This window comes from Nelumbo lutea, chromosome 3 (genome assembly GCF_056320005.1).
Source record: "Nelumbo lutea isolate HS-2025 chromosome 3, American lotus-T2T, whole genome shotgun sequence".
Classification (NCBI taxonomy): Eukaryota; Viridiplantae; Streptophyta; class Magnoliopsida; order Proteales; family Nelumbonaceae; genus Nelumbo; species Nelumbo lutea.
The window spans coordinates 54,870,198-54,994,120 of NC_142686.1; the positions used below are offsets into that span (position 1 = coordinate 54,870,198).

Here is a 123,923-nt window from a genome sequence, read left to right on the forward strand (position 1 = left end):
ATTGTCACGTAAAACATTTAGGTGAATAAGGTAATAACCATTTTGGGGAAACAATTATCAAGGTAAGTGTATTTACTCGTGTTCTTTTATTTCCTAGATTAATAAGGTAATGACCATTTTAACCATAAAAATCGATTATTAAAAGGGACATTTTTGTGTCATTCAAGTGTTAGCAATTTTCCCCCTAGGTGGGAAAGTTATTTACCCACCTACGAGATGGGTATTATTTACCCACCTGGGGAAATGATACCCAAGAAAATAAACTTTCCCTAGTCCTCACATAAATTTGAAAAATGAACATAGGATTCTTGGTCAGTAGTAACCAAAACCCCATTGACCAATTTTCCCCCTCTCAAAATCCAAAATAAGAACACCCCCTTAAGGAAATGTTTATATTCAATGTGCCACCACATGAAATTTAAAAGTAATATTTTTCATGCATTGGCTTATTATTACACATTGCTTAACATCAAGATGCAAATCTAATGGTTCTAGAAGCATAGAACTAAAAAAAAAAACAACTTTGTTTTGGAGGTATGATTTATTGATATTCGATGGTGTAAATCCTTCTTTATTAGTATGTGATGCACCAGAACATATCTCTACATCTCCACATAGGATGCAACTAAGAACCAAGTCATTGGGCTATTTCTTCAAATGGGCAGCCAATGTCCCCTACACCCCTTAATTTACGTTTCTAGAAACACTTTATGGCTGTTTTAGGCTGCATTTGGTATTCCCACTTCTCTTTTTTGCTGTTAAAATGCCCCTATGAAATATGAGCTTTTTACTAAAATGCAGAAATTAAAAACAATCTCAACCAAACAAAAAAATTGACATTTATACTGAAAATGCCTAAGCAGCACTGATGTGGCAGTGTTTCAAATAGAAAAATGGTAGAATGACGGTTCAACCCAAGGTCAGAATGTCTAGGCCCAAAGTACGATTGGGGTAGGTGCCAACTCGGAATTGAGGCCAATAGTGTATAGAGTGGGGGTTTTTAATATTTTGAATGTTTATAAATCTGCAGTGGAATTCAGAAATCTGGATTGGGCCTGCTTGTCTGTACTTTTCCATAGAAAATTTTCCAATTAATAATCATCCATGTGAGTTCACTTTTACTAATGACAATATCGTGCAGGTCTAAAGCACAAAATCAAGGTTCATTTAAGTTGTGGCCCCACCAAGATGTCGGTTCATTTAAGTTGAGGCGGGGCACATTAATAAATGAAAGGCTTTGATTTTATTGTTTCAACGCAAAGCTACAATAGTGTTGTAGAAAATGTTAGCTACAAGATGGGATTTCGAAGGCACAACATAAATAAGCATGTTAAATAAACACTTAATAAATATTTTAAAAACCATCAAAAGTGAGTTTAAAAGACAGGTATCAAAAAAATTTTCAAGTACTCATTGAATGTGCTTAGATCGTTGTGCTTTTCTAATCCGAACTGATGAATTGCATCCATGTTTTGTAATTTTTCACTGCATCTAAAAGGTGTCCTCATGCACAGTGGTGGGTGGTATTTAAGTTAACAATACAGCAAACATCCACATGTGCTTTGATGAACATATACACAACAATAACTGTTGTGATAATTTTTTCCCCTAATCAGTTTATGCAACTCTTGGATTTCTTTTCCCCAAGGATAAGGGTGAGACTAATGAGAGATTCAACTTTGTCTTGTTTATTTTTCATGAATCCCACCATGTTCCTACTTGCATAAATTCGTTGCTTACTAGCATTCCCTTTTACCACACATGCTAAATGAGCTGATGGGACCATGGATATGTCTTATCACATTATATGACTTTACATATTGACTCGACGGGATATACTACACGTTCACAAGGTTGTAGATACGTATCCGATCATGAATGAACACATTAATATTCTACACACATGGGACCATGTAGAACCAGAGTCCTTATCGAACAGCTAATGAAATTCTTATCACATGATATAACTTTACATATTGATTCGACGGGGTCTACCGCGCATTCACAAGATTGTAGATATATATCCAATCATGAATGAATACACCAATGTTCCGCACACATGGGACCATGTGGAACCAGAGTCCTTATCGAACAGCTAATGAAATTCTTATCACATGATATAACTTTACATATTGATTCGACGGGGTCTACGTGCGTTCACAAGATTGTAGATATATGTCCAATCATGAATGAATACACCAATGTTCCGCACACATGGGACCATGTAGAACCAGAGTCCTTATCGAACAGCTAATGAAATTCTTATCACATGATATAACTTTACATATTGACTCGACGGGATCTATCGCACGTTCACAAGGTTGTAGGTACGTATCCAATCATGAATGAACACACCGATATTCTGCACACATGGGACCATGTAGATCCAGAGTCCTTATCGAACAGCTAATGAAATGGGGAAGACAAAACAGAGTGCAGGGTTGAGGTGAGAGGAAAGGAATTGCCCATGTGAAGCCATGGTGGTGAGGGTTCCCCATCAGATGAATGATCTAATCATGCATGTTTGTTGAAGAAGATTTTGGTTGGATGCAATTAGGGGTGTCAATTGGACTGGATTGGTCCAATCCGGCCCAGTCCAATGTGAGTTCATTACAAATGGACCTGGTCCAATCCAGTCCAATGAATATTTTGGACTGGTCAATCTGTTCACATTCCTGCTAATTTAGCTTGGTTTTAACTCAAACCTGGTCCATTTTTACACCTATGTTCTTATCTTCTATCAATGGACCAGATATTGGCTCAATCCGTATAAATTCATTATGGACGGACCAGGTCCAATTCAATGTCATATTGATCCGTCCAATACGTCCAAATTCAATGTCTTATTGGTCCATCCAATCTGTCCAAATGGATTTTGATGATTTGAATGGAGTACAATCCAAAACCGATCCATTGACACTCCTAGATGCAATTGAAAAAAAATCTGGGGCTCTAAGGCTCTGCTTGCGCCTGTCAAAATTCTTACTACCCTTAAATAGATAGATCCCAGAGTATTTATATAGATTTATGGCATGAGTGACATATCTTGGAGTAAACTTTATTGCATCCCATTTGGAGCCAGAGAATGCACATGTATCCTTGTACTGAGAATAAAATCAATGTTTCAGACTTGAGCTAGTGAGATGGTTGAACTGTGAATCAATAACAAGTCATTTTGGAAACAGCTTCTCTGTGTATATATATCTATAAGGGTAAGGTTGTATGCACCTGTCATTTTCCATACTCTCTCTGCATTGGTGGGAGCCTCGACCGTTAAACTGGTAAATTCGTGACCCCGCTAAGCTTTTCAGATTTTTATCCGTCTCAATTTAACAATGTTGGTAAAAAAAAAATTCAAACAGATGGAGAAATTGGGTTTTTAGGTATACTGGGAACAGCAGCGGTGATGCTTGCACACACAACCATGGAAATGGTTATATAGGGCTATCAATGCCCCAAAGACCAAGATGCCCAATCAAAATCAAAGTCTAGATCTGTTGCTAGTTTTGATAGAGAACCGATTAAGAAAAGAAGATTTAGCAAACACCAAGCCTCAAAAGAAAGAGAGATTCACCTTTTCTAATGATCTATGTTTTCTTTTTGTTCCCGAAATCTCAAGCATAATATCTTACCTACTACTTCTACCATTTATTGTTTTACTTTTTTGAATTCAATTTTGGTCCCATTTGGTTTGCGGGAATAGGTGTTTAGAATCAGAATTGGAATGCGCTATTCTGGTTCGAACTGCTTGATTGGACGGAGTCAGAATCTCATTCCCATTTCTACTAGAATGGTATTCCCCCATTTGAGGGAATGATTATTTCCTATCTCTTTATTGGGAATGAAATCCCATTCTTACTGATTCCACTTCCCATTCTCATTCTTTATTAAACCAAACAGATTATGGGAATAGATCATTCTGAATCCGATTCTGATTCCGATTCTGATTCTAACTGTGAACCAAATGGACCCTTAGTTCCTTCTATGAATGAGGGAAGCAAACGTCCCCCTGGATTTTAATTGAGTACCCAATTGGCAAATTTGCACCCATTTGTGTTAATTTGGGTGGAACCCCCATTTATCAGTCGAGGTGGGTCTTTTGTATGGCTTTTAATTTCACCAAAAATTCAAAAGAAAAAAAAATCTGAAGTTGCAATTTAAATCTATTTAGTTTAAAGAAAACAAAAATCCAAATCACCAATTCCATGTATTTGAACTAACAATTTGGGGTAAAACATAATTATATATTTTAAACATATTTTGAAGGAATTTCAAAGCTATGATACAATAAAAATGGAAATTTAAGTAATAACAGTGAGAACATAGAATAAATAATAATGAAACTGTTATATATTCTTATTCTTCAGTCATGTAGATATATGTATCTCCTAAAACGATTAATGTAATTAGAGTTTTGACTTAATTTATAAAGATGCAACTTAGGTGGACCTGGGTTGAGAATATTTAAAATTTGAAAGGCCCAGACTAAGGCCCAAGCCCAATTGAGTGGATATTCTCATTTGCACCCCTATTTGAAAGGGTACAACAAAGAAGGGGCAAATGCATGTTTACCATTTTGCAAAGAGTAACATAACATCCTGCTAATAAGGATGGCAGAAACGGCCTGGCCCGCTCAGTCTGGGCTCAACTGGGCAAGCTTTTCCTTGCACTAGTCTGGCCTGGTCAAATAAATACACTGCGTGGTGGGTCCAACTGGTCCAGTGAAGCATATGACTATTTTTTAGCAATAAAGGAGGGAAAGTACACCCAGGGGTGCAACTTGGGTGGCTTTGGTCGGCTAGTAGGTCAACCCAGGCCCAACTCGCAGCCCAAAACTTTAGGCTTAGACTGTGCATAAGCATGGGTTGGATTGGAGTTGGATCCACCCAAGTTGCACCCCTAAGTAGATCAAATATGACCAGATGCCGATGGGTTGAGTCTGGTTTGGAACCACTCCCGAACCTTTTATTAATGGGTTCCACATGGAGTATAATCATGATATGATATTTTAAAACCTTACTTTTGATAATAAAACCATAACAAAAATGATTATGTTGATAAAACAAGTGCTTTTTAGCCAAAATTATCTTATATATAATTTATAAAATTTTATCTTTTTGAACACAAAATATAACAAAAAATATCAAAAAAAAAAAAAACAGGAGGCATTTATATATTATTAAGTACTAGTGTAAGGGCACATGGATGTGCAGGAGGTTGTTTAGGCTTTTCTGTCAAAATTTGAACGGGCCCGGCCCAAAGGCCCAACTCCGAAGCAGCGTAAAATACTAATTCAAGCAACCCGAGTTACTCCCTACCTGTCACCCGACACCCAACAGCAGGCTTGTAGGAGTGAATTGGACGGGTCGGGCCTGATCCAGCCTAATGCCACCTCTTGTACAATGGGCCCAGTTTAATGAAGTGCCCTTGTCCTTGGGATAAGATAAGTGTCGATTTGAGTCCCTTCTACAGTGGGCCCAGTTTAATGAAGGGTCCTGGTCCTGTAGATAAAGGACAAGTGGTAATCTGAATCCTCAACCCGTTTTAAAGATCTTATGGTCCCTTAGTTAACCCATGCTTTTGTATATCTGGAGACTAGTGGCAATTGGACTGATTAGTGGACCCCAACCATCAGCACATGAAGCATTTACCAAGATCTACTGAAGTGGGACCATTCTATGACTTACTAGGTTCAATATTAAATTTAGCCATCCATCACTATTGATATGAATTAAAAATCTTTTATGAAAATGATATATATGAGAATGTGAAACCTTTTTCTTTACTAATTTTTTTTTTTTTTTTATTTTGGTCTTTGTAGGACATAAAATATAATTTAAATTATTACTTATTACTTCCTTCAATTTCTTCTCACTTCTCATTTAGGGTTGTTATTTTGTTAATGGACTTAAAAGTCTGGCACCTCATTCGACTTTGAAGGCAAATACATATACGCAGTAAGATGGGTGTGGATGAAATCTGAATATGACATCATTATAGCCATACTTTTATAAGTCTTGTATCTAAGTTATTAATTTATATTTTCTATTATTAAATCTTATATTTAAGATTTTTTTCATTAATAAATTCTACCAATTAGATTTATATCTAATACTTTTAACAATATAAAATCTATATTTTTTTAAAACTGGCCCAGAAATGAAGTTTTCTTCCATCTAGGTAGTGGGTAAGCAATTCAATCATTTTGATCAAATGAATTAACCTATGATATCATATGTAGTTAAATAATAATTTTTTAAAATAGAAACAAACGCAAAAAATATAGAAAATTTTTTACACATCTCTAACGTTTTATATTAATCATATTAAAGAAAAATAAGTGTGATAAACAATAATTCTTTTCATCGATGAGAGAAATAAAATATTAAATTTAGAACCAACCCAAAAATAAAATTATTTTCTTGTTTGGTAGCAGGTCATAGTTCAACCCTTGATGTCATAATTAAAACATACAAATTATAAAAAATAATAGAAATTTTATAAAAAATATTTGGACACATTTTTAATATTATATATTTATCATATTAAACAAAAATTAATGTGACAGATAAAAATAATTTCTATACAAACTGAAATTATAAAATTGTAGAAAAAATTTGACACATACACATTATTACACCGTAACATAAAATTGCCACATATAAAGCATGTTAATATGTGCTAGTTCGGGGTGCTCAGGCCTCCAGACGGGGGAGTGGATTAATTGGAGACAAAAACATGCATGCCCACAACTAGGTCCTAGATGGATCCACATGGGCACTGACGTGTTCAATCGTGATAGATAATTCAGCCGGCTGTGTATGATTTTGTCTCTAGCTCATCCGGACTGTTCAGACGAATATCATGATAAATATATGAATGTCTGAAATTTGAATTGGACTTGGATGAGCATTTGCTAAAATTTGAATTGGAGGCCCAGGTCGAAAGCCCCCCGAACAGGTCTGAAACCAATGCAGTATAATTTTTCTTTTTCTTTTTGAGTTTTCGATTTGCACCCTAAGTCAGCTTTTGTGGGTGTTTGGGAATCATTTATTTCTCAAAGGAAACGTATTTGGTGATTTATACACAAACAAACAGTTGTCACAACATTATTAGATTTGAAAATCAGTTATACCAAATATTTTTTTCCATGTGATTTCGGTAATTAGTTGGTGTGGAACTTTAAAAAGCTGGAGTCGGTAAATTAACTTTTCCAAACAAACATGCCCCTTTAACTTTTTAAACTGTCCACCCCCCCAAAAAAAACTTTAAAACCAAGTATCTTTTGACAATTATCTAGGCTGTGTTTGGTTGAAGTGCAATTTTATTTGCACTAGTACAAATGCATGGGAGTGCACATGAAAAAAAAATGCAAATTCTATTTTAACTTTGTTTTGGGTTTTATCTTATTCTGATTCATGTATTTGTTTATTTCATTTGTACTGCAATCAAACAAAATAAGCTAAAATTTGAAACAAAAATAGGTCAGAATTTACACTCAAATCATTTGCACTGTCATAGTTTTGCATTAGTACAAATTTGTTTGCATTGCAACCAAACACAGCCTTAGAGGTATTTCTGGGTTTTTTATGATGGGATAAGTCTAAGGCAGAGTTTGGGAGTGTTTATATGAAAAATAAGTGCTTATTCTTATAAGTGCTCATGAGTGTTAGGTGAAAAAAAAAACACTTATTTCAAACAGAAGTGTAGTATAGGTATTTTTAAAAGGTACATTGCTAAAATCTCCCCTAAAGTTTCTGATCGTTGCTGAAATCTCCCCTGAACTTTTCGACACAATTGCAAGTATACCCCCTTTGCTAGAATCCCCTAACAAGAAGCATGAAAATGACCAAAATACCCATGCAATAACTATTGAAGCTGGCTTCTATAGAAGAAACAATACACTTTATAAACAACAAAAAAATAGAGAATTTAAAGTTGCAACTTTACCTTTGAGCGATTGATATGAAGGGAAATTTTGAAAAATAAATCAATTTCAAAAAATAAGCACTTATTGAATAAATAAGCATTTAAAAATAAACCTAAATTTTGGGCTTATTTCTAAAATGCAAATAAGCACTTATTGATGTGGTCCCCATAACCACTTATTTTTAATCACTTCCAAAGTTAACCTAAATCACCACCTAAAGGACATTCTCCCCACTTTTTTATTAGCAAAAGTTATAGAATTTAATTCGTTTAAGGACAAAATCAATGTTGGCTATGGAACTTAAAATTTTAAAAAGCTGTTCAAGTGCAACTTAGGCTCTATTTGGGAAGAGTGCTAATACAAATATCCATGGTTTACACACATAGGTTTCCTTTGTATTTGCATTGAAGGTATTTGTATTTGCACTCTTCCCAAATAGAGCCTAAATAAAACTTAGGGTAAATTATATATAGGTACTTTTACTTTGGAGGTAGTGGCACTTAAGGGCTTGAGCTTTCAAGTGTGAAATTTTAGTACCCTAAACTTTTAACAATAAACACTTTAGTCCAACTCTGTTAAAACTAATGTTATAGTGAGGATAAAATTACAAAAATGCCCTTATTCAGATTTTATTTTTTTATTATTCTTCATTGTCCCATTCAAATGCTTTTGTTCTTTGTTGAAAAGAAGTATATAAATAGTTTCATATGAAAATAGAGTAAAATAAAAGTGTACATACATAGGTCTCCTTTGTATTTGCATTGAAGGTATTTGTATTTGCACTCTTCCCAAATAGGCCCTGATGTTGTTCGATTCGAGGTAGTGCAGGAACCGAGGTTGGAGTCAGATAATCCTTGCCAACTGGGGGGAGCTGAGGTGGAAGGACGAAGCCACACTCCAAGATCTAAAACCAAGAAAAAGTCAGAGGTCCAATGAGTGATCCCTGGTAGATATTCCAATGCTCAAGTCAGTAGAAAACAGTGGGGTGGTCGGGCCGAGCAGTTAGAGAACAATGCTGGTCCGAGCAAAGTAACAGTATGGGAGTCAAAAGTAGGCTCCTTTACTTTGAGCGGGAGATACCTTCTTATAACCAAAGGTCTGTGTCCTGATCGGATGAGGCTTTTGGGGTTATCGACATGAGGTTAACTGCCGAGGTCTTCGGGATAAGACCTAATCCCCAACGGAGTTGTCTCCATCCATATGATGATCTCCTATCTTAGTCGCACTTATCCACATGACGCGGAGCTGACATGGTTGAGGAGGTAGGGCCGCTGAGGTGATGTGGTGTTGATGTGGCCGAGGAGATAGGATGGCCGTGTAGGTGACATGTGGCATCTGGGGCCAACTCAATCATAACCCGAACACCACTCCCCTAGTTCCGAAGTCGAGGAGTGAAGCGCTCGGCCATAGTGTCACGTGGAAGAGTTCTTTGGTCCTTGGCTAAGGAACTTGAAGTTGAAGTCTAATTGAGTGTGCAGGCTGGACCAAGTGGCTTGAAGTTGGGCCGGTCTCTCTAGGCGAACCGAGCGGTTCAACATTGGTCTCGTCCTCGAAATGGGTTGTCAGAGCTGTTGTTTCTCTTCCTGAGACTTTACGAGTGTAGAGAGCGATTGCGTCGATTGGCCCTCCCGAGTTGTCAGAGAAACATCTGATCCATGCCGTTGATCCTATTTTGATATGGAGTGTTGGGGACCTATAAATAGTAGGGAAGAGCATTTCCCCTAAACAAGCCAGCAACACTCTTGGGTCGTGAGCCACTTAGTTAATGGGCCTACCCCATGATTAATATGATTAATCAAGATGTCATATGACTGTTTAAGCTATCATGTGACATGGGCGAATATGAGTTTGGATATGGGTATGGAACACCCATTCTCTTAAGAGGATAAAACCTATCTTATGATAGAGTCCAGATCCAAATAAAGATTTGGATCAAACCTCCTAATTTGATTAGGAGTGGTGTTGCTTAAAGGTTAAAAGAAGGAGAGATTGAACTGTTCCAAATAACTTTTCTTTTAGCTTTCTCTTCTCTTCTTGCCACCCAAGAAACCCGAGTTCGATCTCAGTTTTTGGGACTGATCTTGATCAGTTCTCTCTCTGATTTTTGCAAGAAAAATACAGAGAAAATTTGTGTTCACCTCCCCAGTTCAATCCAAGGCATTAGATTGCAGTTTTGCTGAAAACTGCGTTGTTGAACCAGCTTCACTTCAAGTTGCACCATTTTTCAGTGGAAGCTGGTTTTGGGATTTGATTTGGGTGTGAACTACCACTTTGGAAGCTACATTTGTGGAACTTGTATCAGGTATACATCTCCCTCTTGTTTGGTTTCAAATCTGATCGAATTTTAGTACAAAATCGATCCTAGAAAAATGTAGTTTTTCTAAAACTGAGAATACGATTCCCAAAAGGTTGAAAGAATTTTTTTTTTTAATTTTGTCCAACCATCCAACAAGATTCGGCCATCCATATAATGGATTCTCACCTTCCTTCAATGGGGCCCTGCGATTTCAATTGCTGGCAGTGTGGTTGCACTGTCTTTGGCGATGGACACTTCGTCATGGGTAGACCTGTTCATGGGCTGGGCCAGGTCGGGCTCAGGCTGAGCTTTTACTCTTCATTAATGGAAATATGTTAGGCCCGAGCCCGAGCCCGGCCCGACTAATGGGCCTAAAACTTGGGCCCGAGCCCGGCCCTAATAAAAATCCTGAAGCCCGAGCCTGAGCCCGAAGCCCGACCTAATAAAAAATTAGAATTTTTCCCTATTCAATAATCAATATAAATTAGAATTTATTTATATTAAAAAAGAATATAAATTCAAAACTTATTTACATTAAAAAAAGAATATAAAGAAGGAAAAAAGGATGTGGAGAAGAAGGGTTCGACTCTAAAAATAAGGGAAAGAGGTGAAAAAAAGAGGGGTATCCGACTAGGGTTTTTAGGTTTAATTATAGATAAGGCCGGGTTGGGCTATTTTGCAAAATTCCGAGCCCGGCTCGAATTTATTGCAGGCCGGGCTTTTTGGCCTAATGTTAAGCCCACGGGCCCATATACCTGTTCAAGCCCATTCGGGGGCCGGGCCGGCCCATTGGGCCACCCGGCCCATGAACAAGTCTAGCCATGGGTACTATAGTGGTTGCCTTTGTGTCGCTATTATCCTTATGGCAAATTCTGTAATAGTGATCTACATATACTTACAGATGGACCAGGTCCAACCTAATCCAATGAATACTTAATTTGGACCATTTTAGAATGGTCCAGTTCAATATGTGGACCATGTGGACCATCCTATTTGTTCAAATTGGCCAGACTTAGTCCATTGAAACTTGCATGTAGTTCTCATGGGCTAAAATTGTTTAATTAAGGTTTTAGGTATGTGAGGTTGATAGGAAAGGCTCCATTGCATTAGCCTATGACCTCGGTTAAGATATTCCAATCCAATAATTCTAGCCATGGCCATTCGATAATGACTGAAGACTTAAATGATTTATTTTTTAGTGGATAAAACAATGTCATATAATAAAATATTAAGTCATGGTGGCAATAGAGAGTTAGAGACTATCCTCAGACCAAAACAGTCTGATTGATAGAATTCGTCCTAGAGATATGATAATAATGTTTCATGTAAAAGGCCATTGCCCTTGGTTCCAGTTATCTGAGGTCTTGGGAAGGGTACATTATTTGTCAATTTTTTTAACAGAGTGGTCGTCTTCATACAAAAATCCGTTTTCTCATATTTGCCAGCCCGGCCAACAGATTTTACCATTAATTACAACAAGTAATATGGCTCCTATTGATACAATGTTTTGCATCTTGATCAATTGATCATAAATTTGTGAAAAAAAATAACAATCCACCCGTTTTAACCTTAGAAAAACAAACACAGTTTTTCAATACAAGGGCACCATGAAATTAATATTTAGATTAGATGTATGGTACTCAACCCAAAATGTCATTCAACCATAAAAAAGCTCTCAACCTATATATTTAACGACTTTCTCACCAAGCAGGCAAACACAATAGTAAATAATTCATCATGGTTTTTGAATCGTCGTTTACCTGGACAGTTAGACCGTTCGGCCTGGGAATCGTTCAAGCAATCGATTTCGTTTTATTCCAAACCCGGTCCTTGTTTAAAAACTGTTGAATCTGTCAATGATTCATTAATCTAAGCAGTTGAACCATCGACCTATCGATTCGTTCAATGATTTTTGACCATTTTTTTATTTTTAATTTTTTTAATTTTTATTATCAAAACAAGTCATCCATTCAAATCGAACGGTCGAACCATCAACCCAAAAACCAGTGGCCAAAATGGTTTCATTTCCAAATCATTTTTTAAAACACTGCAATTCAGTTCAATGTGAAACAGGAAACTCCAGCTGTCCCCTTAAGGAACAACTAGCTAATACTAGGGTATTATTAATTGTTACTACCATAGATCCTGTAAAACGCATCAGTTGGATCTGCTTCTGTGCTGCAATCAAAAAAAGTGAAAACTGCAGTTAAATTAGGTTGTTTCCATGGGACACTGGGACCTCATACTCAAATGATGTTGGTGTAGGTCATTAATTGTTGTTTGATTGATTTAAAGCATTTAAAATAATAGCAGACTTTGCTTCAGAAAGGAATACTTTCTGCCAACTAATTTCCACTTCTACCTAACTGCTAAATGCAGAGATGCTACGTGGAAGTCCTTATAAGGACATTTCGTCTCATGGGACATCCCCTTTTTAATTGAAAATTCATTTCTTATGTTCCCTGCTCACCCATTCAGAAGTCTAGCCTCTGCCCAGATATTTATAATACTTGGTTGCACTATTGCATGCTAATTATTGTTAAGCAGACTTAGGGGTGTCAATTGGACTGGATTTGGTCCAATCCGATCCAGTCCAATGTGACTCCATTATAAATGGATCAGGTCCAATTCAATCTAATAAATTTTTTGGATCAATGTAGATTGGTCTAATTCAATATTTAGACCATTTAATCTGTTTAAATTCATTTTGATTTAAATTGGTTTTAATTCAAACGTAGTCTATTGATACATATATTCTTATCTTATATCAATGGATTAGATATTGGCTTAATCCAATCTAATAAATATTTTGGACTGAATTGGTCCAATCTAATGTCTTGTTGGTCCGTTCAATCCATCCAAATTGATTTTGGACTGAACGAAATCTGATGTAACTGTTTTCGGCCACGTACCAATGTTTTGTGATGTAAAATTTTTTGGCAAAGTACCTCGTTATTCGACCCGGTGGCGGCGTACCTTAGTGACGAGCTACTTGGTGGCGAACTGCCTGGTGGCGAACTTCCTGGTGGCGAACTACCTGGGGGCGAACTGCCTTGGTGGCGAACTGCTTGGGGGCGAACTACCCGGTGGCGAACTCTCTGGTGGCGAACTGCCTGGGGGCGAACTGCCTTGGAGGCTAACTCCCTGGTGGCGAACTGCCTGGGGGCGAACTGCCTTGGGGCGAACTCCCTGGTGGCGAACTGCCTGGGGGCGAACTGCCTGGGGGCGAACTCCCTGGTGGCGAACTGCCTGGGGGCGAACTTCCTGGTGGCGAACTCCCTGGTGGCGAACTGCCTTGGTGGCGAACTTCCTTGGTGGCGAACTGCCTGGGGGCGAACTCCCTGGTGGCGAACTGCCTTGGAGGCTAACTCCCTGGTGGCGAACTGCTTGGGGGCGAACTCCCTGGTGGCGAACTCCCTGGGGGAGAACTGCCTGGGGGTGAACTCCCTGGTGGCGAACTGCCTGGGGGCGAACTGCCTGGTGGCGAACTGCCTGGTGGCGAACTCCCTGGTGGCGAACTGCCTGGGGGTGAACTGCCTTGGTGGCGAACTGCCTAGGGGCGAACTCCCTGGTGGCGAACTGCTTGGGGGCGAACTGCCTGGGGGCGAACTACCTGGAGGCGAACTCCCTGGTGGCGAACTGCCTGGGGGCGAAGCCTTGGTGGCGAACTGCCTGGGGGCGAACTGCCTTGTGGCGAACTCCCTGGTGGCGAACTGCTTTGGTGGCGAACTGCCTGGTGGCGAACTCCCTGGTGGCGAACTCCCTGGTGGCGAACTCCCGGGGGCGAACTCCCTACTAGGCGGTCGATGCCTTAGAGAATGTTGGAGCTCCCTGGTGCGGCGCAATCCGACTGCCCTCAGCATGAGGCGGTCTTCTTTCCTTTGTAGGTGGCGAGAGATGAGGGACCTGTGAGAAATTCATCTTTTCCTCCTCTTTGTAGGTGGCGGGAGCTGAGAGACCTGCAAGAACTCCATCTCTTCTTCCTCCTTGTAGGTGGCGGGAGTTGAGGGACCTCCGAGAACTCCATCTCTTCCTCCTTGTAGGTGGGGGAAGCTGAGGGACTTCTGAGAACTGCATCTTTTCCTCCTCTTTGTAGGCGGCGGGAGCTGAAGGACCTGCGAGAACTGAATCAGAGGTCCCGGGGGTACTTTCCCAATGGGGGCTCTCCGATGCTTAAGTTAGCACTCTTATTGTAGAGAGCTTTGAAGATAATATGAGAGAGCTAGAGAGCAGGGTTACTTCCCTTTCCCTTTCCCCCCTTCCCCTTTGGGGGGTGAAGTCTTTATATACCGGAGTCTTCACGGGTTAGGTGGGTGAAAAGCCTCCACACGGTAAGACTCGTCGCATCCGGTCAGAACTGGGGTACGGTGGTGAACTCCTCGAGGTTGTCAGGCTGGCGCTTGTGTCAGGCAGCCAGGTCGGCGCCTGGGCCGGGTTGTTAGAGGGGTGCCTGCGTCAGACGGCGGGTCAGTGTTTAGGCCAGGTCGTCAGGTCGGCGCCTGTGTCAGTCGGTGGGACAGTGCCTAGATCAGGTCGTCAAGCTGGCGCCTGTGTCAGTCGGCGGGTCAGTGTCTAGATCAGGTCGTCAAGCTGGCGCCTTGGCCGGATCATGCGCTAGGCTGGTCCAGGTCGGCCAGGTCGCGCAGGCCGTGCACAGTTCGCGCAGGCCGCGCGCGCGCCGTTCAGTTCGTGTGCGCCGCGCAGGCGCGCGTCAGGCCGCGCATAGGTCACGCCAGGCCGGCTAGACAGGTGCCCAGGTGGGTCACCAACTTCGTAAGTTTGTTGGCTGGATGTTTTCCTAGTTGTCACGAGGTGCCACGTGTCATAATTTTACTAGAGGGCCAAATCTGCCCTCATCAGAATCCAATCCAAAACCAGTCCATTGACACCCTTAAGCATACTGATGCATGTTCTGTTCATATTCATTGTTGATCGATGGAGGGTGACTCCTCACCCAGTTCTCATACACCATCAGTCATGAAAAACATAATTCCTTTTAGAGAAGTAAAATTGCGTATGCATAATAAGGCAATGATTCATAGGGGTGTTTACGGTCCGATTTGGAGAAGATTTCAAACGGAACCAGTAAATTACGGTTTGAAAAATTCTTATACCAAACTAAATCATTTTAATATAGAAATTATATCAAATCAAACTGTTTTATTATAGTGTGGTCTGGTTTCTTATACGGTTCGGGCTATTTTATTGGGTTTAACCCAATTAGAGAGCCTTAGTAAATAACAAATTGAAATCTTTACAAGTGTCACTTACTATTATACAAATTGCATTCACACTTTCTCAAACATAAACAAATCTTTTGGCATCAAATTACAAGTCAAAAATTAAAACAAAAACTATGAAATGTTAAATTATTGTATACATCAATATTAAATAAATTATTAATAATTTGATTTAATACAATTTATAGCTTAATCTGGTTTCTAAAATTTAGAAAATCAAACCAAACTAAAAAATTATGATTTGAGGAATTTTCAGAACAAAGCAAGCCATTTTAAGGCTAAACCAGACCAAACTGCCATTTATGATTTGGTTCGGTGTGGTTTGGCGGTTTACACCACATAATGAACACCCTAGTGACCCATCCTATATTGAGAATCCCTATTCATCAAGGACTCCAAATTTGATTAGAACACAAACTCCCATACAAAATTACCACAAATATATAGGATGGTCTCCCAGACAAATCCATCTGATCCGATGAAAAATCAAGATTTTGAATAGAAAACAAATAAATGCAACTTGACTAACTTTAACAACTTGCCCACAACATTATTTTATGTAGGATTGTAAATTCACATCTACTATGACCATTATTGCACAAAATTCTTGTAACCACCCAACATTGAAATACATAGTATGTTAGAGATCCAACCGAAAAAACAGATGACTTGATATTTTGAATTTAAAGCAAATGGGATGTGAGATGTGAGCTCATGGTTGATAGGGCTAGAATAGGAGAAAGGCTTCCTAGTCGGATAAAGATAAGAGATACCCTATTTGTGTGTCTGGATTAGCTGCACTTGATAGCTGTGTTAGGGGTTGTTTAACCAATAATAATGCTTCACATGGGCCATCAAATGCATGGCTGACATGGAACGTTATTATTGGTTAAACAGCCCTTAACACAGTTATCAAGTTCAGCTAATTAGAATTCTCTGTTTGTGCTTGTGCTATTGGAATAATGATATATAGTGTTTTTGAATCATTATTGACCCGGATGGTCAGACCATTCAGCTTAAAAACTATAGACAATCGGTTCTATTTTATCCTTAACCTATTCCTGGGCCAGAAATCGTTGATTTGATTAGAGAACCGCTGACTCAGGCTGTCAAACCATCTTGTTTGACCCACGCAGCAGTTTACGTTTTTATAGGATGAAAGGAGATCCATAGATGGGGAGAAACAGAGAGTCACATCTGAGATTAGACCCCCAGAGACAGAGAGAGAAGAAATAATGCAAATCTGAGATCTTAGAGAGATCCAAAGTTGCCGCTGCAATTTATGTTGTCATATCGCCATCATCGTCGCTGTCACCATCACCGGTGAACATTGGATGCTCCTCCTCCTCTTCCTCTTCTTCTCTTATTCTTTCTTTTTTCCCTATCTCTCCTCTCTTTCCTTCCTTCTTTCTTAGCCAAAAATCACGTCTCTTTTTGAGTTGTTTCTTATAAAAGAAGGATAATAAAACCCTAATTTTCCAATTTAATCAGACTGCTTTAACGGCTGACCCAGAAACCGATAGCCAAAGTGATTCCATTTTTAGGTCGGATTTTAAAACCTTGATGATATAGCCAGGCGCCTTAGTAAATTAGTATGTTACATTTTGGGTCTAGTCCCCATAATTTTGCACAACTACGAATGTTTATGTTCTAGAGCAATTCCTACATACAGAACATGCTTTGCTGTATTGGCATTGCAACTTGCACCTCTCACTTTAAATGTTGCACTTTTAGCTTTCTAATATTGCACCCCCATTCACCTCTCACTTTTAGCTTTCTAAACGCAGCCTTATCTCTGCATATACACAGTAAAAGCTCTTCCCAAGAAACCTGGTCACCCAAGTCAGAATGAAGCAACCACACAAACTGTAATGATCTAAATTTGCACCTTGTATGCACTATACAGTGGCCCCAAGGTACAACGTTATAAAGCTGTCAATGCAACATTTATTAACCGAAGGTACAACCGGCGGTACAAATACCAACGGATAGCTCAGCTGGTCAAATTGATGTCATCATATATCTGTTCATTGTATTGACTACTGGAGAGTATTAGAAGGCGAACCATTTAATGGAGTTGTTGGCCATGTACCAAATTAGTGTTACAAATCTTTTTATTAAATAGGAAAATCGTTTATAGACCTTCTGGATGTTGCAATTAGAATGAATTATATTCCTGATTTGACAAGGTAATAAACAATTTAAAAATAATAATTAGATTATGGGTTAAGTCTTAATTAAAAGGCTAGGCATGAAAGAGACCGGATCTGCTCCTCACACCTGGCGCCTCACACACACATCCTATCATACATCGGGAATATCTCCCGTACTTATTTATTATTATTCATGGGAGATGTTCCCAATGCACGGTGGATGTGCATGTGAGGTGCCCATTTGTGAGGAGCAGATCCCATCATGGCATGAAAGAACTGATCGACCAAGGTTTAAATTATGAATTAACATCAGTGCGCCCTACAACACATTCCAACTCCCGATGATAAGTATGGGAGATGTTTCCAATGCACACTGATGTGATCTTTTAAATTTGCATTGTACATACGATAAGTATTGTATGATATTTATGGGTTTTTGAGCCCATTGAACATGCTACATTCTAGGGGTGAGGACATCCAACTGCTTTTAAAGGTTAATACCCTTTCTAGAGATGTCTTGGTTCAATTCTTGAAACTAAAATTTTTTTAATCTAAGAGCATTTTTGTGTATAGTGTGTATGGATACTTTGAACCTTGTAGGATGCAGCTTGGGCTGAATTAGTCTAAACCTAAACCCAAAAAAGTTGGGTTTGCTTGGTTTGAAGGTCACCAGGTCAGGTTTAGAATTAGGGTTGAAAAATATGAATCTGACTACCTTTTGACTGGGTTAGGATTTGAGGCCTTGGAGAATCCAACCCAACTCAAATCTGCCATATTTTTGCACATTTACCTATATAAGTATCATATAAATTATAAATATGTATGATATGTGGGTATGTACATCTAATATAAATTGCAGCCATACATTAATCTTTTGAGTTTAAAAGCAAAAATCTTTTGGCATAAGTATATTATTCCTTAATAAAGTAAAGTATGGCATTCTTAATGCACCATGACTTTGTCTCCATATATATCTATACTATCTATAAAAGAGTGAATTCCTCTTTTTTCTGGATTTTTCATTTGGCATTTTTTACACCTCTTGTCTAAGTACACAACAAGCATAAAGAGAGCATATATGTCCTTTATTCTCACTTTCAAAACTGCCCACTCATAACTGTTCAAAAACTATCCACTCATAACTGTTCAGAAACTACCCACTTATAATTTATAACCATTTAGAAACTGCCCATGAATTATAAATAGTTGTCTTAGAGATACTGCTACGTGCAGTTTTTCCCATTTCCCCAATCCCTACAGGGACAGGATGATTTTCCCCCTCCTAGGATGGGGATAGGGAAATTTTCATCCTCATTGTTGGGGACAGAGATTCCCATGTATGTATGTATATATGCATTTGGCCTTTTGAAAAATGGGTTTAAGGCCTTTGAGGCCCAAAACTGAATATTTGTGTTTCTTTATCATGAATTAGTTAATGAATTTGTGATAATATATTAAAAATTATAGTTGAATATAACTGAATATATTTGGATTACCTTGATAGAATTGTAAATTGTAACTATTTTATTTTCTTTTTGGAATGAAACAAAATTAAAAAATAAAATGAATTTAACATTATAAGAAAAGGCAAGGCATGCAGGGAGTGGGGTTGGGGATGGGAAATCCCTGTCCCCATCGTAACCATTCTTAATATAGACCGATTGAGCCATGATAAACCTACAATTTTCTGAGTATGGTATGTTCATTAATTAATGTTTTATTTAGAATAAAAACCAAGTGGGAACGCAGGAAAAAGAGTCATGACCCAGGACCAACTGGCAAGGGACTATCATATACCCCACCATATATGGGCATAAATCCCTCAACCCCCCCCCCTCCCCCCACCTCCGGCCAGCTCCGGTCAGCATTGCACAACAACAAGGGCTGAGGGGATGCTGGCCTCAAACCAATGAAGTCGGTGAAGCTGTTACATCTCCGACTTTATACCTAATGAAGTTGAGGAAGCTGTCACATTGTCCCTAGTCACTAAAGATGAAGACGACTGGATAGTCTGTATATACTGTCTGGAGATTGATGAGCTTAATGAGAGGCTGATGATGGACCACAGTCGAGTACAGAAATGTCATTATATTAGAGCATATTTAGTCAACTGTTCATACTCCTTTTTTTATTCTGTTCTTCTTTAGGCCATCTTTATAATCTGTAGTTTACCAAAAGATCCATTTACTGTATCAAACTATCAATGGGCTAGAAATAGTTCGAATATTGCCATGAACTTTAATTTCAGTAAGCCCTTTCTTAGTTGACAGGAGAGTATTTACTACTGTGGGTTGACAAGAATCTCTTCAACTTAGTGACTCTAAAGGTAGAACACTAGATCTCAACTTCAGTATTAATATGCAAAGTTGTTCATATATATAGTTCACTAGATGCTCTTAGCGCCGGAAAAGAGAAGGAAGATAACAGTAAAGGAAAATCCTGTAAAAACAATCCTTTTTTGATTGATATATATCAAGATAAAAACTTCGTAATAACTGCAGATCAATCTCAGAAATGGGACAAGACAAGGACCCTTCATATATTTCGTTGCAATATCATGAACTGTGCATCCTCTCAGACAAATAAATTCTCTTTACCATCAACACTATATATGAGGGTGATATATGGGGGATGTGGCTAAAACGAGGGAAAAATTCAAAACCCATTAAATTCTTCATCTACCAGACACATGGAAAAGTGGGAAAAGACCCTACATTTTTTCCATATTTTCACATGAAACCCTAATCTTTCTCTCATCCAGTTGTCCAATGTCCCATGTGTTCCCCCGCAGTTGTATTATACCTTGATTTAGATGGGACAGAAAGTACCCCATAGTAGTATAGATGATTTCTTCTTATTTACAGTAGTTTGAGTGGGGTCATGGTAGTTCATGAATGATTGATCTACACATATGTGCAGGCTCATGTTGTTGGTGTCCAGCTAAAGATCTAGATCTCTTACAAACCTATAATGGTTGCTTTATGGACCTCTTTTTCTTCACCTACCACTGTAGCATTTCAATTGGCAAGGGTCATTCATAGATACTATTTACAAGCAGAAATGTCAAGAATCCAATCCTTCACTACTGTTGTAGATTAATCTAAATTGGGTTTACAACTACATTGCCATATAAGTAGTGTAAGGCCAAGTACAGAACATCTACTAGGGCTGCCCATGGTTCGGGCCATGGACCTGTTCCGGACCCAGTACTCTTGACTCTATAGGGCAAATCCAGAAGACCAGAACCAACTCCATTATTGATCATCAGGTTTCTCTCTGGCTTGACCCAATAAGCCCTGATTATACTTGATAAGTCCATAGCCTGGCATTTTGATTTATACTTGACAAATGCCATTAGAAAGCCTGATTACTTAGGAGGGGCGGACTGAAAGGCAGGGACCCAATCATTCGCGTCGGGTCTTAATTGGGTTGGAAGTTGGAACTGGTAAAGACCAGAACTCAAAATGCAGACCCAAAACCGACCCTACAAATATTCAGAAATCCAGATAAATGTAGAGACAAACACTGATGTCTGTATATCAAACAATTGGGATTATATATGTACTTGTCTACTTGCTTTAGACCCTCGACCGTACTGTTATGGTGGAGATTGTTTGGGTCTACATTGATCAGACAATGTAGTCAGTGGTACCTTAGCTTAGAGGTTCTAGGAGCCATGGAAACGTCAAATTTAATTACAGTTAACATTCAGTTATATTGCCTAGTGCACAGACACGGATATATGAAAGCCTACAGTATGTAGGAGCTGAAGATCAAAAGAGAAACTCAACCAAAGATCCAAAGGAAGTGGCCATGTGAGATTTTGAAGCTTCTGAACTGGCCACAGTTTACTGTAAACAAGAAAAAAAGAAGACATGGAGCATTTGGAAGTCAGAATGTCAGATAGCCAACTGCACCACGCGCTGTGATAAATGTGGGCATTTATGTGCGGCGAAGTGTTGCTGTTAGGCGTTGGAACCATTTAATGCAGTTACTACCCACAATCGATCTCTATATAAACAGTCTCCGTATTCAAATTCTATACCAACGAGTTATCACAAAAAGGTCTCGAATATGACTCGTGGGTTTCGTAGGATAGCTCTACTCTCACTGTTGTGTTTTAACGTGTTTGTAGTGAGTGTTCTTGCTAAAGATGTTTCCACTGTGAAAAATGATGATGAGAAGTTCCTTCATGGCGGCAAGGGAGCTGGATTCGGTGGTGGGTTTGGTGCTGGTGGCGGAGCAGGGGGTGGATTTGGTGGAGGTGGTGGTTTTGGGGGTGGAGCCGGTGGTGGCTTTGGTAAGGGTGGTGGAATAGGTGGCGGCTTCGGTAAGGGTGGGGGTGCTGGTGGTGGCTTTGGAGGTGGAGCAGGTGGTGGAGCTGGTGGTGGCTTTGGAGGTGGAGCAGGTGGTGGAGCTGGTGGCGGCTTTGGCAAGGGTGGTGGAGTTGGTGGCGGCTTCGGTAAGGGTGGGGGTGCTGGTGGTGGCTTTGGAGGTGGAGCTGGTGGTGGCTTCGGTAAGGGTGGCGGTGCTGGTGGTGGCTTGGGTAAGGGTGGCGGTGCTGGTGGTGGAGCTGGTGGCGGCTTTGGCAAGGGCGGTGGAGTTGGTGGTGGCTTCGGTAAGGGTGGTGGTGCTGGTGGTGGCTTTGGAGGTGGAGCAGGTGGTGGAGCTGGTGGCGGCTTTGGAAAGGGTGGTGGTGCTGGTGGTGGCTTTGGAAAGGGAGGTGGAGTCGGTGGTGGCTTTGGAAAGGGAGGTGGAGTCGGTGGTGGTGTAGGTGGTGGTGCTGGTGGTGGCTTTGGAAAGGGTGGCGGTGCAGGTGGTGGCTTTGGAAAGGGTGGCGGTGCCGGTGGTGGCTTTGGAAAGGGTGGTGGAATTGGTGGCGGCTTTGGTAAAGGTGGTGGTGCTGGCGGTGGGTTTGGTAAGGGTGGAGGAGTTGGCGGTGGAATTGGAGGTGGTGCGGGTGGTGGTTTTGGAAAAGGAGGCGGTGTAGGTGGTGGCTTCGGCAAAGGTGGTGGCTTTGGTGGTGGGATAGGAGGAGGTTCTGGAGGTGGAATTGGTGGAGGATTTGGCAAAGGTGGTGGCTTTGGTGGTGGTGTAGGAGGAGGATCAGGAGGTGGAATTGGTGGGGGGTTTGGCAAAGGGGGTGGCTTTGGTGGTGGAGTAGGAGGAGGATCTGGAGGTGGAATTGGTGGAGGTTTTGGAGGTGGCGGAGGTTTCGGTGGTGGGGGAGGAATTGGAGGACATCCATGATTAGTTCTCTTCCGGTCTTATATTGCATGCCAAGTGTAGCAACGTCTCTATGTTATAGCATTGCAACCTTACGTGTATTACCTGATTTCTGACGTTATTTATGTAATTCTCTATCTACCATAATTATTGCTTTTCTTAACTATCTTTCTCACTCCCTCTCATTTCACTTTTGGCTATGATCAAAATATGCAAATAATGTGTGCTTAGATAATAAGATATTGTTAATTGTTAATATTCTCCCTCTTAACCAATAAAAATATTGTTCTCTTTCATCTTACACATATACTTTACTTTAATCTAGACTAGATTATAAAGGGGAGATTATTTAGGGCCCGTTTGTCGTGTTTTTCTGTGTAGTCTTTCAATTGTTTACAAGTCGGGAAATTTGATTTTTGGTCTATTTTTATTTGACTTGTGGAAGATCTAGTCACCAAAAGACGGAGTGTCAAAAAGATGTGAGAAGTTCATTTTGGGTTGATTTCGAGAAACTTCATATAAAGCTTTTCGCATTTTTCGCATTTTATTCTCACATGGAAAGACGTGCATGTGCCTTGCTTCGGGTTGCTCATATTTTCATGCAAAAGCTCAATTTGTCTTTTACATGTCAGAGCTACCAGAAGATCTTCCAAAAAAGATACGCCAAACGGGCTCTTATTCTTCACCTTTCAAAAACACTCATCTTAATTAAGGCATTAAAATTATGATTATGCCTTCATTATGAATGTACAATGACAATATTAGGAGAGGTTTAAATTCAACCCAAAACTTGATTTTTGTTTTCTCACTTAATAAATTAAACAATGAGAGCCACTCAAATATAGTGAATAATCTTTTTGGGTAATTTGAGCTCTGTTAAGTGCATCTTTTCGCTTGGGCTGACAGCTTTTTAGAAGCTTGGCAGCCCGCGTTTTGGTCTTTTCTTGTTTAGTTGGGAAAGATCTAGCCGTCGAAAGCTATAGCCTTGAAAAAACCCAAGAAGCCAATTTCAGGTTATTTTTGGAAAGTTCTAAATAGAGCTTTTTGCCTTTTTTTTTTCAATTCGTCTTTGTACGGAAATATGCACGAATAGACACACTTTAACCAAACGATTTTTAAGCTGCTAAGATCTTGATGCAAAAACTCACGTCGTCTTTTCAAGGTCATAGCTTCCAGAAGATCTTTCAAAATAGAGTTACCAAATGGCCCCTAATCATGATGTGATCCAAATAAAGTCTTTTATATGCAAAAAAATTGGGTTTTGAAAACCTTTAAAGCATTATTCAACATTTCCATCAAGAAAATTAATGAGAGGGTGTGTTTGTGTCTTTATCTGAAAATGAAAGGAGATTTTTATGAAGATAAAAAATGCAGGGGAAGTTTAAGTACTTGTTAGAAAACCCAAGAAAAATTTAAGTGATATCCTCTAATCATGAAACTTTTGTTTTTGTTTTGAAGAGAGGTGTGATTGTTTCATCAAACATCCAAACACATCTCTTAGTTAAAAAAAATCCTTAAATTCTTAGAGATCAATTTATCTTTGAACAAATTAAACACTAAATCAACAATAAATTATTTGTACTGCAATCTTTTAATCATTTTGCCTTTGTTGCTGCCAAATATGAGGCCAAGGGAAAAAAGGAGATTCCACTGGTATTCGAGGCTGACTGGTTTGATGTGTAAACAAGAGAAGAGCACACGTCAAAGGCCCTGGGTGTTATCCTAGGGGTGGAGACCCCGACGGTCAAATTAGTTGAGTGCTTAAGAGGGGTTGGACCAAGCAAGAGACAAGGGCTCATAGCTTAATCCTTAATAGCCAAGAATGATTCTCTTGGGATTCTCAATATGCTTACTTTGAGATGAATATCCCCTTTTATAGCTAACCTTGCCTTAGGAGTGGTTGGAAGCAGTTGGTGATATGCGGCCCAGATTTGATCTGGTCGATGCCACATGGCACGATCCGATGCCTGCCAAGTATCCCTACATCACTTGCCCCCACTCTTGAGGCCATAGTGGTCGAGGTCGGATGGCGTATCGTGCGGAGACCTCGGCTTCGGCTGAATAGAGTACCATGGAGTTGCCTGGATCGACCTCGGCTACAAAGGGCTCTCCTTGGCGACTGTGTGGGGATTGCTTCTCTATCCGTTCCCCATCTTAGTGGAGGATCGTTATGGGCTCAGAACACGTGACTGTGGCCGGAACAGGTGTGGGACATCCGCATTCATCAGTCATGCCTCGTACAGGTGTTTACGTCATCCGATGTAGGTCCATACTTTGGACGGGCATCGGTGCTAAATGGTCGAGGCTGTGCCCGAAACGGTGTGGAGGGGTGTCCGATTTGGGTTGTTCTTGACCCGGAGCTAACAGGAGAACCGACTCATTCCTTCGACATCGTTTCATCTTCCCTAGGTCAGGCTATCAGATCAATTAGTCTGCGACCATTTGATCAAAGAGATCTAAGTCGTACGCTTTCCTTTAAATAGGGACGCTGGTTGAGTGAATCTTCACATTTGCTCGAACCTTGAGTCTTTACCTGTGATCACAGAGACCTTGGCTACCAACAACAAATTCCCTAAGCCTTCTTTCCTCGAACAAACACTAGGTAAAGAACTCCCATCTTCTATATGTCAACCTTAGACTCTAGACCTGAGTGTTATGCCCTTCCCAACTGGTGTGACCCTAGCAGCACTTCTTCCACCTCGGATAGTAGTGGGAGTGACAGTAGTGACTCTGAGAGCTCCCCTTGGGCATCTAGCATCTAGGTACTAAGGGAGAGGACCACCCCATGGCGAGCCGAGCACGACCAACGGGGCATGGACTCTCCCGATGAAAGTATTTTTTCCACGAGGCCGAGGACCAATGTCACCGGGAATGCCTCTGAGCTTCTTGAAGTGGTGGAGCCAGAGGAGGCTAAAGAACGTACTCCCGAGGAGTGGGTTGAGGTTGAACGTCGAGGCATGACATTGGTGCATCACCCCTGCTCCGACTTTGATAGTGAGCTCAGCAAAGAGCAAGTGAGGGATCTGTCTGATATGTATAAGCTCCCATGGGGTTATAAGTTTAGTCCCCTACATAGGTGACAGGCCATGTTAGCTCGCTAAGGGGGAGGTGTGTGTGCACGAGCACTACCTCCACTTCATCCTTCATTTTCCCTTGCCTCCTCTCATCCTAGAAATCCTTAACTACTACAACATTTCCCTTAGCCAACTTGCTTCGAACGCCATTAGGACCATAGTGGTCGTGTTGGTGATGGCTCGCCTGCAAGATGTGTCTGTGACCCTAAAAGTCTTTTGAGGTCTATTCACATTAAGGAAGCATCCTGACAGGGAAGGTTTGTGGTACTTCCAAGGACAACGGGGTAGGGCAGTGGACAACCCGTCGTCCATCCACACCTGGAAGAAGAAGTTTTTCTTCATTAGTTGTCCACAAGGATGGTCCTTCCAATCTGACTAAGGAATGCCAGACTTGTTGGCCAAGAGGATCAAGTCGTACAACAGTGAGGAGGAGTCGACTGTGATGAATCAAATTCGGCTAACTGGGATGATTCATGTCAGACCCTTAGTGATGGAGGAGGCCTTGGTGTTAGTTGGCTTTAGTTCTACCCCCCTTGGTATGGGCACTCCTGTTGTCATCTAGTTGTGTCGCTTATTTAATGTTCATTGCCTTTCTTCTAACGTTGGTCATCTTCCTTGGTTGTAGAGATGGACGACAACTTGAAGGAGAGACTTCTGCAGGCAGCGAAGGCAAAGTGCAAGAAGGGCCCAACCAAGGGGCCTTCACGTAGGTTGAGCAAGAGGGAACCACCTAGGCCAAAGGGGAATGTCGAGGCCGAGAAGAGGAAGGAGGCCACTCCCAAGTAGTTAGCCGATGCCCCTTAAGACCCAAGGGTGAAGAAATTTGCGATGACGGACTGCAAGGCTGAGTGCATCATAAGAGGATCTCGACAGTCAGAGCCTCACTCCTTGGACCCATGGGATGACCTGCTGCTAGTGGCACGTTAGGTGTTTCGCCCAAACTAGAAGGTCGAGGGGTGACTCACTGATCAACGCAGGCACCGGCCACAACCTTCACTCGCTTTGTGATATTGCCTTGTTACTTAGAGGATGTTTATCGTGGGCATTTTTTTTTTGAAAAGCAGTGCCATGTCAGAGCCTTGTCAAAGATTCCAATTTTTAACGCCTACCATACTGTTTAGTTCAAGCAATTTTTGAAAAAAATGGTGAAATTGTTTTTGCCTTGTAAAACAGTGTCCTCCCGTTGCATGATTTGACGTTTCATGCATCAGCAAGCTGTTGCCCCTAAACGCCATATGGGGTGGTGCTTACATGGCATCCTAGCTGTCTGCTGAGTTTTCCGGTGCTTCTCGGCCCACCGGAATGTCAACCCCAATGGTAAGTAGGGTTTACTGCACATATTTCTTCTCTATCACTGAAGTTTTTCCCCTCTCACCGCTCAACCGCTGTAGTCATCATTAAGGGAGGTTATTGCCAGAGGAGGTATTGTGCTATTCTTTTTTAGTTTTTAGGATTTCTACAAAATTTTTCATGGAGAAACCTCTCTAATACCATCATTTTTGCATTTTTTTTGTTTCCAAGAGGAATTTACAGAGCATCATCATCATCTGCTCGGTGATGAATGAGGTCTTCTCTTCGCCGTCGGGGTGCATCTTGATCTAGTCATACCCAGAGAAAGCATCCATGAAACTTAACAACTCATACCTTATGGTGGCAATAATGAGGTGATCAATCCTCGACTAAGAAAAGTTGTCTTTGGGGTAGGCCTTGTTGAGATCTGTGAAGTTAATGCGTATGCGTCATTTCCCATTAGCTCTTTTAACCATGACCATGTTAAACAACCATTTAGGGTAGTGTACCTCTTGGATGAAGCCGACGTCAAGTAGTTTATCCACCTTCTCTCCAATAGTTTTCCAATGCTCTAATGCAAAGTTCCTCTATTTTTGCCAAACTAGCCTACAGCTTCCGTCCACGCTTAGCCTGTGAGTAATGATCGGGGAGTTAATTCCTAACATATCAGTGGTAGACCAAGCAAAAACATCAGCATTAGTTTTGAGGAAGTTTGCCAGTTCGAAAAGTGTGTCCTGAGGGAGGTGTGACCCGACTAATACCATCTTCTCGGGCTCTACCTCGTCTAGGGGAATTGAGATGAGATCCTCGGTCGGTTGGCCTCGGTTCACTGGTTCATCCCTGAGGTTGAGACCTTCCAACAATAAAGCTTCCTTATTCTTGTCTTTTAGTGCTGCAACATAGCACTATCTAGCAACTTGTCGGTTTCCCCTTACTACTCTCAAGCCATGCTCAGTGGGGAACTCCATGGCGAAGTGATAGGATAAGATGGCCACGTTGAGTGCATGAAGGGTCAGTCTCCTTGTGATGGCATTGTACGGGGAGCCTATCTTCACGACCAAGAACTTGGTCATCTAGGTGACTTACTGAGGCTCGGCCCCTACTATGACTAGTAGGGTAATCTTCCCTTCGAGCTTGACGACTGTTTCGGATAACCCGACTAGTGGCATATCCACAAGTTGTAACCAATCTTGCGTCAGATGCATCTTCTCAAATGTGTTGCAAAACAAGATGCCAGCCAAGGAGCTATTGTCTACAAGGATTCTCTTTACCATGTAGTTGGCGATAGTCATAGACACCACATCGTCATGGGGCAATGAGACCCCTTGTAGGTTGTCGTTAGAGAAGGAGATGGTTTCTTCTGGCCTCAGCCTTTTAGGCATCGGGCTTTGGATGTTGTACTGCTTGGTGTGGCTACCTGACCCAGAGGGGGGGGGACGGATTTGTGGAATATGGAATTTGGAGTCACCACCTAAACTTTTGGGAAATGGGAATCTAGGAAAACCTGAAAATTTCAAGAAAAACCAGAGATTTTTCAAGAAAAACATTTTTTGTTTTCTTGGAGACTCATTGCCCAATGGGGATGAGATTCTTAGGGTCTAGGGACCACTATACGGTGTGAGAAGGTGTTAAGCACCCTACACTCGCCTGGTTAAACCGGCCTCTACTTCACCAATGTTCCAAGGAAATTTAACAATTTTGGGCATAGATTAAGCATATCAATTTATCAAGGAGAAGAACACAAAGTTGCAATTCTAACTATTCAAACAAAATCAAATGATAAGAAAAAAACAAAGACAAAATGATTCAATGACCAACTATGCTAGCAACTAAGATATGTTATGGTAGAAAAAAGTGAGTTTACTAGGTGAATTCACTATTTTAACTCCCAAATGCAAGATGTCAAGAAATGACCTATCATTGTGAGGATTAAATCTGAAGATGAATGCGTGAATTGCTGAAAGGTAGTTAGAATAGGCAAAAATTGAAAAATTGAATAAAAATTGACAAATGCAAAAATCATGAAATTTGATTGTAAATCAATGCTCATATATGCATAGACAATGAAAAACACCCTAACTATCCAAACAATGAGATTCATGGGCTAACCAAAGTCCAAAGCAAAGGGAACTTTATGAAGGCAAGCATATTTCATTTATCAAAATGGTGATATGAGAAAGTAAATAAAGTAGAAATGGATTGGGGAGGGGCCTAGTATGCTAATGTGGTAAATGATGCTAATTTAAAAATAAAAAGCCTTCTATTGAAATGAACAAGCAAAGCATACCTGATGTCTTATTTAAATGAGTTATTTTTCCTACCTTGAATAGAACTTGAAATGATGACCAATCCATGAGACTTAAAAAATAAAAGGAAAAAAAATTGGTTCAATGAGACTAAATCAAAAAATAGCTAAACAAATGAACGGTGGGCTTGATCAATTTTTAAATTCAAAGCTTCCATGTGTCCCACTTAAAATCTTAACAACAAGATTGAAATTTAATGCAGAATTCCTGCCATGGATGATACCTAGCCTAGACTCTAGACAAATGGAAATATTTATTTTTTTATGGAAAGCATTCATTGTCAATCTCAAAATTTTTTCTAGCAAAAGGGATGAAATGAGCAATGTGCCGACTGCTAAGTTAAAAGATGTTAATTATACAACACTTTATCTATCGAATGCATGCTAATGGGCTAATTCTACTAAACTATTCAAAAGAAATCGGAAAATAAGAAAAGAGATAAAACTTGAATAAGAAGATAAAAAACTATCGTACGTCATAAACGATTTCAGCAACATTTAAATTTTGAATCAACAACTTTAACCATGGTTGCTTCCTCGGATATGTACCGTTGAATATCCTATGCATCGAGGATAAATTTACTTGTCAAGCTCCTCTTGGGATGCTTTGTTCTCTTTGAGTGATCCCCAAGCTTTAGAATGAACTTTGATTCATTTTGGTGGACCAAGGACATTGGTTATATAGCCCAAATGGCGTGGAAGAACTGTTGAATGCTTGTAAATTTCTGCTACACTGATATTGCTTCAAAAAGGCTTCATACTTCTTCTTTTGATTTGAGGCATGACCCAAGGGTGTTTTTGGCTTCAAACCGATATGGAGGGACTATAAGGATGCTAGAGAGTGAGTGGGGAGGCTTTGGGGCGTGGGTAATGGCTGTGGCAGTTGAGCTTTCTCCCTAAGCTCGCTTGTTTCTAGGTTAGATTGTGTGTCTAGGATGTGAGTAAGAGGTGGTATTTATAGATTTTTTGGGAATATTCTAGAAGGGAATGGAGGGCTGAGATAGGAGATAAGGGAGGTCAATGGCTGAGGTTTAAAGGGTTTTTGGAGAGAGATTGATTGGGAGAATGGGTTGTCAAGACAGCTTTGAGAGAGATCATCTCAATCAATCAAGACAAAGAGTGGAAGGTTTCACCAATTTACCTAAATTGGGCATTTTAAGTTTAGGTGATTGGCTTGATTGATTGGAGGCTCTAGCTATTTAAATCTAAGATTTTTAAGATGTTTCTAGAGGCTGAGAGGGAGTTTTGGTCGTGGAATGCCCTAATTTCGAAGTTATTATGAAAATGATTCCAAAAGGAGGGCCCAAAAGTCTTGCTTTGGGTCTCAAGATGGAGGGGTTAACAGTGTCGAAATTGGATCATCTTGGTGTTGTTGGATTTGGATTTTTGAGATCTACGTACCTATGGTCTTGGATTTTGGATTTGATGTGAAATGAGGATTAGGATTAAAATGACTTTGATCGGACGATCGGAATCGGTTTTGGCTTCGGGTCTCAAGATGAAGGAGTAAACGGTGTTAGACTTGGGCGATCTTGGTGTCTCAGATTTTGGATTTGATGTGAAATGAGGATTATGATTAAAATGAATCCAATAGAACGATCGAAATCGATTTCGGCTTCGGGTCTTAGGATGATGGGGTAAACGGTGTCAGACTCGGATGATCTTAGTGTCATTGGATTTGGACTTTTGGGCTCTATGTACCTATGGTCTCGGATTTTGGATTTGATGTGAAATGAGGATTATTGTTAAAATAACTCCGATTGGACGAAGGGGTAAACGGTGTTGTATTTGGGTGATCTTGGTGTCATTGGGTTTAGGTTTCTAGTCTCTACGTATCTATGGTCTTGGATCCTCAAGGACCCAACTTATGTAAAAGTCCAAAAATACCCCTAGTCGGCTGAGAAGTTAGCTGAAGCATGCTTGAAGCTCAAAGTGCTGGAGGACGATAATCTGAACAACAAAGCTTAAGGAGACAACCCATTTTTGCACAGAAATGCGATGGAATGACTGTCCTGTTCAAAAGAATAATAATGCTTGAAAAACCTTTTAATGACAAAAGAGTTGATGATTGAAAGATGATTGTTTTTTATTGAAAATGATGCCCCTGGAATCTCCTCCTAAGGTATGCTCCCATAGCTATCTAGCACTTGTTCAGCTATTGACAGAAGGATTGTCGTACGTAGGCCAATCCCCGAATCTTCCCGAAGGGGTTTCTGAAATGGAATCTCTCACCCACAATGTTTGTGTGGCTGTCTAGGACTACGGTCACCCTTGTAATAAAGGAATTGTGGATTCTCTTGCTAGCCAATTCCCTAAGATTTTTTGGGATACATGATTTTAGAAATAGATGACGAAAAAGGAAAGATGACCTTTGTCAATGAGAATCTTTTTTGCAAAAAACTGTTGAATGTGGGAAAGTCATTCCAATGTATTTTCTTATTAAGCATAAATGAAAGACATCCAACAGGTTGTCCCACCTAAGCCATGCATGTTTGACATGGGCAAGTCAATATACATGGCTCTTTGGGCATTTGACTTTGAAATCCAAAATGTGATTTAATGTTGGGAGATGGGTCAACCACCTAATATGAAGATTAGGGGCGTATGGGACTTATGGCTCCCATAATGGATGCAAAGAAATGATTGTGGTGTTGTTGATGCTGATATGAAGACGAGATAATGCAAGTGAGAAGATGCTTGAGTTGATGATTACATACCCGGTGCTTACCTATGTTGATGCTCAATGGTTGGTGTTGTTGATTATAACTGATACCTTAGAGATGTATGATGGAGTAAATGGTGGTGATGGACTACATGATATGTTGAAAACACTTTTTTTTTTCTAGAGAAATGTGAACGCATGACTTGTTAAAAACATTTTTTCTTTTTTGTTTTCTGGAGAACATTTTTTTTTTGTTGGGACTTTCTTGCCTCAAAAGCACCGTTAGAGTTATTGAACTATTATCAGCATGTTGCACACAAAGAATTGATCCAAAACTATTGACTTAGAAGCTTAGCCATTTCCTCAAGATACATATGTCACTCATATCTGCCTAGGTTTAGGCCTTGTCATCAGACTAATCATTCGCGATCTGCTCGATTTTGGATCGTGTAGCAAATCTCAACATAATTCATGTCCTTGGCTTCAATTTCCTTCATCTTCAGCTATGTGTAGCTTGTGTCATTTATTCTTTGTAAGCTCATCTTGGAGGGATATGGACCTCAGTGCTCATGCCATTTATTATTTTGTGCCTAATCTTCTACCTTGATGCCCTTTCAAGTTTTCATCTAGCAGGCTTATTTCTCATTTTTTTGCTTCTTTTTTTTGTGCCTTGTCTTTTTCTTGAGTTGCCCTTCTGGGTTTTCAGCTCAGTGGGCTAGGGAGATGTCCTTACTTTGCAATGGCTGCATCTAGAACAAGGGCCTAGACTGCCTACATACCCGATGTGGGATCAAGCCAGCGTAGTTCCAAGAGTTGATTCTGATAATAGGTGCTTAGCAATTTCTTAAGATTCAGAGAGGACTTTGTTTGGGACAAAGCGTGGTTTAGCAATTAGTTTAGAAAAAGGAGGGATAAAAAGGCTCAATAAATAAGGTTGCTTTGATGGTTTGTAGGCTGGTGAAAAAGACAACGAGGTGTAAGTGTTCAAGGGTCACCTTCTTGGTGAGACTTATAGGGCATTTTTTTTCAACAAGGGAGTGTCTCAAAGTTGTACCACCTATCTCCTTTGACTTGAGGCTTTCATTGCCTAGGGGACCGAGGAGGCCTTTTCCTTAGGACAAAGTGTGTCTTAGGGCTTGGGTGAAGAAAAGAAAGGATAGAAGGCTCAAACTAAAAGTGGCACCTAGGGGCCTATTTAGGGGTTATGAGTGCACTGTATCACCTCACTTGAGTAACTAGATAGTTGGGGACATGATAAATTGCATCTTTGACTTAACTTGTGATGGGACTTCACTTCTCTTTCTTTAAAATTTTGCTTTTTTTTTCCTCTTTTTTGTGCTTTTGTATAAAACATTTGTCGAGACTTTGAATTTTTCTTCTTTACCATGTATCCCCAAGTTTGGATGGAAGTGGGTGAATATTTTTCAAAATGACCCTAGAGAAGGTGAAAGGGTACAAAAATGAGAATATTTTTGGACTTTTCCTTTTTTTTTTTTTGATAAAAAAAATTGAGGTTTTAGAAAGGAAAGTGTTAGGCCGAAGATGACCTCCCCTTTAATGGATCCCTTAGGGATTTCTTTCCCCTTGCCTAAGATATAGGAGGTTAACTCAAAGATCCTTGCCTCATTGAATTTTTTTTTCCTTTTTTTTTCATGCTGCTTAAAGAAATTGAGAAGGTGATTTATCCACTTTAGGAAAGGGTTTAGGGGTCAAATTTCATGGTTCAAGAAGGAAAGGCTTAGGTCCGTTCATAGGTTGCAAGTGGTGAATGTTTGAACATATGTGGCTTAGTGAGGTGACAATTGGACAAAGGTGGCCTCTCTTTTGGTGAACCTTAATCAGTTACTTTGCCCCTAGTCTCAGAAGAGTTAGGAAGGGATGGAAAGGACATCTTCCTTTTTTTGTATTTTTTTCTTTTTCTTTTTCTTCCTTTTCATTTTTCTAGGCACTTTGAGCTTTGGAAATCCATTCATACCTGAATTGATGACACACCTAGCACTTGTTGGATATGACTATCTTGATATGTCATGCTAAGGAGTTGCATTGAGAGTTGATAGGTTGACTTGTCATGTTGAGGATCTCACGATGTTGATCTATCATTTTGATCAAATGTCTTGACCTGATGTGGATCATGGTGCCTTGTCATGCTAGTGAATTGCCATGTTGTGGACTAGGACTTATGATTGATGATATGCCAAGTGTTGATGAGTGTATTGACGATGATCGATAATGTTGCGCTTTTGTTCTTGCTATGATTCCAACACTTTGCCAACTTTCCATGGTAAAGAATCATAGACTTCAACATTTCTCGGATCCGTTTGATCTTGAGTATGCAATATAACTTTTCATGTCAATAGGTCAAATCCTTCTCAATGTGCTTCAATGCCAATGAATTCATTTTTTGAAACCTTGCTTTTAGAGACAATGAAATTGCAACTTCTTTTTTGAAAATAGATGAAGGAAAACTCTTTTGGATTTTTGAAGTTTTTGATTTTTTTTGGTTTTTAAGAAAATGTTTGATTTATTTTTGTTTTCTTTTTGAAAAATGATGCTAAAAAAAGCTATCCCCTTCTAAAAGATGGTAATCACCTAGATTAATGATTAAGACAAAGAACCCCAAAGAGGGATGCTTGAGAATCCTTTGGTACTTCAGATCAAGAAATGAGTCTCCAACATTGAGGATGAATGTACTTGGAAGAATAGTTAACCCATTATATCTAATGGGGGATACGAATTGATTTAAGTGCATAAGGGATGGGGGAAAGCAGTGAAGAAATGTAAAAAAAAATTGAATATTAAAGTTGTTGACTAGGCCACATAAAGGGATGAAAGTAAAGATGAGAAACAACCACTAGAAAAAGGGGATCATGCATGACTTTGTATTTTGTTTGATTGAGAGTGTTGATGTATTAGGTGATGCTGATTTAGTTGGATCATGAAGTTTTCTTAGACTAGTAGTGTTTTCATCGTGCAAAATGTGTGAAGTCTCCAGACATGGGTCGAAGCCAGTAACGGGTTCTTGGTCAGACTGCTTCATGCTTGAACAATGGGAGTTTTGCTTAAAGTTCCGATGTAGTTGGAAGCTGTGTGGCCCTAGATTTGGGCCTATGCCTGAGATGGGCTAAGGATTAGCCCATTGTGGACTGGGTGAATCGAGTAATTATGAAAAATTATGGGAACCTTGGCTCAGGCCAAAGTCAATTGTGGGCTTAAGGCTAGCCCATGGTGCATCAATGTTCAGATTACCCAGAGTTGGGTTAGGAAGCAGGCAACTTTGCTCAGGTAGTTGTGAGGAGTCTTGAGGCCTCATACTTGGGTTTGATGAAATATGGACTTGGGTGTCAACCATGGTGGGTCAGGAGGTTTAAGAGGTATACCTTGTTGGTGATCCAAGAGTTCTACCTTGACGTATGGGTTAATGACAAGATCAGAATTAGTCCAGCCTAGGAGAAGCTTGATTTGCTTAATTTCTTGTAGGAGATCGAGAGTCATTTCTTCTACACTTGAGTCATAAATGGGCTCAAGATCAGACTGATCTAGGCCATGGCTAGCCAATACTGCATGATGGGTCCCATGTTGCATCTCTGGACTCAAGTTGCCAATTAACCCTAAGTGAGGTCGAACAAGGCCATGGTTAACCTATTCTTGGTGTTGCCTTCCTTCTAATTCTGTGCCAATGGTGGTGCAATGGTCAACCCAATTTTGGCTTCTCTTGCCCTGTCTTTTGCCCAGTCAATCTTTTATTTCTATGACGAGGCTAAGTTCTAGATTGTTCTGTTGAGGCTCTTGATTTACTTGCCCTGTGTCATGCCAGTCTTTTGTGTCTGTGCTTGAGATGGGCTCTAGATCGACTTGCTTTGGCTCTAGCTTTTTCTGCCTTGCACTATGCCAATCTTCTAATAAAATGATGGGGTCCTGATCGACCCGATTTGAGTCTTGCTCCAATTTCCACGTACCATGCCATATGTCTATGTCTTGCTTCATACCATGTTGATCTCCTATACCAAATTCAGAGGTGGCTTGCTGAAATTCTAGGGCAAAACTATACCCCTAGTCTAGACCTGTACTAAGATTTTCTTGCCTTCGATTTCTGGGAATCACTTGAATTGAGGCAATAGAACCTTGTTTTAAGTCTAGCTGGTCATATTTCACATTATGTTCTTCTTTTTGAACCAGTTCATTGATGTCTATCTGCTTTATGGGCTTGATGAATTGAGTTGGATCGAACGACTGATCTTCTTTAGCTTTTTGCTGCATCATAGTGATAATGTGTGTTACCGTTTTGGGGGGTTTTCTCCTGACCTCTGAATTGGCTTGATAGGTTGGGTTCGGTCAAAAGCCTTGTCTTCTTTAACCTTGGATACAACTTCCACTGATTGGATGGGCTTGATGTACTTGGTGGGATCAAATTGTTGCCTCTTTTGTAGCATGGTGCTGACCTGATGACTTGGTAGGGCTCGTTGCTCATTTGCTGGGCCTTGAGGATTGATTTGATGCTTGTCTTCTAGGGCTTGGGTCGACTTATCGTCATAGATTGTTTGTTGAGGTTTACTGTTTAGAGGGGTAAACTATACATCGCTGCTTGAGTTCGAAGCTCACTCCCTAGTTGGTCCACCTCGATTTCTAACAACTCGACGTCTGTGATTTGAATCAACTTGATGAGTTGCATTGGGTTGAAAGCTTGTCTTCTTTAGCCTTTGATACAACTTCCATTGATTGGATGGGCTTGATGTACTTCGTGGGATCAAATTGTTGGCTCTTTTGTTGCATGGTGCCGACCTGATGACTTGGTAGGGATTATTGCAGCTTTATTAGGCCTTGTGGATCAATTTGATGTTGATATTCTAGAGCTTGGATCAGTTTATTCTCATAGATTGCTTGTTGATGTTGATTGTTAAGAGGTGATGCATTATAGATTGCTACTTGAGTTCGAAGCTCACTCCCTACTTGGTCCACCTCAATTTCTAATGACTCGACATTTGTGATATATTCATTATCAGATGAGATGCCAATTGTTGGTGATACCTCGATGGTGGATGCATTATCGGCTATCAAAGAGTCTTCCATTTGGAAACCTACACTAAGGCCTGAAAAGTAGGATGATGAGTCAGAGTCAACCTGTTGGCATATTCTTTATTCAACCTCTTTAAGACCATTGAAATTTGGTCCTCCTCACTAGGCCTCTTAGGGACTTGGGCTGCTTGGGCCCTCCACCTAGCTATGAAGTCTATGAATGATTCTTCTAGTCCTTGCTTGACCAATTCTAGTTTATGCCTTAACAATAGGATGTCTATGTTATACAAGTAGTGATTCACAAATGTGTCAACTAAACTTGGCCAAGTCTTTACTAGGCTAGGGTCGGTGTTCATTAACCAAGTTGCAGCATGTCTAGTTAGGCTCCTTAAAAATGATTGGGCTAGAATCTCACCCGTTAAGCCCATGGGCCTTAGTATTTGTTGATACATTCTGATGTGGGCCCTTGGGCATCTTGTCCTATCATATTTATCCATGTCAGGCCACTTAAATCCCAGAGGTGGCCTATATCCAATAGTTAAGTCAAGGTCTGCTAAGCCCAGGTTGTTGCCTTGCAACTTGCTTATCCTTTGCTCTATGTGATTTAACCGTTGGTCCAACCCTAGGTTAATTGGGGTCACGGGCAAGAATGTTGCCCCTTGCATGGAATTTTGGGTTGGTGAATGTGTTGGAGCAAAGGACCAAAGTGTTTGGGTCTAGATTGGTTGGGATATTATTGCCCCTTGTATTAGGACTTGGGCTTGGCTTGACTAGACTGGGATTGGTGAGGGATGGGTTGGACAAGAATACCCTTGGATATGTTGCATTGGAATTGTGGCTCATGATGGTTGGGCTTGCCTTGGATGGCCTTGAATGGTATGAATTGGCGTAGATGGGGCTTGTGAAAGTTGAGATTGACTGTATTGCCCCTAATTGGGCTGAGCTGGGGTCCACGATGGTTGAGCATGTGTATTTTGCCCCTAGTTGGGCTGAACTGACATAGATGTGGCCCATAATGGTTGGGTATGATTGTATTGCCCTTGGTTAAATTGGATTGGCATAGATGTGGCCCATGATGGTTGGGCTGAATTGTAAAGCATGGGAACCATCAAGCTTGGGCTTGGTTGCATAGCCATTGGTTGGGTTGAACTGGCATAGATGTGGGCATGATGGTTGGGCTGAATGCTTTGCACTTGGTTGGGCTGGGCTTGATCATTAGGTCAGAGCTGTTTGACTTCACTCCTAAATAGATCTGAGTTTGGAATTTATCCATGTGGTTCTTGCACATTTGTTCAATAACCCTTAGGTATTATGAGAAGTCCATACTTGGATTAAGTTGACCTTGTGTTGTAACCATGGTTTTGGGTTGTGCAGGCTTTTATTTGAAAGAAAATGAAGAATTGTACCTGAGTGGGCCTGCAACTGCTTCTACCTGCTTGCTTAAGCAATGACAAAACAAGAATACAAATGCAACAAAAAGAAAGATTCCAAACAAGAACTAAGTGCAAGTAAAAGGCAAATGCAAATACATACCAATGCGCTAAAATGCCTAGTTGAGACTCCTAAGCGTAGTTGCTAGGGCTCTACATGCAAGGATTTGGATTTGTTTCTATAGACTCCCAAGGGGTGTAGGAGAACCTCAGTTGGGGTTGAGCTACCCATATACCTCAAGACAAGTCTTGGGTATACGTTGTTGAGGCCTCACCTCGTTTATCAAGAGCCAGTAACCTTATTCAAGTGGTGGTTGGATATGTTGGAGGTAAGAGAGAAGGGTCCTCCTCTTTCTAAGACAGTTGTCCCTAAGCAGTCATACCAAGGGCCGCCTATAGTCGACTCAGAAGGACAAGATGCAATGCAATATGTGTGAAGTGTGTGCAGGCCCAAAACTAATCAAATATCCTTGGAAGTTGTTTTTTTTTTAGTTTGGTCCTCTTAGAAAGTCCTCATTGGAGTTTCCATCTGTGGCTACCTGACCCGGAGGGGGGGACGGATTTGTGGAATATGGAGTTTGGAGTTGCCACCTAAATTTTTGGGAAATGGGAATGTAGGAAAACCTAAGATTTTTCAAGAAAAACATTTATGTTTTCTTGGTGACTCATTGCCCAATGGGGACGAGATTCTTAGTGTCCGAGGACCACAGTACGATGTGAGAAGGTGTTAGGTACCCCATACTAGTCTGATTAAACCGACCTCTACTTCACCAATGTTCCAAGGAAATTTAACAATTTTGGGCATAGATTAAGCATATCAATTTATCAAGGAGAAGAACACAAAGTTGCAATTCTAACTATTCAAACAAAATCAAATGCTAAGAAAAAAAAAAGACAAAATGATTCAATGACCAATGCTAGCAACTAAGATATGTTATGGTAGAAAAAAGTGAGTTTACTAGGTGAATGCACTATTTTAACTCCCAAATGCAAGATGCCAAGAAATGATTATCATTATGAGGATTAAATCTGAAGATGAATGCGTGAATTGCTGAAGGGTAGTTAGAATAGGTGAAAATTGAACAAAAATTGACAAATGCAAAAATCTCGAAGTTTTATCGTAAATCAATGCTCATATATGCATGAACAATGAAAAACGTCCTAACTATCCAGACAATGAAATCCATGGGCTGACCAAAGTCCAAAGCAAAGGGAATTTTATAAAGGCAAGTATATTTTGTTTATCAAAATGGTGATATGAAAAAGTAAATAAAGTAGAAATGGATTCATAACTAAACAATAGCTTGGGGAGGGGGCCTAGTATGCTAATGTGGTACATGTCTAAATGGTGCTAACTTAAAAATAGAAAGCCTTCTATTGAAATGAAGAAGCAAAGCATACCTAGTGTCATATTTAAAGGAGCCATGTTTCCTTCCTTGAAAGGAACTTAAAAAGATGACCAATCCATGAGACTTACAAAATTAAAGGAAAGAAAAAGTTGGTTCAATGAGACTAGATCACAAAGGAACGGTGAGCTTGATCAATTTTTAAATTCAAAGCTTCCATGTGTCCCACTTAAAATCTTAACAACAAGATTGAAATTTAATGCAGAATTCCTATTTTGCCATGGATGATACATAGCCTAGACTCTAAAAAAGTGGCAATATTACCTTTTTTTTATGGAAAGATTCATTGTCACTCTCAAAATTTGTGTAGCATCAAAAGGGATGAAATGAGCAATGTGTCGATTGCTAAGTAAAAAGATGTTAATTATACCTATAAGTAAGACAACACTTTATCCATCGGATGCATGCTAATGGGCTAATTCTACTAAACTATTAAAAAAATTAGAAAATAAGGAAAGAGATAAAACTTGAATAAGAAGATAAAAAAGAAAAAAAAATATCGTAACTTATAAACGATTTCAGCCACATTCAAAATTTGAATCAACAACTTTAACCATGGTTGCTTCCCCGGATATGTACTATTGAATACCCTATGCATCGAGGATAAAGCTACTTGTCAAGCTCCTCTTGATATGCTTTGTTCTCCTTGAGTGATCCCCAAGCTTTAGAATTAACTTTGATTCATTTTGGTGGATCAAGGACATTGGTTATGTAGCCTAAATATGGTGTGGAACGACTGCTGAATGCTTGTAAATTTCTATTACACTGATATTGTTTCAAGAAGGCATCATATTTCTTCTCTTGAATTGAGAAATGACCCAAGAGTGTTTTTGGCTTCAAACTGATATGGAGGGACTATAGGGATGCTGGAGAGTGAGTGGGGAGGCTTTGGGACATGGTTAAGGCTGTGGGAGTTGAACTCTCTCCCTAAGCTAGCTTGTTTTAAGGTTAGACTTTGTGTCTAGGATGTGAGAAAGGGGTGGTATTTATAAATTTTTGGGGAAGATTCTAGAAGGGAATGGAGGGCTGAGATGGTAGACAAAGGAGATCAATGGCTAAGGTTTAAAGGGTTTTTGTAGGGAGATTAATTGGGAGAATGGGCTGTCAAGACAGCTTTGAGAGAGATCATCTCAATCAATCAAGACAAAGAGTGGAAGGTTTCACCAATTTACCTAAATTGGACATTCCAAGTTTAGGTGATTGGCTTGATTGATTGAAGGCTCTAGCTGGTCAAATCTTAGATTTTTAAGATGTTTCTAGAGGCTTGAGAGAGAGTTTTGGTCGTGGAATGCCCTAGGTTCGAAGTTATTATGAAGAGGATTCCAAACAGAGGGCTCATATCAAGTTTCGCATTGGGTGTCAAGATGGAGGCATTAGCGGTGTCGGAATTGGACAATCTTGGTGTCGTTGGATTTGGATTTTTGAGGTCTACATACCTATGGTCTCGGATTTTGGAGTTGATGTGAAATGAGGATTAGGACTAAAATGACTTCGATCGAACGATCAGAATTAGTTTGACTTCGGGTCTCAAGATGAAGGGGTGAACAGTGTCGGACGTGGGCGATCTTGGCATTGTTGGATTTGGATTTTTGGGATCTACGTACCTATGGTCTTGGATTTTTGATTTGATGTGAAATGAAGATTAGGATTAAAACGACTATGATCGGACGATCGAAATCAATTTCGTCTTTGGGTCTTAGGATGATGGGGTAAACGGTATCGAACTTGGGTGATCTTGGTGTCGTTGGATTTGGACTTTTGGGCTCTATATACCTATGGTATTGGATTTTGGATTTGATTTGAAATGAGGATTAGGATCAAAATGACTCCGATCAGATGATCGAAATCGGTTATGGCTTCGGGTCTTAGGATGATGGGGTAAACGGTGTCGGACTTGGGCGATCTTGGTGCCATTGGGTTTGGGTTTCTAGTCTATACATAGCTATGGTCTTGGATCTTCGAGGCCCCAACTTTTGTAAAATTCCAAAAATACCCCTAGTTGGTTGAGAGGTTAGCTGAAGCATGCTTGAAGCTCAAAGTGTTATAGAATGACTGAAGTGCGTAAAAATGGGGTGTCTAGACCTGGCATATGCTTTTTAGGCTGAGGTAGATGCTCCACCCGAGGCCAATCCCCCAGCGGTTAAGTCATCGACTCCGGGATGATGGGCATGGGGTCCGACTTATTGTTTTTCTTGTGAGGACAAGGCACCAATGTCGCCCCCAACATACTCCTTTGTATGCCCACAACAAATAAGGGACTCGATCTCATTCTTGATTTCGTAGCAGTCCTCGGTGTTGTGGTCGGTGTCGTTGATGTACTTGCAATATTTCTTGTGGTTACCTCTTTCGGGGTTCCTCTTCAACTTGGTCAGCCACTTCATGTATTTCTCCTTCCCTACTTGCATGAGTATATGTGTTTAGGTGGAGTTCAGTGACATATATTTGTTGAAGGAAGGGGTCAGTGGCCTTTTCTCACTGTCATTGTTGGTGTGGCCATGGTTGCGACCATCCTTTTCCTTCCTCTTCTTGTCCATGGCCCCTCAACTGGGCTCGACCTCTGGTTCCTAGAGGCGTTTGTTAGGTTCGGCCTCCTCAGCGGCGATGTATTTCTAGACCTTTTTTAAGAACTTGGCCTTATTCCTGGATGGAGTCTTGGAGATGGACAAGCTAAGGGGTCTAGGCCAAAGGCTGTTGATGGCCATGTGCATGGAGACCGAGGGGTCAAGATCCCTTACTTCAAGCTCTTCTCGGTTTAATCTGTCCATGTATGCCCAAAGGCTTTCCCCGTGCTTCTACTTGATGGACATTAAGGAAATGACGATCTTCTGGCACCATCAGCTATTGACAAAGTGAAAGAGGAAGAGGCTTGCAAATTGGTCCCAAGAGTTGACGGACCAAGGGGGGCATGGAGAACCATCCGCATGTTTCTCCCTTGAAGGTGGCTTGGAAGGCTTGACACATCAGGGCATTGGAGTACCCATAAATGAGCATGAGTGCTCTGAAGCTTTCCAAGTGGTTGTCTGAATCTATGTTCCCATCATAAGTCTCTAGGGTGGGAGTGGCTTTAAGGTGATGGAGTCGATGAAGGCCTCCATCCGAGTGGATGAGAGGTTCTAACTAGTGGAGGCATCACCTCGGCCCTCCTTCACTTGTCGGATCTGATCTTGGATGGTTCCTATCTGTGCTTGAAGGTCACTGAGACGCCGATCAATAGGGGCCTAAACCTCGTCTAGGTTCTTTTTAATGTGGGATGGATTGGCCTTGTTCCCAGAGTGCTCGGATGTTGGTACATCCTGAGCCTTGCAAGCTCGGCAATTGTTGAGGAGATTGCGAAGGTCAAACATTAGTGAGGAGAGGTGTAGCGTTGGCCTTCAGCCCTTGGAAGGGAATTGTAGTGGCTGGAGTGTCCGTTGTCATCCCAGTTGCTCTCCGTGTGGTGATGACGGTGGTCGTGGTCCTTGTGGTTGTCATGGGACCCCACGGGTTTGCCTCTCTTGTTGGGAAACCAAGAGGTCTTCGACGGGGGCTTGCTAGCCCGTCAGTTGTTGTTGTTGGATGTTGAGGGGTCGGATTGCCCCTAGCCGATCGGGCACAGGCCTGGTAGTGCTTGGGTGGGTTGTGCATTGTATTGCTCCTAGCTTCTAACAGAGTGGCCACCTTATGGGCGGCCTCTTGTTGGACACTCTACCTTATCCAACCTCTGGGCTAGGTTTTCTAGCCTGTCTAGGACCAGCTTGAATTGGTCCATCATGACTAGGTTCTAGGCGCTATGAATGTTGTCTTGTTTATCAACCATGTCAAAAACTTGATTGGTTAAGTTAAGTTGTTTTTAAAGGGAAGTCATGAAAACGTTCCCACAAAAGATGCCAATTGTTGCTACCAAATATGAGGCCGAGGGCAACAAGGAGATTTCACTGGTGTTCGAGGCCGATAGGTTTGATCTATAAACAAGAGAAGAGCACACGTCAGAGGCTCTGGGTATTATCTCAGGGACGGAGACTCCGAAGGTCAAGTTAACCGAGTGCTTAAGAGGGGTCGGACCAGACAAGAGACGAGGGCTCAGAGCTTAATCCTTAATAGCCAAGAATAATTCTGTTGGGATTTTGAATATGCTTACCTTGAAATGAATATCCCCTTTTATAGCTAATTTACCTTAGGAGTGGTTGGAAGCAGTTGATGATCTACAGTTAAAATTTGATCTGACCGATGCCACGCAGCACTATCCGAGGCCCACCAAGTATCCCTACATCAACCTTTGCACCATTGAAGTCTCATACATATGCTCCACATACTGTAGTTATTATTGATGAGACCTAAAAGTAGTAAAGCACGGCTCAAATCAAGTAGTTATTTTGGGAAACTCGCCAGTAATAAAAGATCTAGAGGAGTAGGCTTGGGCTTCATATATATTGTGAGTGGCTACATTGGTAGAGAATCCAATAGATATAAGTTGGGCATTAAGTTTGAGTTTCATAGGAGAGAAGCATGCCATGAAACAAGAAAATGAGATTCTATTAGTCCAAGTTGTAACTATTATGACCCAAGCATCATATTCACTACCAAATCTATGAAGAGCATTGTGGATTTAAAAGTGGTTCTCCAATGGTGGCTAGTTTATCACTTAGAACCTTCAACATTTGAAGATATGTCATCATACTTTAGTTTTGCACAGAAATCCTATCTCATTGCGAAGATTGATAACATTGGTTCTGCACTTGGAAGAGTATAGGTCTTCCAATGCAGCTCGGATCTCCTACCCACACCTACACACAAGATATTACAACTGTACATTAGGAACATCTTCCGTGTTTACATGTTATGATTCATGGGAAGATGTTCCCAATATACAGCTGTAGTGTCCCATAGATAGGTGTGGGTAGGATTCTTGTGGACAGAAGATCTGGATTCCTTCCAATGTATCTCAAGCTCTTTTCAGATTTCAAATCCAATCACTTGTGCAAGAGCTGATTTAGGTAATGTAGCAAGCAACCAATACTGATTTTGTACTAATTAATACATGCCTGTTACTGTTACAACTTATATACAGTAGTTTGGTAATGAGTTCCTTACAATTTATTCCCCATGTGTGACTGGATGTCCGTGCTTTTAGAGTATTATCAAAGTTTTTTCTTTCAGGAGATCTTGTTGCTCACCAGATGGAGGGGATGATGATGATAATGGCAACTATAACTATTAAAGGGAAAGATAATATGATAGATTTTTTATATTTAAAAACAATTTAGAAAACAAAAAGAAGGAAAAAGGAATGAAAACTCAAACCAAACACAACTTTAGGGTATTTTATTAAAATCTGACTAGACCAGTTGGTTCAACCTTTGGACTAATGGCCTAATGAGCTTTTCATGTCCTAAGTTATTTGATGGTTTCGCATGGACTGAATGGGTAAAATGATAATCCAATGATTTTTGTTGTTTGTATTTTATAAAATTGAGTTCAACTATAATGTATTCACTAATATTTATTGCACATTAAATCAAGATTTTGATTGATATCGCTTTAAAAATATTACATGATCTACTTATTTTTTATTATTTCACATTTTACAAGGTATAGCTACGATCAAAACTTTAACAATGTTAAATCTAAATTAGGATTTATATTGGAAGTGTGACAAGATTTTGGGGTTCAGCTACTGCTTTTCCCATGAATATAAATATATAGGTGGAACAAGTTTTAGTTAGCCTAGCAACCCTGACATGACACTGGTAATTTAATTCCTTGGGCCATTCAGGCTTTCTTGAATGACTTCACCACTTGTTCCAATTGAATGACACAAAATACAACCTGGGTCCTTATTGCTTAACTTTATTGATGCATTGAATGAATTTATTTATATATAGTATTGATAAAATGAACAGTGACTGATATTAATTATATTTTATGAACAAAATTAATTGAAATTACTTACATGAAATTTGGACCTATGAAAAGTTAATAACAACACAGCATCCAAATCAACTTTACTAATAGGCGTCAATAAGAGTGGCAATTTTTCAGCCAATCCGCCCATTTATTTGGCGGATTGGAAATGGGTTGATCACCCATTGGGTCAACTTAAATGGGTTGGGTTGGGTTGTGGATAACCATTGGGTTAACTACTAAAGATACAAATATTAATTCCTTAGAAATTTTTTTATTTTCTTCATTTGAATTAAATAATTTATAATTAATGTATTAAATTTTTGTAATTATTAACTAAAATTAGTTTTGTCTCGAATCGACACACTTTTCTAGATCGAAATAAATCCAAATCAACTTGACCCAAGTCCGAACCAGCTCAACTTGGTCTAAATATGAACAAGCTTGATCACCTCGGTTTAGTTCGTTTGGTCAGTAATCCCCGCCTGGACCCAACCCGACCCAGGATAGGTCAATCTGGCTCAACCCGAATCCGAAACGGGTCTAGGCATGATGGTTCAACCTAACCCAAAATCCGTCCCACTTGCTTTGCTTGGTTTGGATTGTCCAGGTTGTATCCTCACAACCCGACTAGAATTCGGATTGGTCCAATTTACTTCTCTTGACCCACTTCGGGGCAAACGGTTTGGTCCCAAACCCATCCACAAAACTGATATGGGCTGGTCCAGATCAATTCGCCATTGACTGAACCAGTCTGACTAGTCCGATCGGACTGATCCAGATCTAAACAGTTCAACCACCTTTGATGTGATTAGCTCGAAGATAATCCAATTAGATAGTTCAAGTTAGTCTGACTAGTTTGAACCTAAGTGGTTCAGTCAAACCCGAACATAGTCAAATGGCTTTGCCGCTTGTGTAAAAATAGCATGTATGTAATGTGATTTGAACCTTCACCACATGTATAAATAGCAACCTTCACCATTTTAAGTGCATAAATATAAGATTGATGAGTTTGGGTGGGTTGGATTCGTTTAAAACGGGTTTGGGTTGAACCCAACCCATTTAATTTTATATAATTGAGTCATCAATGGGTTGGCGGGTTAGATGGGTTGGGTTGAAGTTCAACTCAAACCAAACCCAACCCAACCCGCCCAATTTTCACCGTAGGCGTAAACATAAAGTTTAAGTATATATAACATATATGTTCAAATTGAATCAAATCGGATAGGGGTGGATCCATATTTAATCCAATTATAAGTGCATCAAATTTAGATTACCCTTAAACGGGATCCAAATTTGAATTCTAACAATCCCATGCAGCTTGCAGCAATATTGGAAGTGAGATGATATGGTCCCCACTTCATAAGAGAGAGAAGGAAAGTGGTGTACATGTTGCATTAGTTCTTAAGATGCAAAATTTGGATTGTCAACAAGTGCAAGTGAGACATAAAATATGTAGTTCAGATTGCAAATCATGGTTACAAATAAATGAAGGCAAAACTGAATTGGGGTACATTTGGGAAAATGGCTGAAAATGGCTGAATATGCACATTTGATTTTTTTTTCTTTCTTTTCTTTTTATAGAAAATAAAGAATGATATGCGATCTTGAAATGTCTAACATCACTTTGGTTCTCCTACTCACAAACTCTTCCCACATTCCTACCCACAAGAAATTTCTACTGTGTACCGGAAATATCTCCTCATGAATGAAAGGGAGATATTCCCAATGTACGCTTGTAAGGTCTAATAGTGGAGATACGGGAAAAGTTTGTGGGTAAAAATCCTAGCTTGATTAACATAGGCAGCAATTATGATCTAAATAACTTTTTTTTTCTCAATCAGGATTTTCTTCAAAAGAAATTACGAACACCCTATGCTGAGACAATAGAAGGCACTGCTGGTTCTTAAGCCAATAATCCAATGTTTTTTTTTTTTCCTTTTTTTTTTTACAATGAACCAAAGAGCAACTTCATCATCAAATGATATGGGCGATGACTTAGCAATGAGAAATCAAAAAGATTTAGCTTCCTATGAAAATTAAAATGCCAACCAAAAGTTAAACTCCATGTGCTTTCTACTAAAACACACGTTGACAACTTGAATCATCATAAGGATTAGCTGAATTTGATAGCTGTTTTGCTGGCTGTGTGGGACCAAATCATTTTACTCGAATCAGCCATACACCCATAATCACTCAATCTGTTATTTACATTTATTGCTGGTGTGGAGCACAATGAATGGTCCCACACAACCAGTAAAACAACTCTCAAATGTGTGTCCAAACAAAAAGACACCAAATAGTTGTTTATTGACTGCCCCATGAGCAACCAAATCTAGTCATACTTAGAACATACCAATATGGGGTCCAATCCAAAAGATATTTAAACGTAGATAGGTGGATCAATAACAAATTTGGAACATTTTGCATATCTTATGGAACGTAACATACGTGGAAACAAACAAATAAAACTAAGGTTTTAAAAATCGATACGGAAACAGAAATTTTCTAGCTATAGTTTTTGGGTCAATGGTTCGATTGTCTGGGTCAAATGGTTCAGATGGTTTGCATTAGGGAAAATATTTCTTATATAAAAGTTTTATATGAGAAAGGAGAAGAGGCTGTATTGTTGGCTGAGAAAGAAAAAAAGAAGGAAAGAAAGGAAGGAGAAAGGGAAAAAGAGAGAGAAAGAGAGAGAGAGAGAGAGAGAGAGAGAGAGAGAAAGAGAAAGGAAGGAGGGAAGAAGAAGGAAGAGGATTCAATGCTCACTGATGACAATAATGGTGACAACAATAGTGAGGCGGCAACAACAGACGCAGATATGAGATTGATTTCTCTACAATCTTCTTCTTCTTTTTCTTGTTCTTGTTCTTATTCTTATTCTTTTTATTCTTATTCTTCTTCTTCTTCTTCTTCTCTGTGTGTGTGTGTGTGTGTCTTGGATCTCATATCTGAGCTTGTGTCTCAGATTCTTAGTTTCTTCCCTCTTTGTGCAATTTTCTTAAACTGCAAATCAGTGTCCGGGTTGAATGAATCAGTGGTTCAACTGTTCGAGTTAATGATTTTCTGATCAAGTCAATGTTTTTTATCAACTTTCGGTGGTTAAGAAGTTCTTACTATTTTATTGATATAGAAATGTATTTATGAAATACAAATGACAGTCTAACTACTTGCCGAGCAAGTGGCAAGAAACAAGATCAAGAATCATATGCCAACTAGAGACAACTGCCTATCAAGTTAGTTAGCATGTGGCCTTAATGGCTTAATACTCCCCCTCAAGTTGGAGAAGGACGTTGAATGTCCAACTTGAATAAGAGAAAAACTAATCGATCACTCCCCAAGGCTTTGGTGAACAAATTAGTTGGTTGCAACTTGGAGGCAATGTGATTCGTTGCAATGGTGTGGGCTTGAAGATGAGAGCAGACAAAGTGACAATCAATCTCTATGTGCTTTGTTCGTTCATGAAAAACTGGATTGGCGACAATATGTAATGCAGCCCGGTTGTCACAGAAGAGCTGCACAGGTTGTGGGTGTTGTAGTCCAAGATTAGCAAACAAACATTTAAACCAAAGTAACTCACTTGGTGTTGCCGTCATTGATCTGTATTCGGCTTCAAAAGAAGAGCGAGAGGCAGTTGGTTGTTTCTTGGATTTCCATGACAGAGGGGAGGATCCCAAAGTAGTAAAGTAACCAATTGTTGATTGTCTTGTGGCTCGTATGAGAATATTAGATTTAAAAGAGAAAAACACCCCATGATCAGGTGATGACTTGAGATACCATAGAACAGGCATAGCATCATCCAAGTGTCATTGTCGTGGATCGCTCATGAATTGGCTAAGAATATGCACTGCATAGGTGATTTCTTTTCTGGTGATGGTTAGATATATTAGGTGCCCAATTAGGTGTCTATATTGATCTGGGTGTGGTATGGATGGGCCAGAATATGGTCCAAGATGGTGTTGTTGCTCCATAGGAAAAGAACTTGGATGACACCCGAGCATTCCCATCTCTTTGAGAATTTTGAGTGTGTACTTATGTTGGTTTAGGAAGATGCCAGAAGGAGACCGAGAAATCTCAATGCTCAAAATATATCGGAGTGGGCCCAAGTCTTTGATGGGAAAGCAATGACTAAGGTATTTTTTAAGTGAGTCAGTGTTGACTGAATCATTCCCAGCTATGATTAAATCATCCATATAAGCTAACACAATCAAAGTGCCTCTAGTTTTGTGAAGTGTGAAGAGAGTATGATCTGCAGAAGATTGAGAAAACCCTCTTTGCTTAAGTGCATGAGTTAGAGTTTCAAACCAATTTCAATATGCTTACTTCAGTCTGTAGATTAACTTGTTTAGTTTACAAACACGGTTGTCACCTAGAGGAAGGAAAGCATTGTTTACATCCATTTTATGCAAATGCCAATCCCGTGCAACTGCTAAAGCCAATAAACAACAAACATTGATGAATTTAGCAACATGTGCATAAGTGTAGTCCAGGCCCTCAGTTTGAGTGTAGCACTTGGCTACAAGGCGCACTTTATAGCTCTCTATACCACCATCGGGATTGGTCTTAATTTTGTAGACCCATTTACAACCAATAGGCTTTTTGCTAGGAGGAAGATTTGTTAGAGACCAAGTTTTAGTGGCTTCAAGAGCGGAAAGTTTAGCTGCCATGGCATTATGCCAACATGCATGTTAGTGGCTTGTTGATAGGTGGTGGGTTCAAGAGGTAGGATAGGTGAAGTAGAGATCAAATCCAAACAGGTGAAATAGTTACAAATTGGATGACTTGTACTACAAGCGGAGTTGGTACCTTGTGTCCATGTTTAATGATGGGACAGATAGAGTCATTCAATTTGGTGGGTGCACGATGTATTCTAGTGGGCCTAGAATTGGATTGGACATTCTCAGTGGTGTGAATGGGCCCAACAAGTTCATCATTTGGTTGTGATTGTAATGGTTTTGCATTCTCATTTTGATTTGTGGAGTCAATATACAAATCTTATTAAGCCATTAAGGCTACATGCTTACTAACTTGATAGGCAGTTGTCTCCAACTAGCATCTGATTCTTGATCTTGATCTTGTTTATTGCCACTTGCTTGGCAAGCAGTTAGAATGTCATTTGTAATTATAAATACATTTCTATATCAATAAAATAGTAGGAACTTCTTAACCACTGAAAGTTGATATGGTATCAGAGGGCTCAATCCGATCCACTACTGCATCTTGGTCTCCCCTGTAACACCGATGACTCTTTTCTTCTTCAGATCACAAGAAGATGGCTATTAGAAGTAATGTGGGTAGAAGCACAGACGTTGGAGATGCAAACTACTCTGATCCTACATCTCCATACTGTCTTGGCACTTCAAAGAATCTTGGCATCATGCTAATCACCACTCTACTGAACGGTGACAATTATCCGACTTGGAAAAAAGCAATTACGAATGCTCTTTGGGCAAAAAAATAAGATTGATTTTGTTTATGACACAATTTTGTGTTAGACAGTTTTTGTATGCCCTTAGCTTCAATCTGAATGATGTACATTATGAGTTTATTGTAAATGAATAAAGTACATATTTGATTCATGTTTCTGTGGTGTGTTTCTATGTAATACCCTTAAACTTGACACTTAATAAGACTCGTGTTAGTTTAGAATGTTCACAGCCAGTGGGTCGGTTTGGGGAGACCTATCCTGATAAGGCTGACACTGATGTGACACCAAGTCGGTTGGGGTGGCCTATCTCAGCCGCCAGGGTGAGACCCAAGGCACATGCAGTGTAGGATTAATTGAATCTTTGAACTAGACCAGATTTCCAGTATTGCCCTGGACCTTGGAGATTAATGGGCAAAACTAGAAAGTTACACCCGACCCCTAAACTTGATTATGATACTACACTATGTATCGGATTGGGATATCTTTGATGTACCAATCAGTGAGATCCTTAGCGGGGGTCAAAACCTGGGTATGTTGGGACAGACTAAGAATTCATCTGAGTGGGTGATCATAGTGACAGGATCAGTCCCTTTGTCGGACAAAGGTAATGATCGGGGATGCACTCTCACTAATGGAAACCAAGTTTGCCGGCAGTCGATTTCAATCGTTGAGATTTGTTTTGCAAAATATATTTTATATAAGATATAAAAGTATATATATTACGGTTTCCAAAATGTTTGCAAGAAGGTTTTAATTCCCGGGATCCATATAAGTAGAGAGTGCAACACTGTTCCTTGCAGCCGAGGAAGAGGTCATTTCTTGTCGGGCAGTGTTTGGTCATTATGGGCTGAGAGGTTAAGTGTAAGACCATTGAGGATAATACCTGATGGGATAATCTTGCATCTGCCCACAGTCCCTATGTGTTACAAGGTGGCTTGGCCTAGGGACCATTTATGGTAAATGTTAGGCCCATAGAGCCCATATGATGGGTTTCAGGGGTGCACTGTCCATAATAGTGTATTCGGCCAGGCCTTGTAACAAAGGCTGGGCTGAACCCATGTGGCTGATGTGTAGATCAATGCTTGGGTCCCACACCATACAAGGAAGCCCAACTGAGCAGCAGTTAGGAAGGCTAAGTGAGCACATGACTTAATGGGCCTAAAGCCCATTTCGAACTGGGTTGTTTTAATTAATTAAATATGGGGCGAATTCTGGGATGGATTAGCAGATAGGATAGGGTCTTAACCCTATCCATTCAAAGAGTCCAGATCTAAATGTGATTTAGATCTAGATCCTCCTAATTAGATTAGGAGAAGGCCGATCTAATCTATAGATAAGATAAAGGATTATCATTATCACCTAAAGGGATGTTTGATCCAAATATGATTTGAATCAGCAACTCCTAATGGGATTAGGAGTTGATCCCTTTAAGGTTACAAAAGAAGGAGGGGGTGACAGCCTTTAGAAGACACATATTCACATCCTCTTCAAAGTTGAAATCACAGAAGGAAGAATTAAGCAACCCTACAAAATTCTTTTTTGTCACCTCCTTGTTGCCGCCTCACCTGCCAGTTCGATCTCCAATTCAGTAGAAGAAATCAAGATTCAATCTTGACATCAGTTCCTTGTGAAGGGATTGATAGGAAGCTGTGCTCACGTGCCATCCTGCTAATTCTTGCGAAGGATTAGGTTTTTGGAGAGAACACTGCTGATTCTGCTCCATCCTACACTGTGCCATCTTCAGTGGGAGCAGTCTTGGGATCCTTTCTTTGGCATGAACACCTTTGTTGGGAGATATTATTTCTCTGTATCAGGTATAATCCTCTCCTACTACTTTTAAGATCCGGTCCAGTTTATGGTTCAAGATTGATCATTGAAAATATGATTTTCTAAAATAGGAAATGTGATTCTTAGTTGAAGGGAGAGAATTTTTTTGAAATTCGCCCACCTTATTCTGCAAGATTTGGGCATCCATACAATGGATCTCTCATCCCTTCATCTTGAAGCTAGATCAAGCAAAACCAACAAATCTTTTTGCCTGGAAGAAATGTAATTCAATGGTCATATCTTGGATTTACAATGCCTTGATTAGAGAATTACATGAAAACATTGCATACATGGATGATGCTCATGCAATTTGGTTAGATCTCGAAGAGAGATTCTCGTAGGGAAATGCTCCTCGTGTCTTTCATTTGAAACAGGAATTGGCATTGCTCAAACAAGACAACCTTTCTGTTTCAATGTATTACATGAAGCTTAAGGCAATTTGGGATGAACTCTCAACTTATATTCTAGTGCCAGTCTGTACTTGTTGCGCATGTGGTGTAATGAAAGATCTAGTAGCAAAACACAAGAAGGACTGTGCTTACCAATTTCTCATGGGTCTTGGTGATTGATTCAATATTGTTTACTCCAACATTCTTGGAATGGAGCTTCTTCCATCGGTAAGCAAGGCATATGCCTTAATTACACAAGAGGAAAAACATTCGTTGGTTGCTGGCCAAAGGACTCCAACAATTGAAGCAACAACCTTTTACATTGCTGATCAGGCCAAAAGTGGTTCCAAGAACAACAAAGATTAACCAAAGCTCCATTGTGATCACTGCAAAAAGACAAGACACAACAAGGATCACTACTACGAACTCGTTGATTATCCTCTGGGCTGGGATGCGAAGGAAAGATCTAGTGTAAAGAAAAACAATTATTAAGAAAAGAATAACGCCAACACTCCAAAGTCAAGCTCACAAGCTTCAATTGCCTATAACTCTTATCCGATAGCAAGCCTCATAATGGATCAGTACCAACAACATTTGAATTTCTCAGGTCTGATAATCCATTGATTTCTTCAAATTTTGCCAGTAAGGCCTCTAGCTTGCATTGGCTATTAGAGTCAGGATCTTAGTTACTGGACAGTGGTGTATCAGACCACATGGCACCCTCTATCATGAGTCCAAACACTCATATATTTCTTCCACCCAATAAGCCAATTCACTCGCCAAATGGATCTATAATGCTAGTACAGTCGCAAGTTGATTTGGCACTATCCCTGGATTTATTCCTACAAGATGTTCTATTTGTGCCAGAATTCAAATGCAAACTATTATCTTTCAGGAAATTAACTTCATAGTTCAATTGTGTTGTCTTCTCTTTTCTGAGTTTCTATGTGATATAGGACCTGAGCTCCAAGAAGGTGATTGGGCTCGATCTGATGCATGATGGTCTGTATCATCTTATGCCTGGTTCACCATCTGTGGATCTTCACGTTGTACATGATGCTTATTCCAGATTGTGGCATTCGAGACTTGGGCATGCTTTTTATCATAATCTTGCATTGATTCCTGATTTACATATCTATGTACCTGATAATTCTTGCTATGACATTTTCATGAAAGAAAAACAAGCTCGACATTGTTTTCCCATTAGTAAGACACATGCTGCTAAATGCTTTGACTCAATACATGTAGATATTTGGGGTGGAGACCGTACTCCTTCACTTACAGGGGCTTAATACTTCCTTACTATTGTGGATGATAACTTATATGAACTACATGAATTTTTTTTTATGCAATGCAAATCTGATGCTTATGTTTTTTTGCTATGGTTCAAACTCAATTTAGCACACGAGTTAAGTGCGTCCGATCCAAAAATGGGTTGGAATTTCTGTGTTGGCCTATGTAGAGATGCATTGTTGAGAATGGTATAATCCATCAATGTTCGTTTGTTGAAACTCCACAACAAAATGGAGTGGTGGAACGAAAGCACCATCATATTCTTGAGGTGGCCAGAGCCCTAAGATTCCAGGCAGGTTTGTCAGTTCAATTTTGGGGGGAATGTGTTCTTACAACAACATATCTAATTAACTATTTACTCACTCCTAACCTTTTTGGTAAAACCCCGCAGGAGATGTTGTTTCAAATATTACCTTCCTATGATCATCTTTGCACATTTGGCTGTCTTTGTTACGCCACAACACAAAAATGTGGTAGGGACACATTTGGCTGTCTTTGTTACACCACAATACAAAAATGTGGTAGGGACACATTTGGCTGTCCTTGTTACGCCACAATACAAAAATGTGGTAGGGATAAATTCAATCTATGTTCACAGCAATGCATATTCATCGGATACCCTTATGGCCAGAACGGTTGTTGTGTTTTCAATCTTGACACAAAGCAAATTAGTCTCTCAGGATGTGGTATTTTGTGAAGATCAATTTCTACTCAAGATTACTGGTCACTCCCTTAATGTTGATGCTTCCTCTACAGTGGTGGTCCCTCTTCCAATCATAGGTGATGCTATCTCTCCATTGGAAACAACCAACAGCAGTGACCCTTATGCAACAATTGATGATTCCAATATGGATTTGTCTCAAGGCCAAACACTTCATCAAAATGATGATACAATCTTGATCTCATCAAAATGATTCCAATTGGAGCAAACCATATTGAATCAATCACTAAGAACCATGAGAAATTGGTAGATGTGATCCTTCTCGTGTTTTGCTACCAGATCTTTAATTACACCATAGGTGTAGAAAAGTACAGACTGGCACTGGAATATAAGTTGAGAGTTCATCCCAAATTGCCTTCAGCTTCATGTAATACATTGAAATAGAAATGTTGTCTTGTCTAAGCAATGCCAATTCCTGTTTCAAATGAAAGGCGTGATGAGCATTTCCCTGAGAGAATCTTTTTCGAGATCTAACCAAATTGCATGAGCATCATCCATGTATGCAATGTTGTCATGTAATTCTATGGTCAAGGCTTTGTAAATCCATGATATGACCATTGAATTACATTTCTTCCAAGCAGAAAACTATATTGGTTTTGCTTGATCTAGCTCCAAGATTGTGCCATCAACAAAACCGATCTTGTTTTTTTTCCTAAAGAGCATTCGCTAATTTTCTTTTCCAAGTCAGATATTTGTCACCGTTCAGTAGAGTGGTGACTAGCACGATGCCAGGATTGTCTGAGGTGCCAAGACAGTATGGAGACATAGGATTAGATTAGTCTGCATCTCCAACATCTGCATTTCTACCCGCATTACTTCTAATAGCCATCTTCTTGTGATCCGAAGAAGAACAGAGTCACCGATGTTACAGAGGAGGCCAAGATGCAATAGTGGATCAGATAGAGTGCTCTAATACCATATCAACTTTTGGTAGTTAAGAAGTTCTTACTGTTTTATTGATATAAAAATGTATTTATAAATACAAATGATAGTTTAACTACTTGCCGAGCAAGTGGCAAGAAACAAGATCAAGATCAAGAATCAGATGCCAACTAGAGACAGCTGCCTATCAAGTTAGCTAGCATGTGGCCTTAAGGGGTTAATAGTTTTTGACCCAAGAATAGGTTAAGGGTAAAACAGAACCGATTGCTTGAACAATTTCCAGGCCAAACGGTCTAACCGTCTAAATCATCGAAGCTTCAAAAACATTGAATAAAACTATCTTAAAAAACACCCTTCCCTTTCTCTACTCTACACCGTTGAAAATGGGATTGCCATCAGGGGTGATGGAATGTGATAAAAATGAGATTAAAAATTCATAATCAAATGGTAAAATTAGTCCACCACAGACCATTGCAAGCATCAATGACCATGTCCATCAGTTATGGAGGCACAGGATCGATCAAATCCGCGTAACTGCAGGTTTTCCATGGAAAGGTCAGTTGACCTCACGTACACCCTGTTCTGTCTCCACCCCTTAATTTCCCTCTAATATCCATAACAGAAGGTTCCACCATATGTATAGAATATCCGAAACAAAGTGGCACACTTACTTGCAAAAGTTGGCCATAATATATGATACTATGATTATGAGCTTGATAGGATTCTTATGAAAGATTTTTGGGGATAAACTATGTCATAATTAAATAGTGTGAATCCTTTTAATACCCAAAAAATGAATTAAAATTACAGGTGAGCAATGTTCAGTTAAAGCTAAAAACCGAACTGAAAATTTCATGTTTGGTTTTTTGGTTTGATTATTTTGATTTTATAAAATTTCCGATTCGGTTTCAGTTTTTAGGTTTGGAAATTCAGTTTATATATATTATTAAAATATATATAATGATAAAATTCGATTTTAACCAAAATAACTACAAATAAATAGAAAATTTCGATTTTGGTTATTACGGTTTTGATTCGACTTTAGATTTAAAACTTTGGTTTATTATCGACTGTTACTCACCCCTAATTGAAACATTTTTATTAGACAGGTTTTCCCAACATTTCCTTTCTTTCCCTACCTTTTCTTTAAAACAAAACATATGATTGGTAAAATTGACTTGATAATTTTGTATTAAGTCATTTTATTCAAGAAACCCTTGACATGCACAAGCCCACTCATACCTTGTGCTGAAAATTAATTAGTTACAATGGGGCAAAATGGATCAAACATTAGACACTTGGTCAAATAGGCTTTGTTACCATGTTAAGTGTAGTCACTCAATAGGTTTTTATTCTCTATCAAATTTCTAGTTCATTTTATTAAATATATAATATTTTAATCATTTTAGCATAATTTATTACTAATATACAACATATCCAAATTTAATTCTAGTCCAATCTGAATCCAAAGGATAACATGCAAAGATTATAGTGTCACTAGATTGTAAGGCTTTGAAACAATAAATGTCCATGACACTAGATTGCAGTGTTTTCAAACCGTCATTGACCCAGATTGTTAGACTGTTTGACTCAGAAACTATTCAGGCAACTGGTTCTATTTCACCCTTAACCTATTCTTTGACTAAAACCATAGACTTGATCAACAACCCATAGACCTAGGCAGCTGAATTATTGACTTGTTCGATGCGAACAATGGTTTTGACTGTTTTTTATTTTTGTTTTTAAATTGGATTTTAGGCAGTCTGTTCAAACTAGGCGCTCTAACCACTAACCCGAAAACCAGTGCCCAAAGTGATTCCAGTTATGAATTGGTTTTTAAAACATTGGTGATTTGATGAACCCTACAAACCAGGACTCTAATTAATAGACGAATAGTGCTTGCACTATTCCAATTAATTAAGAAATAATTTTTTTTTTCTGTGGTTCCTTTTGAAAGGAAACTCCCAACTAAGCATAAGCTTTGGGATCATGGTTTGAAGGTGGACCCAAATAACATGGTCGTGTTGAAATCATGAAGATGAAAATCACAATTCTTTGAGGTGCCCATATGCCAAAAAAGAGAAAAAGTGTGGTGCACATGTGGACACTCCAGTTTTGGACCTAGAAATGATTGAAATATTGGTCTGATGAGGTCAAAGTCAAACAATCTATGGAGAAAATTGCCTACTTTCTTTTAATAATGCTTATATTTTCTTTGGCTTTACATTCAGACAAACATGTGAAATATTTTTAGTGTTCTCTCTCTCCCCATATATTTTCAATAATGTTGAGCTATCCCGCAACAAGTGCTCAGAAATGCAGTTGCTCATCTTTACTTTACAGTGACAATACTTGCTTTGGCTTGATGTTCCACACCACCATGCCGATATGTAATCCACACTTTCCCCTTTCTTTCCTCCTTTTGACCAAAAAAAGGTCTTACATATTAATTTATACAGAAAATCTATGATACCCTAAAGACATGGTACCAAAAGAGTTTTGACCAATCAAAGTATACCGTGAATTTTAATGAATACCCCCAATTGGTCATCCTTTTTTTTTTTTTTTACTGGTTGATTGGCTGTATGTTTTTCCGGCATCATGTCTTTCTAGTGTTATTATCGTCAAACCCTAATATCACGAGCAGGGGGGGCTTTGCTTCGCAAGGGCATACCTGAAACCATAAAGATTTGCTCTGTAGAGAGTGAAATACAATTTGACCCCACTTTAGTTTTGTAAAATACAAAAAATAAACAAGTTAATTATTTTTCAACTATTATATATAATAAATTAATGTAAATATAGCATACTAAAATTTATTATAAATGTACACATGTATATAGTATAATATATAAGATTTTTTTTTATAATTTTATTTATTTATAATACATAGATAATATAAAAAATATAATATTTATACTTTTAAATTGAACCGTTCTAGCCATCAGTTTTTGGGCCGATGGTTTGACTGTTTGGTTTGAATGGATGGTCCATTCTAACAATAAAAATTAAAAAAAAACTAAAAACGGTAAAAAATTATTGAACGGATTGATGGTTCAATCGCCTAAATCAATAGGTCATTGACCGATTCAATGGATTTTAGCCAAAAATCGGATTTGAGGTAAAACAAAATCGATTGCTTGAATGGTTCTTAAACCAAACGGTCCGACCATCCAGGCCGGTTTGAAAACCATGTTTTACATCACTTGGGAATCCATTCGAATAAGAAATAAGAATGAGAATGGTCTATTCCGCTGCCTTTTTGTTAGATTGCAATGGAATTCGAGAGAGGAAGGGAATGGCCATTCTCAATACCATTCTACCAGGAATGGAAATCAGATCGGATCTACTCTTCCCGTCGCTGAAAAACCCCCTGTTCCTTTTGAACCAAACTGATCCTAAATCTAATCGCTTCCCGCTTTTTAACGAAATTTTTTTTTGAATGTCCCTCTTTTTAACAATAGATCAAAGATCAAATCCACTGGTCATATATCATATCCCACAATAAGAGTTTTTTTTTTTTTTCTTCAAGTCAAACCTCTATTTATGTTTTTTAATAAATGCTCATCTTCCATGGTTGTACTGTGACAGAAGCAGAACTGGAGCCTTGATGGACGTTGCAATAATGGGCCTGCAAAGCTTGACCTTTTACATGTCATGTGACAACTATTAACTCATTTGGCCCATCACCCCATACCCGCTGGGTTGAATACCTCATTATGGATCCAGTTGGTTGGGCTGATCAACATTCAAAACCAATCCACCACTGGGCTGCTCACAACGTTTCTACCTGAACCAACCAGACCAGTATTCTCCACGGTCTGGCTTCCTTTATCGTTTACTGAAACTACTAACCGGGTGACCTTTCGATGGGTTAGGTCCGATTTGAGACAGGAAGAATCAGTACCAAACCATTCCCGGCCAGCCGGCCAGGCCCAAGTCCTATCCAAATGCATCAAATTTCAGTTCAGATCGGGCTAGGTTGGACAGCTTAGGCTTGGTTTTGGATTAGAACTGGACTTAAGCTTTAAGTCCAATTCTTAGGGTTGGGCCTGGGTTGAGCTTAAACCCGGCCCATCCTATCCCACTTGCACCCCTAATCACAACTGCCACAATTGGTTCGACCGATCCGGTTCTATCAGGTAAACCCGATCCATTGACAGCTCTACCTTCCATTAACCCGACCATCACAATCGTCCTGAAGACCTCTGATTGGAAAAAGGACAGCCATTTTCGGGTACAAATGCATTTCACTAACAAGCTCCGGACTCAACAAAAAGTACACTTTTCTGCAACAACCGTCTCAAGCACAGCAATTATTGTTTGTCAACATTGCCACGTGGCAACTTGCCAGCCATAGCCGCGTAGTAAATTTCAAACAGGGCCCACCATATTTTTCTGGTCCCACTGGTTTTCAACTTTGTTTCAGCCAAAATCTCTCGCCTCTTTCACACCGCTGAATGAAAATTCTGAGCATCACTCCTTAATAACTTACACAGGCCTTAACAGTTGAACTGTAAAAGGAGAAAGAAACGCTATAGACACAAAAGAGAAAGAGGTCTTGGAGCTTTGGATTCCTAGTTAATAAATCAAGGAAATCAAAAGAGGCATTTCTTTTGCAGGAATTGGAGGAGAGATGGGTGGTGGTGGTGTTGATGTTGGGTGGGCTCGGTGTCTGCTTTTCTGGAGCAAAAGGTAAGTCCTCTGAGAGTAATTTGATCCCTTTTGGTTGCTCTAAAAAGATCATATAATGCGTATGTTTTTTTTTTTTTTTCCTTGAATTTAGGTTTCAAAATCATTTTAATGAAGCTGCTTTAAAGGAAATTGTTACTTGGGAATGTTGAGTTTGTCTGGGTTTGGAGGAAATTTAGTGGGCTTCTAGGTTTCTCTGTATATAATGTTTCATTATCTGAAGGCTTTAGTGTGTTTCTCTGGTTATTATGAGTATGGCCTACAAGGATTTGAAGGATTGAATTTCGATATCTTTTGTAGCTTTCTTAACTGACACTGTAGAAATGTTGGTCGGTTTCTTTCTTTTCCGCTTTCGAAGGTAGTTTGCAGTTGCAGTCCTCAATTCTGGAGTTTAGGGTTTTGTGTTTGAGCTTTGATATGAAAGAAAATAAAAAAATGGAGTTATGGGTTTTATTTCTTAGTGGCTGCATTTGGGAACCTGCTCTTTGCAGTTTTCTTTCCTTCTTTCTTTAATTACACTTATGGTTTAATTTGAATTCAAACTGATTTGGTGACCAAAGCTAGTTTTTCTTCATGTTGGATAGAAACATACTTGAATTTTTTCCTTTCTTTTTTTTCGAAGAATTCACTGGTTGGGGATGTTAGATTTTGTCAATCCTAGTACCAACCAATGTGCTTAGACTGTTGATACAGAACTCTAATATTTTTCTTTTGTGTGTGATGGTGTTGCAAAGACCTTTATGTGTAGTGGAACAGTATGAGAGCAAAGAAATGGATGAAACGGCTAAGAATTTGTGCTGAACTGAGGTTGGGGAAGATAATGAAGTGCCTTTGTTCCGGAGAGCAGTTAAGGGCAGATGAAATGGTTCCTTCTTCCGAGTCCCTGGCAACAAGGGACTATTCAGCAAGTGGGTATTCTTCTAAAGCAGGTGAAAGTGAGCAGAAGCCAGATACTGGAAACATTGAAGAAGCTGAATCATCTCTCCGTGAAAGTGGTTGCCTGAATTATGAGGTTGGTTTCTCTAACTCTCTGGCTTCGAGGCTCTGCTACTGTGCTACACTTTTTGGCTTTGGTCTCTTGTACATGGATGCTTGCCTTTCGTAATGATTTGTAACCAAATGGATGAATCTCTGATATTTGAGAATTGCATGGGAGCATAGTTGCCTGTTAACCAACAAGGTATGCAGTAAGGTTCAGCTTGGAGTACTTCTGCAAGAAAGTTTTCTTCTCATAAAGGTGATGCCATGGATTTATGATGAATATCTGTGCCTGCTTATATCATTGACAACAGATTCCCTTGGCCACAGCATCATGCCAAACGGGATCTTTTTTTAAGCAATGAGGATTTGTATCATGTGAAACTTTAGATGACATTTCTTTCTTCAAATGGGACGTTGTGGATTATTTTTCTTTCCATGATTCATTTAACCAGTTAAATTATTAATTGACTAACCTTATATCTTGGCTGAATTCACTTTTTCTAATAATTCATTCACATAGATGGTTTCTTATACTGGCCTCTTTCCTTCACTGATGCACTATTATTACAGAAACAAAATTCACAGTGGGCATGAATTTGTTAATGAGGTTGTTAGGTCTTTAACTCTTCAGCGTAAATTTTTATTAGAAAAGAGAATATACAAGAAAGAAGAAATTTAAGACTACTCTGTGATACAAAAACTGAAAGTTTCTCTCGGTCAGAAGGAGACTATTCAAAACCCAAAAATCTAGGCATTACTGTCTAAAAAGTCTAAGCTTGATGCCTTCTCCTAGCCAACTCTGCAACATCATTTCCAATAGATGATTCTATAGATATTGATAGGTTAATTATTTTTAAAAGAAAGGCTATCCCACAGGAACTTTGATCCCTTTCTTTGTTGTCAATATGATGGAAATACGCCAGTTGTCAAAGTTTTATGTTTCTTTTATTGTTATTATGTGTTATGGGAAATTTTCTTCATCATTCAATCAATAAGTGGTGTGCTCAAAGCTTTATGGTTGTAAACTTCAGAGACCTTTACAATATTGTAGGAAGCAAGAGCATTGCTAGGAAGGCTCGAGTATCAAAGAGGAAATGTCCAAGCTGCACTTCATGTATTTGAAGGAATAGACATTGCTGCTGTGACACAAAGGATAAAATTCTCCATTGCTCAAAGAAAAGAGCGCCGAAGGCGTCATTCCCAAAGTGATGTTTCTCCACCCATGTCCATGCATGCTGTCAGTTTGCTATTTGAAGCAATTTTTCTGAAAGCAAAATCATTGCAGGACCTTGGAAGGTTTCAAGGTAGTCTTTGTTATAAAATCATAACCTGCTTTATGTATTCTGATCCATTTTTGGGTTTATTTGCCTTCTATGTTCTCTTTTCCATTTTCAATATATTGTTATGTTTTCCAGTTATGATTTCCTTGGCCTGCATAAAGAAGTTTTTTTTTTTTTCTTTTTTCTAATTTCTTTCCATTTGAGAAAGGATCTTATTCTAGTCTGTTTTGCTTTTTAAAGTTAAACAATTTTATACACTGACTTCCATGTTTACCTTGAGTTTTGCATATGTAAGAATCCATATTTTTCAAACCAGCTCACCAATAAGTTTTCATGAAGTAATTTTCATTGTAATCCTGAGGTTTGGTCATTGAACTGGTAACACTTGTAGGTATTGGTTTTTCAGCCAACCCAGAAATTTTGTATCTATGGATTATGGACATCAGTTTAAAGGAAAATATTAGAATCATAACTTCTACAGTTCTACCAACTGTTAGATCTTTCAAAGAAGAAAGCTTCCAAGTTATGATACCTACTTTCTCAACTAGCATTGCATGGCCAATCTTTTTCCAATTTTTCTTTTCTTTTTTTTTTCTTTTGCAGAAGCTGCTCAATCATGCAAAATTATTCTGGACACTGTTGAATCTGCATTACCCGAAGGCTTTCCTGAAAACATGGGTACTGATTGTAAATTGCAAGAGACTCTAAACAGGGCTGTTGAGCTACTTCCAGAATTATGGAAACTTGCTGGCTTTCCTCATGAAGCTATTTTGTCATATAGGCGTGCCCTCCTTCATCATTGGAGCCTTGATGCAGAGACCACTGCAAAGATACAGAAAGACTTTGCCATTTTTCTTCTCTATGGTGGTTATGATGCAAGCTCCCCAGATCTTCGTTCCCAAATGGAAGGTTCCTTTGTACCAAGGAACAATATAGAAGAGGCCATTCTTTTGTTATTCATCCTGTTAAGAAAATTTGCTCTTAAAAGGATTGATTGGGATCCATCAATTATGGACCACCTATCATTTGCTCTCTCTGTGTCAGGAGAACTAAGAGCCTTGGCCAATCAGATTGAGGAATTGCTTCCTGGGAGTATGGATAGGAAAGAAAGATATTACACCCTAGCTCTGTCTTACCATGCTGAAGGTGAAAATGTGGTTGCTCTGAATCTACTGAGGAAACTGTTGACTAGCAGAGAGAATCCAAATTCCATGGCAGCATTATTACTAGCTTCAAAGATTTGCGTGGAAAACCTTAACCTGCCCCAGGAAGGAGAAGCTTTTGCTTGTAGAGCAATTGCTCCCCTGCAGGGGGAATGCAATCAGATGGGAAGTGTCACCAATTACTTACTAGGTGTCTCACTATCAGCTCAGGCCAGATCATCTGGATCTGATTATGATAGGAGCATAAGACAGGCCAAGGCACTTGAAGCCCTAGAAACTGCTGAGAAAGAAATGAGAGAAAGAGAACCTAGAGTTATATTCTATCTGAGCTTAGAAAATGCTGAGCAGAGAAAGTTAGATGTTGCACTTAATTATGCAAAGCAGTTGCTGAAATTGGAAGCTGGATCTAATGTTAAAGGGTGGATCCTGTTGGCTCGCATATTATCTGCTCAAAAACGGTTTGGGGATGCTGAGACTATCATCAATGCTGCTCTTGATCAGACTGGGAGGTGGGATCAGGGAGAGTTGTTACGGACAAAGGCTAAACTTCAGATTGCACAGGGCCAGTTAAAGAATGCTGTTGAGACCTATACCCATCTTCTGGCTGTTCTTCAAGTTCAGAGTAAAAGCTTTGGGGTTTCCAAGAAGCTTCTGAAGGTGTGTTCCATTTGAATTGTCTCCTATAGACAACAGCATGAGAAATGGGGAACTTATACTAATGCAATTGAGTCAGTGTTTAACCAGAAAGCAACATATTTTACTTACTGTGAGTGATACCATTGTCAACTAATTTGGATGTTCAGAACAAAAATGTTAACATTTAAGGATTTTAGATACAAATTTTTCTTTCTCTTTCTCTTTCTCTTTATGGACTGCATGACATTTCTACACGATCTTTTGTCCTTTTATGGAAACTTATACTATATTCAAAATTTCTGCTATAGCCTTAGTTCACTCAAAATGTTTTTTTATTGAATACTTAACAGAGAAACAGAGATCGTGATAGATGTTTGGAAATGGAAACATGGCATGATCTGGCTCAGGTCTACATAAGCTTGTCACAGTGGCGGGATGCTGAAGTTTGCCTCTCCAAATCCAAAGCAATCAATTCCCATTCTGCCTCTAGATGGCATACCACAGGTATCTTTTATAGTTATCTTATCTTGGAATGGACTTTCTACTTTAAGGATCTCATAGTTGTCTTTTATATGTTTACTATCAATTAAGATATAAAATCAGCACAAAATAAATGGAAGGAATCAAGCTTTTATGGATTTTTTTTAACCTATTTTAGTATTTATTTTCTATAGGAAAATTTAGCTTTGGGAGATATAATGTTATGTCAAATGAATGGTTTGTATTCTTTATGAACATTCAGAGGCAAGAGAGTGCTATAAGTATGTCTATTCCTTGTATTATGACAGAGTGCATGTACTCCATTTACTCTCTATCAGTTGTTTTGTAGGAAATTAGAACCATATTTTATGGTTGCTGTAGAGAAGATGGGCCGAATGGCTCATAGGCTGTTATTCTATGTTATTTATATTATTTTCTGTAATGGGCCTTATTCTGGGCCCATCCTCTTCTATGCTATGTTTTTTGTAATTTCTTGCCCAACCAAGGGCCTCCCTTGTAATTATTCAAAAATTAACTTAATGAAATAGTGTTAGAGTGTTAGAGGGAGAGTTAGTTCGAATCTCTCATTCTCTAACCTTCTTTGCCGCCAGCTCTCTCTTCATCTTCTACCAATCTTTTCAGTTGTTTTACTTCTTTTGATTTTTCCATCTAATCCTATATAGTCCCATACTTCAAAGGGCTGTTTTTCAACTTGGTATCGGAGCAGGCCTGAACTTGGCGTGGCTCTCATGTGGGTATAGTCCAGCCGACTACATGAGGGTGTTCTAGGGCTGGAAGTTTCAACTTGTTCGCCTGATTCTTGGAGGTCATTGGAGGGTGTCCAAGACTCTAATCACTTGGAGAGTGGTTCGGTGACCAGGAAGAATCAGAGAGAAGGACTATTCGGCCTGATTTGGAGCTCAAATAAGAGATTGATAAGACTATAAGTTGCATTCAGTTATCCCTGGGTTATATTTCTGGTTTTGGGGACTGTTGAAGTGTTCGAAACCCTTTTAAATTTGTTCAGTTGTTCGGCTGTGGTTAACCTGATTTAACTCAGAGATTTCTGGGTTGTTTTCTCACCCTATTGGACTGTCAAGTTGCCGAAACCTCTTTGGACTCAGTGGTGCAAGTTCTTACTTCAGTTTAGTTGCTTCTTGGACCTATATGGACTGCTCCTGAGGTGGTTCTTACTTGGTGACAGTGGGGTATTCTCTGCTACGTACACAATGTTCGTAAAAAGGCCACTTTAATTACTACGGATTGTGTTTTGCTCTCTTTAGGGCACTTATTGTTGGGAACCTGGAATTTCTAACTAGAAAGGTACTCCAATCGGGTACACAGTGTTTGGAGGTCTGCCGGTTACCTCTTGAAGGCTGAATCAAGCCATCTTCTTCTTGAAAGAGTTGTTACCGAGCTTGGTTCTCATGGCTGTCGGGTGTGAATTGGCCTTGTGAGTTGTTGTGTTTGAGGCTGATTTAACCCAATATGAGTTCATCCACATTCAGTACACTAGTAGAAGTTGATTGAAACCCTATTTGAAGCATTTACATGATGGACTCCTCAGATATTGGGAGTAAGAATGTTGCTGAATATGGACATGCTTTGGGAACCCTAGATGATTCTTTGTTGATTGTGACCACGGTAAAACTTGATGGAACCAACTATCTGGCATGATCACAATCTATGAAAATTTATATATGTAGCAGAAGAAAGTGGGGGTTTATCTCCGGGAGCAAGAAGGCTACCCTAGTGGATAATCCCTCTTATGAGAAATGGATTCAAGAGAATTACATCGTTATTAGGTGGCTTGTGAATTCAATGCAGCCACAGATTAGTCAACATTATCTATGGATGAACTCAGCAAAGGAAATATGGGATAGTGTTGCAGAAACCTATTCCCAGAAACTAAATGTAGCCAGAGCCTATAAATTGAAAAGTGATGTGAAGAATTTGAGATAGGGGGAGAAATCCCTTGCGGTATACTTCTTAACCTTGAAGTCTTTGTGGCAAGAAATTGATCTAATAGAAGTTGTAACTTGAGACACTACCAATGATGCAGAAACCTACAGAAAATTAGTTGAAAGAAACAGGGTGTTTGAGTACGTAATTGGACTAAACCTAGAATATGACATTACAAAACAAAATATTTTATCCAAGGAAATTGTCTCATTATCACAAGTGCATGTTTTGGTTAGTAGTGAAGAAAGCAGAAGGCTGGTACAGGTTCAAGGGGTTGGCACTAGTGATCACTTTGCAAATATGGGGGTTAAACCCAAATGAGTTGTGGGGGATCTTAGTGGCTCTGGAAAGAAAGAAGTTGTATGTGAATACTGTAAGAAGCCAAAGCACACCAAAGACAAGTGTTGGAAATTACATCCCGGTCTTGTTCCTATTCGATTCCATGAGAAACATGATAGTAGAAGGACAGGGAGTGCAAATGTAGCCACTGGTCCAGATGCTGAAGTTGAGTTTGCCTGTGCACAGTTGGCGGCCATGAAAGTTTGAGTATAAAAGTTTGGAAAGATGATCAGTCATCTCGAAGGTGTAACTTCATCTTCCAACCCTTCAGGAAGTTCATCCACTTCTGCATTTGCTCACTTAGGTATAAGAGCTTCTGCTAATCATGCAACCACTTCAGGTAATCTTAAGACCCCTTGAATTATCGACTCAGGTGCTTCTGATCACATGACTAACCTTTCTACTTTGTTTCATATGATTTGCTTCCTGGCCGTGATAAAATCACCTTAGCCGATGGTTCTTTTGCCTCTATTTCTGGCAAGGGAATTGTCAAGGCTACAAATTCCTTACTCCTACCTTCTACCCTTCATGTATCTAGATTAAATACAAATTTGTTATCTGCAAGTAGTTTAACCAAGTCATTAAATTCTTGTTTAACCTTCTTTCTTTCCCATTGTGTTTTTTAGGATTTGGAGTCTCGGAAGGTGATTGGGAGTGGCCATGAAGCGAATGGAATATACTTGCTCGATACTCCGGGACAATGCTTTGATCAGCCTAGGAATGTTGCTATTGGTTCTATTTCTTCAGAGTCTGCCAGTCGAATTATGTTGTGTCATTGTCGTTTGGGTCATTTGTCTTTTTCTACTTTAAGTCATCTATTCCCTGAATTGTTCAAGGAAATTAGTGTGTCTAGTCTTCCTTGTAAATCGTGTTAGTTATCAAAGCATTGTAGAAACAATTACCCTTTGAGCAATAAAAGATCTTCTTTTCCTTTTAATATTGTGCATTTTGATGTGTGGGGGACTTACCACTTCTCTTCTATGGGGGGCTACAAATACTTCATCTTGTTTATTGATGATTTTTCTCGGTTCACTTGGATATTCCTGATGAAATCTCGTGATGAAGTTCCAAGACTTGTGAAACAATTTCATGAATTTGTTTTAACCCAGTTTGATACCAGGATTAAAATTTTCAGATCTGACAATGCAAAAGAATATTTTGAGAAGAACTTATCCTCCTCTCTCTGACATGGGGGTTATTCATCATAGTTCCTATGTTAGAACCCTTGAACAAAATGGAATTGCTGAAAGGAAAAATAGGCATATTGTTGAAGTTGCAAGGAGTCTTTTGTTTGCCTCACATGTTCCTACAAGATTTTGGGGTGATGCTGTTCTCACTGCTACCTACCTCATAAACCGTATGCCATCCAGGGTTTTAGGGTTTAAATCCCCCTTCAGTCTTCTTCATCTGGACAATGACCTTTTTCCTATTTCTCTTCGTGTGTTTGGCTACACCTGTTATGTACACATTCCAAGTGCCCAGAGACATAAATTTGAACCAAAAGCCCACAAGTGTATCTTCCTCGACTATTCCCCCACACAGAAGGGTTACTGTTGTTTTGATCCAAAGACTGGCACTCGATATGTCTCAATGGATGTCACCTTTGATGAACTTTCTCCCTTTTATGGTTCATCTCTAGGACATTGTCCACAGGGGGAGAGTTTATCACAAGTGTTTGCTCTTCCTCTCCCTGTCCCAGTTGAGTCTCTTGATGAACCTGTGTCCTCTTCAAATGAATCAAGGGAGGATCAGTCACTTCATTCTCCTTGTCTTAGTGTTCCTCTTTCTTTACCTCTTCGTCCTACCCACAATCCCAAGGTGTATCAAAGGCAAAGATCCAGGAATGAGCAGGTTGTTTCCCTTACAACAAATGAGCCTCATGCACTTCCAGTCACAGATGAGACAACAGGTACTGTTTCAACCCCTTTAGAGTCATCTTTCCCGGATCTTGATGTTCCCATTGCTGTTAGGAAAGGAAAATGGAAGTGCACTGCACACTGCATTTCCAAACACCTTTCTTGTGGTCTGCTTTCTGTTTCATACTTTTCATATCTCTTCAGTTGCTTCTAATCCTATTCCCAGGTCTGTGTCAGAAGCTCTTGAGATTCCAAAATGGAGGGATGCCATGAAATCTGAAATGGATGCCCTACACAAAAATGACACTTGGGAAGTGATGGATTTGCTTGAAGGGAAGGATCCGATTGGTTGCAAGTGGGTCTTTACCATTAAATACCAGGCTGATGGGACCATTGAGAGGTACAAGGCCAGGCTAGTTGCAAAAGGCTACACACAGACGTATGGGATTGATTATCTGGAGACCTTTGCACCTATTGCTAAGATGACTTCTGTGAGGGTTCTCTTATCTCTGGCAGCTCACTTTGATTGGCCCCTTTATCAATTGGATGTAAAGAATGCATTTCTGAATGGTGACTTACATGAGGAGGTTTATATGTCTCTCCCTCCAGGAATGTATGGAAATGATATGCAAGGAAAAGTATGCAGATTGAACAAATCCCTTTATGGCCTCAAACAGTCTCCTAGAGCATGGTTTGAGAGATTTAGAACAACACTTGTTAACTTCGGCTATGTTCAAACATAGTCTGATCATACTCTTTTTGTGAAGAGAAGTGGGTCTCTGGCAGTATATCTCATTGTGTATGTTGACGATATTGTTGTGACTGGTAATGATGCTTCAGGAATTCATGCTCTTAAGTCTTTCCTCCGTACAAAATTTGAGATTGAGGACCTGGGGGAGTTGAGATACTTCCTTGGCAGAGAAGTTGCTAGATCCAAGGATGGGATCCTTATCTCCCAAAGGAAGTATGTCCTTGACTTGCTTTCTGAAACTGGGAAGATGGGTGCTAGACCAATTGCTACTCCTATTGATATAAGTCACAAACTTTCCGCTTCAGATGGGACGTTGTTAGAAGACAAAGGAGTCTTTCAGGGACTTCTTGGGAAACTCCTGTACCTGTGCATGATTCGGCCAGATATTGCATATGCTGTCAGTTGTATTAGCCAGTTCATGCATGCTCCCAGAGATACTCATATGGCAGCTGCAAAACGAATTCTGTGTTATTTGAAAGGCTCTCAGGGAAAGGGAATTTTGTTTGCCAAGCATGGTCATATGAAACTTGAAGCCTATATTGATGCTGGCTGGGCTGGAAACATTGATGACAGAAGATCTACTTCAGGGTATTGTAGTTTGGTGGTTGGTAATGTTATTTCTTGGAGGAGTAAGAAACAATCAGTTGTGGCTCGATCCTCAGCAGAAGCAGAATACAGGGCCATGGCACATGGAGTCTCTGAACTGTTGTGGCTAAAATCATTGATGGAGGAACTTGGGATTGAGCATGACAAGCCAATGATGTTGTATTGTGATAATCAAACCGCCATCAACATTGCCCACAACCCAGTACAACATGATAGAACTAAGCATATTGAGGTTGATAGACACTTTATTCAAGAAAGAGTCTCTTCGGGTGAAGTGTGTCTTCCCTTCATCACTTCTGAAGGACAGTTGGCAGATTTTTTCACCAAGGGCATTCCCAAGGCAAGGCTTCAGCATGACACTGGCAAGCTGGGCATGATTAACATCTATGCTCAACTTGAGGGGGAGTGTAGAGAAGATGGGCCGAATGGCCCATAGGCTGTTATTCTATGTTATATTTATGTTCTTTTCTGTAATTGGCCTTATTCTGGGCTCATCCTCTTCTATGCTATGTTTTTTGTAATTTCTTGCCCAACCAAGGGCCTCCCTTGTAATTATTCAAAATTCAACTTAATGAAATAGTGTTAGAGTGTTAGAGTGTTAGAGGGAGAGTTAGTTCGAACCTCTCATTCTCTAACCCTCTTTGCCGCTAACTCTCTCTTCATCTTCTACCAATCTTTTCAGTTGTTTTACTTCTTTTGATTTTTCCATCTAATCCTATACAGTCCCGTACTTCGAAGGGTTGTTTTTCAACTGTTGCTAATGGAGCATAACCACATATGAACCCGATATCTAAATAACCATAACCAGGAAATCTGGACTGAAATAGTGTATCTGATTTGATGTTCTGCTTTGCAATGTGACAAAGCAATGATATACTGTTGAGACACAAATAAAGGGAATACAAGTTTACAAGAAAAGGCCACGCCAGCCTTTAAAGAATGTAACTAACAGCCAACCACTAGAACAAACTAACTAACAAATTGGACAAGTGGAGAGGCGGGTATAACAGAATTGTAAGAGTAGTATATAAACAAGGAAAGGAAGCTAGGAGGGGTGTTGAGACACAAATAAAGGGAATATAAGTGTACAAGAAAAGGCCACGTCAGCCTTTAAAGAATATAACTAACAGCCAACCACTAGAACAAACTAAATAACAAACTAGACAAGTGGACTGGACAAGTGGAGAGGCTGGTACAACAGAATTAACAGCCAACCACTAGAACAAACTAAATAACAAACTAGACAAGTGGACTGGACAAGTGGAGAGGCTGGTATAACAGAATTGTAACAACAGTGTATAAATAACAGCAGTGTTATAACAAAATGGATTATTAAATTGGGAATACAACCTCTCTTCCTTTATATCTCTCTCTCTCTCTCATTCTAGAGGCAGGCTCCCTCGAAAGAGTCCTTGAGTTAGGCAATTCCTAACAAGGGGATAATCGATTTGGGAATACACACTCTCTCTCTCTCTCTCTCATTCAGGAGGCAGGCTCCCTCGAAAGAGTCCCTGAGTTAGGCAATCCTTACAAGTTGGTATCAGAGCCAAGATGCCAAGCACAAGGTCATCCGCAATGGAGAACTGAGTCGACAACATGGAAGGAGAAATGCAAAGAATATCGGCTGACGTCAAAGAAATCAAAGAAAGCTTCGCATCCTTGCTTGAACGACTGGCACAGGCACCACCTGCACCGAATCAGGAAGAGCGCAGTGACACCAGTCATCGAAGTGGATCAAGAACAACAAGAATCGAGTTTCCCATCTTCGTAGGGGGAGATCTCACATCCTGGCTTTTGCGAACAGAAAGATACTTCGATTACCACGGCACACAGGGACCTGATCATGTCCCATTAGCTTCTGCACACCTGGAAGGAGAGGCGATCGTCTGGTACCAGTGGTACCGGTGATGACACCCAAGAGCCACATGGGCAGACTTCACCGATGCCTTAACCATGCGATTTGGAGTCTCGACCTTTGAGAACTATGATGAAAGCCTTGCTAAGCTACGACAGACCAGCTCCGTCCATGATTATCAGATGGCGTTCGAAAGATTAGCTGTACATGTGCAAGGCTGGCTAGAAAACGCGCTTGTCGGCAGTTTTGTTGGTGGACTCAGGGAAGAATTGCGGCTGGAGGTAAATGCCATGCAGCCCACCACCGTTCTTGAAGCAGCAACATTAGCTCGACTACATGAAGACAAACTGAATCGGGCAAGAAGGATTAATCAACCTCTGGGAGCTGCGATCAGACTAGGTATACCGAACCTAGAACCAGGTATCTTGGGTAAACCGGAGCCCAGATCAGGAATAGGAATCACAGGCAAGGATGCCAACTCTGGTTCAAGCCCCGACCCAGCCAAGAGGTTAACCTAGGCTGAGATGCAAGCCCAACGGGAAAAGGGCCTTTGTTATGCATGTGGAGACAAATTCAGGCCGGGCCATTGCTATAAGATCCCTCAAGTTTCTTCCTTCAACTTGAAACCGAATATGTCAAGCAATCAATAGACATTGAAGAGCCAATGGACAACCAAAAATGGGGGCAAGGGACAAAGGAATACCCGGAAGTATCCCTGCAAGCCTTGACCGGTCTTGCTTCTTCTCAAACTATGAGAGTAACCGGACTGGTAAAAGGGCACCATCTGTCGGTTCTGATAGACAGTGGCAGCACCCTCAATTTCATTACCCAAACATTGGTCAAACAACTAGGGATTCCGGTCCAACCATGTACAGCCTTTCGGGTGTATGTAGATAATGGGAGCAACCTGGTGTGCGACAGTATGTGCACAGAATTAAAGATGAAGATACAAGGACATGAGTTCGAGGTAGATCTGCACCCTCCGGAAATCAGTGGAGCAGATGTAGTTCTTAGAGTCCAATGGTTAAGGCAACTAGGGCCGGTGATATGTGATTGGGCTCCCCTCACCATGGATTTTCAAGTGGGCAGCTCACAGGTGCATATTCAAGGGCAGCTGTCCAAGGGTCCAGGACCCATTAGTCTCGCCTCCCTAAGGAAACAGGCAGCAGACCCAGCCCACATCATATTAATGCAGATAGACTCCCACGGGAACGGCCCCATTCTAGCCTGTAGAGAACAGTGACATGGGCCCCACAGCTGTGGTTCCACTCTGTCCGTAGGGTAATCATAGCTGTGGTTGTTATTTTTTTTCAGTTCTGTTATTTCTAGTTTCAGTTTCAGTTTCAGTTTTATATTGTTTGTTATTTGTTAGCAGTTATGATGTAAACACCAAGGGTAGATATGTCCTTTCATGTAACTCGAGATAACCTATATATATTATCTTAAAGTGGCGGTGGTAGAATGATTGAGATTCTGTTCTTCTCCTAAAATTATGTGTTCTATTGCTCTTCTCCCACTCTTCCCTTTACATCTTCTTCATATTCTCTTCTCATCGAACCTGAAATCTCTTAGTGATCAAGACTGAATAGCAGTCTTGATTATCTACATGGTATCAGAGCCAAGTTAGGGTTTTTCATGTGGGTCTAATACCAGCCGACCACATGAGAATCTCCTAGGACTGAAAGCTGAAGAAGAGGAGTTCGTAGACTGATTCTTGGAGATCGCCAGAGGTACTAGCAGCTGTTGGAAACTTGCTAGGGTTGTAGAGTGTTGGTGGTCAGGAAGGATCAGAGAAAACTAGGGTTCAGGTAACCCTAGAAGGCAGCAAACTATTTATCCTTGTAAGTTATTACTTTTTTAAAAGGTTATTTTAGAGAAGATAGGTTGGACCTATCTGGAGGGGAAGGCGGGAAGGGTGACATCAAGCTTTCAGATACTATGTCCCTATCATCTGTTTTGCATGTGCCTAAACTTGATACTAACCTTCTTTCAGTTAGTAGTATTACCAAGCATATGAACTGCTCAGTAACCTTCTTCCCTAACCGATGTGTTTTTCAGGACTTGGAGACGCAGAAGGTGATTGGGACTGGCCGTGAGACGAATGGAATCTATCTGCTCGGGGAGCGGTTCCGTCAGGGAGAGTCAGTAGAGAAGTTATCTTTTGTTTCTCAGAGTGTGAGTCCGGTTATGCTTTGGCATAACCGGTTAGGTCATTTGTCTTTTCGATCTTTACAGAGTCTGTTTCCTACTTTATTTGAGTCTATTGAGTTGTCTCAATTACAGTGTGAAAGTTGTGAGTTTGCTAAGCATTGTAGAAAGCCTTATTTATTGAGTAATAAAAAGAGTGATAATTCTTTTGATATTGTGCATACTGATGTTTGGGGGCCTTATCATATCCCTTCCATGGGTGGGTACAAATATTTTTTGTTATTTGTTGATGACCATACCCTGTTCTCTTGGGTTTATCTCATGCGTTCACGAGATGAGGTACCTTCCCTGACCCAAAATTTTCACCAAATGATTCTAACCCAATTTGATGCCAATATCAAAGTTCTTCGATCTGATAACGCAAAGGAATACTTTGCCAAATCATTGACATCTTATCTTCATCATCATGGGGTTCTCCACCAGAGCTCTTGCCCTCATACACCGCAGCAGAAGGAGTTGCCGAGAGGAAGAATAGGCACATTTTGGAAGTGGCTTGAAGCCTTATGTTTACTTCCAATGTCCCTATTCGCTTCTGGGGGGATGCTATCCTCACGGCGGTATACCTTATTAATCGGGTCCCTTCCAGGGTCCTTGATATGCGGTCTCCTTTTTCGCTTCTACACCCACGTGAGGACTTGTTTTCTATTCCCCTTAAGACATTCGGTTGCACTTGTTTTATTCAGCTTCTTGGACCCCATCCCTCCAAGTTCGAACCCAAAGCCTCCAAATGCATCTTCCTTGGTTATGCACAAACTCAAAAGGGTTATTGCTGTTATGATCCTGTCTCCGGGAGGAAGTTTGTCTCCATGGATGTCACTTTCTTTGAGGGGACACCCTATTATCCTCGGGTTGCCCCTCAGGGGGAGAGTAGTGAGAGTGGGGGTTTGAGTTCTTGTCTTCAGGGGGAGAGTAGTGAGAGTGGGGCAATTCCTTTACCTTTCCATTGGGTGATGAGAACCGCAATGGTGAGGGTGGTTAGAGGGATCAGGAGTTGAGGAAAAGATGCAATGGTGAGGGTGGTCAGCGGGATCAGGAGTTGAGGGTTTATCATAGGCGGTGCAGGCAGGTTGATCCTGATCATCAGCAGTCCAGACCAGCTCCAATCTTATCTGCAGCTCCAGGTCCAAATACTTCAGTCACAGAGCCCACAGAGACTTCCTCTACAGATGATCTTGACCTTCCAATTGTAGTCCGTAAAGGGAAACGACATCGTACCACATCCACAACTCACTGTATTTCCCATTTTTTATCCTATGATCGTCTATCTCCTACCTACAAGTCCTACCTTAGCTCCATTTCCAATGTCTCTATTCCAAGAACAGTGCAAGAAGCCCTATCCTTCCCTGAATGGAAAGATGCAATGCAAGTTGAGATGGATGCTCTGTTGAAGAACAACACCTGGGAGGTAGTTGATTTGCCAAAGGGAAAGAAACCAGTCGGGTGCAGATGGGTATTTACGGTGAAGCATAATGCAGATGGATCTATTGAGAGGTACAAAGCTCGGTTAGTTGCAAGAGGGTTTACACAGACTTATGGCATAGATTACTTGGAGACATTTGCACTAGTAGCCAAGATGACTACTATTCGAGTTCTCTTGTCTCTTGCAGCAAGTCACACCTGGCCTTTATACCAAATGGACGTGAAAAATGCCTTTCTGAATGGAGATCTGCAGGAAGAAGTTTGCATGCATTTGCCTCCTGGATTCTATGATGTAGTAGGTAAGAAGGTTTGCCGGCTCAACAAGGCTTTGTATGGTTTGAAACAGTCACCTAGGGCTTGGTTCGATAGATTCAGACTAGCACTTGTAAAGTTTGGATATGTACAGGCCCAGTCAGATCATACCCTATTCATTAAGAGGGTGGAGTCCTCTTTGACACTATTGGCAGTATATGTTGATGATATTGTGGTCACAGGGAATGATAGCCATGAGATTGAGTCTCTTAAACAGCTTCTTCAACAAGAATTTGAGGTGAAGGACCTTGGTGTACTTCGGTATTTTTTGGGTATTGAGGTTGCTAGATCCAAACAGGGGATCTTCATATCTCAGAGGAAATATGTTTTAGACCTGTTGGCAGAAATTGGAAAGTTAGGTGTCAAGCCTGCAGATACACCAATTGAACAGAATCACAGGATTAGTGCCGAGAGTGGAGAGCCTCTGGAAGACAAAGTTGTGTTCTAGCAACTGGTGGGAAAGCTCCTATATCTCTGCCTCACTCGGCCAGATATTACCTATGTTGTTAGTGTTGTCAGCCAGTACATGCATTCTCCTAGAACCACACATCTTCTTGCGGCAGAAAGAATCTTAGCTTACTTGAAGAGATGCCCAGGTAGGGGCATACTTTTCAAGAACAACAATCACATGAAGTTGGAGGTTTATACTGATGCAGATTGGGCTGGGAGTGTTGATGATAGAAGGTCTACCTCGGGATATTGTGCCCGTGTGGGAGGAAACCTTGTCTCCTGGAGAAGTAAGAAACAAAGTGTTGTCTCCCGATCAAGTGCTGAAGCAGAATACAGGTCCATGGCCAATGGAATGGCTGAAATTCTATGGCTAAGATCTCTACTTGAGGAGTTGGGTATTGAGTATGAGAAGCCTCTGATGCTGTACTGTGATAATCAAGCCGCCATTAATATAGCACATAATCCAGTACAGCATGACAGAACCAAACACATTGAAGTTGACCGTCATTTTGTGCGAGAGAGGGTCTCATCTCAAGAAGTATGCCTCCCTTACATCACATCCAGTATGCAACTAGTAGACATTCTTACTAAATCCGTATCAAGAAAGAAGCTAGAGGTGGATCTATCCAAGTTGGGAATGATGAACATATACTCCCAACTTGAGGGGGAGTGTAGAGAACAGTGACGTGGGCCCCACAGCTGTGGTTTCACTCTGTCCGTAGGGTAGTCACAGCTGTGGTTGTTATTTTTTTTTCAGTTCTGTTATTTCTAGTTTCAGTTTTATATTGTTTGTTATTTGTTAGCAGTTATGATGTAAACACCAAGGGCAGATATGTCCTTTCATGTAACTCGAGATAACCTATATATACTATCTTAAAGTGGTGGCGGCAGAATGATTGAGATTCTGTTCTTCTCCTAAAATTTTGTGTTCTATTGCTCTTCTCCCACTCTTCCCTTTACATCTTCTTCATATTCTCTTCTCATCGAATCTGAAATCTCTTAGTGATCAAGACTGAATAGCAGTCTTGATTATCTACATAGCCCAAGGAAGAAGATCCAAAGAAGGCCGCACACAACTACAGCAGCTACTTCAGAAGTTCTCAGTGATCTTCCAAGAACCCAAGGAACAGATTTCAGGTGGATACACAAAGGGAATCGCAGAGGCATTGGTGGTATGGTCAGGTCTCCCAATTGAGGATGCAACTTGGGAACCTTGGATTTACAGAATAGATTTCCACATCTTGACCTTGAGGGCAATGTCGCTTTCAAGGGAGGAGGGACTGTTGAGACACAAATAAAGGGAATACAAGTGTACAAGAAAAGGCCACGTCAACCTTTAAAGAATGTAACTAACAACCAACCACTAGAACACACTAACTAACAAACTGGACAAGTGGAGAGGCGGGTATAACAGAATTGTAACAGCAGTATATAAATAAGGAAAGGAAGCTAGGAGGGGATAATCGATTTGGGAATACAATCTCTCTTTCTCTCTCTCTTTCTCTCTCTCTCTCATTCAGGAGGCAGGCTCCCTCAAAAGAGTCCCTGAGTTAGGCAGTCCCTAACATATACTGCCTTCTCATCAAGATATTCTACAAAAATAGAGAAACATTGAGAATGGCATGAAAGTAATGTGACTGAAAGAATAAAAATTAGATGCAGTAGTTCCTTTTAAACTGTAATAGTTGTCAATGGATTAGATCAGGATCCAGAACCAATTCAGGTTAATTAAGCAGGGTATGGATTTCAAAAAGATATCTATGTATAATTGTATCAATCTGGATCTACCCCATGTCAATCTGATTAAGATTTGAACTGACAATATTACATTTATTAAAAAAATACCATTACCCAATGTTGGTCCTAGCTACTGGGGTGTTGTGAGGGATAGACTGGATATGGTCCTAACCTTTGGCATTTTTTTTTTTGCACAAAGTGACCACCATCAGACTCAAACCACTTTTCTCATGCTTATCAACCCAAGATTTTACCCTTACACCTAGCAATGGCCCTTGCAATATTAAGTTATTACTATATATGCTATGCATATAAATTTAAGATATAATTATTAGTAAGATTATTCAGTATTATATTTTTAAGCCAATGGTTGTAATCTTTGTTTTATGACTGTCAATTTAAATTGAATAGAAGACATATTCACTTAATTTCATAATCATGTATCTTGAGATTATGTACCATGGTCAATGGGAAGGGTTCCTTGTATGGGTGGCTATAAGTACTTTATCTTGTTCATTGATGATTACTCTTAATACACTTGGTTATATCTGATAAAGAGTGAAATGAAGTCCCCTCTATTGTTTAGAACATTTTTTTAAATGGTGGAAACACAATTTGAGAAGAACATCAAGATAATAAGGTTTGACAATATTAAGGAGTACTTTGAAAAGCACTTACATATTTTCCAAAAGAAAAGGGGTCTGACAATATTAGGGCTCATGTTTCCATACTCCACAGTAGAATGGTGTAGCAGAAAGAAAAATTAGACATGTGATTAAGGTTGCTAGAGGGCTACTTGACTAGATGCATGTGCCCATTCGCTTTTGAGGAGACGCAGTTGAAGCAGTGGTGTATCTCATTAATAGACCTCCTTTACGAACTTTACACCTCATTAGCTTTTTTCCCTAATGGTCCCATTTTTTGTCTTCCTCTTAAAGTCTTTGGTTATAGTTGTTTTGTTCATGATATAAATCCTTCTCACCTCAAACTTGATCCTAAATCCATCAAGTGTGTGTTTTTGGGTTACTCTCTAGTCCAAAAGGGGTTTAAGTGCTTTGACCCTCACTCTGGCCGACATTGTGTGTCTAAGGATGTCACATTTCTTGAGTTTACTCCATTTTTCAGTCACCTTGTCCTTCTCTTTAGGGGGAGAGTGTTCATGAAGATCGAACTCCATTTTGTTTCCTTGTTCCTACCTCTATGGATACTCTTGATCCATCTTCCTCTCTTCTTACTTGTAGTGATAGTATTCTTCTTCTCCTCCTCCCCATGTTCCTAAGCAATGGTCCTAGTAGCAGTGGTTCATCAAGCATAGAAGGAGGGTTGCTCTTGAGGCTGAATGTCCACAACAATCTGATCTCCTGGCTCCAGGTAACCCTAAAAGTAATCTTGAATTTAAGACTCCTATTGACTCTGAGCTTCCTATTCCTACTGCTACTAAGCTTGACATCGTACAATTTGAGCTTGACTTTCCCATTGCAGTTTGAAAAGGAAAAAGGAAATGCACTGCCTATCCCATCACTATGTTTCTTATGATGCCCTTTCACTTTGCTATTATCCCTATATTTTTGTCATTTCTTTTGTTTCTATTCTTTGTAATGTTATAGATGTAGTGTAGTCCCCACTGTGGAAGGATTCTATGAACCATGTGTGAGGCCAACGGACATGGTGGTCTAGGCTCTGAAATCTAGGGAGATGATTCATAGTTGCAATAGAGGTGAGAGAGAGAGAGAGAGTGAGAGGGAATGGGCCAGTCAAGAAATGCATTCATGGTGGTCCAACGATGGATCATGGGCTCAAAGTGTGTAATGGGTTGAATGGCCCCTTGAACATATGTTGATTTGTTGTTGTGCTAGAATGTTCAGCACTTAAGCTTTTTTTTTTAATTGATTAACAACAAAGTTGACTAGTCTGATCCAGTTCAGCCGAGTCCATATACTTATGTCTGTCGTCCTCTTACACCAGGAGATGGAGGTCCTCATAAAGAACCAAACCTAAGAAATTGTTTCACTTCTTGTGGGTATGGTTCTAATGGTTTGCAAGTGGTGTATATAGTTAAACACCAGGCTGATGTTTCAATTAAAAGGTACAAAGCTAGGTTGGTGGAAAAAGGGTATACCCCAAACATATGAGAATGATTATTAGAAGACCTTTGCACCTATGGCTAAAATGAATTCTATTCAAGTGATTATATCTCTTGCTTCTCACTAAGAGAATCAATTGGCTTCACTCCTAGTTTACTTGTGCCCTGAAGAAGATCTAGGATGTATTTCCTTTGAGAAATGAAGATACCTTTTTCTGATCAGGAAACATCAATTCCAAGAAAGTACCTTAAGGGGCCTAGATCTTTCACCTCAAACTAAGTAGCTAAAAGTTTTTTCAGCTTCACAATCTCACTTGTCCTATCTCCAGTGGCAACTATATCATCAGCATACGCAATTACTATTGCAATTTTTCCTTTTTATCTCTTCACAAATAATGTATGATCAGACTAACACTGCTTGAAACCAATCTGTTGCACAACTTAATGGAACCTACTAAACCGAGGCCTTGGTGATTGATTTAAGCCATACAGAGATTTATTTAGTTTGCACACTTTCTATTCACTGCCCTTAGCATAGAAACCAGGAGGTTGGACCATATACCCTTCTTCCTCTAGATCACCATTCAAAAAGCATTCTTAATATCTAATTGATGAAGTTCCCAATCAAAGTTGGTAGCAAAAGAAATGAGGACTCTAGTGGAGTTCATCTTGGCCATCGGGACAAAAGTCTCAACATAATCAACTTCATATACCTATGTGAACCCCTTTGCCACCAAACTAACTTTATACCTTTCCATTGTGGCATCAACTCTATTTTTCATTGCAAATACCCATTTACACCTTATTGGTTCTTTTCCATCAGGAAGGTCCACCAACTCCCATACATGATTCAATGTTTCGATACGTATCAGCCCGTATCGGCCGATATGTATCATATATGGGGCTTCCTAATATGCCCCTACAATGAGTGTTTTGGGTTAGACAAACCATGGTTCAGGGGGTAGATAGTCCTTAAATCGACCCCTCTAAACCGGATTGAAAAGAAAACTAATAAAATGGAGAAGTGAGCCTCGATACAAGTCGATATGCCCCTATCGGTGTATTAGCCTGTATTGATATTTTGAATCTTGCTCCCATGTACCATTTTTGCATAGAGCACTAATTTCCTCTCTCATTGCATTTGTCCTTTTAGGAAATGATAAGGCATCTGCTACATTCTTAGGGATAGGAACATTGTCAATGGAGAAAAAGGAAAGAACTAAAAGAAGGTGAGGTGTTCTCATAAGATACAAAATGGGAGATAGTATAGTAATGTCAAGATCATCAGCAATAGAGGTGTCTATATCAAGGGGTTTAGGCATGTCAATGGGAACAATGGTACCTGGTAGGGAAGGATCTACCCCAGAGAGTCCGATAATGTCGATGCTATGGCTTCAGGTTACTCTACTGCTTTTGAAATCAGCTGGTCCTTTCGGCAGCAAAAAAAAACACGGAATGGAGGAGGATTGGGAAGACGAGGAAGATGCATTTGCTTGTGTTTCTCCTCAACCCTACTCTCCCCTTGAGGAGAAACAGGAAAGTAAGGCCTACTCTTAAAGAAAGACACATCCATAGAAACATAGTATTTTTAGGAAACAAGGTCATGAAATCGATAACCCTTTTAAGAAGAAGGGCCACCCAAGAAAACGCATGGAAAGGCATAGGGTCAAGTTTACCACGAGAGGGAGAGGGATCATGAACAAAACAGCAACAACCAAAAACACGCATAGGAATGGGAACAATGGAGCTTTTGGAAACAAAAGCTGATGTGGGGCCTTGTACTCTAACACATGAGATGACATACGGTTTGATTTTGATCAGGAGTGAAGTAGAGAAGAGAGGAGAAGAAGAAGAGAGAAGAGAAGAAAAGAGAAGAGAAGATTGGAGACCAAAAGTATGGCTGGTGGCACCAGTCTTTTTATTTCTATGTTAGGGCGACAATATAAAATAATAAAACAGTAACTAAGATTACATCACTCCCCCTCAAGTTGAGGTATAGATATGAATCATCCCCAACTTGTCACAAAGATTATAGTGCCACATGGAGTTTAATCCTTTGGTAAGGATGTTTGCAAGTTGTTCCTCAGAGCTGATGCAGGGAGTGCAAACTTCTCCTTTTTCCAATTTTTCCCTGATTAAGTGTTTTCCAACCTCTATATGTTTAGTTCTATCATGGAGAATAGGATTGGCTGCAATGTTGATGGCTGCCTTATTGTCACAATAAAATGACATAGGGTCACTAAGAGGAAAGCCCAATTCATCCAAGAGATTCTTTATCCATAGTAGTTTTGCCACACCATGAAACATGGCCCTGTATTCAGCTTCTGCACTTGATTTGGCCACAACACTTTGTTTCTTACTCCTCCAAGTAATAAGATTTCCCCCAACAAAGGCACAATAGCCCCTCGTGGGTTTTGTCATCCACAGAACCAGCCCAATCTACAACAGTGTAAACCTCAACTCTCATATGCCCATGTTTTCCAAATAGGAGCCCTATCCCATGGAATTTCTTTAAATATCTAAGAACTTTGTATGCTACCTCTAAGTGTGTGGCCCTAGGAGCATGCATAAACTGACTAAGGACTCCCACTGCATATGCAATGTTAGGTCTTGTCATAGATAGGTAGAGAAGTCTGCCCACCAATCTTTGATATTGCTTTGTGTTTTCTATGGGCTCACCACTGCAATCCCCAAGTCTGTGGTTTACATCTATAGGAGTGTCAGCAGGTTTTGCTCCAAGCTTCCCCTTATCTTTTAAGAGATCTAGAATAAATTTCCTTTGGGAGATGAAGATACCCTGATTGGAGCAGGCAACTTCAATTCCAAGGAAATAACGTAAAGGCCCCAAATCCTTCACTTCAAACTGAGTGGGCAAGAATCTCTTCAATCTCTATATCTCTGAGTCCCAATCACCAATGATAATAATATCATCGACATACACAATTAAGGTTGCCACTCTACTTGTTCTCTCTTCACAAAGAGTGTGTGATCAAACTGGCACTGCTTAAAACCCATCTGTTGAGCTGCCTTGTGGAATCTACTTAACCAGGCCCTTGGAGATTGTTTTAAGCCATACAAAGATTTCTTCAATCTATAGACTTTCTACTCATTTCCCTTAGCACAAAAACCTGGAGGTTGGGTCATGTACACTTCTTCTTCTAAGTCACCATTCAGAAAGGCATTTTAATGTCCAATTGATGAAGCTCCCAATCTAGATTTGTTGCTAAAGAGTGGAGAACTCGAATAGAATTCATTTTTTCTACAGGTGCAAAGGTTTCCACATAATCAACTCCATACACCTGTGAAAAACCTTTTGCAACTAACTGGGCCTTGTACCTCTCCATTGTGTCATATGCCTTATGTTTCACAAAGAATACCCATTTGCACCCCATAGGTTCCTTTCCCTCAGGAAGATCTACCAACTCCCATGTGCCATGTTTGTGAAGGGCATTGATCTCCTCTTTCATTGCATATGTTCACTCAGGAACAAGTAAAGCTTTTGCAACACTCTTAGGAAGGGAAACACTATCAATAGCGGAGAGGAAAGCACGGAAAGAGGGTGAAACATTCTCATAGGATAAGGAATGAGCCATTGGGTGGTGTGTGGTGCATGACCTGACACCCTTCCTCTTAGCAATAGGAAGATCCAGATCACATTTGGAAGTGTCAATATCAATGGGTTCAAGGATATCAACTGGAACAATAGTACCTAGATGCAGTGATGGATTCAACCCTTGAGAGTCGGATGGCATAGGTTGCATAGCTTCAAGATGCTTTGTGTCTATTGAACTTTGTTGACCCCGGCCTTGACTTTTGTACCACTGTCTATGAAAAACCCTAAATAAAGGAGGGTCAAGAGGAGAAGGCAACAAAACTTGTCTCTATTTCTCCTCACTTGGACTCTCCCCCTGAGGAGAAGCAGGAATGAAAGGCACACCTTCAAAGAAAGAAACATTCATGGATACAAAGTACTTTTTGGAAATGGGGTCAAAGCAATGATAACCCTTTTGGGAAAGGGGGTAGCCAAGGAAAACACAAACAATGGATTTGGGGTCTAGCTTACCACGAGTAGGAAACAAATCATGGACAAAACACTTACACCCAAAGACACGCATAGAGATAGGAAACAATGGAGTTGTAGGGAAGATGAGCTGACGAGGGGACTTGTACTCCAAGAGACGAGATGGCTTCCGATTGATAAGATAAGCCATAGTCATAACAGCATCCACCCAGAACCTTTTGAGAACATTCATGTGTATCAGCATGAGGTCACCATGAAAATACTCTTTGGCATTGTCTAATTGGAAATTTTAAATCTTTGTCTGAAATTGTGTGTATACCATACGTCGGAAGGCTTTCACAAGTTTAGGAACTTCTTCTCGAGAGTGCAAGGGTACACCCATGTATATTGAGAGAAGTTGTCAATGAAAGATATGAAGTATTTCTAGCCATTCTCCATTGGAATATTTACGGGTCCCCAAATATCAGAATACACAATGGAAAAGGAAATATATGATCTTTTATTACGCAAAGGAAATGAAGTTCTACAATGCTTGCTTAGCTGACACACTTGACACTAAATTTATTAATCGACACAGACTTAAACAATTTTTGAAACAAGTACTTCAAGACTCAAAGGACATATGACCAAAACGATTGTGCCACAAAGTAACCTGACTCTTATTTGACTGACTCGAAGACTCTGAGGCTACAAGACCAACTTTATTCTCCAGCACATAGAGACCATTCACCATGTTCCATTTATCGATCATCCTCCTGGAGGCCAAATCTTGAAAGACACAAGATTGAGGGAAAAAAGTTACTGAACAGTTCAAAGAGTGTGTAATGCTGCTAATAGGTAGCAAATTTATAGGCAGCTTTGGAACATGTAAAACATTTGATAGAGGTAGGCCAAATGGCAAAGATATAGATCCTCGACCAACAATGGAGGAGAAGGATCCATCATCTGAGAGGAAATATTTGGTAGCTGGCCCAAGCTGAGAGGAATTAGGAAATCAAATATTGTTTTGAGCTGCATTCCCTTTGCAATTTGTTGGGAAATTTGGAAGGAAAGAAATATAAGAACTTTTGATGGACAATCAAAAACCAAGGAACAAATTGTTTTCTTGAATGGAAAAAGTCGTAGGACTGGGTTTTATTCCTACCAGATTTTGAAGACATCTCAAAGAAAGTTTTTGAAGATTACTTTTGGTCTGTTTTAGAGTATGATTCCAGTTTGTTGATGTAATAGTATTTGCTGTTTGCTTATTATACTTTGTTTGATTTTGGTGATTCTTCATCACCTTGATGTAATCTCTATTTTTTATTTATTACCAAAAAAGAAAAAGAAAGAAAGAATCAAAGTATAAAGAAGTTTCTTTTATTGTTTCTTCTACTCTTTCTCTCTCTCTCTCTCTCTCTCTCTCTCTCTTTCTCTCTCTTGCATTAAATAAAATAGTGGTTCCACATTGTTCCGTCTTTTTTACTTGTTTTGTAACTTAAATTTTATTGTATAAAATTATAGCCTTCTTAGTTGCTAATTTGATATGAAATTTCTTTCTTAAATATTTATTATATTAGTATTATTTTTTGAAGTAATGGAATTAATATATTTGAAATACCATTTGTCCTAGATCTGATGATTTGCCATGTTTTGAGAGGAAATTTAATAAAATTAAAATTGCTATTTTTTCAATTAATATGCATAATGAGTAGTACCCAAAACTAGAGAACATTCAGGTGACTTTGGGAATCTTTAGTGGACAAAGTTTTCCATATGATTTTGGGTAGATGGCACTCATGGTTGGAACTAGGTCTTTTTTATGAAATTCTTATTGCCTAAATGTTGCGTAAGCACCCCGCTGGCACCCAGAATCACCTAGATTCCTTGGCAACTATAGTTCTATTTGAATTTGAATTTCATTTTGATAAATAATATATCACATTCCATTAAAATCTGTTAGGGTTGTGCCTTGAATTCTTTGTTGTGACACGCTTCATGAACCCGTTCTGAATTAAGTTGAGAAAAACCCGTAGGCAAAAATTCATAGTGGCTTGTGGTGGAAGCATAGGGCCAGTAGTCCACCACAAATCACCATTGGGGTTCAACTTAAGGGTCCAAACCGAATAGGAAGAGTTATGTATTTCGGGGGTTTTCTCTCTTGTATACTTGGTCTTTGTTGTGTGAGAGAAGAGGGAGACTTTGGGTGTATTTGGGGTTTAGGGTTTTCTGTGAGTGAGGTTGTGAGTGCACAGCTTTGTATTCGTCTCCATTACAGATTACATACTGAATTTCTACTCCTTTGCCTGTGGACATAGACTATAAGCCAAACCACATAAATCTGTGTCCTCTTTGCTTGCTTCTCTTTATCTCTGTTTTTCTTTCATTTTTGGGTGCCATTCGAATCTGCATTTCTGGGTTTTGCGCATGCTACTACAAGATTTCAGTTTATCCCAAAACAGTGTTTCCCTATTTGTCCCTTGTTTTGCCTAGGTATCAGGGAAGGCATTTGCTGATCTTCCAACCCATTGTACTGTGACAGACATATTCCTTGTCAGCAATTCGTATTTCTTTAGCACATTCTTGTACATCCATGTGACATCCTCTGAATTATTTAGCCACCCCACTACTTAGAGTCCCCCTCAATCAGCAGCTGCTCCACACCCAATTCTTTTGCAAGGACTCCCTGTGTGGAACCTAATTCTGCTTTAATAGAATTCCCAACTCCCAATGGGCCAGAGTAGAGAAGGAGAACCTCTCTGGCCTCATTTCTCAGAACCCCTACCAACCCAGAGGGCCCTGGGTTGCCCTGGCTGCTCCCATCAAAATTCAGTTGGGAATTCTGATGGGTTTGGAGCCCTATAACCAAGGGTTTTGGTCATTTGCAGCCCTTAATATTCCTGGTATATCTGATTCAATCAGTTCCATTTGCAGCCCTATGACCAAGGGTGTCAGTTTCAGTACGAGGGATGGGTTTGGAGCTCAAGGGTTTCCCACTACCATGACTTGCAGCTTCTGAGGAATCTGAACAAATCATTATGACATGACCTTCTATTCTCATTCCTCTTGTTTCTGTCCTCTGTTTCCGGAATATCAGATCTTTGAATCGATTTATTTGGTTCCTGTTTTTCATCTAAATATTACACTGCCTAGATAATAAGCAGATAACAAAAAACTAAAGTTGCAATTACCTAACTAATCATGGGATTCTGACTTGGTTATGAATTTAGGTTTACTTCATGAAGCAAAAGGCCTCCACAAAGAGGCTCTGAAAGCATTTTCAGGTGCATTAGACATTGAACCTACTCATGTCCCAAGCCTAGTCTCCACAGCTATTGTACTCAGAAAACTTGGTGAGCAGTCATTGGCAGTTGTTAGAGGCTTTCTGACAGATGCACTTCGGCTAGACAGGACAAACCATTCTGCTTGGTACAACCTTGGGCTTCTTTGCAAAGCTGAAGGTGGTTCATTATTATCAGAAACTGCTGATTGTTTTGAGGCTGCAACTTTTCTTGAGGAATCTGCACCAGTTGAACCCTTCAGATAATTTTAGTCTTATTTACACATACCATTTCTGTAAGCATAAATGTAAATTTCTATCTGGTCCTATTTAATTTGAATGTATTTCCTTGCAATCCATACATTGATAAAAATGGCAATAAAAGAAAAATTCTTTTTGTTTTCTATTTGGTTGTGTTTTGAAATTCATTGGCTCTTCATTCAAGCTCCAATACACCACAGGGGACAGGTTTAATTAATATACAAGGTAATTGGTAAACACCACCAGAGCACATTCATGTATAGGGAATGCTAACCCACTTGGGTTTACAAGGAACTTCAGGTGCTATTGGTCAAAAAAGTATATTCAGTGACTTGAACAAAGTAGTACAAAGTGCCTCAATGAATAAAAAATAGTTGCTATTAACTTTTATTTTGTAAGAGACTAGGAGTTGATTTGGACTGCCTAAGGTCATCATATATTTCACTTTTTTTTACATTGGCTAGACATAGGAATTTATTTTGGTTTTTGTTGTATTATTTAGGTCCGTGTGAACATTTGAAACCAATTTGCTTGTTCATTAATATTGTAAGGTTACCTCTTACCTGTTGAAATTGTTTCTTACCTGAACAAGAAGGAATGGTGTTAAATACATGACTAATTGCCATTAGGAATTTAAGTGCTTCATTCAACTTCAATATTGAATCATCTTTCAAAAAAAAACTTCAGTGTTGAATCTATAAATGAAAAATAAATAAATAAATGTGGGGATTGTTCCTACTTAAGGGTGTCTCTTACAATTCTTTTTTTTGTAATTAATTCTCATATGAAAGATGTATGCTTTGATACCTCCCCTTATAACAATGCCTTGTGTGGGGGTTGAGTTGTACATTTTTGCTATTTAATACAGTACAATAAGTACATTAACATTTAAAAAAAAAAGTTTCGAAGAATCACCAAGGAAATTATGGTCTTCCAACATTAATTGTCACCAAGATATATCCATATGAAAACAATAACAGACAAGGTGACCATAGATTTGTTCATTGGAGCATGAGTTATCTGCTGATAAATATGATTTGTTCTCAATATGCAATTACAAATCTAGCAGCTTGAACACTAATGAATTACCAAAAAAAAGGAACACTATTGAAGATATGCTTCATTTCCTTGTTCTTCTTATTTTGCTTTTCTGTTATGAAAAAGAGCAGCCCAGTGCACAAGGCTCCCACCAATGCACATACAGAGAGGTTGTTTCCAAGGTTTGAACCCTGGTCACCCAGGTTGCAATGGAGCAACCCAACCATTGCGGCAAGGCCCATCCGTTTTTTGTTATGCTTCATAATGAAATATAGGCTGGGAAAATGTCTAGCTTCTTTGCCAGTGGGAACTTGTTTTCTGAGTCAGGTAGTGGGCCAATAATTGCTTTTCATAATTTATTGTTTTGTAAGTATGTAAAATTCTTTACTCTGGTAGACAAATTAAACCAAAATTTATCTTTAAGACTTCCCTATGGACTCCTGCCATCTGAAGCATGGTGGGGCTGATGTTGATGCCAGTGTGTCATCGGGTCATGATGTTAACAAAGGAATTATTTTTCAAATTGATAGCCCACCGGCTTCACCCCATTGAGTTATGAAATAGGTGGGCGTTGAGGGAATTTTTCAAACAGATCCAGCAAGGATCCAGTCTTTGTTTGCTATTTAAGTTAATATAATAAGACGGGATAATTTAGCAAGAAAGTGAAGGGAGGGTGGGGTCTCCAACTTATGCCTTCAACATGTTGGACTAAATTATGTGCTGGATTTGGTTTTGATTCTTGATCTTTGACACCTTCCGTTTGTCTTACTACATTTTCTTCAGATTCACAATGGAAAGTGTGCTTCAAACTTCGAAGTATTCATACACGCCCGATTCAAAAGGGGCGATACTCTTGGATTGAAATTGTTTTAGCTTTCAAACTTTAATCATGCCTGCATGCCATCTCTGAGAAGGGTGGTGTTAATGGTTGAATTTGGCCATTTGTCATGTATACTTGTATTTAGCATATCTGTGACCCTAAAAGTTGATACATATTATACGATACAATGCATAACAATTAGATTGATGGCAAGATGTTTATAGCTGATTCCACATATTTCTTTGTCACAAATACTTGTTTTCTGAGTAACTGATTAAAATTATCTCTAGGTAATATTTTTTGGGGTTTTTACTGTTCAGTCCACTCTCAGAAATCTTAGCTCCACCGTTTGGTTGGTATAGGTGCCAAATCGGAATTGATGTCAATTCACAGGCGAGTATGGGTGTTATAGGTGGAGGTGTTTATAATTCTGAATTTGTGTAGGTCTGCAATAGAATTCTCTCGGTTTAACTGCCTTTAACGAGTTATTTACCGGTTTTATAATAGTTGTCTTTCCTAGTAAACTAATGGTGAAACAATCAAATGTGTTAAAAGAGGAAGGCACACGAGCATGGGAAAACAAACTGTTTCTTTTTGTCTCTTCAAAATTAACTACTGGGTTTTAATTCAGAAAAGCAGCGTGGTGGACATGGTAATCTGCACTTCCTAATGGTGGATGGTGGACCAGGAAGCTAGAGAGGATTGATAGGTAAATTTATGAAAATGACATTCAAAAACAGCCAGCCTCTAGGTGGAGTTGCCTCAGAGATGGTTGGTAGTAAGCCCTAATCTTTCCCTCTGGATCTGCCGCATCAACCAGCCAAAACAGAATGACCCATGATGGTTTCCACCTTAGGCCATAATGGGGATTGATTAATATGGCAGAAAAAGCAAAACAACCCTCTTTTCTCTGAGGTAAAAGTATTACACTTTGATGGGTTTTTTGTTGGAGAGCTCAGCTGGTACAGATTTGCACTCTGGCTTACACTCTTTTTATGCTTTATCAGTCTCCAAAGTGTTTGAAAAAAGATGGTTTCTCTTGCCACGTTCTCATAGCCTAAGGGTGCAGCCCAAGCCCCTGTCGCCTACCCCAAACACAAAATCATGGCCAAGTACTGAAAAAATGGAGAGTGCTCGAGTGTTTCAGAAACTACAGAGGCCTTGACAGGCCAGGTGGCCAGAGCACCAACCGGCAAAAATAATGAACCCTCCTCCCTCTATCCCATGATTCAAGATCAGGCAACCTTTTCCTCGAGAATTCTAGGATCCCAAGGCATCACATTCGAGCTGAAATGCCACCTGATTCTGGCGCCAAAATGCCTACATTCTCTTACTTTTCAACTCTTCTGACTCTGCTGAAACCAGACACCGACTTGTGGACAAGATTAAGCGAGACCCAGATGTATAAAGTAATTAATCGTCGGTTTGTCTCCTTAATAAGTGAGTGATGCAGGACCCACACCACAATATACAGCAGAGACCGGATCTGCTCCTCACACAGGGCGCCTCACACTTACCTTACAGGTCTGAGGCACATTCCATTATGTGCCAATGAAGTCGGTGTGAGGCGCCCTGAGTGAGGAGCGAATCCCAATACTATACAGCTCTCTCCCGGCTCCACTCATTATGCCGAATTGACGAGCATTACATTAATACCATGATAATGGCAATGGATTATTTGTTTCTGGGTCCCACAGGTCCCACCTGTGATGCATGAAGATCCACCAACTTGGCCCTATCTACTACAAAATCTCTATATTATATAATACAAAAGTACGTCCTACGTTGCTTTTCTTCTCTCTCTCTGTATATAATGTAGGGATGGTTCTTGTCCTTATCTTCTGTGTTTGAGTCTCTTGACATTTGACTCTTGATGCCGACAACAAAAGAGATGCGTAAGGAGACGCAGAATAGAGACGAATCGTAGGCGTATGTTTGTATAAACATCGTAGGTATAACCCTGTGTATACGGTTTCTTTTGAAAGGGATCTCTAAGTTTGAAACCTTGCGTGAGCTTCCTTTCTCTTTCCTTCTGTTGTTTGTGTGTCTTGATAAGTTGGGGCCTTGGGGTTGATGGAGAGTGGGGGGAGAGTGGAAGCAGCAGGCCCATCTACAAGTGCTTCTTCTTCTTCTTTTTGTTGTAGTTCTTCTTCTTCCTTGGTTGGTGAAAAGCAGGAACCACGGCAAGGAGAGATGATAACCGAGAAGATTAGCGAGAAGGTTCGTAGCGATGAGGTTATTGAGGAGGAGGAAGAGGAAGATGATGGGCTTGTGTCTGGTTTTGTTCCAGGTCCCCTGGTTCCTCTCAAGGAACAGCTTGAGAAAGACAAGGTCCTCTCTTTTACTCTGTTTTACTGTGTCTGTGATCCCAACTCCACCCCCTCCCCCAAAATAAATAAATAAAAGACAATAATAATAACCAACCGAAAATGTCTACTTGCTCTTGGGTGTATTCCTGCATGAATTTTAGAGAGAAATGGCATTGTGTTTACTGAAGTATTGAAATGGGCTCTCATTTTATGCTGAACATTTTTTTTTTAACTTTTGAGTGTTGTTTTCTAGGTGGGGTTTTACATTTCTGGGTTGGATTTTTCCTTAATTTGGACTTTTCAATTTTTTGGGTCTTTTGCATTTCATGGTTGTTGTCAGGATTTGAGCGTGTATCATTGGTAGAGTTCGTTTTTAATGATTTAATTTTTTTATTTATTCCTTGGAGTTTGTTTTTGAAGATGAAGTTGGAACGCTTGGGTTTTACATTCATATATGTCGGTGGCAAGTCAGCCATGTTGGTCATAGCTTTGTGGGATGAATTTCCATTAATCTTTTTTCTTTTTTTTTTTTTTTTGCTATTTTTGCAGGATGATGAAAGCTTAAGGAGGTGGAAAGAGAAGCTGCTTGGTTGCATTGAAGGAGATTTAAATGGTTCCCCTTTTGGACCCCTTAATGTATCTTGTTACATTGATGTTCCAGGCCTTGTTTAGTATTTGATTTTCGAAAGTTCTGGTTTCTGCTTTTGTTAGACCAAATGGAACCTGAAGTTACATTCCACTCGATAGGAATCATCTCTGAGGATTGTGGAGAACTAAATACTCCCTTGCCGGTGGATGAGAAACAAAAAGGAAAGGTACTGTTTACACTCAGAGAGGGATCTAAGTATCAACTTAAGCTGGCATTCACAGTTAAGCACAACATCGTCTCTGGATTGGCATACTGCAATACAGTGTGGAAGGGTGGAGTTCAAGGTCAAAATCCTTTTCTTTATGAACATGTCATATTATCTGTTTTGAGGTTCTAAAAATACATATAGTGGTTTAAAAAAGAGTTTTGGGCATACTCTAGTTACCATAAAATCCAAGTACAGGAACTAAAGTGGTGTTATTTACTTGAAGTGGTGTGCATGCTCTGTTTAGAGTATTAACTTCAGATGATTTTAAGAGAGCAAAAGTGATGAGGTTTGAAGGTCTGTGGAATTCAATCTTAATGATCTGTTGGATTTGCTTCAATCAGAATACTAGAACACTTCCAATTGAAACACCACATGTGCATTGAATTGATTCTCATTTTCAGAGAAAAACTTGGATCAGTGTTGCATTGACTCTCCTAAATTGATGAAATGTCTGTATCAGACATGTGTCGGACTCTGATACTCAATGATTCTCAAAGGACAGTCTTTTGTTATATTTTACTTTATCTTCGTATTTACTCAATAAAAATAAGCAGCTATATAGACAATGAATATTATTTTATTCAGTAAAATATGAACTATTTTAATAGTTTATACTTTTTATAGTCATGTCTGTGAGTCCTTGTTTCTTCATCTTGCTGAATCAGATTGCCAGACATGTTTCAGATTCAAATTCCTGTGCCCATGTCCTTATAATACTAGCTTGAACCTCGAAGCAACTCAGTAACTATAGTTGTTATATGACTTACACTTTGTTACTGTTGTTCACTATTATATACAAGTCATGGTCAGAGCCATGAATGTTTATAATTTTTAATTTTCTGTTCTATGGAAACTGAAGAGTGGAAATGTATTACTTGTTCACCTTATTTTAGCAATCTTATAATTTGTTTTGCCTTCTACCTTGTTAACACATCTGTGTCTGAATGAAATTTATCCATATAATTGTTGCTTTATTATTTTCATGTAAAGAGCCATGAATGTTTATAATTTTTAATTTTCTGTTCTATGGAAACTGAAGAGTGGAAATGTATTACTTGTTCACCTTATTTTAGCAATCTTATAATTTGTTTTTCCTTCTACCTTGTTAACACATCTGTGTCTGAATGAAATTTATCCATATAATTGTTGCTTTATTATTTTCATGTAAAGAGACACATCTATTTCATGCTTAAACTAGTGGATTGTAGAGGATAAACACATTGATGTGGTTATTACCCTAATAGACAGTGCTCAACATTCAGCTTCCACATGATTTGCTAATTCCCCAAGATTATGTATTCAGAATTTAAAATAACCTTTAGTTATTTTTCTTCTCTTTGGTGATCTTGGATTCAGTTGATCAAATGAGAGGGATGTTGGGTACATTTGCTCCACAGCGGGAACCCTATGTACACTGCTTGGATGAAGAGACCACTCCTTCTGGTGTGCTTGCGCGTGGAGTTTACCTGGCAAAACTGAAGGTGATTGCAACTTAAAAAGCTTATTTGTGCAAAATTTATAGCTAGAGTTATATTAATAAGAAGTACAGAGTGCTCTCACATATGCAATTTTTTTTCATTTATTTTCTATTTGTTACTGTCTTGGGGAAAGTTGGGATTTGTCAGAACTTGGATCAAATATCATCTTAGACATATAAACAATACTTTACAGACATAGAAGCTATATTCTTCTATCTGAACATATTCCTGCACCAGGTTTGTAAGGTAATACTTGAAGAGGTCATCCTTCTCTTGATATCCTCCGGATACCTGAACAAGGATACCATATTGTGTTAGATCCTTTACCTTTTAATTTTAATTCCACATCTGACACCTGGTCTGCCATGCCTGAGTAACTTAGCATGTCTCTATCTAGACTTTCTGTGATTCAACTCCCATAAGTTTATCCTTTTGGACTAACAGGCTATCTAGGCTTTCCATCATATTACTTAGTTGCGTATTTTTGTGGACATTATGAGATTATAATTTCTGTTGACTCATGAAATATACAGATATTCTGAAATCAATTTGCCAAAAAATTATAGTAAATTGAATTATGTTAAGAAGGGTATAGTAAGATGAAGAACTATAAGAAAAGGTATAATAAGATGAATGTTGAGAAATACCTTAACAGAACTTCAGTATGCAAGTATGCAACTATATAAAATACAACATACCAACTTCTTATGCATCATCATCAATAATGTCCAATAAATCAAACTAAAATAAGATGGTGTAGCATGTCCAATGTCTGCTAAAGTTCTTTAGTTCCTTTTTTATTTCCATAAAAAATTCTCTTAGTTCTCTCCTCCATAAACCCCATCAATTTGTGTATGAACAGAGCTCCAAAATTTTTTTTTCCTTCTTGCCAAAAATATGTTACTTTTTAACTTTGATTCATATTCTTGAGTTTCATTTTGCAATATATATTTCTTTTAGCTTCATTAACATTAAACTAGTAGCTTGGATTTTGAAAACCATTTTACCATAGCAAAAAAGAGCTTTATTTGCCCTTTTCATTTGTTAGAAAGGGGAATTGAGGCCCTTTTCATTTGTTAAAAGAGTTCTATTTTGTTTTCATTCTGAGTTGAGTCTTCCTTGTTTTGATTTGTCAACAACAAAATAAAGCAATTTCCCCCTTTTTCCTTTGTTATAAGCTTGAACTTGCCATGCTATTGGTATTATCTTACTAAATACTATTTTTATGACAGAAAATGTAATTTTGTTCAAATATTAATATGAATGCTTCACTAGACAGCCTTCTAATTAAAAAATATAATATCAAATGCAACAATCTAGAACTGCAAGTGATACCAATAAGTAAAAAAAAAATAAATAAATAAACTGGAACTGCAAGCACTGTAGGTGGGTTAGTTGAAACCAAACATAAATGTTTATTAGCCAAGACCATTGCATAGCCCCACACCCTGTTTTAGTGTATTATATCCACTGGAAACTACTGTTCTCAAGAAGCCTTATTTCCTCTTTGTTTCTTTTTCATATCTTATATTTTGCTATTAAATTTACTTCTCGAATGGAATATTTATATCGCTAATGTTGCTTCTCAACTATGTCGTTTCATGCAGTTTGAAGATGATGACAAGAGATGTCATTTAGAACTGAACTATTCATTTGAGATTAAGAAGCGCAGCTAACCAAAATTTTCTTGGAGGAACTTATGTCTCGCATTCTGTTTCCTTTGAACCATTGTTTACACATATGTTCACATGGATCACATTGTCAATCTGGATTTTAAGCACTGTAACACATTCAAAGGGTTGAATTCAGTACCAAATCTCTCTCTCTCTCTCCCTCTCTCACTCACACACACACACACACACACACATTCACAGCTGATAATTTGTATGATCCTCCTCTGGTGAAGGGGTGTTCAGGCTTTTTTTTTTTTTTGGTGGAAGGTGTTCAGGCATAGAATCTTGTCATGGACCAGGTCCATCTCCATGTAGTCATTATTTTGTTATTATCCCCTATTGGAGGCTTGGAGCTCTTTTGACAATAGAAGAAATTGCAATGCATTAGCCTCTATTCTACTTGTTGCACTTGGCTTTCTTGTTTAAATTACCTCCAGCGCTTGTTTGAATTCGCTGAATCTATTAAAATTTGAAGGCAGTTTTACTCAATAACTAGGAAATTCTGGGTTTATTTTTTTATGAAGGTTGTTTTTGTTCCTATGTAAAAGCGATGGGAATAAACGAGATATTTGACAATTTTTAATAAAGAACTTTCTGCCCATTTGTACATGGAATCTCAAGATGTCTGCATTTGATTTTATGTACGAGGAGCTTAATATGGCTGATACATTTCTGAGTGAAATTTTCAATCCATTCTATGTTGAAACAGAAATGGATTCAAGTACTAAAACTTCTATACACCCTAAAAGGATGTCATTGGTGAACATGATTTCCCGAAGGGAGTTGGATTCTGGAAAGCTGGTTAGATATTAGATGGATAAAGGTTTGAAAACCAAGGATGAGTAAATTAATCAAACAACTTTAATTTAAAGATTGTTCATTGTTGTCTTTCTCTGTGCCATTCTCGCTGGCAAGCTGTTTGCAACGGCATACCTGTCCTCTGGCTTAGATCCTTTCTAAGTGACTGTTGAATCTTATATTGCAGCCTTGGATAGCTCCGTTGGAAAAGAGTGCAAATGCAAATATGCTGGTTCACGAAAATGTAAAGTTGGCTTGGTTTTTCTCTCATTTAGAATGCAAAGAATTTGTAATAACCGTCATTTTCAGTATACAAATGTATTTGGTAAATGTCTGCAAAACTAAACCAGAGGGCATATATGTATCGACCTGGTATTTGCACTCTTGTCAAATAGAGCCTGACATCTACAAAAGGATTCTTTCGTCTTTATGAGCTTCAGCATTGTCTTCATTCAGATGAGACGAGGGATGCTTCTTTATCTATATCCTCTCATGCTGCCTTTATTTCCCTTCTCATGGCATGGCAATGCGCCATGCCTCTGTTCATTTCTCTGCCATGCCTTTGTTCATTTCTCACCCCCTCCCTCCCCATTTCAATCTTCTTCCCAATCTGATATAATCTGGTGCTCTTTCACCCTGTCCAATGACAACCATGTCATTGGATTGGTGCAGATCGTGTTTTCATGACATTTTCTCAAATTCTTATATCAATGACGAGATCAACATTGATTGTCTCTATATCACAGGAACGTGCCAGTGAATAACAAAGCAGATTTTCAATGTCTCCACTACTCTAAAGCCTTTTTTTTTTACTTCCCCACCACCACCTTCCTTTTTATGCATTCCAATGGCAATTTCTACCATACCTGGCAGGTACCAGCCTCAATAGGGAGGGTTTTTTTCCTTGAGAAATGGACTTTGGCACAGGAATGATTTTGAGATTTAACTAGTACGGGTATGGATAGGGTACGGTATTAAGTTAAATAAGAAAAGGCATATGAACATATTGTTGGAAGGCATATGAACTTATTACTAGGTGTTGAATGCAATAATATTTTATAGTTGTGTTTTTTACATGTTTAATCAAATAATTGGAAATTTTGATGGTTGTTCGTGATATTTTGCATGTTTATTGCTCATATACAATAGGAAATTAGATGTGGATTCTATACCCAACTTGTCAATTGACCCACCCCACTCTCAAATGTGGGGAGGATAAGATTGAAGAGGGTTTTGCATTTTCATGTGAAGAGAGGGTTTGGATTCTAAATATCCAACCCGCTACCTGTTTTGGGGAGAGCAGGTTGGGAGGTCTAGGGAGGCAGGTAGGGTTTAGAATTTACAAAACCCCCTGGTTGTTGTCCCTAATTCCACTACATCAAGGAATGAACAAATTCATTGCGTGCATAATCTGAACCCTGGTTCAACCTTTTGTAGAAAAAGAAAGAATTACAAAATCTAATTTGGGGAAAGAAATTATTTAACAAGCCAGCCCAGGCTTTAGTCAGTTCAGAAAATATTGTGCCTGAAACAGTCATCCCAGGGGAGGCAAGTTTATTTGACAAAATTTGGGGAACTTCCTCTTATTCCCATAAATCCCTACAAAAATAACACTTGAATATAGAAAATTTTCCTATCTATGAAGAAGAAATACATTGCATTGAATCTTTTTTTGATCAAATTGCATTGAATCTTTTACTTAAACAAAAAAGGCTAGGCTCAGATAACATGAAAATATGACAAGAAAAAGGAAAAACCACAATTGCAGAAGCAAAAACAATATCATTTGTAAAAACAAACTGGTGACATATCACTCCTTTCTAAGATCTATCCCTGCCTTCTTAGCAACAGCTTCCAGGCCATTCTTCTCTATGGTCTTCAATGCCTTAGTCGAGAGACGTAATTTAAGATAGCGTTTCCCTCCTTCCCACCAGATCCTCTTGTACTGCAGATTTACAAATTGCAACTTCTTGGTCTTGTGGTTTGAGAATGAGACCTTGTTTGCCTTGTTTGCTTTCTTTCCAGTGAAAGGACATACTCTGCCTGAAAAACCAATTAAGGTAGTTCATTAATTCTACCTGTTTTGATTTAACATATATTGGAAGATACATGCAAACGTGAAACCCATTCCCAATCACCTCACCTCCTAATTCAATATTACCCTTTCATGCATTGTCTGAAATAAATAAAATAGAGAAATAAATAGATGCAGAAAAGATCAAACATAAACCTCCTTAATTGTTGTCTAACAAAACCTAACCCAAAACTCACATCAACGAATCCACTTGCAATATCATCTTCGTTTACTCAAGAGGGAAAACACTTTAATCTTTTATTTCCTTTTTAGTCATGTTTGATCAAGTTCGCATTTTACTCCTGCACCTATATTCTTATCCCAGGGGTAATCAGAATCCAAGATGAACAAAATCCCCTCCCTCTCTGGGTGGTTGAAATGTTGAATTAGTCTCACAAATGAGGAATTGGGTCAAGTATTGGTTCCCTTGAAACAAATAAAAAAGTAAAAGCAAACCTATGTATCAAAATACTTAAAACATTTAGGCCCGTTAAACAAGATTGGCCCAAGCATTCCTTCCAATTATACAACAGAAATGCAATGAACCATAGAGAACTTGAAGATGGTTGAAATGGAAGATTTTTTTTTTTTTTTTTTTGATAGATGAAATGGAAGATGATGTTGAACAAGGAGTTGAGAACAATGAGGTTATCCCAATAGATGAAACAAGTCAACTTAACAGGAAAATAGCTTTGAGTTTAGAGGGGAGAATAACTTTAATTAAGAGTGTTCTTATTGAGGGTAGCATCACAAGTTTCGGAGAAAGTGGAGAAGATTCAAAAGGACTTCTTATGGGAAGGTGTGGGAGGGGGAGGAGGGAACAAGAAGTTTTATTTGGTCAATTGGGAAAAAGGTGTGTAGGCCGAAGGAGAGGAGAGGATTTGGGTTTTAGAAGGGTATATCCAGATTTTATTATGGGACACCTCATTAAGTATGGGACAGAACAGGACAATTATAAAACTAAAGGTAAAAGATATAATGCCCCTGTTCACTCACCACTTGGCGCAACTCTTACTGGATTGACCCTCAAATTTGAGTTTTTTTTTTCAAAACAGTTAAGCATGAGCCTAGTATTCCTAATGATATCCTCTTCCCCCATGTCCTCACAAAAGATGATGATATCATAAAATTTGTAAATGAGTTACTGCCACGGCACCTAATCTTTACCCACCCTCCATCCCCTGACTAAATTGTATTATTTGCCATGGTGATCAACCAACCATCTAGCAACATTTGCATCTAAGGTGAATAGGAAATGGAGACAATCACCCTGCCTAAGGATTTTCTCCATTTACAAGAATGGAGTAATAGTAGGAGCAGGAATCCTATAACCCATTTTCTCCATCTCTCTCCAAACCCAAAACTTAACAAAACCCAGTCCAGAAGAAAAAGAAAACAATCCATATAATTGTAGGCTCTCTCCAATTCTAGTTTACACACTAACCCTTTCCTTCCCATCCTTCTAAATTGTTGTACACACTCATTGGCTGTAAAGATTTTATTGGTGATTTGCCTCCCTTGTATGAAAGTCCCTTGAGATTGGGAGAGAATAGAAGGTAGCACTGTTAGGCTATTTGATTAATCAGTTCTATCTAGTTCTTACAACAATTCATTTGGTAACCAAAATGAACCAATAGGGATCCAACTCCAATGCAATCCAATGTGACTGCACAGTCTAATTTATTTCTTGAACAATGGTTGCAACTCTGAGATGACAAATGCACAAAAGATGCCTATTCTGTTATAGTCAATTATAATTCACAGATGGCAGGAAGTTGAACAGCTTCGTGGGGAAAGAAATGTGGTTGCAAACAAGATGAAAGGAAAACTAGAACCATCTGAACGCCGAAGACTTATAGAAGAAGGTATTCATTAAACTATTTATTTTATCGTTGATACTGTTCTGGTTTATATTCTGGTTTATTGTATATGCAGGAAAGAATTTTAAGGACGGACTTGCAACTCTAGAAAAAGACCTTGTCGAGCTCACTGATAAGCTTCAACAAGAAGCACAAAGCATACCAAATATGACTCATCCAGATGTTCCTATTGGAGGGGAGGATTGCTCAGTACTCAGAAGGATGGTATTAGGATTTTATGATCCCATTATCAAGTTCAGTAGATCAGGTTCATCTACCTTCTTTTTCCAAAATTTACTTTTATTTTGTAGGTTGGTAGTCCACGTGATTTTAGCTTCCCTTTCAAAGATCACCTGCAACTTGGAAAAGGACTAGATCTCTTTGATTTTGATGCAGCTGCAGAGGTATCTTCTTAGGTTCATCTAAGGTATTAAGGTATATCTAATTTGTAATGATGCAAATCTAACTTCTTCATCGGCAGTCTTGGGAGCTCTTACATTGTGATGGATCCATGGAGCAACCGCATACCTGGACCTATGCAATTCTTTTCTAACTTCTAAGATTTGTTTATAAATGAACTTCAAAGGGGCTGTTTTCTCATTCAGAAAATTACTCACATAACCTTTGGAAGTGTAATTCTATATTCACCTTTCAGAGTCCTGAACAAAATGAGAATCACAAGAAAATAAACTGTAGCAAAATTATGAGTAAGGTGAATGAGTGTAAAAAAATGGAAAATCTTGGAAGAAGATCAATGATGAAGGGCTGTTGATAGCTAGCCTGAGTTGTGCTTGGGCTTGGAAGGTTGTCTGGAAGTGATGGCAAAGGAGGTGTGCTTGAAGAAGTATTGCAAGGTGAACGCTGATATCTTGGCATGGATGGCATTTTTAAGGCCATCTTTGGAAGGCTGCTCTATGTTGTGGTTTTGTTCCAACTGAGAAGTAGAGTGATTTCTTCTTAGACCATGGTTGTTGGGTTTGTTATGCTAGTACTTGGAATTGAAGTTCAGCCATATTCAGTTCAATATAATTTTTTCCCAGTTGTTATGGATCTTTCTATTGTAGAAGACTGCATGAATTGGACTAACACCTTGCTTAGGGATGTGATTTCTTTGCTTCAAATATGGGTTTTTTAAACAAAAATTTAATAGAGGAGCAATGGAGATATACAATCTATGCTCTGAGTGCCCCGCCTAGGCGTCACCTTAACAACTATGTACAGCAAGGCCATGAAGGAATTTGGAACATGGAATTGAAATTGTTTTTCATATTGGATAAAAGAAAAGTTAACTTGGAATTAAGAGGAGGTATAGATGCCCATTGTTTTTATATGCATTTAACTCCAGTTTTCTTGTTTGAAACTCACTGTGGCTCTGCTAGATCATTTCTCTCTCAGAGAAACTAGATGCTTAACTTCAAATCTTCGTGATTATTCCTCTTAAGGAAAGTGAACGCTGGATACTTTCTAGCACATCAAACTTGAGGCTAAATTGGTCACTATACCCATGGGCTGCCTCCAAAAATTTGTCTCACATGGTGATCACCTGCAAGATGCCACAGGATATAGAAGCCGGATTGCTGAAATTCTGAACTCTAGGTTTACCAGACTTGATATTAGATTCCCTGTCAGATACGTTTCAATTCATTGACACCAGCATAAACCAAGATCTAATCACAGTAAAGCAATAAAATGGCCCCTGAGATCTCAGAAGTACATTTCACATTACAACCACAATATCTGATAGCCATTCTCATGTCCTAATACATTCTCTAGTGTTGATTTAGTTGAGCCAGATGATCATTTGCCTATGGGCGGTCATGTTATTTTCTTTGGCCTGAACCTTATATTATGGAGTTCTTCACAAACAAGAAACAGTTGCATGTCTGAAAACAAGTCAAGGTGATAGCATGACCACTAAGCTAATTTGGTTTCAAACACTAAAAGACCTAGTGATCTATCTTTCCTTACACCCTGTTCCTATTCTGCCAAAATGTAGGTTCAACCTATTTCTAACCAAAACTCCATGTTTCATGTAGGGCATAACACCTAGATATGTTCTAGTTCTACCATTATGCTCATCTTAAAAGATTACAAGGAGAGATTCGTGTACATCTTGTGCATATCTATACACAAGCAACTGATACTTATGAAAAAATTATTTTATGCTCCATAGTTTGCTTTTCTACATAACAAGTTTCGGCCCCGTTTGGTTCACAGGAATAGGGGTCTGGAATCTGGAATCGGAATCGGAATCGGAATGGGTTATTCCGGTTCCAACTGTTTGGTTGGGCAGAATCGGAATCCTATTCCCATTCCTGCTGGAATGGCATTCTCCCATTTGAGTGAATGGCCATTCCCTTCTCCCTTGGGAATGAAATCCCATTCCTGCTGATTTTAATTCCCATTTTCATTCCTGTCTGAACCAAACAGACTATGGGAATGGACCATTCCGGTTCTAATTCCGGAGGATTTCGATTCCGATTCTGACTGCAAACCAAACGGACCCATCTCTTAATAACAGTCCGTTTGTTATAGATATCAAACAGATTTTTGATAAGTCATTAGAGTTGCATCTCCAATCTGCCCATCTCTATGTCTATGATGCTGTATAATCATCATCGTTATACTAAATACCCAGTCATCCCTTAAAAAAAGAAAGAAAGAAAGAACATCAAGCAAAAAAGAACATCTCTTAATAACAGTCCGATTGTTCTGGATATACTTGCATTTTCTTGGATAAACCAACATTAAAACAGGACGAACCAATTTAGTAGCTATAGAATAATAAACTGTGAATTGGGTTAATCCACAAATGCTACTAAATAACCATAAAGTATGGTAATGACCCATCATACCTCTCACCAAAACAGTCAACAATAAACTCAGTAATTCCGACGTAAATGATTTGATACAATGAAATAAGTAAAAAGCTTTTTTTTGTCAAAATTAAATCCAGAAAGGAAAAAAAAAAAGTAAGGGTCTACCATTTCTTTCCACCAATTGTAGATAAACCCACTAAAGTCTATTAACACGGAATCAGCATACAATACTTGCAATACGAATTATAAAACAGACAAAAAGTGATTTGGAAAAGAAATACAAAGAGATGTGACTTACGAGCAACAGGTTGAAGAATGAATGGTCTTGGAGGAGCAGAGATGAGCTTGGCATGGTTGGTAGAGGAAGGGAAGCCTGGGTAGTGGGCAATTTTAAGGCCGCTCAACTGCGACGTCAGGAACCCCAAGTCGGAAGCCTTGAACTTCAAAGACCTGTTTGAGCTCTCCAATTTGCGGAAGCTAAGAAACGAAGAGGAGGAGCAGGAGTGGCCCAACAAAACACCAGCCGATGCCGCTGCTGCCATGGTGCTTTGTTCTTGATTTACAGAGTTGAGACGAGGAGAGGATGGATTTTAGATGGCTCAGGAGAACGGTCCACTGTGACCGTTGTTTTTGGATAATGAAATGGTGCCTGACTGCCTGTACAGCCAAACTTCACTCTGCTTTTTCGCTTTCTACCGAGTATTAAAGCATAACATGCGCCGTAGGTGTACGATAATAACCTTACGCACTCCTCCGCACAAGTTCGGATTTCCTACTCACGCCTACCCACCTAACATCGCAGCCAAACTTGGGAACATCTCGTCCTATTACACGTTATTCTGTAGGGGAGATGTTCCAATGCACAGGGTAGTGTATTGTGAATAGGTGTGGGTAGAGATTTTGTGGGCAGGAGATCTAGATTTTGTGAAAATTGGGATCTGTTTTTCATAGTGACCTCACAGCCACATCCCACCGTATATTGGGAATGTTTCCAGTTCTCACTATGCAGGCATGTTATGAGTAGGAGTGCTCACGGTTCGGTTGGGATGATTTTCTGGACTGAACCGATTTGTTTGGTTTTTACATTTAACCAAACCAAAACTAAATTGATGCAACCACAGTTCAGTTTTCCGATTTTTTTGACTTTAAAATTAAAAAAAAAAAAGGAACTGGAGATAGGGAGAGTGGGAATCTAAGAGAGTGGGAGAGTGGAAGAAATACAAAAAGCTCAGAGACAAGAGAGAGAGAGAGAGAGAGAGAGAGAGATCAAGGCCTAGGGAAGAACAAAGAAGAAAATTGATTTTTGGGAGTGTTGAAGGTCGCCGCCCATTGGTCTGTTGAAGCTATTGCAATTGGGAGCACCAAAGGCCGTCGCCCGTTGATCCGTTGATTTTTGGGAGCGCCGAAGAGTGAGAGTCAAAAGAGAGAGCTCAGAGAGAGAGGGAAAGAATGAATCTGAGAGAGTGAGAGTCAAGAGAGAGAACTCAAAGAGAGAGGGAAAGAATGAGTCTAAGAGAGTGAGAGTCGAGAGAGAGAGGGAAAGAAAGGGAAAGGGACTGAAAAGTCTAGTTGTTCGCTAGTCTGGCAGACTGGCGAACTAAAAAGTCTCAATTCGCTAGTCTGGCAAACTAGCGAACACTCTAGAGTCTACTGCCAAATTGAAAAATCTCAGTTCGACATTTATTAGATTTTCAAAAAATAATAAAAAATAATATATAATATATAATATTATATAAATATATATTATTGTTTATATATATCAGTCGGTTCAGTTAACTGTCGGTTTTTTTAAATGGTTAATCGAAATTGTTGGTTTTTTGAAAACATCAAACCGGAACCAAACTGATCGGTTTGGTTAACCGATTTTTTGTATGATTTCAGTTGGTTTTTTTGGTCAGTTCAGTTTTTCAGTTTTTTTTTGCTCACCCCGAGCTATGAGGTCAATGTGAGGAGCTGATCTAAACTCAAAAGATGAAGCTCCAAGCTCCTTCTCGGTTTGAGTGGCACATGCAAATAAACGTGTAAGAGGTCACTCACTAAGGCTGTGTTTGGTTTGAAGAAAAAAGTAGGGAAAGGTTTGTAAAGATTTCCCTACTTTTCCCTTCCTTTCCCTACTTTTCCTTCAAATCAAACATAGCCTTAAAAGGAGGGAAAAGAGATAATGAATAAGCATAGAATTGAAAATTGAATAAATAATGGATATTGTGGGTATATACATGGGTTAGGTTTCCCTACCTTTCCCCTTCCTTTCCTTGCCTTTTCCTTCAAACCAAACATGGCCTTAAATGGAGGGAGAAGAGATGGTGAATAAGCATAGAATTGAAAATTAAATAAATAATGGATATTGCGGGTATATACATGCGCTTGATTTTGATGTTGGAAAGAAATGATATCAAAAAAGCTTGCAACCAGTCAACTAGCATCATAAAAGATAATTTTTTCCATGTGTGTGCATATGTATGTATGTATGTATATTTGGTGAATACACCCGTCTTTGATGAAAAAGACAAAATGTCACATCAAACTGGTGTTTGGTTAAAACATTGGTGTGTTCAAAAATCATCGGAGGAGGGGGGTCTCGGGTTTGTCCTGTAACCATCCTCATTTGGGAGTGTTGAGATAAATATAAGTTTAGGTTCAACAAAGTTGGTTTAGCTACTTTGGTTTTTTTTTCTTTAGTAAGCTGCTTTAGTTCTTTTTTTTTATTTATTAAGCTGCTTTGACTTTTTTTTTCTTTATTAAGTTGCTTTGGTTTTTTTTTCTTTATTAAGCCACTTTGGTTCAACTGTATAAATCAATGTTTTCAACTTATCGTTAACCCAAATAGTCAAACCATTTGAACCGGTACCCAACCTCATTTAGGAGTGTTGAGGTAAAAATAAGTTTTGGTTCAACGAAGTTGGTTTAGCTACTTTGGTTTTTTTTCTTTAGTAAGCTGCTTTAGTTCTTTTTCTTATTTTATTTATTAAGCTGATTTTTTTTTCTTTGTTAAGTTGTTTGGTTTTTTTCTTTCTTAAGCCACTTTGGTTCAATTATATAAATCAATGTTTTCTACTTGTCATTAACCCAAATAATAAAACCATTTGAACCGGTACCCAATTACATTTTTTGGTCCAATTTGGTTTTTTTTCTTTAGTAAGCTGCTTTAGTTATTTATTTATTTATTTATTAAGCTGCTTTGGTTTTTCTTTATTAAGTTGCTTTGGTTTTTTTCTTTATTAAGTTGCTTTGGTTCAACTATATAAATCAATGTTTTTAACTTGTCGTTAACCCAAATAATCAAACCATTTGAACCGGGACCCATTTACATATTTTTGGTCCAATTTATAACTTAAGCAGTGATGTAGCTCAAATATGAAGAAAAAAATGAAGAAATTTACTCAAAAAAAAAAAAGAGAAAAAGAAGAAAAAAATCGGATGCAACTTCGTTGATAATATGTGAATTACAACATGGAAGCAACAAGTTAGGGACTTACTCAAGAAGAGGGGGTTCACTTATCCAAGAGCATAAGAGGATTCTTTCAACTTTAAAAAGAAAGCTTCAATCTTCGCATAAAAATAACTTAATTGCCCCATCCTTAGGACTACATAGCTTATATTGATAACAAAGTTGTTGAAGCATTTGATAAAACTAATCGTTAGAAACCTATTAACCAAAATGAATATTGGATGTCCATTAGTGAGTTCAAATGTAGGCCTACTTTGTATTCTCTTTTAAAATGATACAGTGGTTTTCGGAGTATAATCTTGGACCGTATCAATCTTACCCTCTTGAAAAGAACTTATCTCAAGTTTTAAAACCAAAAAAATGATTTGTCACTATGCCACCACTGCATTTTTTGGGGGGGAGCTATTGACCCTGTAATAGGCAATTGATGATGATATGAACCTCTGTTGTTTCTTCCCGATATGGGGCGTATCGTATCATATCTTTTGAAAAAGATACAGTCTAAAGCGCATGTTTCCAAGGATTTTGGACCCCCAATTTTTTTTAATAATAAAAAATATCTTATAAGCTTCCCAAAAAACTAAACTTAAAAAAAAAACTAAAAAAATAGTATGCATCGGCCGTTTTTAAGTACCGATACGATACGACCGAAACTCGTATCGTATCAATACTTTGAACCTTGATTATACCTCATACTTATTGAAACATACTTTTTATAATTTAAATTAGCTAGTTCTTTTTTCAACACTCATTCAAAACTTTGAGAAGATTGTTGCTAATTAGGATCCTTATATACTTGTATGAAGCAATTAAAATCCTCCTATTTAATAAGTATTGCTTGCATCACTTTAAAATTGATCATGAATGATAGAAGATTCCTCATAAATAATAAACTATTAATCAAATTTTGGAGGACCATCTTAGTCAATGTATTTCTTTTTAATTTGTCATTATTGATGAAAATAGCCACATAAGATTGTCATTGCAATCTTTAAAAGCTTGCTCTATAAATAAGGTTGTATCAATATAATTGCTTATAGGAGCTTACTAGGGAAGATTTCCCTGATCATGCATTGAAGGGTTTTATAATTGCTTACTTGTTTCTTCAATATAATTGCTTATAATTGCTTACTTGTTTCTTCAAGAATTTGGTTGTAGTAGACAACTTCGTCGATTGATTTTTTTTTTTTTTTTTTGTGATTGCTTAGAACATTTTTTTAAAATCTCCCGTTGATGAACTATTTGTTATGTTAGAAAATAGGATCAAATATCTTTCCAATGATATATTGTATGTCTCAATTTGATGAAGATTTTTACTATAACATTGTATGGATGAGAAAAGAGAGTAGAGAAATGATCTTGTAAGTTCTAACTTAAATTGCTCTAATACCAACTGATGTAGCTCAAATATGAAGAAAAAAAAGAAAGAAATTTACTCAAATAAATAGAAAAAAGAAGAAGAAAATTGAATAGATCTTCATTGATAATATACAGACTATAAATTTACCTTATGGGGACAAGAAGTTGGAGACTCACTTACCCAAGAGAGAATTCTCTCAACTCTCAAAAAGAAAAGCTCTAAGCTTCACAAAATAAAGGAAAAAAACTTGATTGCCTCATGCTTAGCAATAAGAGAATTTTAGCATAAAACCCATTGTTTTTAACCTTGTATTTTTCCAATTATTTTGTATTCACATTTTTAAAGATATAAACAAATCCATAGTATCACTTAGGCCCTGTTTGGTTTTCAGGAATAGGGGTCTGGAATCGGAATCGGAATGAGCTATTCCGATTCCAACTGATTGGTTGGACGGAATCGGAACCCCATTCCCATTCCTGCTAGAATGGCATTCTCCCATTTGAGGAAATGGCCATTCCCTACCCCTCCCTTGGGAATGAAATCTCATTCCTACTAATTTTAATTTTCATTTCCATTCTTGTCTGAAGTAGACCATTCCGATTCCAAAGGATTTGATTCCGATTCCAACTGCAAACCAGATGGATCGTTACAAGTTTGTCAAGATTTTTGTGATATCAAACGTGTTCCCAAAAAGAAATAATTGTGTAAAATTAATAGTCTTAATGAAATGATAAAAATATCCAAATTGTTCTTATATAGTTCTCAAAAAGGAAAGATAAAGGTGATATCCTTCTTTTATAGCAAAATGTGTTCTTGTCGTGACAAAATCTGTATAGCCTTGTTAGGTATTTCATACTTGGGGAGAGTGGATGAATACCTATCAGATATACACATCCATAAATATCCCTAAATTAACTGAAAAATACTAATTAGCAAATCTTAGATGAAGACCACTCTTAAGAAGAAGCAATATATTAATCAAACCAAAACAAATACATCATATAAGTTTTATTTATCAAATATAAACCTAGAAAGCATGGTTTTCAAAACCATACTGGATTGGACAGTCAGATCGGACGGTCGGGCCAGAAAAACCAGGAACCGGTTAGGTGATCGGCTCTGTTTTACCCCAGAACCATTATTTCACCAAAAATCATTGATTTGGTCAACAAACTGTTGACCCAAACAATCAAACCGTTCGAACCATTCAATGGTTTTGACCGTTTTTTATTTTTTTATTTTTTTGTCAGAACGAGTCATCCGTTTGATTGGAACGATCGGACCGTTCAACCCAAAGACTAGACCCCTAATCGAATCATTGTCCCATTCAGTTTTTAAAACCTTATTGGAAAGAACAACTTAAACCAATAAAATGAGTTTGCAGCGAGATGTTTTGCAGGAGGCGTTTGGGCTTCCAATACATCTCTTGACACGTGCTTTTATTTCAAGGATACTCCAAACTCCTCTCCATCTTCTTCCAATGCATCTCACTCAAAGTTACAAAGCCACCTCAGACATTAAAAATCTGAGATCGATGAAAACAGAAGAATAAAGCCACATCCTCCAGTTTTTATTGTTCTTCATTGAACACATCCCATGTATGCTTTCTATTTTACTGGGGGTTAAATCCTATTTTTTGAAAGTAAACTCTGTATCGTTCTGTATTGTGTTCATAAAAAGTAAACTCTGTGACAACATTGGAGATTAATCCTACTTCAATAATTTCAAGTACGTTGGAAATTAAGTTTTGAAGAGGTTTATAGATTGGTAGTGAGAACATTGGAGATAAGTTTTACATTGGAGATAAGTTTTAGGTTAGTAATTTTTTCTTTGCTTTTTGTTTTTCATCTTATAGTAAGTTGGAGAGATAAGTTTCATTTTTCTTTGTTTTTCGTTTTTCTTTTGAAATGCATCATTTTTCCATTTTAGGGTGGTTTTTCTTTGTTTTTTGTTTTTCTTCTTCCTTTGATTCTGAAATGCAACTTCCGTAACTCTTTTCCATTTCAGGTTGGTTGTTAGGCACGCTTTCCACCAAGAAACACTTTGTTCAAGTTGATTATGGCCTTTGAAAGCTTAATGTAAAATACATTAGTGATATCTATTATGTTATAAATAGCATAAAATTACAAGTTATAAATGATTTAATTAGAAGTATTTACAATTGCATTATTATTCTTAATTTTTAATATTTAACATTATTTTAAAAAATACAGTATTAATTAATTAATATCATTAATTACAATATTTAATTGGAAGTATTTATAAATGCATTATTTCACTTTTTTTACCAAATCTTGTGCATCGCACAAGTCCCCGCTAATATATCCTACAAAGGCAGATCTTGGAGTTAGTGGACCACTATCGAATGACTACATAAATTAAATATCAACAAAATTAAAAATAATAAATAACAATTAGCATAACCAATATTCCATAACAAAGTAAATTTAACTCATTAATTGTAGCTAACATTATCATATCATAAAACTATCTAGTTATAGCATCAAAGTTGATTATGTCATTTAATCATTAGTTATTTATTAATAGAATATATAAGAACCCATTGTTTAAAAATTCTTAAAACGAGAAGGGTCTCCAAGCCGCATGGCTGCCAAAATGGAAGTGAAGGACAATGGTAATTACAAGTTAATCCCTAAATTTGTTTCTAGGCAAATAAGGGTTTTTTATTTATTTTTATTTTTTATTTTTCTGCATCATATCCTTCTAGAGCATTGGCTATTTCATTTTCTAATTAAGGAATCCACCTAAGTAGTAAATTTTGGCATCCCCTCAATAACAATCCAAGTGACCATGGTGATGTAGGCCCACCTTAAAGAATCCTAAGGTAGGAGTGAAGAAAGGGGTGTTTGTTTAGGCTATGGTTGAGTTGGCCAACGATGCCATGTATCGGTTTCTGCAGCCATCCTCTTTCTCTAACAACGTCAATAGCACATATGACAGATAATCACGATAAAAAAGGAGTGTCCAATATGGACGAGGAATTTAACTACACTGGGAAGAGAAAACATTCCAAAGACCTCAACGGGTAACCTCATTCCAACAGCCTCGAAAGCCTCATCCATTTAAAACATAGACATCCAACTATAAATAGGTAATCTCCATTCAAGGTAAAGGACTTTTGGGGGGAAATAGACCCTCTAGGAATACCACTGCATATCTTTTATGCTAGGAGCAGTATTGTTCTCACTTACTCGGCTCGACCACTTACCTCTATTCAATTGACTTGAGCATCGGAATGCCTACCTGGGGAATGATTCCTCGGGCCTTTGACCTTCCTCTTAATTGCAGATCCTAGTGTGCGACTTCGTTCGTCCACTTTAACTTCGTCTACCTGGCGGAATTATCTGATTGCGTCCTCTGATTGAAACAATCCAAATGACCATGGTAATATAGGCCCACCCTAAAGAACCCTAATGAAATGGACCAGATTTATTGACCTCTTGTATCTTATTTGAACTTGTTAATGCAAAGTTTTATCGTTCATACAGTCCAAAACGAAAGGGCTTAGATATCTTATTCTTAGTAATTTTTCAATTATTGGTAAGAAAAGAAATGTAATAGATCGAGATTCAAAATACATAGAAGTAAAAGGCCTGTGACATTTGCATACTTTAACAACGGAATAATGACAACACTTGATGCTAGTAAGTAGTATATAAAGGAAAGAAAATAAACTCAAAACCATGGTTTTCAAAATCGGACGGTCGGATAAAAAAAACTGGATGAGCGGTTCCGTTTTATCCTAGAATCATTCAAACCGTATAAGGGTTTTGGCTGTTTTATTTTTTATTATTTTTTATTTTTTTTAAATTTTTTGTTAGAATGGGCCATTTGTTCGACTTGAACGATTGAACCGAACTGGTCATTGTCCGATTTGATTTTAAAAAACTTGCTTAAAACATGTCTCACTAGTAGTAGATAGGGATGTTCACAAGACATTGTAAACCGATCAATCAAATCGGTTTGACCTGATGTCGTCAGTTTTTTTAAATGATTCAGTTAGTCTCAATTTAGAAGATGGCAAAAACTGATTACTCGGTTCAGTTGCTGTTATACCTTTTATAGCCCAACATGAACCAACCCAAATGGTTACATGTTGTCTACATCTTATCCTCCACATAGTATTATGTAGGGGAAGATGTTCCCAATATATGGGTAGGTCTATGTATAGAGTTCTTATTGGCAAGAGATCCGAAGTACTCTGAGAATAAAGAAACAACATAATTAATGAAGACCGACACTACAATTGGCCGATTGCAATTATACAGAGTATAGGTAGATTAGATGGGTCCTCTTATTTAAGATTGACATTTTTATATTATAAACATTAATTTCGGTTAAGTTTAATCAAAATTGATTAAACCGATGTAAAAATTATGAAAAACGAGATCAATTTTCACTATTTGTTGGTCGATTTTAATTAAACCTTAAATTCAATCCGATTATTTTGGTTCGATTGACAAAATTAAATGCAACCAACTGAACCAACCCAAACAGCCCTAGTACCTGAGGGCAAATAAGCAGCTTTCATTTATTAATCATTTGGTCACAATACATTTCATTATAGTTTATATTAGATGTAGGACTGCAAGTCAGGCCAGGTTAGATCTGAGGCCAATCCTAGGCCAATCCTATGTTCTAAACCCCCAACCCAACCTTCTTCCTATCCCTTAAAATCTTGTAGAATTTTTTAGTCTTAGATCTTAACTTAATTTTCATTACATATATTAATCATATGTTTTATTAGTATTTATTTGTTAATGTTTTTATTAGTTCTTTAAGTACAAAATTCAGAAAAAAGTGTTTGAAATAACTATAGTTTATTATGATGGCTTGTAATAAATCTTTTATGGAAAACAAGCTATTGGTGGCGAACAACAGAGAGGAGATAAAGAATAAAATATTCAGAAAACATAAAATATGTTATCAAGGTTTTAGTATTTCTAATTAGGATTAAGTGAATTGATTATCTTAAATGAAATAAATGATAGTATGTGGTAGTGGTTATATAATTATCATGCATCTAAACATATGATTATATATATATATATATATATATATATAGCATATATTTATATATGATATATACTATAGAGTCGGACTCGGGTTAGGTCGAGTTGCCCAAAGGATCAGCCTTAACTCAACCCGAAGTAAAGTTGGGTTCATAAATTTCAACCTAACCCTAACCCAAGTACCAACTCAATCCAACCCGACTTTTTTGGATTAGGTTAAGGTTGGGTTTGAGCTAACCCGGCCCTAGTTGCAGCATTAATTGGATGTGGCCAATCCAGACTATCAGAGTGACTTCCAGAATTGGTTGTGTTCACTTCCGTCGTCCATGTGGTAAGCATTTCAGGTTGAAACTTATCCACGTGAACAGAGGGTGGAGAGAGGATCATGTGGACCCACTTTGAGCCCTCATCTATACTCCAATGTAGAATTTTCATGAATCACCATCTGTTTTGTGATACAACTTTTCCCTTAGACCGTGTTTGCTGGTTGCAGTTCAAATTTATTTGCACTAATATAAACACATGAAAATGCAAATGAAAAAAAAACAAAACAAATTCTATTTAACTTTTCCCTTAGTCTAATCAGTAGGCACCTCTCCCTCATCCTAGAGATCAAAAAAACAATCTACTGTTCCTCGTTCCCCAGCTGAAGTAGAATAGCTCCATGATTGCTATTGCTACAAGTGAATTAATTTGGCTCAAGCAACTCTTCACTGACCTCAGTCTCTTGCACCCACAACTAATGGAACTCTTTTGCAATAATAAAGTAGCCCTCCACATTGCTGTTAATTTGATCTTCCATGAACACACTAAACATATAGAAATTGATTGACACTTCATACAAGAACATTTGCAATCCAAATTGATCACCACATCACATATCTCCTCCAAATTCCAGTCAGATAACATATTCACTAAAGCACTTGGCCGGGAACAATTCCATGCTATATTACCCAAGTTGAGCATTTGACCTCATGCTCCAATTTGAGGGGACGTATTGAAGTGGGACCCATGTTAGTTATAAGTTGTACAAGTGGCATCTAAATGGGGCCCATTCAGTTATACAATCTTATATCTATCTATCTATCTATATATCACATAATTATGAAACTCATTTTAATGCTTTGTCATTGGACATTTCAGAATTTTCTCATGTGGTGGTGTATTTACATGTAATCAGGTATTCTCCTTCATTTCCTCCGGTGACAAGAATTCAGGTATTCGCAATCCTTTGTTTGGGTTTGTATGGATTTGGATTTGAAGAATTAATCTTAAGAATTAATAGTGCTATTCAAATGTTATTTTTATTTTTTTGTAGAATAGATCAATCTCTTCTTCATAAACTGAAAAACCATCTTTTTTAGAATTTATAGTTTTAGCCAAAGCCTTTCCAATATCATATCTTTCCGGCCCGCATCATACATTTTCTCATTTATCTTACATTAACTAACGTTGAAAAAATGCCTGAAAAACCAAAGAGAATTCAATTGTATCATGTGTGTTTGTCAATCTCAACTAGGCAATGGGGCCATTATATTTAATATATATACACACTAAGAAATCCAAATCCTCTGAAAGAAAAGTTACAAAAGTTAGAAATTTCAACCATCCAATTAAGACATAGCTGTATTGCATTTACATTTCCTTTATTCAACTTGGTCCTCAATACTGCACTCAACACGTTCACCTTCTCCTTTCAATTTCTAATGTTGTAAATTTTAAGTGAAACCAATACTGATATTTAGGCTCAGTTTGGAATGAGTACAAAATATAAATATGTATAGTATAAATACATATAAAATAATATAAAATATAAGGTTTTGCATTCCTTCCAAACTGAGCCTCAAGGCGTGTAAATATAAAAATTACTACTGAAGTGTTTCAATCACTTCCAAACCTATTGCTACAACCCTTCAGACATGAAATTCAAATTTTCTTGTCAAAAAGCCACCCTTCTCATCAATTAATGGTAAAATTATTGTACCAATGGTTAAATAAATTTAAGGAAACTGCTGCATAAGTGGAAAAAATGAATAAAATAAATAAATACTATTTAAAATTTTAGGGAGATTAACAAGAAATTTGTACCAATAGTAACATCTTGACCATGGGATTAAGTCTGAAAACGGCTACCATGTGTGGGGGTGGATTTAACCAAGCCGAACCTAATATTAGACTATTTGAGCTTGGTTTGACAGAAAATTATGGGTTTCGAGTTTTGACACTTGAGCTTGGTTGGAGCTGGTTCAAATTCGGCTCAACTCAAAAGCTCATATTCAAGCTATATATTTGAGCCAAACCTGTTTGAACTTGAACCCATGACACACACATGCACACCCTAATGAAATTTGATTAGGCTTGTGAAACTCATGAACCGAGTTTCATTAGGTTTGAATTTGGCTTGAATCAAGCTTTTTCCGAGCAATCGATTTGTATCCACCCCTTACTATGTGCATAAAAAGAAAAAAAAAAAGATTATTAAGTATGTATCCAGTTAGTCTATCCCTCCCAACACCATCTTCTGAATCCACTCTCTTGTTCTCACTAAAGGTTGGTAAATATTGCTCAACCTGAAAAAAAAAATAAGATGGCTCCCTTTAATATCTTGTTGCCTAAAATGTATGAATGAAGGGCCAATATTTCCCATGTAAAAGATCAAATGTACCAAAGTGAGAGAACAGAGTATGGTTGTGGGGCATACATACTTGATGGCTGTCATGAAGCCTTATTACTCTTAAGATTTTTTCTTGAATTCTAATACAAGAATGCAAATTTCTTGGTTATGGTGGAAAATTTCTTTTTCCACGATAAATCTGATAACTCGAGTAGAATGAGAAACTCTTCTTCCTTTTTTTCTTATTGTTCTGCCTTTGTAGGGAATGATATATATATATATATATATACACACCTCTCCTAGTTATATGTAAATTCTGGTTCTACCTCTCCTAGTTACATACAAACTTAGGATGAGATTTATCCCTGAATTCAAGAGATATCCCCTAGTTTTACAGTTCACGCCAATACTCCCCCTCACGTTGGTGCGTACAGATCTTGGATGCCCAACTTGCCAAGTGAGCTATAGAAGTTTTTACTGGATACAGCCTTTGTAAGTATATCTGCCAACTAGTCTTCAGATTTGACAAAGGGAAATCGAATGGTTATGTCTTCGATATTTTGTTTGATGAAATGCCGGTCCACCTCCACATGCTTTGTTCTATCATGTCACAGAATAGGTCCATTGCAAAGGTTGGGGGAAACCAATTTCAGTCATCAGTCTTCTCAGCCAAAGTAGCTCGCACAACCCTTTAGCCATTCCTCAAAATTCAGCTTCAACACTTGATAGGGCCACGACCTTCTATTTTTACTCCTCCATGTCACCAGATTTCCACCGACGAATGTAAAGTACCGTGAGGTGGATTTTCTATTTGAGACATTTTTGGCCCAATCTGCATCTGTGTAGCCTTCTATCTTTAGATGATCATTTTTTAAGAACATGAGTCTTTTTTTCAAGTGAGGACTTCAAGTATCGAAGAATCCGCATTACAACATTCATGTGATCTTCGCTTGGGCAATGCATGAACTGGCTTACTACGCTGACGGTGTAGGCAATTTCTAGACAAGTATGGGAAAGGTAAATGAGTTTACCCACCAGCCTTTGGTATCTCTCCTTATTGGTAGGTACTTGGTCTAGGTATTCTCCAAGTCTATGGTTCTGAACAATTCGTGTGTTTGCCGGTTTGCACTCCAACTGTCCCACTTCAGAGAGTAAGTCCAAGGTGTATTTCCGTTGGGATAGAAATATGCCTTCCTTTGATCTAGCAACTTCAATCCCTAGAAAGTACTTGAGCCCACCTAAGTTCTTCATCTCAAACTCAGTTGCCAATTGCTTCTGCAGTGTTGCTATTTCTCCTTAATCATTCCTTGTGATAATCATATCATCCACGTATATTATTAGGGTTGTCACATTTCCTCGTTGGTGCTTAAAAAATAGTGTATGATCTGAATTTCTTTGTTGGAAGCCATATTTTTTCATCGCAAGATTGAACCTCCCAAACCATGTCCGTGGAGATTGTTTTAGTCCATATAGTGCTCGTTGTAGCTTACACACAACTTGGTTCTGGGAGTTTGCTGTATAACCAGGTGGGATGTCCATGTATACCTCCTCTTCAAGATCACCATGGAGGAAGGCGTTCTTCTCATCGAACTGGTGTACTGGGGAGAAAGTCTCTTGATAATCTACACCTTGTGTCTGGGTATATCCTTTTGCGACCAACCTTGCTTTGTATCTCTCGACTGTCCCGCCAGCCTTGTATTTGACGGAAAATACCCATTTACACCCTACCGGTCTTTTCCCTTCAGGCAAGGTGACTAGAGTCCATGTCTTGTTCTTCAGTAGTGCCTCCATCTCTTCTTGTATGGCCCGAGTCCATTTCAGGTTTGTCAAAGCTTCTTGGACACTGGTGGGAATATGATTAAAGGACAATTCTTGCACAAATGATTTTAGAGTTTTGGTGAGTCTCTTCGTTGATACATAGTTGGCAATTGGATACTTTGTCCTCCTATCCTCAACATATGGAGAATATCTATTTGGCGATTTTCCACGATTATGCCTGAAAGGTAAGGTGTAGCCAGCCGAAGTATCGTTAGAGCTTGAAGGTGTGGTAGGGGAGGTTACCTCGTGGATGCTCTCACGTGCTTTCGGGATATCCTCAGGAGGTGGGCTTTCCGGTACTGGCGAGGTTGGGGTCTCTACTTCTTCTGCTAGTAGGGGCGGCGATTCCGACGTTGAGGTCTCTATAGATATTTCTGGTGTAGCCTCTATAGGTGTCTTACCGGTTGCTTCATTGACCACCGTTTCTGTTAAAGCACTCGTATTCGGCCGGTCAGGTAAAAACCAATTATGTTCTTCACTCTGACTCTCCCCATGAAGAGAATAATTGGTTGTGGAAGGAGAGTAGAAGGTTTCAGATTCCAGAAAGGTGGCATCCATGGTAACATAGGTACGGTGGGTGACTGGGTCATAACATCGGTACCCTTTCTAGTGTAGCGCATACCCCAAGAATATGCATCGAGCTGCCCGTGGATTCAGTTTTGTACGTTGATTTGGGTGTAGATGCACGAACGCCACGCAGCCAAAAACTCAAAGTGGAATCATCAAAACAGAGGGCAATGAGACATGAGATGAAAGAGCTTGTAATGGTGTTTTAAACTATAAGACCCGTGATGCTATTCGGTTAAGGAGGTGCACGGCGGTAGCAACAGCATCAGCCCAATGTCGGTTAGGTACATGTGCTCCAAGTAACAGGGTGCGGACAATTTCGAGTATGTGCTGGTTCTTCCTTTCAGCAATGTCATTCTGCTATGGAGTTTGGGGGCATGAAGTCTCATGAAGTAATCCATGGACCCGGAAATAATCTTGGAACTGTTAATTCATGTATTCCCTGCCATTATCAGACTAGAGTACTTGAATCTGTGATTTGAATTGAGTCTTCACCATTATATGCAAGGATTGAAAGATGGTCAGCACTTCATCTTTATGTTTTAGCAGATATAACCATGTCATGCGAGTGCAATCATCAACAAAGATTACAAACCATCGGAATCCAGAAACTGTAGTCACCGGGGATGGCCCCCACACATCTGAATGGATGAGAGATCCATCCCATGGACGCCCAAAGATTGCGGAATAAGGGGGCGAATTTCAAAAATTTTTCTCTCCCTTCAACTGGGAATCACATTCCCTATTTAGAAAATCATATTTTCAATGATCATTCTTGAACCTTAAACTGAATCAGATCTGAACCAAAAGGAATAGGAGAGAATTATACCTGATACGGAAAAGTAATATCTCCCAACGAAGGTGTTCACGCCCAAGGAAGGATCCAAAGACTGCTCCCACTGAAGATGGCGCAGTGCAGGATGGAGCAGAATCAGCAGTGTTCTTCCCCAAGAACTCTGTCCTTCGCAAGAATCAGTAGAATGGTACGTGAGCACAGCTTCCTTTCAATCATTTCTCAAAGAACTGATGTCAAGATCCAATCTTGACTTCTCCCACAACTGGAGATCGAACTGGAAAACAGGGCGGCAAGAACAGGGAGGCGGCAAGAGAGTATTCGCAGGGTGCAGAATTCTCTCTTCTTGATTTCAGCACTAAAGAGGATCTGATGTATGTATGTTAAAGGTTGCCGCCCCCTCCTTCCTTTTGTTAACTTAAAAGATCAGCTCCTAATCCCATTAGGAGCTGCTTATCCAAATCATATTTGGATCAGCCTTCTCTTCTATTGATAAGGATAAACCCTTATCTTATCTGCAGATTAGATTAACTTTCTCCTAATCATATTAGGAGGTTTCTAGATTTGAATCACATTCAGATCTGGACTCTCTGAGTGGATAGGATTAAGACCCTATCCTATCTGCTAATCTATCTCAGAATTCGTCCATTTAATTAACTAAATAAATAGCCCTGTTCGAAATGGGCTTTTAGGCCCATTAAACTTATGTGCACACTTAACCTTTCTAACTGTTGCCCAGTTGGGCTTCCTTGTATGGTGTGGGACCCAAGAATTGATCTACACATCAGCCATATGGGTTCGACCCAGCCTTTGTTACAAGGCCTGGTCGAATGCACTATTAAAGACAGTGCACCCCCTGAAACCCATCGAATGGGCTCTATGGGCCCAACACTTACCCTAAGTGGTCCCTGGGCCAAGCCACCTTGTAACACCCAGGGACTGTGGGCAGATGCAAGATTATCCCATCAGGTATTATCCTCAATGGTCTTACACTTAACCTCTCAGCCCTTAATGATCATACACTGCCCGACAAGAGAGGACCTCTCCCTCGACTGCAAGGAACAGTGTTGCACTCTCCACTTATATGGATCCCGGGAATTAAAACCTTTGCAAACATTTTAGAAACCATAATATATACTTTTATATCTCATATAAAATATACTTTGCAAAACAAATCTCAACGGTTGAAATCGGCTGCTGGCAGTCTTGGTTTCCAACAGTGAGAGTGCATCCCCGATCATTACCTTTGTCCGACAAAGGGGCTGATCCTGTCACTATGATCACCCACTCAGATGAATTCTCGGATTGTCCCAACATACCCAGGTTTTGACCCCCGCTAAGGATCTCACTGATTGGTACATCAAAGACAGCCCGATCCGACACCTAGTGCAGTATCATAATCGAGTCTAGGGGTCGGGTGTAACTTTCCAGTTTTGCCCATCAATCTCCAAGGTCCAGGGCAATACTGGAAATCTGGTCCAGTTCAAAGATTCAATTAATCCCACACTGTATGTGCCTAGGGTCTAACAGCGGTCGCCTCCCGATGACCAAGATTTCACAGCGACCAGGATTTGCAGCGGTAATAGCAACGGATAGAGCCACTGCCGGCAACCAAGATTTCATAGCGATTAGGTCGTCGAGTTTATCACAAATCGGTATGCTCTGATACCATGATAACTCGAGTAGAATGAGAAACTCTTCTTCCTTTTTTCTTATTGTTCTGCCTTTGCAGGAATGAGATATATATATACATAATACATACCTCTCCTAGTTATATGTAAATTCTGGTTCTAACTCTCCTAGTTACATACAAACTTAGGATGAGATTTATCCCTAAATTTAAGGGATATCCCCTAGTTTTACAGCTCACGCCAATAAAATCCCCTTAACATATCAGTATTGTTTTTAAGTAAAGGGAAAATGAAAAGTTTTATTGAATTATCAAGAAAAGGCAAGAGGGGGGATGTGTAGCTTCACCTCAAAACTATACCAGGAGCAAAATCTTCATTTACTAGCTTAGAACGAGAAATAAAGAATTTTAGGAAGAATACTAAGGATGAAAACCATTTGCACATCAAATTTCTTAAAGGTGTAAATTGGATCGAACTGAGTCGTGCTTTCTACCTTTGGAGTTACCTCTGGGATATTTCAGGCCCGACACGGCCCTGTTAGACAGTTTTGTATGCCCTTAGCTTCAATCAAGATGATGTACTTTATAAGTTTATTGTAAATGAATAAAAGTGCATATTTGATTCATGTTCCCTTGGTATGTTTCTGTGTAATACCCTTAAACTGGACACTTAATGAGACTCGTGTTAGTTTAGAATGTTCACAGCCAGTGGGTCGGTCTGGGAAGACCTATCTTGACAGGGATGACACTATGGTGCCACTAAGTCGGTTGGGGTGGCATGTCTCAGTTGCCAGGGTGAGACCCTAGGCACATACAATGTAGGATTAATTGAATCTTTGAACTGGACCAGATTACTAGTATTGCCCTGGACCTTGGAGATTGATGGGCAAAACTGGAAAGTTACACCCAACCCCTAGACTCGATTATGATACTACACTAGGTGTCGGATTGGGTTGTCTTTGATATACCAATCAGTGAGATCCTTAGCGGGGGTCAAAACCTGGGTATGTCGAGACAGTCTGAGAATTCATCTGAGTGGGTGATCATAGTGACAGGATCAGCCCCTTTGTCGGACAAAGGTAATGATCGAGGATGCACTCTCACTGATGGAAACCAAGACTGCCGGCAGCCGATTTCAATCGTTGAGATTTGTTTTGCAAAATATATTTTATATGAGATATACAAGTATATATATATTATGGTTTCGAAATGATTTGCAAAATGTTTTAATTCCTGGGATCCATATAAGTAGAGAGTGCAATACTGTTCCTTGCAGCCAAGGGAGAGGTCCTCTCTTATCGGGCAATGTGTAACCATTATGGGCTGAGAGGTTAAGTGTAAGACCATTGAGGATAATACCTGATGGGCTAATCTTGCATCTACCCACAGTCCCTAGGTGTTACAAAGTGGCTTGGCCCAGGGACCAATTAGGGTAAGTGTTGGGCCCATAGAGCCCATAAGATGGGTTTCGGGGGTGTGCTATCCATAACAGTGTATTCGACCAGGCCTAGTAAAACCCATGTGGCTGATGTGTAGATCAATGTTTGGGTCCCACGCCATACAAGGAAGCCCAACTGGGCATTAGTTTTGGAAGGCTAAGTGAGTACATATCCTTAAAGGGGCCTTAAGCCCATTTCGAACTAGGCTGATTTGATCAGTCAATTAAAAGGGGCAAATTCTGAGATGGATCAGCTGATAGGATTCGGCCTAGACCCTATCCACTTAGAGATTCCAAGATCTAAATAAGATTTAGATCTGAAAGCCTCATAATTAGATTAGGAGATGGCTGATCTGATCTGCAGATAAGATAAGAGTTATCCCTTATCACTCAAATGGACTTCTAATCCAAATATGATTTGGATCACCAACTCCTAATGGGATTAGGAGCTGGTCCTTTTAAGGTTATAAAAGGAGGGGGCGGCAGCCTTTTTAACATGCAACCCAAAAACCCTTGTCTTCAGAGCTGAAATCACAAGAAGAGAGAATTCTGCACCCTACGAATACTCTCTTGTCGCCTCCTTCCTGCAGCCGCCACCTCCAGTAGTTCAACCTCCTACAGGAGTAATCAATATTTGATCTTGATACCAGTCTTTTGGGGAAAAGATTGATTAGAGTTGTATTCACAAGCCATCATGTTGA

At 39.1% G+C, this 123,923-nt stretch overlaps 4 protein-coding genes across 6 annotated transcripts; 3 read left to right on the forward strand and 1 right to left on the reverse strand.

Moving 5' to 3' along the window:
* The first annotated feature begins 21,645 nt into the window (after positions 1-21,645).
* LOC148865053 (uncharacterized) lies at positions 21,646-23,008 on the forward strand. Its single transcript, XM_088974573.1, has one exon. It carries the CDS (start codon positions 21,694-21,696, stop codon positions 22,867-22,869), a length of 1,176 nt encoding a protein of 391 aa, XP_088830699.1. The 5' UTR covers positions 21,646-21,693; the 3' UTR covers positions 22,870-23,008.
* A 37,859-nt stretch (positions 23,009-60,867) lies between these two features.
* Positions 60,868-88,941, forward strand: LOC148865054 (protein NPGR2-like). 2 transcript variants are annotated; one of them, XM_088980955.1, is made up of 6 exons: positions 60,868-61,140; positions 61,872-62,149; positions 63,170-63,422; positions 64,002-65,218; positions 65,548-65,701; positions 88,486-88,941. In XM_088980955.1, the coding sequence occupies exons 2-6, from the start codon at positions 61,895-61,897 to the stop codon at positions 88,800-88,802; spliced, it is 2,196 nt and encodes a 731-aa protein (XP_088837081.1). In that variant the 5' UTR covers positions 60,868-61,140; positions 61,872-61,894; the 3' UTR covers positions 88,803-88,941. The 2 variants fall into 2 exon arrangements, with proteins under 2 accessions (XP_088837081.1, XP_088837082.1); XM_088980956.1 differs by having other exon boundaries at positions 60,930-61,140; positions 61,872-62,374.
* Positions 88,942-92,455: 3,514 nt separating this feature from the next.
* Positions 92,456-97,365, forward strand: LOC148865055 (rho GDP-dissociation inhibitor 1-like). Of its 2 annotated transcripts, none has more exons than XM_088980958.1 (5): positions 92,456-92,985; positions 93,513-93,576; positions 93,711-93,896; positions 95,177-95,301; positions 96,906-97,365. In XM_088980958.1, the coding sequence occupies exons 1-5, from the start codon at positions 92,728-92,730 to the stop codon at positions 96,972-96,974; spliced, it is 702 nt and encodes a 233-aa protein (XP_088837084.1). In that variant the 5' UTR covers positions 92,456-92,727; the 3' UTR covers positions 96,975-97,365. The 2 variants fall into 2 exon arrangements, with proteins under 2 accessions (XP_088837084.1, XP_088837083.1); XM_088980957.1 differs by having other exon boundaries at positions 92,498-92,985; positions 93,675-93,896.
* A 2,059-nt stretch (positions 97,366-99,424) lies between these two features.
* On the reverse strand, positions 99,425-105,331 carry PRPL28 (Ribosomal L28 family). Its single transcript, XM_088980959.1, has 2 exons — positions 104,820-105,331; positions 99,425-99,812 (listed from the first exon to the last, which is right to left on the reverse strand). Exons 1-2 carry the CDS (start codon positions 105,061-105,063, stop codon positions 99,580-99,582), a joined length of 477 nt encoding a protein of 158 aa, XP_088837085.1. The 5' UTR covers positions 105,064-105,331; the 3' UTR covers positions 99,425-99,579.
* Positions 105,332-123,923: the final 18,592 nt, after the last annotated feature.

Bases quoted from the DNA above. Each gene is read 5' to 3' on its own strand.
- LOC148865053 (XM_088974573.1), top strand. From the start codon at position 21,694: ATGACTCGTGGGTTTCGTAGGATAGCTCTACTCTCACTGTTGTGTTTT.
- LOC148865055 (XM_088980957.1), top strand. From the start codon at position 92,728: ATGGAGAGTGGGGGGAGAGTGGAAGCAGCAGGCCCATCTACAAGTGCT. The intron at 92,986-93,512 runs GTCCTCTCTTTT...CTATTTTTGCAG, and splicing joins AACAGCTTGAGAAAGACAAG to GATGATGAAAGCTTAAGGAG. The intron at 93,897-95,176 runs GTCAAAATCCTT...TCTTGGATTCAG, and splicing joins GTGGAAGGGTGGAGTTCAAG to TTGATCAAATGAGAGGGATG.
- LOC148865054 (XM_088980955.1), top strand. From the start codon at position 61,895: ATGAGAGCAAAGAAATGGATGAAACGGCTAAGAATTTGTGCTGAACTG. The intron at 62,150-63,169 runs GTTGGTTTCTCT...ACAATATTGTAG, and splicing joins GTGGTTGCCTGAATTATGAG to GAAGCAAGAGCATTGCTAGG. The intron at 65,219-65,547 runs GTGTGTTCCATT...AATACTTAACAG, and splicing joins TTTCCAAGAAGCTTCTGAAG to AGAAACAGAGATCGTGATAG.
- PRPL28 (XM_088980959.1), bottom strand. From the start codon at position 105,063: ATGGCAGCAGCGGCATCGGCTGGTGTTTTGTTGGGCCACTCCTGCTCC. The intron at 99,813-104,819 runs GTAAGTCACATC...TTGGTTTTTCAG, and splicing joins CATTCTTCAACCTGTTGCTC to GCAGAGTATGTCCTTTCACT.